We start from the raw sequence: 121,896 nt of genomic DNA, 5'->3' as shown, positions 1-121,896 counted from the left end.
AGTGGCTGCACAAATTTACATTCCCACCTAGGCTCCCTTTTCTCCACATTCTCACCCATACTTATTATTTCTTTTCCTTTTATGATAACCATTCTGACAGGTGTGACATCATATCTCATTGTGGTTTTGATTTATGTCTCCCTGATGATTAGTGATGTTCAGCATCATTTCATGTGCCTGTTGGCCATCTGAATGTCTTGTTTGAAAAAATGTCTATTCAGATCCTCTGCCCATTTTTTAATTGGATTGTTTGTTTGTTATTGAGTTTTATGAGCTCTTTATCTATTTTGGATATTAACCCCTTACCAGATACATGATTTACAAATATCTTCTCCCATTCAGTAGGTTGCCTTTTTATGTTGTTGATGGTTTCCTTCACTGTGCAGAACCTCTTTGGCTTGATGTAGTTGCATTCATTTATGTTTGCTTTTGTTGCCACTGCCTTTGAAGTCAGATCCAAAAAAATATCACAAAGAGCAATGTCAAGAAGCTTATTGCCTATGTTTTCTTCTAGGAGATTTATGGTTTCTGGTATTACGTTCACGTCTTTAATTTTTTTTTTTTTTTTTTTTTGGCTGCGTTGGGTCTTTGTTGCTGCGTGTGGGCTTTCTCTAGTTGCGGTGAGCAGGGGCTTCTCTTCATTGCAGTGCACGGGCTTCTCATTGTGGTGGCTTCTCTGGTTGCGGAGCTCGGGCTCTAGGCGCAGGCTCAGTAGTTGTGTCTCGTGGGCTCTAGAGCGCAGGCTCGGTAGTTGTGACGCATGGGCTTAGTTGCTACGTGGCATGTGGGATCTTCCCAGACCAGGGCTCGAACCCTGTCCCCTGTGTTGGCAGGTGGATTCTTAACCACTGTGCCACCAGGGAAGCCCTTTAATCCATTTTGAGTTAATTTTTGTGTATGGTGTAAGATAGTGGTCCAGTTTCTCTCTTTTGTATGTGTCTGTCCAGTTTTCCCAACACAATTTACTAAAGAGACTGTCTCTTCCCCATTGTTTTGATATATTCTTGCCTCCTTTGTCATAAATTAATTGACCATATATGCTTGGGTCTACTTCTGGGCTGTTTATTTTATTCCATTGATCTATGTGTCTGTTTTTATGCCAGTCCCATGATGACTGTAGCTTTGTAATATAGTTTGAAATCAGGAAGCATGATGCCTCCAGCATTGTTCTTCTTTCTCAGTATTGCTTTGGCCATCCAAGATATTTTGAGGTTCCATACAAATTTTAGGATTATTTGTTCTATTTCTGTGCAAATGCCACTGAGATTTTGATGGGGATTGCACTGAATCTATAAATTGCTTTAGGTAATATGGAACTTTTTACAATATTAAGTTTTTCCAATCTATTTATGTCTTCTTCAGTTTCTTTCATCAATGTCTTACAGTTTTCAGTGTACAGATCTTTCACCACCTTGGTTAAATTTATTCCTATGTATTTTATTCTTTTTGATGCAATTGTAAATAAGATTTTCTTGATTTCTCTTTCTGATAGTTTGTTGTTAGTATATAATAACACAATGGGTTTTTTTAAATTTATTTTTTTATTTTTGGCTGCATTGGGTCTTCGTTGCTTTTCGTGGGCTTTCTCTAGTTGCGCTGAGCGGGGGCTACTCTTCGTTGCGGTGCGTGGGCTTCTCATTGCGGTGGCTTCTCTTGTTGCGGAGCACGGGCTCTAGGCACATGGGTTTCAGTAGCTGTGGCACATGGGCTTAGTAGTTGTGGCTTGCGGGCTCTAGAGCATAGGCTCAGTAGTTGTGGCGCATGGGCTTGGTTGCTCCACAGTCCGGGATCTTCCCGGACCAGGGCTCACACTTGTGTCCCCTGCATTGGCAGGCAGATTCTTAACCACTGCACCACCAGGGAAGTCCCCACAACAGGTTTTTGTATATTGATTTTTTTAACACCTCAACTTTACTAAATATGTTTATTAGTTCTAACAGTTTTCTGGTGGAGTTTTTAGGGTTTTCCATATACAAAATAATGTTGTTCACAGTGACAGTTTTACCTCTTCCTTTCCAATTTCAATGCTTTTTATTTCTTTTTTCTGACTAATTGCTCTAGCTAAGATTTCCAATACTGTGTTGAATAAAAGTCTCTAGAGTAGGCATCCTTGTCTTGTTCCTGATCTTAAGGGAAAAGCTTTTAGCTTTTTTTCACCATTGAATATAATTTTAGCTGTTGGCTTGTCATATATGGCCTTTATTATATTGAGGTACATTCCATCTATACCCACTCTGTTGAGAGTTTTTTTTAAAAATAATAAATGGATGTTGAATTTTGTCAAATGCTTTTTCTGCATCTATTGATACGATCATATGATTTTTATCCTTCATTTTGTTAATACCCATTGGTTGTTGAATCTTTCTCTCCCAGAACAGCTTTTGCTTTTTTGTCTGTCTCATTTTGTGTCCTGAGAACTTAGCTTTGGAACCATCAGGTTGGGTGTCCCAAAATGTGGCCAGAAAGAAATGCAGGTTGCACTCCATTGGCAACTAGAGTTCTACTGATTGTTGTCAGCTTTCAAGGCAACTGTCTACATCTTTCTCTCTCAGCTGTCTTTTGGGAATGGTTTGGGTCTTGGGAGGGTAGTATCTTTTGCACCCCCCTTGGGAGTATCTCTTGCATCTGAAGGGGAGCAGGCTTTGCCACCCAAAATATGCCACTTACCCATGAGGATTATTTTTTGAGCTCTTGATTATTTTTGAGTTCCTGAACCCAGCAGATTCAGGAAAAGCCCTTTACCTTCCCTTCAACTGCCTAATTTACATGGGAAAGAAGGCCTATACCAGGAAGAAAACTATTATCAGAGATATCATTTTGAAACAGGAGGGAAGGCAGCAGGGCACAACCTTTAAAAGAAGGACATAGCTGTTGAGGATATGACATAAACTGTTTAGAACCAACTAGGTCCAAGATGGTGGAAGATTTGATGTCCAGTGGACCTTGAGCCTCATTATAAGCTCATTGTAATACATTAGCATATGCTAAATGACACACCCACAGGCACCATGACCATTCCGAGGCTGACCATAAAAGGGCAAAAAGTGGTTGGTGACCCAATTCCTGGAAATCCTCACTCTTTCCCCCAAATCATTGGAATAAACCTCCCACTTGTTGGCCATGAAATTATCCAGACCACAAAAACTAACCACCCCATATTTCAGGGCCACTCTCGCCTTTTGAGACGGACTGCTTGCTGTCCATGGAATGTGTATCTCTAAACAAATCCACTTCTTACCCATCACTTTGCCTCTCACTGAATTCTTTTTGCGATGAGACATAAAGAACTTGAGCTTCATTAAATCCTGAGACCAGGTGTGCGATTTCAGTTAAAAGACAGTGGGGTACTTCCCTGGTGGTGCAGATGGTTGGGAGTCAGCCTGCCGATGCAGGGGGCACGGGTTCGTGCCCCAGTCCAGGAGGATCCCGCGTGCCGCGGAGCGGCCGGGCCCGTGAGCCATGGCCGCTAAGCCTGCGCGTCCGGAGCGTGTGCTCCGCAGCGGGAGAGGCCACAACAGTGAGAGGCCCGTGTACCGCAAAAAAAAAAAAAAAAAAAAAGACAGTGGGTTCGAGTCCCAGTCCATGGGTTCAAGACCCAACCTGAGTTTTGGTCTGGTTTGAGTCACATCTGAGGTGTGTGGTTTCAGTTTCACGTAAGAAACTTATGTGCCTAACCAGGCAATCTTTGTTTTTTGAACATCTGCTCTGCCTTCCTGTGAATGACCTTCCTCCTCTTGGTATCATCAGACCCCCTAGCACTTTCCTTAGCTCAGGTATTATATAGGATGTCGTTACTTGGCTGTCTTTTGAGCCTTCCTATCTTTACAGCGCTCCGTAAATGTTTGTTTCTCCTGTTAATCTCTCGTATCAATTTAATTATTAGACCAAAGAACTTAGAAGGGAAGAAGGCGGAAAATTTTCCATCCCTACACATCCAAGCGGTTGTTCAATACTGCCAGGAATATTTACTGTTTTTCTCGGCTGAAGCCTGACAAGATATTTGAAAGGATTCTTTTTTTTTTTTTTTTTGAAAGGATTCTTTTTAAAAATAGCTCTATGGTCTGAAGTTGGCCAAGTTGGAAACTGATATTCAGAACCTGATAAGAACTTTTTTTTTTAGGCTTTCTCCTTTAACCTAAAATAAAACTATGTACCCACAGGGGGGAGAAACATTCTGAAGCCTTTGTGGAAGGATTTACTAAAACATTCCAAAGACACACAGCTCTAAATCTAGAACATAGGAATCTTTCGATTTCCATCTTAGTGGAAAATCTTCTCCCTGATATAAAGAAGCAAATTGAGGATAATGTAGCTGGGTGAGTGGGTCAACCTCCATATTATTCAGGTGGGCCCCAATCTTTTGAGGAATTAAAAAATGTCCTTGTCTTACAAATCTGGTCTTTACAAGACCAGACATGTGGCTCTAGAAACAGTTCAAAGCAAACCTATTGTTTTTACCAAGCCCCAAACATGCAGATATGTGCAAAACCTCTGAATTTAGGAAACAAGAGCCCGTGGTGGCGGAACTTGCATTCTTTCCCAGTGCCTTTTGAGACGTGAGTATTCCACAAGCTGGGTCGGGTCAGTCTTCACTTTCAGAGAGTTCAGTCTGGGAGGGGCAGTCCCGTGCACCAGCCATCTCCTTGTGTATCACACTGTATTCACATGAGGAGGAGATTCAGGTTCCCTCAGAGGAGGTTTTGGAGGAGCGAGGAGTTGGCCAGGTTTATAGTAAGTTCTGTGCAGTTGGTGGTACCATTTTGCAAATTTGGTAACTGAGTTTTGGAGACATTAAACAATTTGTCTGGGGTCACTCAGTGAGCAGGGAAGCCAGGATTTGAATCTTAGGAGGAAAGTGATGTCAATGGAGTATCCAGGCTGTCCCCATTTGTGTGACATAGAGAACATTTAAGTTCCCTAAAGATCCCTGGACGGTGGTCTAAGGCATGCAGGCAGTGTCAGTGGGGCAGGGAATCAGGACCCAGGCCTGGGGGGTCAGGTGGACCTGGTGTGAGCCATGGTACAGGGATTAAAGCCTTCTGGGCCTTGTCTGTGGACCTGGGATAATAATAGCAACAACGGTGAGACCCCACATTTATCGTGGGCTTACTGTATACTTTCACTGCCTCAATTTTCCTCATCTCTAGACTGGGAATAACAAGACTAGTAATGAGAATAATAAATGATAGGTAGCATTTATTGAATATATTTTGCATGAAACTCTCTGTTCTAAGAGAAATACACACCCTGGTGTTCCTCATCTGTAGCCTGGGAATAATAATAAAAGTAATAATAAGAATAAATGATATGAATGATTTATTAAATACTTAATGGATTATAGGCCCCCGTTCAAAGTGATTCATGCATCTGAGTTTCCTTCACAGATGGATTGGGAATAATAATAAATCATCATAGTAATTAGTGATAGCTAACATTTTACTGAGTGTTTACTATATGCCAGGTCCTGTTCTGAGAAGAACAGACTAGACAGACAAGGGCCATGGGTCCCCAGGAAGTCTCTCATATTGTTAAGGGAATCACTGACTGAAACCACCTGCCCTGGCCAGGCCCAAGAGTACCACCTGCAGGAGTTCTCTTACAACAGGAGGTCCTGGTAAGGAACGCAGAACTAACAAGCTACCAGCACCCAGAAGAATTCGGGAAAGGTCAAAAGGAGACCAGGAAGGACCCTGAGTCAGAATGATTGGCCAGAGACAACCCGGAAACTAACCCCATCACCATAAAACCTGAGACTGCGAGCCACATGGCAGAGCGGTCCTCCTCGGTTCCCTTACTCTGCTGCTCTGCACCCGGGCGCCCTTCCCCAATAAAGTGTCTTGCTCTGTCAGCACGTGTGTCTCCTCGGACAATGCATGTCCGAGTGTCGAAGGCGTCCCCCTTCCAGGGCCAGCACTCTACCCCGTGCCTGGTCACCTCGCTCGGCTCCACCACACTGGCCTCCTCCAGACGCTCCTCGCACTGGACAAACTCAGTCCCCTCCACAGCCCTTGTGGGCGCCATCCCCTCTGCCCAGCGCCCCTTCGCCCAGACACCTACGGGGCTCACTCCCTCCCCTGCCCCCTCACCTCCCTGCTCAGGCACCACCACCTCAGTGACATCCTTCCTGACACTGCTACTTAAAATCCGGGGCCTACCATAGTGCCTGGTACACAAGCAGACATTCAGCAAATGCTTGTTTAACCCACACGTGCTTAGCAGGTGGCAAGGTGCCCTTTGGAACTGGGTCCCCCAGGCCAGCCTCCTGAGCTGCTGACATCCTTAACAGTCCTGCACTCCGAGGAGACTGGGGTAAGGGCACCCCAGATGACGACACAGCAGGGCAAAAGCCCTGAGATGACAAGGTGCTTGGAGAAGGGTGGAAAATCAGCTGTGTGGCTTGAAGCAAACGTGTGAGGGTGTGAGAGGTGAGGCCAGGTAGGCGGGCAGGTCCGAGGGAGCCTGTGGGTAATGCAGGGACTCTGGGAGGCTGGGATTTTACTCTGAACCACAGGAGACTGACAGGACCTGCAGCGGGTTTTTAACACGTCCCTTCTAGCCCTTACTGGTAAAACAGACGGTTCAGGAACCCGAGATGAGGCCGTGGAGATGGAGTGGTCTTGACACCCACCCAGTCATTGAGCTGTCGGGGGCGTATACAGAGCTCCCGCGTCCTGAGCCGGCCAAGGGACTGGTGGGCAGAGTCCGGCGAGGCCCCGCCCAGACTTCCTGAACCACTCCCCCTTCTCCCGGAGAGAGGAAGGGCACGACCCCCACCCCCAATGACTCCTGTGGCACAGACTCAGCCGGGGAGTTGGAGGATGGTCCGCAAACGTCGCCTTTATTTCCGGGCGGCACTTGAAGGAAGGTGGGGCCGTGTGGGTCCTACTGGCCTAGGGGGGCGTCAGGGCCAGCTCCGCCGGCGGCGCCAGGTCGCCCTCGCTTGGGAGCTGGGGGCCGTCCTGCGGGGGCTGGGAGTCAGGCTTTGGGGCCCTGGCGCCCGCCCACGCTGACCCGCGCCGCCCTTTCCCTGTCCCCACCGCCCCGAGGACGCCCTGCACCCGCACACCCCCTCTCAGAGGGGCTCCGGATCCCAGATCCCGCCCGCTGTCTCGGCCCGTCTTGCCTCCATCCCGGGCTCTCTACCTCTCCGGCCCGGTCCTCTGGGGTGGTCTGAGTCTGGGCGGGGACCTGCCCCCCGAGTTTCTCCAGCCCCGCCTTCAGCCTGCGGAGAAGGGTCAGAGGAGAGGAGGAAGAGAGAGGGAGTGTGGAGGGGGCACAGGGAGGAAGCGACTGACACTCTGAGCCCTGAAGACTGCAGAGAAGCCCCGGCGGGAGGAGAGCCCCGCCCGCGGAGGCCCCGCCCTTCTGGGAGGGGCAGAAGGGGAGGTGTTGGCGGGGCGGACCTTGGGCCCCCCCCCCTCCTTTCCCCTCTTACCCGTCTTTCTCTGCCGGGGCGCTCTGGACCTCGGGCGGCGAGCGCAGCCGCCGCTCCACCGTCTCCAGCTTTGCCCGCGCCTGCCTCTCTGCGGGTGGGCAGGGCGTCATGGGCGGGGCCGGGAGCTCCCGCCTGCCGCCCCGGCTCCGACCCCACCCCGCGCAGGAGTCCCACCTTCGGTGAGCAGCTGCTCCTTGCTGCTCTGCAGGGCACGGATCTCCCAGGCCAGTCGCTGCTTCAGCATCTGTGAAGAGCGAGAGGAGCCCTGTCCGTCCAGCTGTCCTCCTGGCCCCTCCTCCTTCGCGCCTCTCGGAAAGTCCTTACTTGAATTAGGGCGTTCATTCATTCATTCAGCTCTCCGTTAATTCAGTGTGCAGCTTCTGCTGTGACCGGGCGCTGGCATAGATGCTCTCCCCCTCAATCACCCCCCATGTCCCCGTGTACCTTAAACCTCATCTCTTCCCACTGTCTCATCCCCCAGCCTCACTGTTTGCTCTTCCTCAAATACCCCAGGCACAGTTCAGCCTCCCCGGGACATTGGCACTCAGATACCCGCATGGCTTCCTCACTTCCTTCGTGTCTGTGTTCAGATGACACCTGATCAGACAGGACTTCCCCACTGGCGTTACATGATCTATCTACTTATTTTCTTGTTTAGAGTCTGGGTATGCATCTCCTTGCTCCTAACCAACTTGGGAACAGCAAAGAGTTGGCCCCTTTGGAATGCTGTTGGACACATCCAGAGACATGGGTTGAACGAAGGAATGCCCTGAACATGTCTGTCTGGTTCGGAGTTCCCATTTGCCACTGCAGGATAAGCACTGTAGGCACGCAGGAGGGAAGCACGATCAGCAATGGCTACTGCAACACTCTGGGCATGGACGCTGGGTGTGGCAGTGGGGGATGATGAGACGTGGTTGGGTTTAAGGTAGAAGCTGAAGGACTGAGTAGAGGCGGTGAGAGGAAGAAAGGAGTCAAGGACTACCCCCCGGCATTGGGCCTGAGCAGTAGGTGGACCCTGGGCTGATCAGCAGAGACACTGAAGCCAGGGGAGGAGTGGCTTTGGTTGAGGCAATGATAATGGCTCACGTGGAATTCCCAGGGGTCCTTGTGCTGGCCTGTCAAATCTTCCAGACGTTCTTCCACGTGCAACCTAGGGGCCGACATCCAGGAATGAGAAAACACATGCTAGGACTGACACCCAGCCTGGCCCAGTCCGGGGGTTTCTCATTCATAGGCCTTCAGATCTTTGCCTGGTGGTCCCTTGCTAGGAGCCCCTTTATGGGCTTTTTCCTCCAAGCCTTGCTTCCAACAGCACCACTTCCAACAAACTCTCCCTCATGCAAGCCCCACTCCCATTCCCCACACCGTGCCACCCCAGGCCTTAGACCCAGGGTTACCCCGGCTTCCTCTGTCCTTGACTCTCCGTGATCTGAGAGTTATGGATAGAAATTTGTTCCATGTGCTCCGCCAACATGTACTTCCTGGGAAAGGCAAGAGAACCCTCAGTCATATTCTCTGAATGAGCCCCCACTCCTTCCAGCGGGAGAGGGGCTGGGAGTCCTCATTCTCCTTTCCTCTGAGCAAATGTGAACCTTCATAGGCCTCTCTTGACACTATCACCCTGTCCATTCTGTCCCCCATCAAACCATGCCTTCCCAAGAAACCTTTGTGAAGGGTACAGTAGTTTAGTTTCATAAATTATGAAGTCCTAGATTGAGGCCTGGATCTGCTATTCCACTGTGATGTGGACAAGTTATTTAACCTCTCTGGGTCTCAGTTTCCTCATATGTAAAATGGTGGGACTGTCATTGCGAGGATTAGTTGATAAATGAACATAAACTGCTCATCAGACAGTGGTAGGTGTGGTGGGGTTAAGCATATATACACTTTAACTAACTATCATCAAGTTTTACCACATTATTAAAATCATGATGTGCCAGCATTTGAGACTTCTGGTCACAAGAATGTAAAGGTTCAAAGGATGGAGGGATAGAGGGATAGATGGCTGGATGGACAGTGAACTGGATGATGGCTGGATGGACAGTGAACTGGATGATGGCTGGATGGACAGTGAACTGGATGATGGCTGGATGGACAGTGAACTGTAAAGGTTCAAAGGATGGAGAGATAGAGGGATAGATGGATGGATGGACAGTGAACTGGATGATGGCTGGATGGACAGTGAACTGTAAAGGTTCAAAGGATGGAGAGATAGAGGGATAGATGGCTGGATGGACAGTGAACTGGATGATGGCTGGATGGACAGTGAACTGGATGATGGCTGGATGGACAGTGAACTGTAAAGGTTCAAAGGATGGAGAGATAGAGGGATAGATGGCTGGATGGACAGTGAACTGGATGATGGCTGGATGGACAGTGAACTGGATGATGGCTGGATGGACAGTGAACTGTAAAGGTTCAAAGGATGGAGAGATAGAGGGATAGATGGCTGGATGGACAGTGAACTGGATGATGGCTGGATGGACAGTCAACTGGATGATGGCTGGATGGACAGTGAACTGGATGATGGCTGGATGGACAGTCAACTGGATGATGGCTGGATGGACAGTGAACTGGATGATGGCTGGATGGACAGTCAACTGGATGATGGCTGGATGGACAGTGAACTGGATGATGGCTGGATGGACAGTCAACTGGATGATGGCTGGATGGACAGTCAACTGGATGATGGCTGGATGGACAGTGAACTGGATGATGGCTGGATGGACAGTGAACTGGATGATGGCTGGATGGACAGTGAACTGTAAAGGTTCAAAGGATGGAGAGATAGAGGGATAGATGGCTGGATGGACAGTGAACTGGATGATGGCTGGATGGACAGTGAACTGGATGATGGCTGGATGGACAGTGAACTGGATGATGGCTGGATGGACAGTGAACTGGATGATGGCTGGATGGACAGTGAACTGGATGATGGCTGGATGGACAGTGAACTGGATGATGGCTGGATGGACAGTGAACTGTAAAGGTTCAAAGGATGGAGAGATAGAGGGATAGATGGCTGGATGGACAGTGAACTGGATGATGGCTGGATGGACAGTGAACTGGATGATGGCTGGATGGACAGTGAACTGGATGATGGCTGGATGGACAGTGAACTGGATGATGGCTGGATGGACAGTGAACTGGATGATGGCTGGATGGACAGTGAACTGTAAAGGTTCAAAGGATGGAGAGATAGAGGGATAGATGGCTGGATGGACAGTGAACTGGATGATGGCTGGATGGACAGTGAACTGGATGATGGCTGGATGGACAGTGAACTGGATGATGGCTGGATGGACAGTGAACTGTAAAGGTTCAAAGGATGGAGAGATAGAGGGATAGATGGCTGGATGGACAGTGAACTGGATGATGGCTGGATGGACAGTCAACTGGATGATGGCTGGATGGACAGTGAACTGGATGATGGCTGGATGGACAGTCAACTGGATGATGGCTGGATGGACAGTGAACTGGATGATGGCTGGATGGACAGTCAACTGGATGATGGCTGGATGGACAGTGAACTGGATGATGGCTGGATGGACAGTCAACTGGATGATGGCTGGATGGACAGTCAACTGGATGATGGCTGGATGGACAGTGAACTGGATGATGGCTGGATGGACAGTGAACTGGATGATGGCTGGATGGACAGTGAACTGTAAAGGTTCAAAGGATGGAGAGATAGAGGGATAGATGGCTGGATGGACAGTGAACTGGATGATGGCTGGATGGACAGTGAACTGGATGATGGCTGGATGGACAGTGAACTGGATGATGGCTGGATGGACAGTGAACTGGATGATGGCTGGATGGACAGTGAACTGGATGATGGCTGGATGGACAGTGAACTGGATGATGGCTGGATGGACAGTGAACTGGATGATGGCTGGATGGACAGTGAACTGTAAAGGTTCAAAGGATGGAGAGATAGAGGGATAGATGGCTGGATGGACAGTGAACTGGATGATGGCTGGATGGACAGTGAACTGGATGATGGCTGGATGGACAGTGAACTGGATGATGGCTGGATGGACAGTGAACTGGATGATGGCTGGATGGACAGTGAACTGGATGATGGCTGGATGGACAGTGAACTGTAAAGGTTCAAAGGATGGAGAGATAGAGGGATAGATGGCTGGATGGACAGTGAACTGGATGGGTGAATGGTAGGCTGGAGAGAGGATGTCTGGTTAGAGAAATGATGAGTGGAGGGGTGATGGATGGATGGAGAAATAAAGGAAAGATTGCCAGAAGGATGGATAGCTGTCTGGATGGATGGTTGGGGAAAGACATGAACGGTTAAATGGATGATTGGAAAGGTGGAGAGAAGATGAATGAATGATTGGATGGGTGAAAGATGATTAGATGGAAGGCTGGAGAGATAATGGCTGTCTGTCTGGATGAAGAGTTGGATAGTTGGATAGATGTATGTATGGATGAGTGGGACAGTGGGTGGATGGGTGGGTAGATGGATGGCTGGGGTCATAAATGAGTAGACAGATAAACAAATGAATGGATGGCAGAAGAGCTGGCTAACCAATAGGGGAAGACTTAGAATAATACTAATGGATGAAATTTATTTGATAAAGAAACTAGCAATGAATGATTAAATGAGTTCATTTAAACACCACCACTTAATATTAACAATGAGCAGGGGTGTCTCTTGTCTAGCCACTCGATTTTATAGAAAGGGAAAGTGAGGAGTATGTGTCCAAGATTTATTTTCCCTAGCTCTTGCCCACTCCTCCCTCGGGCTGGGGAAAAAGGCGGGGAAGAGCTGGGCAGGACCTCTTACCTCTGAGCCTCACTTTCCTTCCTTTGGCAGTGCAGCTGGAGGGTCCTCAGTGCCTCTGTGGGAGGAGGAACCGAGGGGCTTTGTGAGAGCTCTTGAGAACTCAGGGCTGGGGAGAAGCAAGGGGCCTCGCATCATGCTGGGCATTGGAGGGCACTGAGGGACTTCAGTGCTTACTCCGAGTCAGATGGCAGCCAAGGGAGAGATCTGAGCAGAGAGGGGGCCACCCTGACTCAGGTGTCAGGGGGATTCCTCTGGCTGTCTGAGAACTTCAGGCATTTGTGGGGTGATGCGGTAGAATAATGAGGACGAAGCAGCTGGTAAATACCTTGCTTTTTGCTCAAAACCTCCTCCAGGTGCACTTTCTCTCCATTCACTGGAAAACACAATGACACTTTGAGTCTCCAGGGGGCCTCATCCTGTGCCCTGACTGCAACTTCATGCAAAAGGAAGGCCCAAGGTCACAAAGAAGCTATGATACAGCCTCAGGGGAGGAGTGGTATCTCCTCACCAACCGTGCACCCATCTCCCGCTGGGGACCATCCTGGTCCAGCTTTTCCCGCTCGGGGCACACATTTCCTGTAAGTGCTGAAGGAGTGAAGGGCTGCAGGGCTCCCTTGTGTAGGATGTCTATGGTTTATACTGAGGGTAGAGATGATCAGAAATACAGAAGTACACCACGTCAAGTAGAAATAAAGGCTGTGAAGAAATAAATCAAGCAGGGGAGTGAGAGAAGGTGGTGGTCTATTTTTAGAGGGGGCCATCAAGGTAGACCTGTTGGGGTGAAGTTTCAGCTGACAGCTGAAAGGTGACTCGAGATAGCACGAGGCAATGTGGATTATGTAGGACGAGAACCTCTCAGGTGGACGGAACAGCCCTTGCGAAGACCCTGAAACGTCAGCACTGGTCATGAGATCTCTGGGTCCCTCTTCTGGTCCCACTTACAGGAGTCCAGGTCCCTACGCAGGGCCTCCCAGAGAGCTTGGGCTTCTCCCAGTTCCTCACTGGATTTCTTCTTTGCTGGGTCAAAAAAGGGACGAAGACACGGTGTGAGTGCAGCCACTAGCCTTGCTATTCTCTCACAGACCCTGACACTGCACACTCATCTTCAGACAACCCGGAGGGGCCTGGATCTCATAGATGAAGAAGTGGAGACTTTCAAAGCCCAGGTCCCTCTTGGGCAGCTGGCCGTCTTACATCCCGGAGCTTACCTTGCTGAAGCTCATTAATCCGGTTAATCAGGTCTTCGACCTGTGGCTCCAGGCTTCCCTCTGCAGAAGGAAAGAAAGATTGAGCCAGAGAAGGCAGATGCCTGGCTGTCTAAGGCAGAAGGAGGGGGCGGGTGTTGCCACTGTGTCTCCGCTGCTATGGGTCAGCATTTATTGAGTGTGCGCTGTGAACCCCTTGCAGGGCTTGCATTCTGGGTGGGAGAGATGGACACTAAACAAAGACTCATGATGTCAACGCTGGTGGCAGGAAACGCCAGGAAGGGAAATAAAGTGAAGCAAGGGGCTGAAGAATGAAAGGGTAGATGGTGCCTCTTGAGATGTGGAGAGGCCCCAAATGATGTGAAGGAAGACAGCCCTGCAGTTCCGTGGGGTGGGGAGTGTGGAGTGGGGGACATGCCAGACAGGAGGACGATGAGTGCAAAGCCCCCGCAGTGGGGCTGAGTGAGGCACATGCCCCAAATATACGGCCAAGCGGTCTGCTGTGGCTCGTGTGGCTCTAGTGAGCTGGTGGAGAGTAGCTGGAGGCCAAGTGGGGAAGTGGGAGTGGCAGATCGCCCAGGGCCTCCCGGGATGTGGTAGAGGCTTCTACATGGAGATCTGAATGCGGTGGGAGACAAGGGAGACCCCCCTGCCCCCCCATGAAAAGGCTGGCGGGGTGGGTTGTCGCTTCTGTCCACCTGGACTCTGGTGCTGACCTCGAATGAGATATGGGGAAAATGCCACTTTTCATTATGACAGCTATCAAGTTCTCCAATGACAGGGAGATCAACTATCTCTTTAGGGCGTCATCGCTAACGTCTCACATTCCGAATTTCAGTGCTCCGTATGGGGAAGCCCTCCTCGTGTCTCTCTGGCTTCAAGGTTGGAAGCACAGGGTTGAGATAAAAATCTGCCCAACCCTCGCTGGGTCTCACTACCAGCCTGTGAGACACTCTGGAGTTAAGTTTAAGTTCTGGATTTCCAGAGGCCACCACCTTCATCTCCTGTGGCTTCCAGGAGACTGAGTGCTCTCCGAGGTGCTGATTATGATACAAATCCCTGGGGTCTTTGTTTTACTGGAGACGGGCAGAGTCACTGCATTTTCAATCACGCAATTCCTCTACCTAAGTTTAGTCTAGGCAGCAGCTCCAATGTACTTTTGCATGCGGCCACGGAGTTGGGGAAGGGGAGGTTCCCCTTCATTTGGAACAGACCAATGGATTGTAGTATTTTAAGCTGCTGATGGACTGGGGGGGATCCAACCTCAAACACGGCCAGAACTCTGCCCCAGCGCTGTTGTGGGTACTGGATGCTGGCTGGCTCCCAGTCTCCCATCAACAAGCAAAGCAAGGTGCAAAGCTGTTTGCATTGCCATTTGTATATAAAAAAGGAGGGCAAAGAATACACACCCAAGAATGTATTTTTTTTAATGTCTAGAAAAATACCTAAGAATTTAAAAATAGCTGCTGCTGGCCTACGGGTCAGGGAAATGGATGGCTGGGGTGTGTGTGAGTGTGTGTGTGTGTGTGTGTGCGTGTGTGTATGTGCGTGCATGCATATGAGTGTTGGAGGGTAGGGTTTTCCATCCCTTTATACTTCTTGAATTTTTTGTTTTTCGGTACACAGGCCTCTCACTGTTGTGGCCTCTCCCGTTGCGGCGCACAGGCTCCGGACGCGCAGGCTCAGCGGCCATGGCTCACGGGCCCAGCCGCTCCGCGGCATGTGGGATCTTCCTGGACCGGGGCATGAACCCGTGTCCCCTGCATCGGCAGGCGGACTCTCAACCACTGCACCACCAGGGAAGCCCTACTTCTTGAATTTTGAAGTTGTGTTTTTGGTTTAAAGAATTAAATTGTATAAGAGGGAGAAAGTGCAACGGGATAAGTTCCCAAGGTTGTGAGTTGAGAGGGTGGGTTTGAACCACATCTTCCTGACTCAAAACCTCCGGCTAAGCCTCAGACACGAGGAGACACATGACCTTTCTGCAGCTTCTTCACCATTTCCAGCAACTCTTCAGTCTTCTTTGAAGACTTGGTCTGACCTGTGGAGATGAAAATCAGAATTGCAGCATCCAGTGACAGTGAGAGGGGACTGAGGAAAGGTCCAAGCTAATCTGGGCAGGGAGGAAGAAAGCCTCACTGGGTTCTGAGGACACCCCTGGGCTGAACCAAAGATAGGCTGAGGGGCAGCTCTCCAGCCAGAGCAGGGTCCCTGCAGGACCCCTGTCCTTGTTTTTTTTTTTGGCTGCACCACACAGTTTGTGGAATTTTAGTTCCTTGACCAGGGATTGAACCCAGGCCCTTGGCAGTGAAAGCATGGAGCCCTAACCACTGGACCATCAAGGAGCTCCCAGAACCCCGTCTTGTGTCTCTAGGGTTGATGGCGTGTGCTAGATGAATCAGGACCCCTAATGGCCGTTTCTTCCTGAGAGGTCAAAGAACACCACAGACATCCCTTTAATGAAATTCAGGTGTGAGAGAAGGGGATGCCCTTTTGCTGCTACTGCTGTTCAAAATCAGTATGAAGTTGTAAGCGACGCAGTAGGACAGAACAATTTCATATGAATTCCTTTAAAATCATTATAGGCCACAATTTGCAAATTCTTAAAGAACTGATGGGTCTAGGAAAGGGTTTACTAATGGCTGCTAACATCCACGAAAGACCACTGGATATTATAAGCCTCCTGATGGAAGAACAGAACACCACCTGTGAAGGATTCTCCTCCCCTCAATCCCAACTGAAAAAAAGAAAAAAAAAAAAAAAAAGGAAACGTCAACCTTTGCCAATGGGATAGGCAAAAACAGCATTTCATTTCAAACTTTCTGGTAGTAAATATTAAAAACTTACCCAACTCCTCTGGATCAGAAATTCCACCTCTAAATATTTTAAGGAAATAATTAAGGATGGTGGGCAAGATTGTTCATAATCTTAAAAGACGGAAGCAACTTAAAGGTACCTTAGTTGACTACAGTACATTCAGAGGATAAAATTCTTTGCAGCCATTAAAACTCATGTTGTAAATCAGGGGTTCTTGGGAATTCCCTGGAGGTCCAGTGGTTAGGACTCAGCACTCTCACTGCCGGGACCTGGGTTTGATCCCTGATCAGGAAACTAAGATCCCACGAGCCTCGGGGGAAAAAACAATCAGGGCTTCTTGACCTAAGCTTATTAAATTTTGTTGAAATGTTTGGTGGTATGTTCATTTTCTTTACATCTTTTTGTCTTGTCTGAGATCTTTTACAAATTGGTATGTATTAATTTAATTTTGCATAAATCTCATTGCTTTTCTCTGGTATCATTGGTTGCTATGTCTCCTCTGGAGACTTTTATGTTCTTTAAATATTCTTAATATTTGGAATGAAATAAAAAAATTAAATCTACTTTAATAATGGAGATATTTGTGATTACTTGTTTTGTTTTTAACATTATGAAAATTTCCAAAGGCACATGGAAGTAGAGAGGATACCATGATGAACTCCAGTTTACTCAGTGTCCAGATCTGACAAGCATTAATATTTGCTTCAGCCGAAAAAAACATATTTGCTTCAGCTATGTTTTTCTTGTGCTAAAGTATTTTCAAGCAAGCCCCAGACTTCATGACATTTCATCCCTAGATACTTCATTGAGTCTCAACTAAAAAAAAAAAGTCTCAACTACTAGAAGACATTGTCTTAGATGACTCCAATCCTATAGTCACACCGACAAGATTAGCAATCGTCACTAATCATCGGATCATTTATATCATAAAATGCCCACAACATATGTGGTTTCCCCTGATTGTCTCCATATGTCTTTCACAGCTGGCTTGTTGAACCATTTCTGTGAAAGCTCCGTCTGTGTTTTTCCTCTCCACTGCATGTATTTTTTTATTGCAGTATAGTTGATTTACAACGTTGTGTTAGTTTCAGGTGTACAGCAAAGTGAATCAGTTATACATATACATATATCCACTCTTTTTTTTTTTAAAGATTCTTTTCCCATATAGGCCATTACAGAGTATAGAATAGAGTTTCCTGTGCTATATAGCAGGTTCTTATTAGTTATCTATTTTATATATAGTAGTGTGTATATGTCAACCCCAATCTCCCAGTTTATCCCTCCTCCCACCCTTACCCCCTGGTAACCATAAGTTTGTTTTCTACATCCATGACTCTACCTCTGTTTTGTAAATTTGTACCCATTTGTACCTTTTTAAGATTCCACATATAAGCAACATCATACAATATTTGTCTTTCTGTGTCTGACTTACGTTACTCAGTATCACAATCTCTAGGTCCATCCCTGTTGCTACAAATGGCATTATTTTGTCCTTTTTTATGGCTGAGTAATATTTCATTTTATATATGTACCACATCTTCTTTATCCATTCTGCTGTTGATGGACATTTAGGTTGCTTCCATGTCCTAGCTATTGCAAATAGTGAACATTGGGGCACATGTATCTTTTAGAATTATGGTTTTCTCTGGTATATGCCCTCAGAATGGGAGAAAATATTTGTAAATGAAACAACTGACAAGGGATTAATCTCCAAAATATACAAACAGCTCATGCAGCTCAATTAAAAAAAAAAAACCACAATCAAAAACAGGCAGAAGATCTAAATAGACATTTCTCCAAAGAAGACATACAGATGGCCAAAAAGCACATGAAGAGATGCTCAACATCACTATTAGAGAAATGCAAATCAAAACTATAATGACGTATCACCTCACACGAGTCAGAATGACCGTCATCCAAAAATCTACAAACAATAAATGCTGGAGAGGGTGTGGAGAAAAGGGAACCCTCTTGCACTGTTGATGGGAATGTAAATTGGTACAGTCACTATGGAGAACAGTATGGAGGTTCCTTAAAAAACTACAAATAGAACGACCATATGATCCTCTCCACTGCATTACTAGTCCTAGTCACACAGTAAGATCATAGGTGATCAGTAAATCTTTCAAATAGTCCAGCTAACATGTTGACAAAAGTTAAAAAAAATCAATGTCACAGGGCTTCCCTGGTGGCACAGTGGTTAAGAGTCCGCCTGCTGATGCAGGGGACACGGGTTCATGCCCCGGTCCAGGAAGATCCCACATGTCACGGAGCAGCTGGGCCCGTGAGCCATGGCCGCTGAGCCTGCGTGTCCGGAGCCTGTGCTCCGTAACGGGAGAGGCCACAACAACGAGAGGGCCGCGTACCAAAAAAAAAAAAAAAAAAAAAAAATCAATGTGACAAAACAAAACAGCCTATAGAGCATGAACCCCTTTGAAACACTTTATTTTGAAATAATTTCAGATGTATTGAATACATAAAAGTTGTAGAAATAGGCCACAGGGCTATTTGCCCTTGTATCAGATTTCCCATTTGTGAGCATTACTGTACATGAATTGCAGGCATCATGACCCATTATTTCTTAATATTTCAGTATATATTTCCTATTTATAAGGGGACTCTACCAGGTAACTGCAGTATAACCATCAAAACAGAGATGTTAATATTGACCAATATTAATGTATGATCCTCAGATGCCATTCAGCATTTTTTCTCTTATATTTTAATATTATTTAGCACTACTTACATTTTCCTTTCTAAAAACTTACAAAAATGCTTCCACCTCTACACAGCCCCCAAAATCCAAGTCCCTTGTTGAGAGTCACCAGTTAGGCCTTTAGCCTTCAGACATTTTTCTAAGCAGCACACGTAGGGCTGTAGTTGAACTGCCTTTTTTTTTTTTTCTTTTTTTAAATCCCAACTTGCTTTTCTCTCATAAGAATATGATCTCTTTCGAAGCTCACTCTCTGTTAATGAATCACCATCTTCTCCTTTTAAAATTAATTTTAATTAATTAAATTAAATTGGAATTTTTTTCCTGCCTCTTAAGAAAAAATGTCCACTATACAGGCATTCCATAATGCATGGATATACCTAAATTTAGTCATTTCGTGATTGCTCCTGTGTTTTGCTTCCATCAACAACATTCCAATGACCCTGCTTGGTCCACACATCTGTGTATTCTAAGATTACCAAGCATGGTGAGTGAAGATATGAAAATACCAGATATATTTTTCTAAAGCCAATTTTGATGGGTTAGAAATGGTAACTTGATATGCTTTCCAACTTTCTCCATTGCTGGCGAAGTTGATCATAACTTCCTTTTTTAAAAAAATTTGATGATGTCTTTTTTTTTTTTAAAGCACAGTGGCAGCTATACTAAGTGCTTTATAAGGAAGATTTATTGGCATGTCTTATTTCTTGTTGAAAGCTTGCACTCAATGTGAGGCCAAAATCTAAGAGCTCTCAGTGTTAGTTCATTATTCATGCAGTAAAAAAATTACTGAGCACCTACTATATGCCAAGCAGGCATTGTTTCAGGTGCTGGGGAAACGGCAATAATTGGTCTGTTCTCATGAAGCTCACATCCTAAGATAGACAATATACAAGTGCATAATTACTGTCATCTGCATAGATATATCTGGAAAGATGCAATCCAATGTGCTCATTAATATGATGGTTTAAAGAGTGTGTAGGAAAGGTGGTCAGAGATAAATGAAAGGAGGGCCAAGAGTCGAAACACTTGATACAGAGTGATGGGTACAAGGGCATTCATCACGCTATTTCCTGTGCTTTGGTATATTTTGAAAATTTCTATAATTAAAAAAAATGCTAGTGGCTAACAGGGGATCATTGTCTTGGGAGATTTTCTTCTTTTGGCTAGACCTAAATTTCCAACTCCCTCTAGGAAAATTTTGTCTTTCCTCTCACTGGGGTGTGTGGTGCCAATACCAACAAAATGCCCTGGAGAATTTTCTCCAAAGAAGCCGTCTGTGGGAGTGCCATTCACAATTAAGATTTAAGAGTCCATGCAAAGTGTGATATGGGCTGGGTGTGAAATGATGATATTGGGGAATTACTGTTAATTTTCTTAGCTATGGCAGCAGCTGAATGGGTTCTGCGAGACCATCCACCCCTCTTTTGTTTGAAGAGATGCATACTTAAGTATTTAGTCTATTGTTTACTTTGAAATACGTAAGCAATATAGCCAATAAAGTTGACAGCAATTAATCGACCTGCTGAGAATATACATGTTATTTATCTGCACTTTGTTGAAGAGCTTTTGTTTTTATAAAAGGCTTACAATTTTTCTTCTTTAAGTACTGCTATCAATGTTTCATTATTGTAAGGGCACGAAGCCTCCCTTCCTTCCACCCTGGCCACCAGAGGCCCACTTGCCCTCACTACCTTCAGCCTCCTCAAGGACTACCGGCGGCGCCACCTCGGGAGGGTCCAACTTCCCCGCCATTTTCCAACGCTCGCACGACTGGCGCGCCTGCGCTTGGGACGATGATTGGCTTAAAAAAAAAAAAAAATCACGCGAGTGGGGATAGGCTGTGCAGAGCGCACGCGTCCAGTGCGTGTCTGTGCGTCAGTGGACCAGGGTGAGGAGAAATGGGCTTTCAGCTCCCGGGAGGGCACAGCCCAGAGACCCCGAGCAACAGTTGGCCCGCACGCGTGCACCACGAGGCCTGCAACTCCAGGTTAGAGAAAAGAAGGGCAAAACTAGGGTCTTGGTCGTTGGCGAGTGAGTGCTGCGTGCACGCATGGAAATTACAGGCAGGTCTCGCCATCTCCCTCTCTAGGATGCTTGTGTTGTGCAGGTTGTGCAAGTCTGGGACAAATGTCCATACGCTGTGTGGTGGTACGCATGCGTTGAGTCCCTTTTCGTTCACGAATCCTCACTTAACAGCCTATGAGACGTTAGGTATCTCCATTTCACGAGTGAGTAGAATGAGCCGTGGAAGGTAAGTGGATCTATGTAAAAATTCTGGACCTCAGCCACCGTGTGAAGTCAGGTGCTTTGCCGCGGGTTACAAAGACAGGTAGACGCTGGAGGCCATCTTCTCAATACTAGCAGCAGCCAGCACTGAGGGGGCCGTTTTTGACTGGGTAAAGGTGACGTACGTGAAGCACAAAGGAATGTCCTTATGGGGGTCGGTTTTAGGCTTTTTATATGCAGTTTTTTCCTTTAAAATATCTTCAGGCCGTTTCTGGGCACAGGCTGGTCCTGCATTCCAATTCCAGAACCCCCGTGGGCCACCCAAGGAGACCCTGGCCAGCCCTGGACCCTCAGGGCTGAGATCCCGTGGGGGAGGCAAACCCCTGATGCAGGACGGAGGGTGTGGTGCCCAGGACTGGAGGAGACGGCCCCTGACAGAGGCTGCAACATCATCCAAGTGAAGGAGGTGTGGCAGAGGGAGGGGAAGAGGGAGTCCTAAGGATTTCCCCAGCGGTGGGGGGGCAGAAGGGGGCTGGGGAAGCAGCTCACCTATGTGCAGTCACACTGCCACCCATCTCTCATGTGTGGGCAGCCCCCCAGATCTCGCTCCATTGCCCGGGGAGACAGGGACCAGCCACAGACACCACCACCAGCAAACCCCCCTCCCCCGCCCCCCCCCCCCCGCCCATTTCCAGGGTGGAGACAGGAAGTAAAAGCCAAAGGTGGTGCTTCCCCACACGGCACAGTCTGGGAGCTCCGCCTCTCAAGGTCCAGTAAACAGGCCGTTATGGGAAGCTTGGTCCGCGGAGGCAGCTGGGGCTGCTGGGGGCGTGGAGTACTTGGGTGGGTAACGAATGAACAGACGATCCTCCTCTTTCTTCACCCAACGCAGGAGTTTGGTCACTACGAGGATGGCACCTGCCTTGGTCACCAGGGGGCTGAGGCAGGTGTACAGCTCAAATTTGGAGGTCACCTGGGGGTTTGAGAGGAGACAGGGTCAGCTGGGCCGGAGCTGGCCATGCCCGGTGCTGTCCACCCCACCCTAGCCCCATACCTGTCCCATTTGGAAGGTGCACCTGGCAGCAGCTCCTCCTTGGTGCTGCCTGGTCACTGGGCTAAAGTGGGTAAGCTGATGCTATCGTATCATGAGTGGGCCAAGGGATCAGCGAGATCTAGTGGCTTCAGCTGGGTGATGCTGGCTCTGTGTGTGTGTATGTACACTCTTTGGACCTCAGTTCACTCATGTGTGCCCTGGGGATGGTGACAACAATGCTTAACGTTTAATGAGCAATGGTTGTATACAAAGTCCTGTTCTAAGCTCCACACACCTGTTTTTATCATCTGTAGCCTGGGCATAATAGGAGGATTAACGCAATTTAATCTTCATTCCAACCTGAGAGGCTTAACCTGACCAGGTCACCAGCACCTTTCCACATCACCTCCCTCTGCTCTCCCCCTCGCTCTCTGTTCCAGCCACTCTAGCCTCTCCTTGCTATTCCTCAAACATAACCAGGCTCAGCCTTACCTCATGGCATTTGCACAGTCCTTTCCCTCTGCCAGGTGTACTGTTCCTGGAGATACCCACACGACCTGGGACCTCCCTTCCTACGCGGATGTCATTTCCTGACCGCCCGATTTAAAATCCTGGGCCTACCAGATCTTGGTTTTGGAATACCGTCCTCCACTGAAAGGTACAGGGCTCATTGGACAGATGGCCAGTTTCAGGACTGGCCCAGAGAAAGTACAAAATGAGCTTGGAGTATCTCGTGCCAGAAAGTAAGAAGTGCTTAAGCCGCCACGCAGACGCGACGCAGACGTGTCAAAAAGATACAGGGGCCAGTCTGGCTGAATCATGGCTCCTGCTGGCTAACTCAGAGACAATCTGAGCACAAAAATAAATGAAAGGAAAAGACTTTAGCCCAATGAATTCAAGAAAATTCCATAATATAAAATTCAAAATTCAACAAATAGGAGCAGGGAAAGTTCTTCCATACAGTAGAATCTCAACCAATAAATGAAGTTATGATGGAGTTAGAAAAGTAACCGTCTGGTAAATACCGGAGAAACAACTGTCAAAGGCAAAAATCATTAATGGATATTAAAATTAGGGGATGAAAATACGGTGAAAAAGAGAACACTGACATAATCACCACAAGATATTTACTAATTACAAAATCACCACAAGATATTTACTAATTACAAAATCACCACAAGATATTTACTAATTACAAAATCACCACAAGATATTTACTAATTACAAAAATCACAAGATATTTACTAATTACAAAATCACCACAAGATATTTACTAATTGCAAAATCACCACAAGATATTTACTAATTGCAAAATCACCACAAGATATTCACTAATTGCAAAATCACCACAAGATATTCACTAATTGCAAAATCACCACAAGATATTCACTAATTGCAAAATCACCACAAGATATTTACTAATTGCAAAATCACCACAAGATATTTACTAATTACAAAGGGCAAAAACGCCTAACTTTAAAGTGGAGAAACCCGGCAGCTACCACCTTAATGAAGTGACAGAAGTTAACATCATCAATGGGATACAGTGACATTGTGGTCCTCCTGATATGAAGCAGAAAAGGACACAACATCACTTCTGTGCTACACTTGCCCAAAATGCATGACCTCAATTTAGTCTTGATAAAATATTAGAAAAACCCAAGTTGAGGGACATTCTACAAACTAACTGGCTGGTACTTTCTAAAAGTGCCCAAGTCATAAAAGACAAAAAAACGACTGAGGAAATGTTCCAGAATAAACGAGGCTAGGGAGACACAATAAACAAATCTATATGTGATCCTGGACCAGCAAAAGGATATTAGTGGGACAAGTGGTGAAGTCTGAATGAGGTCTGTGGATAAGATGTGATCGTACTGATGTTAATTCCCTGATTTAATGAGTTCCTGTGGTTAACATCTGGAGAAACTACGTGAAGGACCTATTTAAAGTAACTTCTTGCAACTTCTTTGTAAGTCTAAAATTGCTTGAAAATGAAAGCTAAAGAAATTTTTTTTGATTAAATACAATTCTCAGCCTAGAACAGTGCCTGATACATAACAGGCATGCAAATAAATGATTTAATAAATATGCACTAAATAGCAGAATCTAGGGGAAAGTGCCGTTTCCCGTGGGGTCACATGACCAAACTCCCTGAAGCTGACCTTGAATAGACCCATAGGAAGCGAGGACAGGAGCCCTGAAGAGACCCCAGGGAAGGATACCCCAAGTGGAAGGCACAGCAGGGGACCAAGCCTGTAGTGTTCAAGAGCGCTGGGAACTCATGGCATCAAAGTTCAACTGCTACCTGCAGACACGTGGGCGGGGCTCATGGGAAATCGGCGAGCACAGTGATGGTGGATAACGGGGCCTCTTGAAAGTCAAAGACACTCTACTGGTGGCTAACCAGGAGACACTCTACTGTAGACTGGTGGCTTGTCTACAAGTGTCAATGCATGTGTCTAAAAAGAAGAAAACTTAATTTCTGTTTTATGTGAAGAACAAATTCAGATTTGGCACTTTTCTGTTTTAAGTGCCTAAGGATGGAAAGAGATAATTAAAGAGTATTTAAGAAATTTAAGATCATGAACTGGGAGAGTCCTAGGCATAACTGCTAAGAATCCTGGAAACAAAAAGAATTTGAGTGTCTGTCATGCAGTTTCCTTAAGCTACAGTGAACACCATCTTCTCTCTGGAAGAAGACAGAAACGAGGAGCAACTGTGCATGGTAATTTTCACTAAATTCTTCTAAGAATATTTACCTTGTTTACAACTGGATTCATTTATTCCTTCTAGTATTGACTGGAATACTCCAGTCAGATACAGGAATTTTTTGTGTAACTGTAATTTCAAAAATTTCCACATGATGGCAGAAGATCCTAATATCTGGAAACACGTTATTGAATGAAATTCAGAAAACTTTGTATTTCAATTTTACCTGAAATAGTATGCGTCTTTTCATATTTCTGCTAGGAATTTTCACACTTGTATTGTCTGATAGAGACAGTTATTGCTACTTAGAACATTTAAAATGTTTTCAGTAATTTTAAAATTTTAAAAATAAATTTGTTTTTCCAGAAAAAAACCAAAAAACCACCAGACTCTCTACTGGTTGTTTCTCTGGTATTTACCAGATGGTTACTGTTGACCGAGGGAACGGTCAACAGAATGATGGCACTAAAGGTTCTGGGCACTGCAACTGCTGGGTTTCACAGACACACGGAGTGGCCAGGACACTTCTGGAGGCAGAACCGCAGCCCAGGCCAAGGCGTGGTGCACTTGAAGGAGGCTGTCACAGCTGGAGGGGATACAGGGGAGGGAAAGAAGGCTTGAAGTGGGGCAGTTAACTCCTTCAGAGCCCCCCACTCAACTCACCCAGGCCAGCAGCGTCTCCTTCTCAGCCACGTGGTAAATGAGGCGCAGGGGCCGGGAGGTGTTGTGGAGGCGCGCGTGCAGGCGGTGGTACAGGTCGGACAGGCGCTGTCGCTCCTCCTGTCTGCTGTATGGGGCCTCCAGCTCGGGGCTGCAGTGATGGACGGAGGTGGGGGACAAGGTCAGTCTAGGGCTTTCTTGGCTGGCCTATCTCCCCTCAGTCTAGGGAGTTAAGTTAGGAGCTGAGCCTCCCCCATTAGACTGGAGGCTTCACAGGGCCTAACCTCCCCATCAGACTCGGGGATTCCTTGAGTCCTGGGGCCCTCCTCTGCATCAGAACAGGGGAATTCTCGAGGCTGCTGGCTGAGCCTCCCGCATCGGGCAGGCCCCTTCTATTGCATCTCTCTAGAGCATGGCTGGCTCTCTCTCCAGACTCATGTCTATGAGTTGCCGAACCTTCCACTTAGATAAGCCTTCCCACCGGGCCACTTGCCTGCAGGGTAGGGGCCCACCTGGTAAACTGGGGCAGCTGGCGGTGATGGTCGGGGATGTCCAGCGGCTTATAGAGGAAGTGCCGGAGGCCGGCGGCCTCCACAGCCTGCACACTGTAGGCCGAGGCACCGGCCGATGGAGTGTTGGAGAAGCTGGCAGCTTCCCTGAGGGTGCGCATGGCCCCAAGGGAGTGCATGCCGTCCTCGACCAGGCGCCGGCAGGTGGCCATGTCGTGGAAGGCCTCGGGGTCGGTGCCGAGCAGCAGCAGGCAGACAGGCAAGGCGTCCAGGCGGGCCACGTAGGCGTAAAAGAAACCATCGGGATTGAAGCGGGGCAGGCACACAGGCGCCCAGGCCTCGCCCGCCGCAAAGGCCGGTGCCCCCACCCAGTCCAGCAGCAACTGCAGGTCGGCTGGGTCCAGCCGGCACTCGGCCAGCACAGTCCGCTCCTGGGCTGCTGTCACCAGGCGACCGCCAACCGCCAGCACCGAGAGGGCCAGGCCAGGCGCCGTGCAACGTCGGAGCAGCGCACCCAGCGCATCCCGCAGCGGGCGAGCGAGAGGGACGCAGCGCACGGCGCCCAGCAGCAGGGCCCCCGGGTCCCGCTCCACACTGTCCAGAAGCCGGTCTAGAGTGCGCTCCGAGCCGGCCAGCAGGCGGCGGAGGTCGTAGTTCTGCTTGCGCGCGAAGATGCGGGCCACGCTAGCACGCGTCAGGGTGCTCACGATCTGTGCGTGCACGGCCATAAGCTCCCCCCGCAGCTGTGCTGCTGACTGAGGCGTCCTTGACACGGCCACCAGCAGCAGTGGGCCCTGCTGCAGGAACACCAGCTTGTGGTCCTCTGGGGGAGGGAAGGGGCAGGGGGTAGAGATGCGTCAGTGGTGACAAGACGGGCTCAGGTGGGGCTCTTCCACCCTTCCCCAGAAGGCATACACTCCTGGTCCAAGCCCACACGGTCACTCTAGGGACACAGCACTAAGGTAAGGACAAACTGGGGGAGTTTGGACATTTGCAGGGACACGATGGGATGGTCAGGGAATCAGGCACACAGCATGGAGTGAGGAAGATGCGGCAAGGACTAACAGAGCTAGAGAGGCACCAACTCAGCCAAACAGCCCCCAAACCCACCCTCTTAGGCAAGAAGGAAATATCCAGCCAGTTACTTAGATCCCAGTGAGTTAACCACTCAGAACCCAGCAGGGCCAACAGACAGACAGACGCCTGGCCAGCCTCCACACACACTGACTCACTCCTAACTAGCTGGATAGTCCCCCAGGCAGCCAGCCAGACAGAAAGACCTACTGCCGGACAGACAGCCACAGTCCCAGTCACGGTCACCTGTTCTGCCTCCTGCCCCTTTGCTCACCAGCATAGATGGCGCGAATGGCATCTCCTGCACTCTGCACAAAGGACACGAGAGCTGTCATCACACCCATGGTAGTTGACAATGCCTCCACGCTACCATACCGCGAGTAGATGGGCTTGCCAGCCTCACTCAGCACAAACACGTGCTTCCGCTTGCTGCGCCAGTCCTCGTCACTGGGGTCCCCGCCCTGGCCCCCTGAGCCACTCTCAGGGCCGCCCACGGGACTGTTCTCAGAGGCTGCCGGACCCCAGAGCCCATAGGTGCATGATGGAGCCTCGGACTGGAGCAGCAGGCCGGGGGGCTGGTCCTTGGTCTCGGATCCTGAAAGGGAGCCCCTGGTGAGTCATCTGCCTGTGGACTCCCATTAACCCCATGTGCCCACAGACCAACCAAATCCCTACCAGCCCTGCAATGACCCCCTGCTGCTGACACAGACCTCCAGGTGTCTCCTCTGCCCCTCAATGACATCCACTAACACTTAGGTTTCAACGATCCCCCTAAAACTCCAATAATCCCATCTCACTGTCATTACTGAACCCTTTATATCCCTACAGACTAATTATTCCCCTTTCAATGACTGCCATTCCGAAGTCTTCAAAGCACTCCACTGCCTCCGAATGAGTATCAATCTCTTCATCTTCAATGATTCCCCCATTAGTCTCGGACCCCTCATTTATTTTCCTGGTGTCTACTCACCCCTCAATAGCTACCATTATATCTATTAACATCTATGTCTTTGAATGTGCCCCTCACCACCCTAACCCCTTATTTATTCTCACTGATCCTAATGACCCCATTGACTCTCCCAGTCTTGGTGATGACCACTAATCCAAATTCTGCCATGATTATCCACTAACATCTGGATCTTTAGGACTCCCCTCACCCCCTATTCATTCCCACTGCTGTTCACTAACATTCCAATGACCCCACATTAACGTCACTAATACCTGGGTCTTCAATGACCTTCAATGACTGCCCCGACCCACAATTTAATCTACTCCATGTCCACTGCATTCCCAAGAATGACCACCGTTAACCACCTCTACTAACATCCAAGACTTCCAGTGACCTCCACTGACTCCCCTGACTTTTATTCTCATTGATATGACTTCCCTTTATTCTCACTGTTATCCACTCCCCTCCCTACAATAACCACCATAACATCCACTAACACACAGGACTTTAATGATCTCTGTTGCCCTTCACCATGACCATCATTAACATTCACCAATGAAATCCACAATTTCATTGCCCTCTACTGACTACCCTCCCATTTATTTTAGTTGATGTCCACTGATCCCCAGTGACAGCCAGTGTTATCCACTGGCAAACTATGTATCAGTACTTTCCTCATAAAATCCCAATGACCTCATATTCCCTCATTTTCTCATTGACAGTCCCCAAGTACCTACTCCCAATACTTGCCAACAAGCTCTCAAAGACGCCCTCCCCCCCCAATTACTGACTGATTTTCAGTGAAGTGTACTGATCCTTCCCAATGACCCCATTAACATCCACTAATTCCAAAGTGGTCAATGAGCACTCATTCCGCAATGACTTCCGCTGATCCTCCACTCTATACCTTTACACGTACACCAGAGTCTTCAAAGATCTTCCTACTGGTCCTCTGACTCCCCAAATAATTTCACTGATGTCCACTGTCTCCCCATCAATGATCATCATTAACGTCCACTAAAATCTCGTTCCTTAAAGATTCCCTCCAACAACTCCCATCAACTCCTCAATGATGTAAATACTCTGAGCGCCCACTGGCCCCCACTGATCCCCTTTCCCACCTCAATGATTTAAAGACCCCAAAGGGGTCAAAGGGGGACTGACTTCTAAATAGTCCCCCTTTGACCGTATTAATATTTTTTTGGTCATTCACTGACCTTAACATCCTCAATCCCTAGTGCCCCTCTCTAACCCCAACGGATCCCTTTCTGATTCTTCCATTACCTAAATTCATACCAACTCCCCAGTGAACATCCATTGACGCCCATTCATTTCTTTTTCACTCCTCAATCATTTAAACTACAACCTGAGTACACAATGACTTCCCACTGACCCAAGCTATGGTTTAAACTACTTCCCCGAGTCCCAAAAGGCTCCCCTCTGGTCCCCCATGGACCTCCCCCAACAATAACACCCACTAGGGATTCCTTCCAAGACCCCAGTGAAGGGAATGCATACCTGTTTTCTCCACGCTCGCATCTCCAGTACCGGGTAGGTCCCTGCAAATCCCTCCACCGTCTCTAGCCTCCCCACTGGGGAACCGCATCTCCTCCAAGTCCTCCGCGTCCCCGGGGGCTGGGGCAGCAGTGCCTCCTCCGGCCTCCATCTGCACATCCCTGTGGGGGAGGGGAATGGAGAGTGACCCGCAGCAAAAGAAACTTCTTAAAAGCTGTTACTGAACCTGGCCCCCTTGTACACACTCCTGGGGCTCGTTTCCCCTCGCGTTTCAACAGGATGAGACATTCAAAAACACGACCACATACTTGCAACCTCCAACACTTTCCGAAAAGTGAGGCTCTACCGAGCCTCTGGAAATAAAGATCTATAAACACCTGTTTTAACTCCGTATCTCAATTGGCCAGGTACCATTACTTCCCGCAGCCGCAGAAGCATCACACTTCCGGATGTGGCCGCTCTCCTGTCACACTTCCGGGTGCGACGCGGCTCTGAAGACACTTCCGGTTGCGGACCTTCATTCGCTCGCTGGGCCGGACCCCTCTCTCCTGCCACCCACTTGTGTTCCCTCACCGTAGAGAAGGCGCGCGCCACTCCCGGATCTACGTCGGATCTGGCCCGGAACCCAGAGCCCTTTCTGCCCTCGTTCCCACCGCACCCGCACCAGCGGCTAACAGGGGCGAGTCCGGGCCACTTCTCGTACCCAAGGTTGCCGGCGTGAGGGGAGCGCGGCTCACGTTCAGCCAATCCGGAGTACGGAGGGCGGCACTGCCTCCTTTATGGCCCAATCAAGCGAAGCCGGTCCCCTCCGACCGTTCCGCCGCTTTCCGTCGGCTTCGTATCTCCACCAATACTGTGCGTCGGATTGCTATTGCACCCGCCGATCCCTTGACTGACATCTCTCTGGACCCAATCGAAGATTCGAGCCTATTCCTCTCTTCACTGGAGGAGGTTCGCAGCCTAGGTCATGATAGATGCCCGTGCCTGGTCTATAGACGTGCTCGCCAGAATTGAGGCAACTTCACCCTCCTTTATCCACCAGGAAAGGCAGGGGCGTGAGGGTGGAGTGGAGTCTGACAGAGAGAAAATGATTGACGGACAGTCGCCGCTTCCAATCGGAGTGCCGTGCGCAGGCTGGCCAGCCTATGGGACTCAGATTCTAAGGCGAGAGGCGGGCCTCTCAGATGTAGGAAGTATTCGTGGGTGTCTGGGTATTCAGGCAGGCGAAGGGCTTAGCGGCCTCTGGAAAAAGGCAAGCGCGAGCCGTGGACATGCTCATGGCGCAGAGGGGTGAGTTTGTAAAGGCAATGTGTAGGCTGACCAGGGCCTGCCCAGACCGGCAAAAGGCCGAGCTGACCTCGCTTCCGAAGATAGGGCTCTGTGGGCGGAGCCATGCAGATTAGGAGCCCAGGCCTAACTAGGGTGCTTGTGGGCGAGGCTTTGGGAGCCTTCTGAGACCTCGTTGGTTGAGGAAAATGCCCCTTCGGCCTCTGAGCGCCACCACTAGCTGGACGAGGGTAGGGCAAGATGCCCGCCGCTGGGATCGGTCCCCTGGAGGGTGTCTAAGCTAGCTTAGAGGAGTGCGCGGTCCGGATGATCCGATATTCTTTTCCTGGGCTGCATCAGGCGGTCCTAGACGACAAATTTAGTGTGAGGGTGAGCGCAGATGTAGACAGTCCTGCTCTGGATTCTCCTTCTTTGCTCTGAATGTCTCTGCCCGCGACTCCTTGTCTCTGAGCCTCTTTCTCTCTCTGTGTCTGGATGTCTCTTTGCGTCTGCATCTCTGTCTCTCTTCCGATGTTTATGTCTCCGTGTGTCTGTGTGCCCTCCTTCCTTATCCCTTTAGCTCTTTTTACGTCTTTTTCTCCAGGTCTTTGTCTTAGTCGTTCTTCAGTTTTCTCTCCTCCAATATCTCCCTTTCTCTCTCTTCCTCTGTGTCGCTCTCACTTTGCTCTCAGTTGATCTCTGGCTTCCCACTCTTTCCCCTTTGGTCAACCGAATGGAGCTCAATGAGGCAAAGTCCCTGAGGACCAGCCTACTTGGAACCCCGACCTCCACTGCCCACAGGATTCCCATTTACGTTGAGCAATCTTAGGAGAAGTTGACTCTCATTGTTACCGAGTCCAAGCTCGTTCTGCTCGCCGCATGACAGGACAATAAATCAAGACAGGAGGTGTTGGGGCAAGGAATAACAACTTTATTTGGAAAGCTGGGAGTCTGAGAAGATGGCAGACTAGGGTCCTAGAGAACCGTCTTGCAGGGGGTCTGGATGCAAGTTTCTTTTTTTTAAATTAATTTATTTTTGGCTGAGTTGGGCCTTTGTTGCTGTGCACGGGCTTTCTCTAGTTGTGGCGAGCGGGGGCTACTCTTCCTTGCGGTGCTTGGGCTTCTCATTGCAGTGGCTTCTCTTGTTGCGGAGCATGGGCTCTAGGCGGGCGGGCTTCAGTAGTTGAGGCTCACGGGCTCTAGAGCGCAGGCTCAGTAGTTGTGGCGCATGGGCTTAGTTGCTCCGCGGCATGTGGGATCTTCCCAGACCAGGGCTTGAACCCGTGTCCCCTGCATTGGCAGGCGGATTCTTAACCACTGCACCACCAGGGAAGCCCTGGATGCTAGTTTCTTTTATAGAACAGAGAGGGGGCAAGTGAGGAGGTAAAGTGAAAAGCCCATACGTTTTGCCAATATCTTCTGGTTTCACCAGACTCAAGGAGGGGTATGTTAATTTCTTCTTTCCTGCAGTCATTCACAGGTAGCTTGGGTCAGGATGTTTCCCCGTGAGCTGAACGAAGGTATTTTAGTTTAACTTTCAGGCAGAGGGGGCAGGGTTACCTGAGACGGGCCATTAAGTATGTATGCTTCATGCTATAGGCAACATCCTTTTAGTGATTAACTTGTAACAAAAGCAACAGAAATCAAAGGTTAAAGTAAAAGAAACAGATCTAATATGGAGTCAGATTTGTTATTCCCTATTACAATTCCCCACTGTCAATGTCCATTCCACAATCTTATGGGAAAAGGGGCAATGACCCCTCTGGCTACTTCCTGCTAAATAGGGGTGATGTGGGTGATTGTAGAATGGAATTGATCAGCCTTGGGCTGATAAGAATATCCTATTCTAGTCTAAGAATAGTCCTTAGAATCTTTGGTATATAGGACAATTCTCAATTATTTGAACCCGATGAAATCCCTCAGTCCTTCTGTTGTCTAATTTGTAATTGGACTTGGGGGTTTTGGTTCAAGTTTCTATACATATCTATTAATTTTAACTTTCCGACTGTGTCATAATTACACTAGATTGCTGTGTTGTTCAGTTGAACAAGATTAAACAAGTAGGTTGACCCACCCTTCTCCAGTTACAATGAAATTGCAATCTCAATACTTATCATTTTTGAAGAGCAAACTTAAGTCTTCTAAGGGTTCACAAACCCCTTGCTCTCTAGGCCTTTCGGGAGTTGGGCCATTTTCTGATGACAGTGGTGCTGCTTTAATCTGAGTGTGATAAATCCATGGCTTTTCTTCAGCTAACTTGACAGATGAGTGCACGGTAAGTAATACCACATGTGGTCCTGTCCACCTTGCAGTCAGCTGAACTTCAGGCCCTTGTTGTCTCCAGGTTTTAAGGAAGACTCAGTCTCTGGGTCAGAAAGGATGTAAGGCTACTTCAGTTGGATAGGCAGACCTGTTGGAGGCAAACTCTTGAAGAGAGGTCAGTATAGTGTCCCAAATTTTAACTAATTAGCAACAGCTAGATCTTTCAGAGCGTTTACAGATTCCCTGGTCCAGGTAGACACCTGGACCTACCATAAAATATTTCACAGGGGCTTAATTTAAGCCTGCTTCTGGGAGCCACTCTGATCCATAGCAGGGCAGTTGGCAGAGCCCTATCCCCAGTTAAATTATTCTCTTGACCTATTTTAGCAGCGCTTCTTTTTAATATATGATTCATTTTCTCATTTTTTTTTCCCTGTTGATTGTGGTCCCAGGATGAATGTAACTGCCCATTAATTTGTAGTGCTTTAGACGTCATTTGTTGGATTATGCTAGAGGCAAAAGCAAGCCTGTTATCACTTTGAAGGGTGTTAGGCAGTCCAAACCCGGGGATAATTTCCTTAAGGAGGGCTGGAACCACTTCAGAGAATTTTCCTGTCCTGGTGGGTTATGCTTCCGCCCATCCTGAAAAAGTGTCCACAAACTCTAGCAGATATCTGAAATTTCCTACAGCTCAAGGCATTTGAGTCAACTTTATTTGCCAGTCCTCAGTGGGGCAGGTTCCTCTGTGTTGGGTCCCCATCTGGGGAGGCCTAACAGAAGTCTTTGAATTATTTTTAGCCCAAATCATGCAATTCTGAGTGACTCACTGGATGGTTTTTTGTAGGTTAGGCCCCATTATGTACTTTTGAATCCATCGTAAGGTGGCATCTCTCCCGTGATGGGTACAATTATGAATGTGCTACAGCACAGGGTCCAGGAGTATCTCAGGAATCAAAACAATTCCTTGTGCACTACATTTCCAGCCAGGTGATGTGTGGTCAAGAGTGAAACCCCACTCTTCGGCCCTCTCCTTGTCCTTTTCTGAATACACTGCCTGGTGTTTTGACAAGTCAATCTGTGGGAGAAGTGATCCTATCACGGCTTGATGGTTGCCTTCTTTGCTCCCTTCTTTGCAGCTTTGGTCAGCTAACCAGTTGCCCTCTATTATATGAGTTTCATCCTTTTGGTGGCCTGGGCAGTGCATTATGGCCAATTGGGAGGGCTTATGGACTGCTTCTAACAGTGAAACCACTAGGTGGCATTTCGGGGGGGCTCCAGGGAGCTCCGGTTCTTTATGTCTCAGCACAGAAAGAATTAAGCGAGAGGCAAAGTGATAGATAAGAAGTGATTTATTAGAATAGGACCCTTGTGAGGCTTACAAGTGGGTGGGTGAGAGGGTGCTGCACCCTGAGAACTCAGTGGGCTACAGTTTTATAATCAGAGGAAAAGTGGGGAGAGGGAGAAGACCACCTTCTTCCTCATTCTTGAGTAGACGTCACAGTTCCATCATCAGGTCATCCTCCAGGTTGGGCAGGGGAGTTTTCTTGTCCCTACATGGTCAAGCCAGGAGTGTCATGGCACTATGGAAAAATGATTTCAGCTCTCGGTACAATGAGGGTCTTTCACTTTGAAATGTCACCTTTCCATAAATTATTGTTTTTTTATGTGTGCAGAGAGCATGTCCTAGGGGTCATTAACTTACTGAGCTCACTGGGCAGGATGTGGGTCTCATGACACCATTGTTTTATTGTTTTGGGGCATTTCGCATGCTTCTGTTCCATGGTTTTATTGCTAAGCAAGCCTGCTTGGTTTTGCGGTTAAGCAAACCTGCTTTCTTGAGTGATCATTAACTTACAGGGGTCTCCCACCCCTTTTTCTTTACCTACAATACCCTAGTGGGGTTAACTATTTAATTACCTACTTTGTCCCTTTACTCTGTCTCTATCAATAGTGACAGGATTTCAGAAGAATGTTTTATGTCTTTATTGTTCGAAGTGAGGAACCCCTTTTCCTTCCAGATTGCCCCGTGAGCATGCACCACGGAGAACACATAGCAAAGAGTCTGTGTATATATTTACTCCCTTGCCTTCAGTGGGAGTAGGGCTCTTGTCAGTGCAATGGTTTCCGCCTTCGGAGCTGAGCTCCCTGCGGGGCAGGGCTTTTGCTTCAACAATCTTTTTAAGGTTTACCACCACATACCCAGTGTGTTGGCTACCTTGGTCCATGCAGCTGCTTCCATCGGTGAACAGTTCCATATCTGGCTCAGCTGAGGGTTGGTCTGTTAAGTCTGGTCTGCTAGAGTACACTAGCTCAATGAAGTGTAGGCAGTTGTGCTCTGGGAATTGTGCAGCATCAATTGGGAGCAATGTGGCTGAAGTCTTACGTTGGAATTGTCTAAGAGAATGGCTTGGTACTTTCCCATTCTCCCAGAACTCAGTCAATAGCCCCCTTTTTGTTCCAGTAAAGAAAGGACGTAGCGAGGGACATACACAGTGGTGGGTTGCCCCAGAATAAACTTCTCAGCTTCCTGAAGTCTGTCACATGTAGAGGCTACAGCTCGAAGGCAAGGTGGCCGTCCCTTAACAGTCTCTTCTAGTTGTTTTGAGAAGTAGGCAGTGGGTGAGGGGATATTCCCCAGAGCTTGAATTAACACCCCAAGACTTATGCCTTGTCTTTCATGGACATACAATTTGAACGGTTTCTTTCAGTCTGGTAATCCCAAAGTCGGGGCTGAGACTAAGTTTGTTTTTATTGTTTCAAAGGCTGTTTGGCACTCTTTAGTCCAAGTAAGGGTCCCAAGATCATGTCCCTTTAAAGCCTCATAGAGGGGTTTTCCTATGAGATCCAAATCTGACAGAACCCTGCCATTCCCAGGAACCCTCTCAGTTGCCTGTGGGTCTTGGGTATTCCCAAGCCTGCAATTGCCTGTTTTCTATCAGGCAAAAGATCCCGCTGTCCTTGGGAGAGGAAGGAGCCCAGATACGTGACTTGCTTACATATCTGGGCCTCTTTCTGGGAGACCTTATATCCACAGCTGGCCAAATCGTTCAGCGTTCTGATGGTATCTTATAGACATTTATCATATGTAGGACTTGCTATGAGCAAATTGTCCACATATTGGAGTTAGAGTCCTTCATCCAATATTAAGTTTCTGAGGTCCCTAGCCAACATTTCCCCAAACGAAGTAGTGTTACTGAATGAATCAGGTCCTGCAGCTTGCCGCTTACAAAATCAATACTCACAAGTGTCGGTAGAAAGAAAAGGTGCCTTTACTCAGAACACCAGCAATCTGGGAAGATGGTGGCCTCAGCCCAAAACCACCTCCAAAGATTCTGCTCAGAAATCAAAGTTTTGAAAGGGAAACAGAGAAGGAATCTCAGTTAATCATTGAGATGGGGGTCAGAGTTAGCGCCACCGCCCACTGTGTGCAGGCTTGTCGACTTCTGATCTTCCTCTAGACATTATCTTGTTCACAGAGTTTGCTCACACAGTTTGTTCCAGAGATTACTGAAAGGGACGCTAGGGAAGAAATCTGGTCATCTGTTAATTACTTATTCTTCATTTTTACTGCTTTGATCTATGGAAAGAACCGAAAAGTTAGGTAAGGTATTGTTTGATTAAAAGATTTGAAAGGTGTGCTTGGGTCAGATATGAGTAGAGCATGGGGCTGCTTGGTTTAAAAGTTAGTTACAATATAGCCTTGCTAAAGTGACAAGGAAAGGGGCTTCCTGCTGAGGGCGGTTTCCTGCAAAGAGCAGCTTACGGTAGGGGAATTCTTAAATCCTTGAGGCAGGACAATCCAACAATACTGTTGGACTACCTGTGTTTCTGGGTCCTGCCACGTAAAAGCAAATAGCTGCTGTGATTCTTCTGCAATAGGAATGCAGAAAAAAGCATCTTTCAAGTCCCAAACCGAGAACCAGCTGTATTCTCCAGCAATCATTGTGAGCACAGTGTACGGATTAGGTACCACAGGGTGCAAATCTTGGACTATTTCATTACTAGGCCTCAAGTCTTGGACAAAGCAATACTCTGCTGAGTTTGGCTTTGACCGGGAGAATAGGGGGGTTGTTCAGGGACTTGCAAGGTTTAATCAGTCCTGTTTTCAAAAACTTTTTGAGAATTGGCTGAATTCCTTTTGGGCCTCTTGACTCAGAGGATATTGTTTTCGATGAGGTGTCCCAGCATTCCTTTTTAATGGGATTCATATTGGCCATGCATTTTTGGCTTTCCCTGGGGTGCTGTCAGCCTACACTTCTGGCCTTACCTTTTCATAGACTTCAGGGGGGAAAAGAGCTCCGTCTCCTTTTCTGGGGTTTCCATGAGCCCCATCTGTAGGCTCAAAGCGTGCTCTGGTGGGTCCCTGATGTCAAGCTATTCTGTCAAAAATGTTACTTGAGCTTTTAATTTACAAAGGAGGTCCTGTCCCAAAGGAGGGATTGGACACTCTGGCATATATAAGAAAATGTGTTTCAGGGTGAGGTCCCCTAGTTGACATTCTAGAGGTTGTAAGAATGAACGATTTTGTACTTCTCCAGAGACTCGCATGACCAGGATGGATTGAGATGTTTTCTGTGCCACCTTGGTGTTTACCACAGAATATGTTGCACCCATGTCTATTAGAAAGTCAATCAACTTGTTCCGCAATGTCAAAGTTGCCCGGGACTCCTGTGGGGAGATTGGAATTTGATGCCTCAAGTCCAAGGGAGCCCCCGGGCCTCTTCACTTACCATGAGCTTTCCTCTCTTTCTACCATGCAAGAGAGCCTCCCTGCTTCCTTTTATCGTTTTTGTTCCTATGTTTCAGCCTAGGGCAATCTTTTTTCCAGTGCCCTTCCTCCTTAACAGTAAGCCCATCGTTCTTTCCCCAGTGGTGGCTTACCTCTCTTTGGGTTACTCACCTTCTGGGAATCCAATGCTGCTGCCAGAAAAGTGGTGTTCTGTTTTGCATCTTCTTTCTTCTGTCGTCATCCCCTGTTGTTGAACACGTTAAAAGCAACACCTACCAATTGAGAAGGGTCCATTCCAAATGCACCATCTAACTTTTGTAGTTTTCTTCTTACATCTGGGGAGCTTTGCCCGATGAAGGTCATATTTGCCATCCTTTTATTCTCGGGCCTCAGGATCTGCATCCCTGTAGCATCTATGAGCTTGATAAATTCTATAAACGCTGATGGATTCTCACTGGGTTTTTGTTCTATCTCCTGAATTTTGTTTAAGCTCTTTTGCCTAGGTACCCCCTTTTGAAGACCCGCTACACTTTCTATTGATATAATGCTCTAGGTGTGGCATGCGTCCATTTTTAGGTCCCAATTAGGCTCAGCAATAGGAATGCCAGATTTGCTTCTGGAGTTTCACCTGGATCCGCTAGATGGAGCTGGTGTGCTTCCTCTCTAGCCTTGTCAACAACCATCCTCCTTTCATCCCCAGTAAGCATCCTATTCTTAAGAGTGTGAATGTCCGCCCGACTGGCATGTTGAGTGGCAAAGACAGATATAAAAAGTTCAGTCATGCAGAGGGGGTCCTCTCGGTAAGCAGGGTTATGGTCTTTCCAGTTAAGCAAATTGTAAGGCACGGCACCAAAGACGGAGGAGAGCTTAAACAAGCTTTATTTGGGAACGCTCCCGGGCGAGGTTCACTGGTCCGAGAGAAAGGGGCCAGTGAAGTCGCGCTCGGGTGCGGGCATGAACAAAATTTATAGGGGCGGACGCACGGGAGGTGCTTGCTGTGTGAAGCAGCCCTTTTTTGGTAATCTCTCGGGTGTTGTGGCAATGTCAGGTGTCGGTTGCATCAGCCTCAGAGCCGTTGGTTCCGCCCCTCGGGGAGCGGGAAGACGGGGGGCCGAGTGGTGTGGCAATGTCAGGAGTGGTTGCATCAGCCACTTTGGCGGGGGTTCCGTCTGGGTCTCTGGGCCCTTCCCCGGACCTGCTGGCCTTACACAAATATGAAGTTGAGCATGGATTGTGCATCCATAGAAACCTATCTGGTTGGCCATTTGCATTAAAGCCTTCTATGGGATATCAGCACAAGGGAAATTTCCCAGCTCCGGAAGTGGCTCCAGGTCCAAACTGAGTGCGCTGTTGCGTTTTAAATGGTGATACCAAACCAGGTCTCCGTGCCCCAGCGGTTAACCTAGAAACGTCTACTTGATCCCCATTAGTAGGGGAAACAGGAGGCGGTAAAAGGGGTGAATATATTGGCGGCATGCGGACGGTTGGCACAGCTGCTGGTACAATCGGCTCTGCCGGTGGGGGAAGCGGATAGGCTACAGTTCCGGGTTTTTTTTTCTTTTTTGTTTGTTTTTTTGCGGTACGCGGGCCTCTCACTGCTGCAGCCTCTCCCGTGGCAGAGCACAGGCTCCGGACGCGCAGGCTCAGCGGCCATGGCTCACGGGCCCAGCCGCTCTGCGGCGGCATGTGGGATCTTCCCGGACCGGGGCACGAACCCGTGTCCCCTGCATCGGCAGGCGGACTCTCAACCACTGCGCCACCAGGGAAACCCCCGGGGTACGTTTTGACATAACATGTCCCCGCTGTCATTTCCTCTCTCTCCCTCTTGTAGAACAGATTTTCCCTTGGGTTTCCTTTCAGACCGATGCACCGTAAGGCGTTAGCCCTCTGACTCCTTTTCCTCCTGATGTAATAGTATAAATGCTTCAGTGTGTAGGATCTTGTCATTTTCCCCTGCTCTTTCACAAAACAATTCTACCTGCAAGATCGTGTAATAATTGAGTTATTCAGGGGCCATCGCTCTTCTGACCCTAACACATATTGTGGCCATACACTATTACAATATAATATCATCTCTTTCTTAGTTCTAGGCTTGTTATCGAGTCCAAGCTCATTCTCCTTGCTGCAAGACAGGCCAATAAATCGGGAGCGAAGGTGTTGGGGCATGGAATGACCACTTTGTTTGGAATGCCGGGAGTCGAAGAAAATGGCGGACCAGTGTCCTAGAGAAGCATCTTACTAGGGTCTGGATGCTAGTTTCTTTTAGAGAACACGTAAAGGGGGAGGTGAGGAGGTAAAATAAAAGGCCATGAGTTGCTGCAAACATCTCCTGGCTTAATCCACACTCCCGGAGGGGATGTGTTAATTTCTTGTTGCCTGCAGCCATTTACAGGTGGGCTGGGTCAGGATGTTTCCTGTGAGCTGAACAAAGGTATTTTAGTTTAACATTCAGGCACGGGGCTGGGGGTGCGGCAGGGCTCTCAGAGAAGACAGGCCATTATGTATATTTTAAGCTATAGGCAACATTCCTTTAGTGATTATCTTGTAGTAAGAATAGAAAACAAAAGTTAAAATAAAAGAAAGATGTAATACGAAACCAGATTAGTTCTTCCCTGTTACAGGGCCTGATGTAAGGCCGGGCACGTTGCAGAAAGCCAGGCTCTTGACATAAAGCTAGGCTCTTGAAGAAAAGCAGGGTTAGGAAAGTTAAACCGGGATAAGACGGGTAAAGCCAGATCACCTGACGAAAACCCTGAAAAGCTGAGGTCATGCCAGGCAGGAGGAATGCCATAAAGCAGGGTCAGGTGAGGTAAAGCAAAGTCAGCTGATGTAAAACCTGGAAGTGTCGTAAAGCATTGTCAAGTGATGTAAAACAGGGTAAGGTGACGTAAAGCCTGGGAAATTAATGTAAACAAAGCCTGGTAGTGCCGTAAAGCATTGTCAACTGAAGTAGAGCAGGGTAAAGTGTCATAAAGCAGGGTCAGGTGACGTAAATGCCAGGAAACTGAGGTAAAGTCTGGGGACCCTTGTATTTAGTGCCAGTTATGTTACAAAAGCTGGGCACGTGACGTTCAGCCCAAGGACCAGACATAAAGAGGGAACGTGAAATAAAGCTGTGGCACCAGCTATGAAGCCGGGAACCTGAGGTAAGGCCGGGGCACCTGACCTAAAGCCGAGGGATAAACCTCAGGAAGAAAACATCCTGGATTTCATCCTAGGGGTCTGGCTCCATTCTCTTTGATGTTGTGCCTTGTGGAAACTTGTCACAATCCTCTAGTGTCTGTGCGTCATCCACATTATATTGACATAGTAGTGTTGGTGGTGATGTCAGCAAGGTTACTGATAACACACACTTCATGAGTTCATCGTCAGGCAGGTATATCCTTCAATGTTTCCGCCTACTTGTAGCCCCAGAACCCTTCACCCCCCACCCCGCCCCCCACCCCAGTCTGCTGTAGCTGAGGGAGCCAGGTGGGTCTCAGGCCTCCACCAGGTCCTGTTGAAAGAACAAGACTCTGGCCCTTCATCCCACAGAAACTCTTCTGTCCCATTTCATTCCTTTTCTCCCCGTAGATGACCAAAAGCTTTGTGAGGACATTTGCTGTCTTCTAATTAGCCACGTCATTGATTCTGCTTGAGAACAGCCATGAGGCTGGAGTCCCAAGCAAAGATTTCCTCGTGTGGGCTTCGTGACCCACGCCAGTCTCCTTGCCCTGCACGATTCCCTGTAGCTGGGTCTCAGACATGGGCCTGGCCACACAGAACCTCTCACGTAAGGTCTTCTGCCCTCTGAGTTGACTCCAGGACACTGTGCTGCAGAACAAGGAGTTCTAGAGGATTCCTTACCTGCCTCAGCGTCCTCTGAGCTTCTGGAACTGACCCTTGTGAACCACAATGTGTCCTTTTATGGAGCTATCTGGACACATTGTTCTGGCTCTAATGTTGTACCGTGTGTTCCCTCAAAGTTATCTGTGTAACAGGTTATCTGAGTCACAGTATTTGCCCTATTGATTCCTGGATGGTGCTGCATTTTGAGCAAAACCAGGTTTCCTGGTACACAACACGTGGGATAAAACGGCACCACAAGCAGCTGACCCTGCAGCTCTCCAGGACTATGGCTTGTTTTCCCTCCATGTTCCCTGCTGCTTCTCCGTGTTCCTTGTTCTCTGCTTTTTCTTCTCCTTCCCTGCGTTCACTCACTGACCCTGCTCTCCTTCCTCCTCCCCAGTGCCTGTCCGTGTTCCCAGCTCCTTTACCACGTTCCCTGATCCCTCTCTTCCTACTTTCTGATCCCGTTGCTGTTCTCTGTGTGATCTGGTCTCTGTTTTTCCTCCCCGTTCTCTTCCCGCTCACTCTCAGCCTGTCTCCATCTATCTGCTCCGTGGCTTCACCAAGACTCTGTTTCCTCTTCTCAAATGTTTGATTCACTTCTCTTCTCTAGTTGGGGTAGACTGCAGTAATGGAGAGCAGACGGGGACCGACTTTGCTGTACTTTGAACTCTGTAGGTAGATTTCAAAACAAATGTGGGTTGCTGCTTTCCTGAATTCCTGTCCCATGAAGAAGCCCCATTTGCATGAAAACATTGAGTTCAGTCCACTTGTTGGTGACCGGCTCCTGAGGCCCTCTCTGCTTGCCCACTGTCAAAGAAACTATATAAATGAGAGCCTCCCGCATTTCACTGCACCTCACGCAGTTGGTTAGTTGTCTTAATCTCTAAGCTCGTAAATCTCCCCAAGCCTGTCAATGCTCCCAAACACCTTAAGACCGCCAGGCTCACCAGTCATTCCAAACACACCATTCTTGCTAATCCCATCACCCCTCCTCCAAGCCCCCAAAGCTCACTAAGCACATGAATTCTTATCTGCATGTGGGCACTTGTTTTGTTTTGTAACAATTCACGGAGTTGTACACTTATGATGTTCACACATCAGTATAATAGAATAAGTAAGTATACCCAAATTGTCCTCTCCTCTCTGCCTCTTCATTCTTGTACTTTGCTATTTGAATTCTTCCTCACCTGCAAGTCACACTCCTGGCGCTGTTTTTTCCTCAATCTCAAGTGTAGTCTGCATCTTTACCCCACTGAGAGTATAAAACCTCAAGCTACAGAGAGTGCTAGATCCAGAGTGTTTTGGGGGTCAGAAAACTTTCATCTTGTGAACCTCTCTTAAAGATCATGGAAGCCTTGAGTCATCTGGGATAGGGAGACAGGGAGAACATCTGGCCTGTTTGGAGGGTTGAGTGTTACATTTGACTGGTAAATCGCACAAGGTCTTAGACACACACAGGAGATGGTCTTGAGATGTGGGTGTAGTTCGAAGAGTAGGGTCGTGCCTCATGGATGCCATTGGCAGCTTGACCCTTTTCCTCTGATGAGCCTGTAAGCCTGGCTCCCAGTCCAAGGCAGGGACAGGGCTATGGCTCATGCGGTAATGGACAGGTCTGTGGAAAAGGGCATGGTGCATGGGCAGAGGTTCCTGTGCTGCCTGTGACTTCCTCCTATCTACAATCTGGTTTTCCTCTGAATCCCAGTGGCCCTATATCCCTCTTCCTGCTCTCCTGTTCTCAGAGGGTCTTTGGGGGACTACACGGCTCGAGGCAGGAGGCACTCACATTGGGAGTTCAGGCGTCATCATGGCAATCATGGCAGAGAAGATGAGCTAGTCAAGGCCCTTCCTGCCAAACCCTGTCTCCTCCACTGTACCCTGGGGACTTTGAGAGGTCCAGAGCGTGCCTGATCGAATGGATTTAATTCTGAAGTGAGTGATCTCCCGCTGTGTACAGAGAAGATCTTGGAGAATGGTTATGACCTGGGGTCACAGTCCAAGAGGAGAGCCCTGGAGGAGAACAGGGCCACCAGAGCCTGACCTGCCTGCGTCCTCAAGCCAAACACCCGCTTGGCCCTGGGCCTTGCCAGGACTGGGAAGGAGCTGATGGTCTGGTTACAGACCAGTGTGTATCCAGAATTTATGAAGCATGATGACTGCTTTCTGACCCATAATTGCCCTCTCACTAAGTCCTTGATTCAATCCGCACATTTCCTTGCTTGACTTGTGCTCTCCTGTGATTGCTGCACATAGGGTCTCCAGGGGTCAAGGAGACCTGAGACCTTTTAGGACGTCAGCAAGCTGTAGTGCAGACCAGATGAGCTGGTTGAGGCCTCAAAGACTCAGATAAGAGAAAGCCTGCTTTTCTCCCCGTCCCATAATGAGGCATGGACTGGCCTTAGTAATGGCTTGGGCATGGCCAGCCCCATAGATTGGGGTGGGAGCCACGAGCATTGATTATTGACCTGTGCATCTCCTTCCACTGAGGGCCTGAGAGGTCTTGGACATTCTTAGGCTGAAGATGAAGCCATTAATGTTGCATATAATTAGCCCAGTCTAGGACCTGGGAGCTTCATAACTGGCCTCAGATCTTTGTGTGACCTTCCACAAGATCTAGCCAGGGCCTTCCTAGGGCCTAATGTATGGCTACATAAGTACTTGAGATCTCTGTTCCCTTCCATGAAATGGGATGATTCTAGTAATTTGCAAAAGGAAATACACCAGAGGTGTTTCACCCATACCTGGACCTGATCTAGGTGATAAGATTCCGGATTTTTTAGCTTATACTTTAATGGGAATTTGGGAGTCCTTGGGAGGGGATGAGAGTATTTTGCCTGTGGAAGTGTTGTGAATTTTAGGTGCCAGAGGGTGAACTGTAGTAAACAGCCTCTAAGATATCCTTCGATTATTCCTGCCTCTTGTTGCTCATACTTGTGTGTAAACCTGTCCATCTGAGCGTGCACTCGATTTAATGACAGTTCTGAGGCATAGAATGTTGCAGAGTAATGGGATGCCACTTGCTGATTAGGTTATAAAGACTGCATCTTCCTTACTGGGCAAACTCTTTTGATCTCCCTCATCTTTCTTGCTCTAGGGGAAGCCAGCTGCCATGTCATGAGGCAGGTGAAGAGGGTCTCAAGGCAAAAAACTGAGTTCTTCCAAGAGCCAAGTAAGTAACCTGAGAGGCATAGCCTCCTACACTCGAGTCATGAGATATCTGTGGTTCTGATTTTCTTCTTGATCATAGTCTTACAAATCACCCTGAACCACAATCACCAAAGCTGAAAAAAGAACCTTTTGAAACATCGGACTCCATTAAACTTTAAATTATGCTATTTGAAAGATGTTGTTAAAAGAATAAAAGGAGGGCTTCCCTGGTGGCGCAGTGGTTGAGAGGCCGCCTGCCAATGCAGGGGACACGGGTTCGTGCCCCGGTCCGGGAAGATCCCACGTGCTACGGAGCGGCTGGGCCCGTGAGCCATGGCCGCTGAGCCTGCGCGTCCGGGGCCTGTGCTCCGCAACGGGAGAGGCCACAACAGAGAGAGGCCCGCGTACCACAAAAAAAAAAAAAAAAAGAATAAAAGGCAAGCAACAGATTAGGGGAAAATCACATAGCTAATAAGGGACTGTATCTTGAAGACATAAAGAACTCTCAAATTTCAACAAGAATATGAATAACCAAATACAAAATTGGCAAAAAATTGAACAACTACTTTACAAAAGTAGTTCTACGTATGGTAAATAAGCATATAAAAAGGGCTGAACTAATTAGTCATTGGAGAACTGCAAATTAAAATCACAAAGAGATACTACTGCATATTTAATAAAATGTCTAACATAAAAAAGTAATGAAATCTAAAAAATCAAGAGGATAAACAATAGCATCAACACCACAAGACAGTTAGTGGGAATTTTAGCAAAATATGTGCAAGACCTGTATCCAGGTAACTATAGAATTTTGCTGCAAGAAACCAAGAAGATGTAAATACGTTGGGATGTATACTATGATCATTGATTGGAGAACTCCACAGAAGTTTCATTTTTTAATATAATAGTAATGAAAACCATAATGTGCATTTTTGAGGAAACTTATGAGATTATTTTAATATTTACATGAAAATGCAAATATTTTAGAGTAGTTAAAACCATTTAAAAAATGAGGGAAGACCTACACTAGCAGGTTTAATCACATGCTTAGGTTATATTAAAGAAATACAGGGCTTCCCTGGTGGTGCAGTTGTTGAGAGTCCGCCTGCCGGTGCAGGGGACACGGGTTCGTGCCCCGGTCCGGGAAGATCCCACGTGCCGTGGAGCGGCTGGGCCCGTGAGCCATGGCTGCTGAGCCTGCGCGTCCAGAGCCTGTGCTCTGCAATGGGAGAGGCCACAACAGTGAGAGGCCCACGTACCGCAAAAAGAAAAAAAAAAAAAGAAATATATATGATAGTGAGAAAGTTTACACATATAGATCAATGGACCACACTAGAGAACTCCTCTGCCCCCCCCCATGGTGCAACAAAAATGACAAGATAATTCAATGGGGGAAATGGTGGTCTTGCCAACAAATGGAGTTGGAACAGTAAATATTCATACAGAAAAAAAAATACTCAACCCTAAATTAACACCATACAATGAATTAATATAAAATACGTCAATCACCTAAGCATAAAAGTTAGAATTATACATTTCTAGAAGAAAACATAGAAGAAAAATTTTCACAGTCTTGGGTTAGGAACGTTTTTTTTCACTTATGTCTCCAAAAGCATCAATCATGCAAAAAAAAAAAGATGAATTGGACTTCAAAATACACCACGAAAATAAAAACAAATAACACAGACTGAGAGAGAGAATATGATAGATTAGATAGATAGATAATTGACAAAGAAATTTTACCAAAGAAAGTGTGCATTTGGTAAATAAGCACATACAAGATGATCAACATCATTAAGGATTGGAGAAATGCAATTTAAAACCACAGTGAGATACCACTGCACATTTAAAAAGTTTTAAATGTCTCAAATTCTCAGACAAAGAATATATGGAAAGAACTCTTACTAAGAAGAATACAACCCATAGATACTTTTTAAACTAAGGTACGCACATGACTAATCAGTACACGACAGATGCTGAATATCATAAACCAAACTGGGAATTCACATTTAATCCAGAATTATCTGTTATTTGTGGCCAGTCCCCTCAGTGTCACTGCAGCCTCCACAGGAAAACAGACTGTCCTTCATTTTCTTTTTTTTTTTTTTGCGGTACGTGGGCCTCTCACTGCTGTGGCCTCTCCCATTGCGGAGCACAGGCTCCAGACGCACAGGCTCAGCGGCCATGGCTCACGGGCCCAGCCGCTCCGTGGCACGTGGGATCTTCCCGGACTGGGGCACGAACCCGTGTCCCCGGCATCGGCAGGTGGACTCAACCACTGCGCCACCAGGGAAGCCCATGTCCTTCATTTTCAACCCCCATCAAATCTCCCAGATTGCACAGGCCCATCGATTCATGTTAGGGGAGCCTGGAAAGGGTCTCTGCACACTTTCTCCTCCAAAGGTTTGGGTATATGTGTAAGGATAAATTCTTTAGTCTCTTCATAGCAGAGAATTCCTGAATTGTAACTCCTTTCTTACCCTGGCCAGCCTCCTGTGTTAAATTCCAGGATCCTGGCCATATTAGCAGGAATATGCCTGTCCATGAAATCAACATTTAAACAAATGAACTTTTCCAACCTCCATGTCCCCACCGAAATACAAGGTCTTTAAAAACAGCTCTGGGTGAATGGGGTTGGGTGAATTCCTAGAGCCCAACAAATTCTCTTGAAATATTAGGACTCTGGATTCCCACAGATTCCCTTGTATTAATCACCTCTTACTGCTTTAACAACTTATCACAACTTCAGTGGCTTAAAACAGTACAAATGTGTCTTATTACAGTTCTGTAGGTTAGAAACCCAACATGGATCTTACTCACTAGGCTAAAAATCAGGATGTCATTGGGAGGGCTTCCCTGGTGGCGCAGTGGTTAAGAATCCACCTGCCAATGCAGGGGACACGTGTTCGAGTCCTGGTCCGGGAAGATCCCACATGCCGCGGAGTAGCTAAGCCTGTGCGCCTCAACTACTGAGCGTACGCTCTAGAGACCGCGAGCCACAACTGCTGAGCCCGTGTGCCACAACTACTGAAGCCCACATTCCTAGAGCCTGTGGTTGTGTTCTTGTGCTCGCAACAAGAGAACCCACCGCACTGAGAAGCCCATGCACCACAATGAAGGGTAGCCCCCACTCACTGTAACTGGAGAAAGCCTGCACATAGCAACAAAAACCCAACTCAGCCAAAAAACCAACTAATTAATTAATTTAAAAAAAGATCATTGGGGATGTGTTCTTTTCTGGAGGTTCTAGAGGAGAACCTGTTTCCTTGCTTTTTCTAGCTTCTACAATCTTCCTATATGCCTTGGGTCATGGTCTCCTGCCTTCATATCCAAAGCTGACAGTGTTGCATCTCTCTGAGTACTCTTCTGTCGCCACATTTACTTTTCTGACTGAGATCTAAGAAAGGTTCTCTACTTTTCAATATTCACACAGTTAAATCGGGTCCACCCAGATACTCCAGAGTAATCTCCCCAGCTCAGTGTCCTTAAATTTAATCATGCCAACAAGCTCCCTTTTGCTATGTAAGGTAACATAATCACAGGTTCTTGGGATTAAGACACAGACATATTGGGAGGGGGGCATTATTCTGCTATGGATTGAATTATGTCCACCCAAATCCATATGTTAAAGCCTTAACCCCCAGTGTGATGGTATTTGGAGGTAGGGCCTTTGGGATGTAATTAGGTTTAGACAGCCGTGAGGATGGGTCTTCATCATAGAGTTAGTGTCCTTATAAGAAGAGACCAGAGAGCTTGCTCACTCTCCACCATGTGAGAATACAGTAAGAAGGCAGTGATCTGCAAACCAGAAAGTGGGCCCTCACCAGAAACCAGATCTGTCATCACCTTGGTTTTGGACTTCCCAGGCTGCAGAACTGTGAGGAATAAACATCTGTTGTTTAAGCCACCCAGTCTATGCTATTTTATTATAGCCGCTTAAGCTGACTAAAACACTTCCATACTCTTCAGGCCATGCCACACTCCTGTTTTTCATTATAGATGATCAAGGCAACTGAGAGAGTATATGAGTTCATTTGTATAACTTCTAAGGAGGATAACTATTTACATCCAAAAGTAGACATCGCGGGAGAAGTTGAACTTCTCAGGAGGCACTTACCTTGGTTCCTCATCTAGGCTAAGTTGACCATTGTCCAGACTCCTACCCCTAACCCTTGGTATGCGTTCCTCAAAAGTATACCCAACCCATCTTCCCAGGACAAAAGGTTCCACTCCCTGCACATTATTCTTCATGAGTCTCCCAGTACTGACCAGCCATCGTCCATTCTACACCTGCCCCAGGGTGCCCTGAGTCTCTGGAACAGACTATTTGTAAACCACAACGTGTTCTTGTCTGTGGATATCTACACACACTGAGGTGGCTCCAGGCTATGACCTCTGTTCCCATGAGCCTTTCTGAATCACAAGAAATTAAAACTGAATATATGCAGCAGGAATTACTAGGGAAGATTTCTAGCTGGGAGTAGCAGCAAGGCAAACTCTGGGTCTACAAGGGAGAATGCAGCTATGCTATTTTAGACTGTGTCTTGGGCTTGTTGAATATTATATGGCATGGTTCCTTTTATTTATTTATTATTTATTTATTTTATGGTGTTGCATTTGCTTTTTTTTCTTCCAGTTGTATTGAGATGTAATTGACATACAGCACTGTATAAGTTTAAGATGTACAGCATAATGATTTGACTTATATACATCATGAAATGATTACCACAATAACTTTAGCGAACATCCATCATTTTATATAGACAAAATTAAAGAAACAGAAAAAGATTTTTTCCTTGTGATTAGAACTCTTAAGGTTTACTCTTGTAACAACTTTAATATATAACATATATATGAGCACTGTATATGATAGTGATAATTATATTTGTTCATATCGTACATTACATCCCAGGTACTTATTTATCTTATAACTGGAAGTTTGTGCTTTTGACAGACTTCTTCCAATTTCCCCTTCCCCCAACGACTGCCTCAGGTAACCTGATCTCTCTTTCTATGAGTTTGTTTGTTTGTTTGTACATGGTTCCTTTGAAAATCTTCCATTTTAGTAAGTGATCAATCTGTTTTGGTTTGGAACGCATATTCTGACCTGCTTTTATGGGCTGTAGCTCAGCTATGAATTTAGCTTTCAAAGCCTTTGCAGTGTGACTCTTGTCTCCCTCACGTGTGTGCTACCCAGAGGCCAATTTTGAAACTTGTTTGGTTTTCTATATTGTAATTCACTTCTCAAACCTTCTTCTGTGTTGGTTATAGCCCCTTTCATACGTACAGTTCTTAAGGGTCTACCAGGACATCAAATACAGATTTAGTGAATCCCTTTCTCCTGCTCCATCATTTCCATAAAGCTCCCCATACTCTCTAGTTGGGATAGGAAAAAATGCCATCTTGTTATTGTAGGGAAGCAATGAGGATGTAGGAATGGAATTTCAAGCTCTAGGCAACAAGATGACAGCAGTCACACACACACTGAGGGAGAAGCAGACTACAGAATTAGTCCAGGGAAGTCACTAAACAGACAAATAAAAATCCATCAACTACAACCACCCACAAGGCAGCAACAGAATCTAAAGTTAGTATAACATACTGTCTAAAATGCCAGTTTTTCAAGAATGCATGCAGAGAAGCAGGAAAGTGTGCCTTATACACAGGAAGAAAAAAATCTGTCAATAGAAATCTTCTCTGAGGGGGCTAAGATGTTGGACTTAGTTGAAAAGGACTTCAAAACAGGTGTTATAAATATGCCTTAAAAACTAAAGAATCAAAGAAAATACAATTACATGACTCATAAAATTGATAACATGGATAAATACATTGAAATCATACATATGAACTAGTAGGAATATCTGGAGTTAAATAAGTACAATAACTGGTATGGGTGATTCACTGGAGAGGTTCAACAGCAGATATGAGCTAGCAGAAGGAAAAATCTGCAAAACTGAAGATAGATCAATACAGATTGTCCAATTGATGGACATAAAAGAATGTATTCAAAGAAAAATAAGAGAATCTTAAGAGACCCTTGGGAAACCATTAAACATACTACATTAAACATGCAATGCTAATCCCAGAGAGAGACGGAAGGAAGGAAAGGAGGAAGGGAGGGAGGGAGGAGGGAAGGAAGGAAGGAAGGAAGGGAGGGGTCAAAAAGAGACATTTAATGGCTGAAAGCTCAGATATGAGGAAAAGTATTAATATGTGCATTTAAGAAGTTCAACAAATTCAAAATAGGTTAAGCACAAAGAATTCTACACCTAGATGCTGGGGATGACATATACCTAGCCTAGGCCACTGTTCTAAAGTGCTGCTCCTTTGGCGTTCTTGCCTGAGACACTCCACAGAGTTTCTGCAGGGCTCTCAAGCTACTTAGGAGATAAATAGTCAACTGTATTTTATTTTCGTCTTTTGGGCATATCTGTGAGAGAAATACAGGCTGATGATGGGTTCACAAATCAATTGGAATCATTCTTCTTAGGTTACTTAATGCAAGTCACCAACTCCACCTGCCCTAGACTCCTTTGCTTTATTTTGTTTATTCTTAGGAAGGGCCTTTTCACAATTTTGTTTTTACATTTTAACTTGTTAAATGAACTTTAATTTTGGAAATTTAGTATGGAGAGTTCCTGTATACCTTTCATCCAGTTTCCCCAGGGAAAGTACCTAAAATACATGGTATGCAACCATTGTACATTCGTTAAAACTATTAAATTAGCGTTGGTACAATATTATGAGCTAAACTATAAACATTATTCATGTTTAATCAGTCTTGCCACCCATATCCTTTTTCACTTCCTTGGTCAAATTCTGGATAACAGATGACATTGACTCCTTAAGTGCCATTAGTCTTCTACAATATGTGGCAGTTTTCAATCTTTCCTAGCTTTTCATGACCTTGAGAGTTTTGAAGAGTACTAGTCAGGTATTTTATAGAATGTCCCTCATTGTTGTCTGTGTGGTGTTTTCTCTTGTTTAAATTTGGGTTATGGATTTTCAAGAAGAATACCATAGAGGTATTCCCCTTCTCATTGTATCATGTCAGGTGATACATGATATCAGTATGAACCATCACTGGTGATATTCACCTTGATCACTTAGTTGAAGGTGTCTGTCAGGTTTCTCCACTGTAAAGTTGCTAATTTTACCTTTTCATACTTTATTCTTTGGAAGTGAGTGAGTCATTAAGTCCAGTCTGCGCTCAAAGAAGGAAGTGAAGTCCTCTAGGGCAGTGGTCCCCAACCCCCAGGCTGTGGACCTGTAGTGGGCTGCAGCCTGTTAGGAACCAGGCTGCACAGCAGGAGGTGAGCGATGGTCAAGGGAGCGAAGCTTCATCTGCTCCCCATCGCTCCCCATCGCTCGCATTACCGCCTGAACCATCGCTCGCATTACCGCCTGAACCATTGCTTGCATTACCACCTGATCTATTCCCCCCAACTCCTCATCTGTGGAAAAATTGTCTCCCACAAAACCGGGCCCTGGTGCCAAAAAGTTGTGGACCAGTGCTCTAGCGGTATCTACGTATGTTATTTGGAAAACTTTTGTAGGAAGGATTTGCCTCTTTTCCTCATTTATTTCTTTATTCAATCTTTAATTTATATCCATATAATTAGTGATATTTATTTTTTCTTTTTGGGCATAATCCTATACTGTCACTATATATTTTGGGCAAATTATTCCAGCTTTAGCCATTGAGATCTCTTTGAGATCAACTCCTGTTTCCTTTTGGGATATCTGTAATTCTTACGTATTTATTTAAATTTTGTGCTTTCTTCTCGGCCATGGTCACCGAGGGGTGGAGAAAATGGAGGAGAGGTGGGTTCAAGGGTTACAGACTTTCAGTTATAGATAAGTTCTGGGGATTGAGTGTACTGCATGTGCCATAGTTAATGATACTGTGCTGTATACTTGAAACTTGCTAAGAGAGTATGTTAAGGGTTCTCACAGCACTGAAATAATTTTTAAAAGAAAATGCAACTATATGAGATGATAGATGTATTAATCTAGCTTGACTGTGGTCATCATTTCACAATGTATACATATATCAAACCATCATGTTAACTTCTTTAAATATATACAGTTTTATCAATTATACCTCAATAGCTGGAAAAATCTGTACATCCTTGATTTGTGGCACAAGATGATGCCCTGGGATCATTTTGCATTGTCCCTGCTTCTGTCCTGGAATCAGCCATTTCTCCCTGGTGCTGCACTCTTTGTCACGTTCTACCAAATATTTTCCTAACTCAGAGCCTTTCAAGGGCTTCCCACTAAGTCAATACCTATGAAAAGGTCATAATGTATTCCAGTGAGGGACACGTTGAGCCTGCTAGGAAAGTAGAGACAATGTCTCAGTATAATGACAGTACATAGATATCATGTACTGGCAAGAGCCATGGAGTGGATGTGGAACCAGACTCTGAGGTTGCTGGCCAGGTGGTATTGAAGATTCCATTTGGATCAGAACACCAAGGATACAGGATTTAACACCAAGGCAGGAACTGTTTTAGATGGTGTCAACCTGTCTCTAGGATGGCTCCTAGCAATGTGTAATAACTAAAGTACTTGATGGAGAAAAACCAGAAATGCCATAGCAGACAGAAGAAGGTAACATAGACCCACAGAAGTAGGCGTGTTGGAGTGGATTAACTACGTAAGACGAGAAAAACTATCAGACCACTCAGTTCTTTAAGAGGGCCCATGAGATAACCGTTTATATCATCCATAAGTAATGTACTGGGGAGAAAGGCATCAGAATCATAGCAAGTTATTTAGTGGCTCCCCTCTAAGCTCAGTACTGAAGATAGGAAATGCCATTCAGATCTGAGATCGCTAATAGCATTGGAAATGGTAGGTAACCAAGAATATAGGTACTAGGTATAGGACTTAACCGTCAAAAGCCTGGTGATACAATTATCTTCGTGAGCTACAAGGTGGGAATGGAAGACAAAGGGGCCTGAATGGCTGAAAGTAATCGAGTTAAGTAATAGAAAAGAGTCCCCCTCAAGCAGATTAGATGGGCAGCCATCATGGTAGTTCTCAGTCTGTACAATCAAATGAAGTAAAAGAGGGATGGGAGGCTCAGGGAAGCCGTCAAAATGAACACTTCCCCAGTCCTGAGCCACTGTCTTTACTGGGAACACACTAAATGCTGGAGAGGATTGGTCCACAGAAGGGAAGACCCTATAACACCATACAGTAAACATTTTCCTGGTCCTCCAATGGGACTCTGGACCTTTTGGTAACTATATACTGGGACAAGGAGTCTAACTGAGCATTTCCATCACTGTTCAGCGCGGGTCTGAGTTCACATTGCTATCCGGAGAAACAAGTTTGATTCGGATCATATGAGAGCCAGGTAATTAGTAGAATCCTGGCCCCAATACAGCTCACTCTGGGTTGACCAGGTCCACATAAACTATGCTTGCACTGGATCATTCCCAGGTGAAAACTTAGGATCCTCTCAGGTCTGTTCTGAGCATGTGCCTTGTCCTGGGCCTGTGCATAACCTTCTAACTTCCCTGTCTATGTGAGTGCTTTTGAATGCGTGATTTCCCAGAGAAAGTCTTCCCAGTTTGCTCTGAAGTTTTGCTCTCTGGCCTTAAGCAATCTATTGAATGTTTTGAAGGTAATATTTTTGCCCCAGGCATCTGAGGGTAGTTAATAGGCCTTGTAGTGTTTCTGAGGAATGCCTGTTACTTTTCTGCTCTGTTGTGCTGGCTTCCAAGTTAGATGAAACAGAGATGAGGAACTTTTATTAGTTTTATAGGTAGCCCCCAGACAGATCTGAACAGATATACAGTAATTTGAAAAAAAGATCTACTCAGTTCCTTCCTGATCCAGGGAGAAGCGTTCCTTTCAGGGAATGCAGGTTGCTACTGCTTTAAAACTGCTGCTTGGCTGGGGAGAGGGGTGGAATAAGGGCAAATAAAATAACCACAAAACTTTTCTGCAATTTTGAAGATTCATTTTTTTCTTGATTCAGCATTGGCTTAATTGAGGTACATTGTTGATTGCTGGAGAGTTCTGATAAAATTGGTTCTGATAGTTTCTGTTTTTGATGTGTCTGTGGGGAGACAAGAGCTTAGAGCTGCCATTTTGCTGACATTACTCTTCCAGATACTGGCTTTTAAATACCATTCTCTGATTGTAAAAAATATGGGGTTTGCAAATGGGTACAGGAGCCAACCTGAAATTGCTCCCAATAAGCAAAGCTGGAACAATTTGAGCAAATACATAGATAATACTAGTACTGGATTATATAACCCAAGAAACTAAATATCCACGAGTCTATGAAAATGTGAATGAATCATTGAATGCATAAATAGATGGGGGGAAAGGAGGTCGATCTTCCTTATAGAACAATTTGAACTGATTCCAATTACTTTCCCTTCCCTGGAGTGTAGGCTGGACTTCTAGCTCACTTCCTAATGTTAGGGTATGGAGGGAATTCCCTTGGAAGTCCAGTGGTTAGGACTCTGCACTTTCATCCCTGAGGGCGCAGGTTCAATCCCTGGTTGGGGAACTGAGATCCCACAAGCCTTGCGGTGCGGCCAAAAAAAAAAAGAAAAGAAAAGATAGGGTATGGAGAGAGAAAAGAAAAAGTGGCTTTACAGTGGAGAAGACATGGTAGAAACCACCTTACCCAAATGATCAGGATTAACATCACCAGAGATACCACGGGCATATAACGTACTCCTGTTATGATTTCATGAGAAGGGTACTTGCTCTTCGGGGATTTTTTTCTCCCATAAAAAATGTAACCCTAGTCTAATAATGAGAATACAGGAGACAGAAATCGAGGGATATAGTACAAAATATATGATCAATACTGTTTACATTTTCTAAGTTGTACAAAAAAGGCCTAAGAAACTGTCGCAGGTCAGAGGAGCCGAAGGAAACATGGTGACTAAATGCTGCGATCTGGATTAGATTCTGGCACCGAAGACGACATTAGTGGGGAAACTGGTGAAATCTGAACAGGGTCTGTCATTTAGCTAACAGTACTGTGCCCATATTAACTTTTCAGTTTTGACAAATGTACCCTGGTTATGTAAGATATTCTCCTTAGGGCAAACTAGGTTAAGGCTGTAAACAATTCTGTGTACCATCTTAGAATCTTTTCTGCAAATCCAAATTTATTCTAAAGTCTAAAAATGAATAGAACAAAACAAAATAGAGAATGCGCTGTCTTTGAAGGACTCTAGAAAAGTTTGGTGTTGTGAAATTATGTTAAAAGGAGACATTTAATCAGTTCCCAAAATATGAACTGTTCAGACTCATATCTGCCGTACATCTCCTACAACTCTAACTTGTGTCTGCACCTTACTGTGTTGTCATAATGTTGGCTGTGCTGTATTTTATTTTTGGAAACATGTTTTACTTAAAAGTAGTCAAACTCACTAACAATTTCCTGCATATTTTGTGCCTTTTGTATCTTGAAGTCCTAAAGATAGTCTCCTTTGTGTTATGATAAAATTTTAAAAGTTTTACTCTTTCGGAGCTAGAATACCCTCCCTTCTCTTGCCCAATGATTCTTGGGTTCAGCAAATCATCTAGGGAATGTTCGGGGCATGTCAGGTGGAGTTTGACTCCAGATCCCACTGGATCTATTTCTTTGTCCAGGCTGTGTTTTGCTTTGGATGGAGTGAGAAGATGGCAGGAATTTTGGAATGGGAAGGGTTAGGGTCAGGCATGAGTTTGCTGGATGAATAAGAGATAAAAGGTAAATGAAGGGCTTCCCTGGTGGCGCAGAGGTTGAGAGTCCGCCTGCCGATGTAGGGGACGCGGGTTCGTGCCCTGATCCGGGAGGATCCCACGTGCCGCGGAGCGGCTGGGCCCGTGAGCCATGGCCGCTGAGCCTGCGCGTTGGAGCCTGTGCTCCGCAATGGGAGAGGCCACAACAGTGAGAGGCCCGCGTGCCGCAAAAAAAAAAAAAAAAAAAAAAAAAAAAAAAGGTAAATGAAGAATACAGAGGATCAAGGGGATTTTTCATCAGAATGGTGTTTGTTATCCTGAGATTTATTTTCATAAATTTTATTAATGCATATGTTACTTATAGAAAGTAAACAAACTTAAGGGTACAACTCAATGAACTTTCACAAAATCCCCCCAGCTTGTCCCCATTTCCCACATCAAGGAACCAAACATTATAACCCTACAGTGAAAGGACAGGCTGAAGTACTGCTTGGACTACTTCAAGTAGTTTAAATGAACTGGAGGAGTTTTTGCATTCCACTTAGTTGTTAGTGGTCTGGATGGAAAGGTCATAGGATTAACAGTTGGATGAGCTGGTGGGGTCCTTGGGTGGAACGGTAGAGTTGTGTCCAGAAAAGTTATCATGTGTGCTGGGGAACTGTTGGGATTCAGGCTGTGAGTGGGCAGGTGTACATCAGGATTCTTCTTTGGAGGGGAAGGATTGGGCGCCACATCAACTTGGGTCCATTCACAGCCACCAGTCATGGAGGGCACACACTTGGAGTGCAAGGACTGGTTTCCTACCCATAAGCGGCAGCCTACATCCAATGACTGGTCTCGATGGGATATAAAAGTCCACAGACAACCCATTCCTGAAAATATAAACCCCATTCTGTAAGCCCACAGGTCGATACTCACTACCCCACATATGTCCATCAGTGTCTCCATACACCACCGTCATCAACCCCAAAAGCCCTGTCACTTATCCCACAAACCCAGTTCACACTCCACAGCTCCAGTGAGGTTTGTGGGCAAGGCCCCAGGTAGGCCAAGAAAGAAGAGAAGCATCAAGACCCTCCTGCCATCTCTGCTCACGTAAAGACTATGGTCCTTCTCAGAAATGACCAGTAGATGGCAGGAAAATATATGATTTGGATATGTAGACATGTGCTCCCAAAATTATGGAGCTTTGACAGTCTAGAGTTTTTCTAAGGACACCGGCTCATCTGCCTGGTGAATACTGAGAATTACAGATCATCGTGATATCATCAAATTTTCCATCAAGACGTTTTGTTCTCAGCCCACCACTTATAACACTGCCCACCTACTTCTATGTCACTTGTCCAAATCTGTACTTGTCAGAATAGTGTTGTGGTTAATCTCACCTTTCTCTTTGTTAAAACCCATTAGGAGGAAATAATCTACTTTTCTTTTTTTAAGGGATTTAAAAATTTATTTATTTTTTTTGGTTGCATTGGGTTTTTGTTGCTGTGCGTGGGCTTTCTCTAGTTGAGGTGACAGGGGCTACTCTTTGTTGCAGTGCGCGGGCTTCTCATTGCAGTGGCTTCTTTTGTTGTGGAGCTCGGGCTCTAGGTGCATGGGCTTCAGTAGTTGTGGCTCACGGGCTCTAGAGCACAGTCTCAGTAATTGTGGCGTGCAGGCTCAGTAGTTGTGGCTCACGGGCTTAGGTGCTCTGCAGCATGTGGGATCTTCCCAGACCAGGGATTGAACCCATGTCCCCTGCATTGGCAGGTGGATTATTAACCACTGCGCCACCAGGGAAGTCCCTCTACTTTGAAAACTATAAAAGTCTTGAATGTGGTATTTCACGTTTCCTACTAGAGTTTTCTGCATTACAATAGAGATTTGGCAATCCAAAGTGATGAATGTGTAATAGAATGGTGTGTGAATAATTTTGGACAAGGAAAGAGTTCATGTGCTTTTGAAATTAACTTGGTGGAGGCAGCCCTATAATTTTAGTAATAATAATAAAAGCTGATATTTATTTAGCACTTACTATATGCTAGGCACTGTATGAAGCATTTCATATTGGCACATTTAATTTTCACAATAACGCTAAGAAGTGATGGCTATTTAACAATTTTTTTTTTTTTTTTTACTAAGAAGTACACTGATGCCCAGAAAGTTCAAGTAATTTGTTCAAGGTCCTACAATTAGAAAACTGCTCAGGACTTTTCCTTTTTATCTGTTCATACTACATGCAGTTAACAATGTGGTGCTTGTTGTTAGCATTGCTGGAGCCTTATGAATTCAGGTGAAATGTTATTGTTCTCTTGACACTGTGACGCGTGGGTTAAAATCTTCTTCCTAGATCTGGGAAACAGTTTTAGCTGTGTTATCTTGAGTAAGTGTGACCATAAATGAATGCTTAAGGGAGCACTGTGATAGCATCCAGGCTGATGTTAGAGAATATTTTCAACCAGGACTGTCTTGCTGGCCCCAGGTTACATGACCCTATTTTATATTATGTTCTGTTATGTTGTTATGTTGTTATGTTATTTTTCAGGCCGTGCCGTGTGGCATGTGGGATCTTAGTTCCCTGACCAGTGATGGAACCTGGGCCGCCTGCATTGGGAGCGTGGAGTCTTAACCACTGGACCGCCAGAGAAGTCCCATGACCCTCTTTTAGTATGATGGAGTGGTTAAAACACACATCCTAGCTGCCAGGGACCATCTTGAGTCTATCTTCTCCCTCCTGCACAGGCAGAACATCACTCAGTTCTTCCAACCTGGTGTGTTTCTCTGGTGGTCTAGTTTGATGCTCATGGGCTTTGTGGAACAGCTCAGCCTCAGCACCCCTGGGACTGAGTGAGTTTTGTCAGTGATGTGTTGTGTTGTGCCACGGTCCTGTGCCTAGAAAACAGCCTCCCTACTCACTGGCCCATCTCCTAACACTTGTTATAGTGGTTAGGATGCTGGGTTGAAAGTAAGAGAACCCAGCTCTGGTGAGCTCATTAAAAGGGAGGTAAGGAATCAGAGCCTACCTCATGGCACATTGGATGGAAAGCAGCTGAACTTCAGGAGGGATGGAATCAGAAACTGGAAATCCTGAGGTTTCTTTCTCTGCCCTCTGCCTATACCTCTGTCCAAACATCCTTATACCTCTCTCCACACCTCTCTCTATATCTTTGTTATTTACTTCTGAGCCCCCTGCTTTCCTTGTTTCTGAATGAAAATCCTAACCACACAAAGCTCTCAAATTCCCTTGTTTCGTGTTTAGCCACATAGGAAGATCTGCCTTGTCGGCCCCAATTCCAAGTTCCTCAGCAAATATCTGATGAGTTCAATTCTGAGACTTGCCTTTTACCAGTCAGCTGTGGGTAGAGCCAAATCACGTGGTACACACATGGCTTCTGGGAGCCTGTCCCTACGGTGTGAGAGAGACGGGCTCCAGAAGGAGTGCACAGATCCACGAAGCTGCAACAGACAGAAGCGTCTCTCCGTAGCTGTGCTTGGGTAGACCTTGCTCAGAACAGTAACAGGGTAGTGAATGGTGTATGAGGCCCGCTCTGGGGCATTCTCTGAGTTCCTGGTGGATGATTGCCATGTGATCACAGGTGTCTCTGGTCAGAGAACACTTTCGCTTGAGAGAGCTGTAAGGGCTGTGATCTCCGTCTCCTGTTTTCTGAAAGTGGAGCTCCTCTTCTCTTTTAGGAACTTCTCCTCCCTCACCCTTGTGGCCCTTTGGTCCATGAATCACCTGGCCCCACCCTTCCCTGGACAGAGGAGTCAAGGCTTGGGCCAAGCCCGTCCAATTGGAGTACCACAGCCCAGACCTTAGTGACCGGTCGGTGAAGGGCACATGACCCCGGGGTGGTCTCCTTGGAAATTTTCATGCCTGAAAAGACTGCCTTTTTTCAGTGGGGTGGCTGAGCCGGCGGATAGGAGCCCATCGGAGGAAAGGCGCCAAAAGAATCCAGAGAGTGTGAGGTGGAGAGGGAGATCAGGAGGCCTCAAGGTACTCAGTCTTCGCGTCAAGCCAGGTCTGAAGCCAGAGGCAGTTCTGTATTTCCTCACTGTGAGATCCCATAAATTCTTCCTCTTTTGCTTAAGTTACTTTGAGCTACTTTTCTGTCTCTTACAACCTAATGCACTCTCTTGTTTGCCTAAACCCACAACAGTCTCTGAAGGTCTTCACAGGCCCTGTTTAATCATTTCATTCACGGTTGTTTGTTTTATTTGTAAGTCTCTTCAAAGGAGAGCATCTAACTAATAATCAACAGAGCCCCAGAATGTCACCCTTCATCACCCTTCAAAGTAGGCTCACATCTGATGCTGGGATTAGTAACACTTGGTGTTGCATCATGAATGAATTCACAGGCTTAGTGATGTTATCTTGTTATCTGTTTTCGCTTAGATGAATCATTTAGGGACAAGATCGTGAAATAAGTTTTAGAAAATTGCCTAACTTGAGGGGAAAATCCACTACATTTTTTTCACCCTTAATGTTAGGCATTCCTAAAGCCTAAATACAGAATCATATGTGGAAAGGAGGGATAGTTACATCCACATAGAAATGCTGTGGTGTCAAGAGCATGTGTTAACCACACACCCAGATCACTTAAATTAGTGGAAGATCTGATCCTTATCATTTGTTTGCCTTACTCACCTCCCTGACAAGCAATGGTGGTATCAACCAAATGTTATACAGATCCCTAAATTTCCCTTAGCCTGCAAAGATAAAAACTGAGCTCAGAGTATGTGAAAGAAATTTGGAACATGCTTGGAAGAAAATCTGGAAATTACTAAGAGCATTATTTTTTAACATATATATACCAAGCATCATGAAGGTTAAGACATCTCCATCTTCTGTCATTAACAACATGAGTTGCAGTCTCGTAGGGAAGGACCTCATTTGAGTCACATTCTCAGCAAACATCCTGAAAGACCAGAAGGCAAGACCCCTACACTCCAGTAGTCAAATTTTGAGATTAAGTTTTTGCATTAACTTAGTGGATCCTAGATGAGAAAGTTCAACAAGAAAAAGAAATGAGGGCAAATCTGTAATGGTCAGCATTTAATTTTTTTGCATTAGTTTAGAGTCAGTGGTTATAGATATAGTCATAAATTTAGTACGTTATAGCAGAGGCTTACAAAGGAATTGTAATTTAAATATAATGCATTCATCACATATTTAAGTAAATTTCACTTTGAAAAGAGAGAAAGTATATTTCTAAAATATACTCAGAGGTAGAGTGTGTTTCTCATTGCATCATGTCAGGGGATATATGGTTTCAGTAAAAATTATCACTGCTGAAATTAGCCTTGATTGCTTGCTTAAGATGTTTCTTCACTACTTCTCTATTATAAAATCATGATTTTCTTCTTTCCATATTCGATTCTTTGGCGTATGGCAAGTCCTCCCCATACTGAAGGGGAAGGAAATGAATTTCCACTTCTTAGAAGGCAGGTATCTCAACATGTTATTTGGAATTCTTCCATAAGGAAGATTTGTTCCCTCCATTTATTTATTTATTCAATATTTTATAAATATTGGTATGGGCTGATGGATATTTATTTTTTTCTTTGGGGTATAATTCAATATTATATATTTATTTTGCTAGGAAAATTGTCCCATATTTTATTTATTTATTTATTTATTTATTTATTTATTTATTTATGTGGTACGCAGGCCTCTCACTGTTGTGGCCTCTCCCATTGTGGAGCACAGGCTCCGGACGCGCAGGTTCAGCGGCCATGGTTCATGGGCCTAGCCGCTCCGCGGCATGTGGGATCTTCCCGGACCAGGGCACAAACCCGTGTCCCCTGCATCGGCAGGCAGACTCGAACCACTGTGCCACCAGGGAAGCCCTGTCCCATATTTTAATTTTTCCATTTGTTATATAGTTTTCTAGGAAAATGGTTCCAGCCTTGTCTATTGGGCGTTCTTTCATATTGATTCATGTGTCCTTATAACATAGATGGGATCATCTTGTGTTTTACCTGGCCCAGCCCTGTATTCAGCCCTTTTTCCAAAGAGCTCTGGTTTCCCTTTAATGGATAATGGTGTTTAGAAACCAAGATCTGTGCACTGAATGTGCTCATTGCTTTCAAGGTGTCAGTGCTTCTAGGTCTGCTCAGGAGACAGAGCCAAGAAACAGACAAAGAAACAAATGAATAAATAAATATTCAGTAAATATCTATTCAATAAATAGATTTTATATATATATATATACTGCTAATTTTGTATATAAGCATATCTGTAATTATTTCTGCATCTGAGTATCTGAATATATAGTAAAATAGACATGAATACTCACTGCACTGATATCTCTGACTATTCTGTCACCACAAAATGCAATGTATTCAATAGCATTTCTCTCCCTTGCTTATGCAGGGGGGCTGGATGAGTTCAATGGTGGCACCGAGAGGCCCTAGAAGAGGGCATGGGGACAAGAAACTGATCTTTGACTTATTTGTGACCTCCTCCTGAGGCAAAAGGCAGGGTGTGTGATTGAAGTCAGGGCTTATAGCCTCGAAAAGATTGTATGTTGTTTGTTGGGGTATGTTGTGGCTGTGTGCTTGCGTAGACTTGGGCATTCTCAGAGGAGGGGGGAGACTAGGGCATGGCCTCACTCTGGTGAGTGCCCAGCATGGGGTGAGGGTGTAGGGACATGGCTACGTCCAAGAAAATTCACGGCCAATTTAGAAGGAAAATGGGGGGTAACGACTGTGGGGACTAATCTCTGAGCAGATTACAGAGTTTACTCTACAGAGTTCTTTCATATCCCGGGACCTTTATAACCAGGGCCAAGAAAGTCATCATAAGAATGTTGGCATTCTCTTTGGGAGTATTGATTTCCCTTTAGGAAATGGGGATGATTTCGGTACACTGTTAATTTACATTAATATAACATTATAACCATGATTAATACTACCCTGGTGAATCCTGTTGTCCCTTAATCTATACAAAATTGGGATAGTTATGATGCATCGTTGATATTACTTTTGCCTTTATAATTGAAATTAATCCTATAATTAGGAATGAAGAGATACTTGTAAATTAGGGGGATAAATCTATATTTTTATGAGTATTCGTGAGGTGTAAAAGAGGTAGATCCTTACTTATTAAAGCTATGTTAGTAACAGTAACTACTAACCATAGAGTATACAATACAAATCCATAGTTTTTGAGCGTTCACTTGGTTTCGGGTCATACCTCAAGTGTATTCCGTGCATTAAATGTGTAACCTTGTCGGTAATCCTGTAAGAGAAGTTCTGTGATTACCTGCATTTCATAGTTGAGGAATCTGAGGCAAAAAGCTGTTGAATGACTTGTGCTGAGGTACTTCAGTCGGGAGTTCATGCAACTTGGATTTTAACCCAAGCACCTTGAGTCCGTGCTCCCTTTATTTAACCTCTATGTTTCTCAAGGTGATTAAAAGAATACTTATCATAAGTCACTAGTATTATTTATCTACATCCTGTCAATAGTATGTCAATTAAAGACAGGGAGACTGCAAGAAGGTCTTTTCCTAAACCTTTCCTTATCCCCCACGCTCCCACCTGGCTCCCACCTTCCTGGTGGTCTCTGCCTCTTCCTGCCTCTCATCACCATGCCTGCTCTTGTGCACTATTACACCACTGGATTGTTGCTTAGAAGTTGGGGAGTCTGTTAAGAATGCAATGTCCTGGGGACTTCCCTGGCGGTCCAGTGGTTCAGACTTCGCCTTCCAATGCAGGGGGTGCAGGTTCGATCCCTAGTCGGGGAGCTAAGATCCCACATGCCTCACGGGCAAAAAACTGAAACATAAAACAGAAGCAGTATTATAACAAATTCAATAAAGACTTAAAAAAAATGGTCCACGTCAAAAAAAAAATCTTAAAAAAGAAAAAGAAGAATGCAAGGTCCTTTGCTGTGGTGTTTCACCATTTGGTTCGAAGGGGTGAGAGTTCACCCTGCTCAGATGGTTGAGGGAAGGATCCCAGGTATGAGTGCAGTGGGGCTGCACATTTTCTATTTTGAGTCTTGGCTGGAGGCACATGAGTGGGATCTTGAATACCTAGACATGAGGGGTCCCATGCATACTCTTTCCACCCTCTCAATCATTGCTGCTTTATTCTAGGGCTTGGCCATGTCAGCAGGAAAATGTAGCCCTATGAGAGCGCATTAGCAGGGAAACCCTACCAATTCCTCTCCATAGGTGTCTCCCCTCGAGAACAGAAGATTTTGGCCAACGGAAGATTCTGACTGAGAGAATGTGCAGGGAGGGTATCTGGAGTCTAACAGGTCTGGGTTACACACAAACACCACAGTCATTCCACCCCACACATATTCCTGAGTGCCATATCACTCTCTTTCCTCCACAGGTGATCAGATCTCTTGAGGAGAAATTTGAATTTATCTATGCTAGTGGTAAGGAAAATTATCATGGTTACATTCCTGAGTGGAGTTCTCAGCAAAAATACCTAATCTAGGATGAATCACACACCCCCTAGCCCTTTGCCTTCTCTCACCCGCTAGCATGGAACCCTGAGTTTTGGCCAACAGACCAGAAATATAATCTCTGTTTAGTAACTTAGAACATTGTGCTCCCTCCCGGGACTGCTCATCCATAGCTGATTTGTTTCCCTGCCCAGGGTTTCCTGAGGCCATTAGGGCTAGATTCACTTAAACCACAGAGTGGACACAGTGTGCTGACCTTCCAAATTTGACTTCTGTCTTCATGAGCAGTTTTGAGTAACAATAAATCAAAATTGAATAGACGTAGCATGAAATACGGAAAAGAGTATAACCAAGATACCTTCTCCATATCTACAGGACAGGTCATTCTACCATGAATGACCCATCCGCTGTTCTTTCAGCCCAGGACCTGGTGCCTACTCTCTTTGTGCCTTGCTGCCTCTCCCTCTTCCTTTCCTCCTCTCCTCTCTATCCTCTTGGCCGTTCCGTAGTTCCTTTTTTTAAATCTGTTTTTGCCCTTTCTCTTTGATGAGCTTCTGATCTTCCCTGTTCTCTGTTGTCACTACCTGCTTTACTTGCTACTGTTTGCTCCACTTGCTGTCTTTTTGTTCCTTCCCTCTCCTCCCAGGACTCTGCCAATCCTTCGTCTTCTGTTCCACCTTTTTTCTATTGCCTGCATTGAACAGGGGACAGAATTAAGACGTGGTAAACTTTGCTCTGCTTTCTGCATCCTCCAGAGAGATTTCCATAGGGATAGTGGTCACTGCTTACTCATACTCATACAGTCATATAGGCAAGATTTCTCCTGCCCTGTCTTCAAGGTGTACAATTTACCAAACCAAGCACCTGTCTAAACTGTGTGAACAGTTGTTCTGAAATAACTTGAATAAGACCCTCACAGACGTCATGCCAACCTCCTCAAATCTAATAACACTTAAGTGGTTTGTGTTTTCTTTCTTGATCCAGATTCTGGTAAGAGGAATACTAGGAGTTGTAGAATTTGATAGAGCGGTGTCCATAGGAAACACACACATTTCTCCTTGGAGTTTTTTTTTTTTTAATTGAAGTATAGTTGATTTATAATATTGTGTTAGTTTCAGGTGTAAAGTGATTAAGTTACATATGTATATTCAGATTATTTTCCACTATAGGTTATTATGAGATGTTGAATATAGTTTCCTGTGTTATACAGTAAATCCTTGCTGCTTATATATTTTATGTATAGTAGCGTATATCTGTTAATCACATACTCCTAATTTATCCCTCCCTCCACTCCCTTTCCCCTTTGGTACCATAAGTTTGTTTTCTGTGTCTGCGAGTCTGTTTCTGTTTTGTGTATAGATTCATTTATATTATTTCTTAGATTCCACATATAAGTCATATCATATGATATTTGTCTTTTTTTCATAAATTTATTTATTTTGTTTATTTTTGGCTGTGTTGGGTCTTCATTGCTGTGTGTGGGCTTTCTCTAGTTGCAGCGAGTGGGGTCTACTCTTCGTTGTGGTGCATGGGCTTCTCATTGCGGTGGCTTCTCATTGTGGAGCATGGGCTCTAAGCGCTTGGGCTTCAGTAGTTGCAGCATGGGGGCTCAGTAGTTGTGGCGCACAGGCTCTAGAGCACAGGCTCAGTAGTTATGGCGCATGGGCTTAGTTGCTCTGTGGCATGTGAGATCTTCCTGGACCAGGGATCGAAGCCATGTCCCCTGCATTGGCAGGAGGATTCTCAACCACTGTGCCACCAGGGAAGCCCCTGATATTTGTCTTTGTCTAACTTACTTAGTATGATAATCTCTAGGTCCATCTATGTTGCTGCAAATGACAATATTTCACTCTTTTTTATGGCTGAGTAATATTCCATTGTATATATATGCCATATCTTCTTAAAACAGTTGTCTGTTGATTGGCACTTGGGTTGTTTCCATGTCTTAACTATTGTAAATAGTGCTGCTATGAACATTGGGGCGCATGTATCATTATGAATTAGAGTTTTCATCTTTTCCAGGTATATGTTCAGGAGTGGGATTGCTGGATCGTAATGCAGCTCTATTTTTAGATATTTAAGGAACCTCCATACTGTTTTCCATAGTGGCTGCACCAATTTACATTCCCACAAACAGTGTAGGAGAGTTCCCTTTTCTCCACACACTCTCCAACATTTATTATTTTTAGGCTTTTTGGTGATAACCATTCTGTCCCGTGCGAGGTGCTACCTCACTGTGGTTTTGATTTGCATTTCTCTAATAATTAGCAATGGTGAGCATCTTTTCATGTGCCTGTTGGCCATCTGTATGTCTTTTTTGGAGAAATGTCTATTTAGGTCTTCTGCCCTTTTTTCGATTGGTTGTTTGTTTTTCTGATATTGAGTTGTATGACCTGTTTGTAAATTTTGGAAATTAAGCCCTGTTGGTCGCATCATTTGTAAATATAGTCTCCTTTCAATAGGTTGTCTTTTCATTTTGTTGATGATTACCTTTGCTGTGCAAAAGCTTTTAAGTTGGAATAGGCCCCATTTATTTATTTTTGCTTTTATTTCTTTTTGCCTCGGGAGTTGGATCTAAGAAAATATTGCCACAATTTATGTCTGAGAATGTTTTGCCTATGTTCCTTTCTAGGAGTTTTATGGTGTCATGATTTATAGTTAGGTCTTTAAACCATTTTGAGTTTATTTTTGTATATGGTGTGAGGAAGTGTTCTGATTTCACTGATTTACATGAGGCTGTCCAGCTTTCCCAGCACCGCTTGCTGAAGAGACTGTCTTTTCTCCACTGTCTATTCTTGCCTCCTTTACTGTAGATTAATTAACCCTAGAGGTATGGGTTTATTTCTGGGCTGTCTATGCTGTTCCATTGATCCATATATCTGTTTTTGCGCCAGTATCACACTGTTTTGATTACTATAGCTTTGTAGTATTATCTGAAGTCTAGGAGGGTTATGCCTCCAGCTTTGTTCTTTTTCCTCAAAATTACTTTGGCAATTCTGGGTCTTTTGTGGTCCCATATAACTTTTAGGATTGTTTGTTCTAGTTCCATGAAAAATGTCATGGGTATTTTGATAGGAATCACATTAAATCTGTAGATTGCTTTGGGTAGTATGGCTGTTTAAACAATATTAATTCTTCCAATCCAAGAGAGTGGAATATCTTTACATTTCTTTGAACCATCATCAGTTTCCTTTATCAGTGTTTTATGATTTTCAGCATATATGTCTTTCACCTCCTTGGTCAGGTTTATTCCTAGGTATTTTATTTTTTGATGTGATTCCTACTAGGGCTACAGACAGTCAGTGACTTGGATCTTGGTCTCCAAAAATATAACTGGGATAGATATAAGAAGTAATAAAATGATGGTTACCAATTTAATCAAATATGTTAAAGAAATGGACACACAACACGACATGCACATTTCAATCACACAGTCTAAAGAATTTTTATGAATAAACACACTATGTAACAATACCTCGGTCAAGATATAGAACAATAGCATAAATACTCCAATTCCCTCATATCCCTTTGGAGTTAATCATTCACCCATGCCAGCTTTGGACAAACATTGACCTAATTTCTATAAATATTGATTAGTTTTGCATATTTTAGAATTTAATATAAATAAGTTAATATAGCATAATCTCTTTGGCTTCTTCCTCTCAGCACAGTCATTTTAAAATTTATCCATGTTGCCTGTACTAATAGTTCATTCCCTTTCTTATTAGTCACTGTTACAATGTATGAATAAACCAAAATTTGTTTATTCAATCAATTTCTGATGGAAAATTGTTTTCTCTCAAGATTTTGGCCATTATGAATAAAGCTGTTATATGCAGTCCTTACCAGTCTCTGTTGTCATATGCTTTCATTATTTGTGTAAATTCTAAGGCTGTAATCTGTTGATCATATGATAATTTTATCATTAGCTTCATAAGAAACTGTTGGGCTTTTTCCAAATTGGTTGTCATATTTTGTACTCCCAAGAGCAATTTAGAAGAGTTCCAGGGGATTCCCTGGGTGGCGCAGCGGTTAAGAATCCGCCTGCCAATGCAGGGGACATGGGCTCAAGCCCTGGTCTGAGAAGATCCCACATGCTGCAGAGCAACTAAGCCTGTACACCACAACTCCGGAGCCTGTGCTCTAGAACCCGTGAGCCACAATTACTGAGCCTGCGTGCCTCAACTACTGAAGCCCACGTGCCTAGAGCCCATGCTCCGCCACAAGAGAAGCCACTGCAATGAGAAGCCCGCACACCGCAAGGAAGAGTAGCCCCTGCTCACCTCAACTAGGGAAAGCCCACATGCAGCAACGAAGACCCAACACAGCCAAAAATAAATAAAATAAATAAATTAGGGGCTTCCCTGGTGGTGCAGTGGTTGAGAGTCCGCCTGCTCATGCTGGGGACATGGGTTCGTGCCCCGGTCTGAGAAGAACCCACATGCCGCGGAGCGGCTGGGCCTGTGAGCCATGGCCGCTGAGCCTGTGCGTCTGGAGCCTGTGCTCTGCAACAGGAGAGGCCACAACAGTCAGAGGCCTGCGTACCGCAAAAACAAACAAACAAAAAAACAAAAAAAAAATTAATTAATTTAAAAAAAGAATAAAAAAGAAGAGTTCCAGGTACTTCAAATCCTTGTCAACACTTGGTATTATCAGTTATTAATTTAGCCACTGTAGTGGATGTGAAGTGTATCCTGCAGAGGTTTTACATATATTTTTCCAATAAATATTGTAATGGACTATTAGACATTCATGTACCATGTTTTATAAAATATTCAAATACTTTGCCCATTTGTATTGTTTCTCTTTTTATTATTGAGTGGTAAGAGGTTTTTAAATTTTCTTTAATGTATTCTGGATACAGGTTGTTTGTCAGATAATATATATTTTGCATATAACACTTCTTTCCGAAGCTTATTGTTTTATTTTTGGAATTACAGCTTTTGAAGTGTGGGAGTCTTACATTTTAATGAGGCACAATTTGTCAGTTTGTCTTTTATAGATTTTTGCTTTTTGTGAGTATCTGTTGCCTGGGCCACTGATAGATTTTATTTCACTTAGGCACTCACCACACTAAGCTAGGAAATATATGTTATCAATGTATACACAAATATTTTAAAACATTTTTGTAACTGTGTGTGTGTGTATGTGTGCGTCTATGTGTGTGTGTGTGTGTGTGTGTGTGTGTGGCCTTGTAGTCACAGAAAACCTCCTTGTGCCCATTTGGTTCCCCCAGTCTGTGACAGGTATGCCATCTGTCCCATAGTTGCTCTATTTTTTGAATCATCCTTTGATTCCAGGGTGGATAGTTGAACTCCAGGGAGGATGAGATCACAGGCAATTGGTCTATGGATTTTGCAGCCTCCCATTATGCTTATTAACCATAACTATACCCACTCAGATTCTTAATTCTTTTTCCAGGAGCTCTGTCTTATTCTGAGAGCTTTTAATGGGAGGACCTCCTTCTTGGAAACTTGAAATTGGGAGTCTGGATAAATTAGGTGGGGATTGTAGAGGTGTAATTACCAGGCAGTGCCTTTATTCCTGACACCGCATGTAAGTCCGCCCAGATTTCTGAGTCTGGGCCAGGAACACCATCTCCCCTGCAGGGCTTCCTCTCCCAGAATGGACACAGATGCTTTGGGAAGCTTTGTGCCCAAGGGTAGGGACCATAAATCTGAGTAGATGTATGTAAAAACTACATAAACCTGATACTCTAGTTGATAAAATTATTTTCACAGGTGTATATGTTGAAAATTCTGAAACTACTTTATATGTATACTAGAGTCGAACAAATAAGTAAATAAATTATATAAAATGGGAATCAGGTTTCTTATTGTCAGAGAAAAAATGTACAAATAATCAAAGGTTGAGGGCTAGAATTAACCCTGTATTACTCTGTAGTTGGAGATAGTATGAACTCATGTTTATTTAATATATATTGAGGGAGATATAGAAGTAGTTATGTCTATGTGTATATACATGAATTAGTAGCTCTGTTTACTGAGAGGGCCTGGAAGCAGTGACCCCAGTGACAGTGAACAACCCAGCGCCCAGGTATGGGTTTCTAAATTCCATTGTTCAGTTATAGAAAAAAAAATAACCATGGGCATGGTCAATAGAGTGTAGAAAAGGAAAAATCATGGCTTTACAGTGGAGAACCCTGGCAGACATCACCTTAACCAAGTAGTCATTATTAATATCATGAGTGATGTAGTTTCAATGCTATGTACTTGTGATGTGGTGCAATGAAAAAAGTATTTCCTCTTTGTGGTCCTCTTCCCCAAAATTGATACCCCAGTCTGATCATGAAAACACATCAGCCAAACCCAAATTGAGGAACAGCCTGTGAAACACCTGACCAGAAAAATTGCAAGGTCATCAAAAACAAAGTTAAACTAAAAAGCTATCACAGACCAGAGAAGACCGAGGAGGCAGGTTGACTAATTTCTGCAGTATCCAGGTTTGGGTTCTGGCGCAGGTGAAAGGAAAAGTTGTAGAAGTCTAAACAGAGTGTCATTCAGTTCATAGTATTGTATTCACGTTAATTACTTAGTTTTGCCAAATGTATCATCATTACATATGATGTTATCATTAGGGCAAACTAGGTAAAGGGTACATATGAATTCTCTGTAATCATTTTGGTACTTTTTTTTGTAAATCCAAAATTATTCCAAAATTGAAAAAATTAATTGAATAAAATGAATAAAGAGAGAAGACACTGTTTTCAGAAGGACTGTGGAAAATTTTCAAGGGGAAAAATTGTGTTCAAAGGAAAACTTCAATTAATTCCTTAAAACATTCATTGTTGAGACCTCATTTTTACCATAATGCTGTAAGTCTGCTATCATTCCAATCTATGTCTGCATCTTATATTTTTATAGTGTTCATGGTGTTTTATTTTACTTTTGGAAAGATGTTTTATTTTTAAAGTAGTCAAATTTATTAATATTTTTCTTCATATTGTGTGCCTTTTGAGTTTGAAGTCCTAAAAATATTCCTCTTTTTGTTCTTGTAAAAGTCTGAGTTTCATATTTTATTCTCAGGACTTTACTCTGACAAAGAATGATTTTTATATTTGCAAAGGAGTCTTGATTCAGTGGGAATAAGGAATATTTTTTCTCCCTGGCCCAGTAATTCTTACTTCTGCATATCATGTGGGAAAGGGTCAGGGCATGTCAGGTGGAGACTGACTCCAGTCTCTCTGGATTTATCCCTTTGTGTGAGCCCAGGGCTCTTGCTTTTGGTAGGTTGAGGAAATGTCAGGAACTCTGGAATGAGAGGGATTAAGGTCAGGCATGCTGTTGCTGGACGAATAAGAGATAAGAGATGATTGAAGAATTGAGAAGATAAAAGGAATTTGGGTTGGGTTTGCAAGCTTGGGATTTATTTTTATAAATTTTATTGATGCATACACTACTTGCAGAAAGTAAACAAAACTTAAGTGTTCATCTCAATGAATGTATATAAAACTAACTCAATTCTGTTAAGAATAGCCAAGTCAAAAAACAATATTAAAACCCTGTAATGTAAAAGGTAGCATCTCAGGAATTGTTTCTGGAGTAGTGGTTTCGGGTTGATAATTATGGGTCTGGATTCTGGTCCATTCACAGTGACCATAGCGCGTGAGGGCACACATGGCGTACAAGGACTGGTTTCCTTCCCATATATGGCAGTCACAGGCTCTCCACTGCCACACACACTCTTTGACATCAGTTTGAGGGCAAGGGCGCCAGCAGAGGAGGCATGGCTGAACCTAGAGGTGGAGAGAGACCCAGGGCTTGTTGCCACCTGCTACCCACTCCTGTTCACAACCCCACCCTAAAAAGACAAGGGTCTGAATACAGGTAGAGGCTAAAGGGAAGAGTGAGGGGGGCAGGGAACAGGAGGGAAACTGGGGCAGGAGGCGGCCAGCGAATAGGAGGAAGGTGAGAGAGCAGGGGTCATCCATAGAGGGAGATAGAAGGGAGAGAGCCCTGGACACAAGGACGTGGGACAACCACCAGTGCCGGGGCTGCAGAGAAAAAAGGCTTAGGAGGCCACTCACGTGACATTTGCATCTTTTTTTGTACAGTGCCTTGAAACCTAGTCTCTGCTCACTGGTGAGCCGGTACCAGAAGTATACCGGGTGGCATTTTGTGAAGTACAGCGCCTCCCTCCTCAGATACCCTGCGGTGATCAGAGTGCACGCCCTGAGAGTCAACACAGCCTGTGTGGGTGACCCCAGAGAAGGACACGCTCTGGCCCCTAGGTAGTTGACGCCAGAGGGTCTGGAAACCCTGAGGCTGGTATGGAGTCAGCCATGAATGATGGTCCAGCATTCTTCCCTGGGAAGTATCTGTCAGATCATGGAGAAGGGGCCCTTGGTCCTCGGTGGTGCTACAGTTGCAGAAGTAGAGTGGGTAGCAAGGTGGAGGGGCTGCATGTGGACAGGGTGCTCGCCTGCAATACGTAATTGTGATTGTTGAGAAGTCCTCACCTCATAACCACAGCTATCCCAATCCTTGGATGTGTAAACATAATTGATTTTGGGGGCCTTCCTGGGAAACTTGAGTATCTGTGATGGGAGGGATAGAAAGAGTAGGACCTCAGTTTTTCATAGAAGTTGCTGGTCTCTAGAAAACATCCAATTCCCTTGGCAAGAGCAGATTGGACAGCTTGTGACTTTGAGGGAAGAGGGTAAGAAGGAAGTGTTGGGTAAAAAATTAAAATGCTGTACTAAATGGTTTTAGCTCTGAGAGGGGAAAAATCCCTTTCATAGCTGTTGACTACAGAGCAAAATTAAATCCCTGTTACCATTCAGTAAAGCTGGTTATGAACAGCTAAGCTCAATTTTGAGTTGAGAAACTCAGAATTTGACCATCTTGCTATGTCGCCTAAAGAGTAAATGGTCTAAGTAAAGCCGAAAGTACTAATTAGAACATAAAAAGATGGAGAGTTTTACGATGTTTCAGTTGAGTGACAAAGTTTGGTAGAATGACTAAAACAAAACTATGGCGGCAGGGCAGGGAGAAGAGCAAGGAAGTTTTGAATTAATTTTTAATATTTATTTTCACATTTGCTTCATTGACGATAAGAATAGTATCCATACCTCATTCCTTGATTCAAGTATTATTTATTGAGTGCCTAGTATAAACCAGGACCTGAGGAAATGGGACGAAGACAGTCTTTGCCCTTAAGGGTTCCAAGTTAATAGGAGAGTATGTTGGTGGTGGTAGGTAGCTAAGAAGTGTGTCATAATAGTGTGACAAGTGCATTAGGACACATAAGAGACACCTTATATGGTCTTGAGGGTGGGATAGAGCATGAGAGGGATTTATTCTAAGCTTGAAACTTAGAGAAATGTGCAAAAAGTAACAATAGAACAGGAATCTTAATAGTTAATTACTATGTTTTGATGGAATCAGCTCTACAATGGGAGATAGAATTGACCTGGCTGGTGACAAGGAACCAGTCTCACAGTTGTTGTTTTATGTATCTATAAGATTAAAAAGAGCAAGTGAAGGTAACTTAAGATGTTGTTTCTTTATAAAAGTTATAGATACAATGAAATATATATTATGAATAATATGTGTGTGTGTATATATATATATATATATAAAAACATGAAAGACATGAAAAGGAAATCAAAGACAGGTGAAAAGATTTTGAGTCAAAAGATAATAGGGACATATGACTTTAACAAGCAAGAGCAAGCTTAAATAACGTAAGAATAATTAATACTAATATTTATTCTTATAATTAATATTCTTGACATACACACTGCTATACTTAAAATGGATAACCAACAAGGACCTACTGTATAGCACAGGCAGCTCTGCTCAGTATTATGTGACAATCTAATCAGGAAAAGAATTTGAAAAAGAAAAAAAATGTTAACATGCACAATTTTGAAATAAAGCAAGAGATGACAGCATGTCCTTTCAAAGTCATACTAGGTCATTGGTGAAAGGTCTCATCCAAGGATTATTTAATTATCTAAGCGAATGCGTCCGTGTTTAACTTTTTTCCTTATTATTTGATGGGAGCATTGAAACTCTGATTTTAGACGTTAAATTTTACACTTCTGTCCAGTCAGAAATCTAAACTCCAAAGATTTCAGTTTATGGCCCTGAAGGGCATTAACCAGTTTTGCATCTATTAACAAGTTTATTTCAGCATCCCATTGAATGACTATTTAAATTTCTGTTCCTTGAATTCTACTTTGAACCAGGTGTACCATCTAAGTGATTTCTTAAGTTATTAAATATATATTGAATTAAATAATTGACATGTGCTTATCGTATGTTTACATGAGTCAAATTTTTACCTTTTTGAAATTATCCTTCAGTAAAAGTCATTACTTTTCTAGGGAAGTCCAGCAGGAAATATTGATGTTTTGAGACATTATTTGATAATGGACAACACACGACCACTCGGTTAGACTAATTCGAAAGCCTCATTTGCTATTGGCCTGCAAACTGGGTCAAAAGACTGAAGTTCCCAATGGGCTCCATCCCAGAGATAAGGCCCTAGAGATAAAATGGTCCTCCAGCCCATCCAGATCCAGTCTTATTGTTGAGTGAAGAATCCATTATTTTGTTCTAGCAGTATTTTTATATGTGTACAAAAACAAATTTGAAAGGATAATCACCATATCTCAGAGCAGGAAGGTATAAAATTATAAGGGATTTTCACTTCCCACTTTATACAATTGTATCATTTAAACATTTGAAAGTGAGCATATATTAGCTTTAATAAAACAATAAAATATCCCGCATTGAAAAATGTCAATTTCGTATTACTTATTTATGTCACCCTTTGCAATCATCATGGATAATTTGAGGTGGACTCTCCTACTTAAATGTTTTCCTCCATTGGATGAATATTTAAAGTTCAATAATAATAATGCTGTTACTGGCAGTGTGCTCCTCTCCCCAATTGAACCTATTCCCTGAACCAATACTGTGTATCATGTATGAGATATTTGATATATGTTATCTCATTTAATCCTCAGTACTTTCTTTGGAGTGGATGTAACTATCACATTTTAGGGATAAGGTAAACAGAGGCCTTAAAAGGTTAAATTATTTAGTCAAGCCAAGTTGGGATTTCATGGTCCCCAATTCCATGCCTCTTCTGCTATTCCACACCACCTCTGTTCTACTGTGTAGTGTTCATATTAAAATGCAAAAACATGAGCAAATTTCCAGAATGCAAGGCCACAGTCATTTCATTATTCCTTTGAGATAAATCTAATCTGGTCACAAAAAACTCGGAAGGTGTAGATTGCATAATGATGATGGGTGAGGGCCACTGTTTTCACAGATCTCTCCATCCCAGATTCGTTTCCCCGTAGAAGTAGTAAAGCCAGTCGGCAGCATCACTCTTCAAAGAATTAGAAAACAAGGAGCACAAAATCATTTCCAAGTCACCTGCTGCCAGAAAATAAGATTTGAATGGATTTTCTAATGTTTCAAAGTACTTCCTTGCAGATAGATAAGAAATTCATAAAACCAGCCATGAGAGTTATATTGCCTGTAAGTGTAAACAGTCATGATAGAAGAATGACTGCAAACACCCAGAGAGCCTTTTAAGAGGAGACGGATAATAGGTTATACATCTCAGAGAGGAAGAAAAAGGCCCCTTTGATCATTCTCATGCAAATCCCCAGTAGCCGACAGAAAGCTGCTTTAGGTTGTGCCGTATTTTCTTTTTAAAATGCGTATGGAACAACTAGCTTAGAAGTAATGATGTCCTTTTGAAGATGTTTTTTCTTAAATTGGAAACAATTATGGGAGTTAGACTCTTCCTTTTTTAAAATAGAAATTTCTCTGTAACTCATCCGCTGGAAAATTCCTTCAGAGGCGAAGAGAACACAACAATGCAATTAGCTTCTGGATTTGTTTATCACAGTGGCTTAGAGTCCCCTCTCCTTTCTCTCCATCTTGTATGTAATCAGAAAAAAGAGGCACAAAACACCAGCACCAGCTGCCTCATTTCCTATTCCTTGGATTTCAATAGAGGCACAAAAAATGGTCTCCTGACTCAGCTGAATGAGGTAGAACGTTGCAGTTAAGAACCTTTTTTTGTTTGTCTGTTTAATTTGCTGCGACCTATTTCTCCAAACACAATTCCTTCCTGGTGCCCTTGACTTCTCTGGCCATTGTGATGGGTCACCGGTGGTCAGATCACGTGGGATCCCTTATTGGTTGCTTCCCTCTGGCTCTCTCTCCAATTGTTTGGAACAGTGATATAATTCTGCAGAGTGTAGTGGCACTCCCCAGTCAGATGGGGAGGTAGGAGCATCTTTGCCCAAGTCCTTCTCCCAGCCTAGAATGCCCTACTCCCCTTCCTCCACCAGTATCTTCAAGGTACAGCTTCAGTGCCACCTCTCCCACTGACAGACTCCTTCCCACCATCAGGCATTGCAGAACTTTTCAGAACTTTCACAAATTTAATCACCAGACCCACAGAAGAGACCAGGACTTAATTATTCTCTAATTATTTTTGGGCAATGTAGCTTAGAGTTATTTGTTTCTTCATTAATTGAACACCATCCTTGGGGTCCTCTGGCGGATGGATTGAAGATGAAGAACACACAGTCCATGCCCTTAAGGACCTGCCAGTTTCCTGGCAGTGGCAGACAAGTCAGCAGCTTTCGCAGCCGGGTAGGAAAACTCCCCTCAAATTTGAATTGTTCCAAACTGAACCTTGTCTCCTTCCCTCAAACTTAATGGCAACAGCAATCAGTCCCGAAGTGACTCAAGTCCATTCCCTTGGGGTCACCCTTGCCTCTGCCTTCTCCCCATTCCCAGGTCCAGTTATTAATGACCAACTCAGCAATCCCAGAACCTGATGAGCACCCCTGGGCCTTCACCCACACTGGGCCTTCTGCCTGAATATTCTTCTTTAGTTTGGTGAGATCAAGAGAAAGGAGTCTGTGAGGACTAACGCAAAGTCTAGGAAAAGTTTGCATGGGACCTATATGAGTTATGACTATTATTATTTGAAAAGGCAGAAAACTCAACTCAAGCTGCCTTAAATAATCAACGAACTTTATTGGCCAGTAGGGAAAGGGTGAGCCTTGGTCCGGGGCTCCAGTGATCTGACCAGGATTCAGTTTCTTTCTCCATTTCTTTTTTTCTTTGGTGCTTACTCCAATTTCTAGTAGTCTTTCCTCTCTCGTCCCCAAGATGGTACCAGCAACTTCTTTGGCTACATATGTCCTGCTTCTGTCCAGAGGGATCGGAGAGGGTCTGTTTCTCAGAAGTCTGCAGAAATTTCATTGATCACTGACTCAGGTTGGATTATGTGTCCACCCTGAACTGACCACTGTGGCCATGAGAAGGGTCATTTAGAGTGGCCTATGGCAATACAGATTCACTCTAGACTTGGAAGTGAGGTTAAGACTACCCAAGCCATAGCAGGGAATAGTTTTTCGAAGAAAGTTCGGGTGCTGCAGCCGGTAGGGAAGTGGGGAGGCTGAGAAAGCAGTAAACAAATGTCCCTTCTAGGGCCCAATCCATGCATGCTTTGATGGCATGATGCAGGTTCGGACTGAGTGATGGCAGCTGTGGGAAGCCAGTGGGATCTTAAGGAGTCCATTCTTTTCAGATTTCTCTCTCTTAATTATTGGAAAGAATAGTGATGAAGGGAAAGGAGAGATTTTAGAAGCCAGTAGAAGGTTAGAGAGTATGATAATGTGTAAAGAGTATGGCAGTCCTTTTGGGGAAGAATTAAACCAATCTGTGTCATGACAAATGGAAAAATCAAGGTTAAATAAATCCAACAAATGAATACATGACTGTGTATTAAAGCCTTTCTGTCATTCATCAAGGAAGAGCTGAGTATTAGAAACAAGGCACTTGTTCATTGCTCTTTGCATTTTACGTATGGACTTGAGAGTAAATGAATCCGTTTCATACAGTCTAAGGCAATTAAGAAGGAAGAGCCCCCCCAAGTGGCAGATGATGTAGAAACATTGTGCTCACCCACCTTACCACTCTGTTGTCCTAGAGACTAGTAAATTAGTTAACTGTCTAAATGTTATAATTTCTCCTCAATTTAGTTTTATTTAAATTTTTTTTATTTTTAAAGATTTATTTATTTATTTTGGCTGCATCGGGTCTTAGTTGCAGCACGTGGGATCTTCGTTGAGGCACACGGGATCTTTCCTTGTGGCATGAGGGCTCTTTGCTGCGGCATGCGGGCTTCGCTCTAGTTGTGGTGTGCGGGTTTTCTCTTCTCTAGTTGTGGCACGCGGGCTCCAGAGAGCATGGGCTCTGTAGTTTGCGGCTCGCGGGCTCTCTCGTTGAGGCGTGCGAGCTCAGTAGTTGTGTCGCGTGGGCTTAGTTGCCCCGCGGCATGTGGGATCTTAGTTCCCTGACCAGGGATGGAACCCGCATCCCCTGCATTGGAAGGTGAATTCTTTACCACTGGACCACCAGGGAAGTCCCTCAATTTAGTTTTATTAATGAAGGAAGTATAGATATACTTCTTTAAACAAATATTTACAATCTGAGGGGACACTAGAACATCAGAGTATTAGAGCTAGCAGGGACCAGCCAGGATGACTTATCTGGTAGATGAGAAAACAGATTGGGAGAGAGAAGTGACAGGCTGATGCCATGTGGAGAATCAGTGGCTAAACTATCGGTCTTTGAATAGCCAGTCTGGGGGTTGAGCCTCCTTGAGGACTCAGGCCTTTGTTTTTCTTCCCCTCTCATGTAAGATCTCAGGGGCAGCTCCTGGAAAGTATTAAGCTGGAAAAGATGCCTGGGAACCAGTGAGTTCTTCTTCTTCTTCTTTTTTAATGGCTTTATTAAACTATAATTGATATGCAAAACCTGCACATATTTAATGTACATTAAATTTGATGTGTTTGGACATATATGTACACCTGTGAAATTATGATTCCACTTATGTGAGGTACTTAAAATTGTCCAGGGTGGAATGCCTTTTATGCGGTCATAAAGGCTGTTGTCCTAAAAAATGACCAGTAGATGGCAGAAAAAATCCATGTACCTGGTAAGGAGGCACCTGTTCCTAAAAGTCTGAAGCTCTGAGTATCTGTTATATCAGGAGATCAGTTCTCTGCCTGGTGAGTATAGAGACTTACGGAGCACTTTGATACCAGCCCACCCCCATGTCAGTCCTCCAGATCTTTACCTCTTTCAAGAGTCTGATGGTTAATCTCATTCTTCTTTTCATTAAAACATATTAGGAGGAAATAATCCACTTGGAAAACTATTTTATAAAAGGCTTGAATGACTGACCATTAGGTTGTATTTCATATTTCCTACTAGAATTTTCTTGCGTTACAGTAGAGATTATTTGACAACCCAAAGTGATGAACCTCTGATGGCCTGAGTGGTGTCTGAAATAGTTTTGGATGAGGCAAAGTTCACCTGCCACTGAAATCGAATCAGTGGAGGCAGCCAGGTACTTCTAGTAATAATAATAACGTATATTTATTCAGCATTTATCATGGGCCAGGTACTATACTAAGCACTTTGTATTAGTAAACTTATTTAATATTCACAATAATCATATGAAGAAATGCATATTAAAGCTGTTTTACAGAAAAGTATACAGAAGCCCAGAGAGTTTAAGCAATTTGCTAAAGGTCATATAATTAGAAAAATGTAAGTGATTTAAAAAAATGTATTTCTACTACACGGAATTCACAACATTGGTGCTTGATGTCAGCCTCGTTAGGGCTTCATGAATGCAGATGAAAAGTGATTGTCTCTTTGGCCCTGTGATGCGTGTACTAAAATCTTCTGCTCATCACTGGACCACTGGAAAGAATGAATCTGGGAAACTGATTTAGCTGGACTTTCCTGAGTAAGGATGAGCATAAATTCTTAAGGGAGGATTGTGGCAATGTCAAGGCGGATGTTAGCAGAGTATTTTAAAGTGGGACTTTCCTGCCAGCTCCAGGTTACATGGCCTTCCTTAGTGCCATGGAATAGTTAAATCACACATCCTAGCTGCTTTGAGATGCCCGCTCAAGTCTACCCTCCATCTCCTTTGCAGACAGAACACATCCAATGTGATGTGTTTCTCTGTTGTATAACCTGATATTCAAGAACTTTATGCGGGATGTCAGCACCCCTGGAACAGAGTGAGTTTTGTCAGTGATGTCGTGTGTTGTGTCACAGCCCTCTGCCTCGCAAACAGCCTCCCTATTCACTGGCCCATCTCCTAACACTTGCTGCAGTTGTTAGGATTCTGGATTGAAAGTAAGAGAGCCCACCTCGAGGCAGCTCATTCAAAAAGTGGCTACAAAATCAGTTCAGGTGTACCTCATGGCACATAGGATGGGAAGGAGCTGGACTTCAAGTGTGACGGAATCCAAACCTGGAAAGATCCTGAGATCTCTTTCTCTGTCCATCTCCTGCCCCTGCTTATGCTTCTCTCTGTACATATTCATTCATCTTATTTCTTAGACCGGAACTTTTCCTGCATCTTCATAAATATCCTGGCCACCCACAACTCTAAAATCCTCATGTTATGTGTTCTGCCACACAAGAAAATGTGACTTGTTGGTCCCCTAACCAAGTTCCTCACAGAAATATATGATGGGCTTCTTCTGGGACATTATTATGCAAACACCTTAATTTTTCTTCGTCTCAGGCCATGGCATGTTTTAGAAGTTTGTTTTACTTTTTCATCATAGTGGGGCTTTTCTTGCTTACTTTTAGATAAGGCTGTGGCAGTTCTTCCAATATAACCTGTTAATTTCAAAGGACTTCGTGAGTTGGCTGTAATTCACATTCTCAGAATTGGGAAAATCTGTGTCTTTTGAGATAGAAGCGTTCCTTTTTCTTTTTCCTCCCCCCCCCCCCAAAATATGAGAATGCTAGTTTTTCAGGTGCCATGCAGCTCTTTGACAACACACAGGCTGCTTTAGTTGTTTTCAATGAACATTATCGGCAGCTGCTCAGCTGTGAGAATGCTATTTTTTTTTTTTTAATTTTCGGGGATGATGGAGAGCCCCCTGTAAGCTGTGCACCCTGAAGCTCGCAGAATCACTGATGACCTCCTGGGTACCAGGGACGCCCCTTGCGACCTGCAGGGGGCGCAAGCACTCCTCGTTTCTTTAAGCACGTGAACAGGTGAAGGCTCCGGTGAGAGTGTCAAGTGGGCACCATCTAAGTTTGGACCGCAGTTTCCTCTTTGTATTGCCCTTTCTCCCCTGCATGCTCACGCTGGTGTGATGGGAGGTTGATCTGTGGAACTTGTCCAGTTGCCAGATCCTCACAGAAGTCTCTAAGCTGTCTCTTGGTGTCTCAGTCGTCATTCCAGTCACCTTCCCTGCCAAGCTGATATAAACGGAAGATTAGGAAGATGGGCTGGGGTGCGCCCTGGCTCTTCCCGCTGCGATTCTCCACCTGCACTCCAGCCTTTTAGAGATTTTCCAAGACCATCCTTTAGGAAGAATGCAGGCTTTCAGAAGACAGGCAATCTCTTTCCCTAACTAGATGTGTCTGCTTATATAGGAAACTGGCTTGAAGAGTAGGAAAGAGAGTTGATACAGGCTGCAAGGAGAAAGGAAGATAGATTGTGGTGGAACCCCACAGTAATTCTGGAGGATTGTGGTGGAACCCCAGTAATTCTGGAGGATCAAGGTCATGAATCAAGAAGAGTCTACTGAAGAATAAGCTGGTCTTGAGTATCCTCACCGGCTTTATCTTATAATAAATAGTTATTATAAATTCCCTTTCTCATACCGTAGAACAAAAATCAATTCCAGGTGGCCAGTAGACCTAAACATGAGACGTAAAACAAGAACGGTTCTAGAATATCATTTAGGAGAATATCCTCATGACTCGGTGGCTGACAACAGTCTCTTGAACAGGATACACCCACACACCCATGTGCCGTGTGCCAACGCTCTGCAGGACCAGGTGTTTTACAAAGTTTGTTTTCCACTCACACAATCCATTGAGGTAAAAACAACTCTCCGCTTTTGAGTCTCGGGAACTTAAAATTCCACATCTGACAGGTTGCCGGTTTTGCAAAGCTGATGAGTATGTGATGAGAAGTCTGATTGGCGTTCTCATCCAAGCTCTCACCCCAACCCACAAGTTGGCTGCAATGATATTTGTAGTTAAAATCAGGGCTCTTTTCAAACAGAAGTGTTAGTCTCAAATTATGAGAAAAAAAATCTAATGTTACAAAAAAATCTAATGTTCCTTAATCACCTATCATGCCAGGGACTAAGTGAGCTCATTCATACACACGACCTTGCTCAATCCTTACGATGGTCCTACGAGGCAAATATAATTGCGCCCATTTTTATAGCTGATGAAATGAATTGATAGAGAAGTGAAACGTCCTCCCCAAGGTCACAAAGCTAGCAACCGCAGGAGCCAGGATTGGATGCAGAGAGTCATCTTCATTTACTATCCATGAAGCAAAAAGGGTAGGGGATTATTTGGATTAGAAATTTTCCAGAACATACGCTACCCACTGCTGGCCTCCATTGTAGGATGACCTCAGTTTTCCTTCCATGGAACCGTAGGGTTTCTATGTACCTTCTTCTCAATAGCCAGGCGAGTGTTTATTTTCCAGTTAGACTCAGATGTGTTTGGGGCCAGATTCATTTGGCTTTTGGAAATGTTTGCTGAGTGATTTTAAATGGCACGTCTAGCCACGGGGGTATAGGTGTTCTGTGCTTGATATTTCAGAGTAGTGATCAGTGCTTCCTTGTTTTTCTTTCTTTCTTTCTTTTTTTTTTTTTTTTGGCCGTGCAGCATGGGGGATCTTAGTTCCCCCACCAGGGACCAAACCTGCGCCCCCTGCATTGGAAGCACGGCGTCTTAACCACTGGACCGCCAGGGAAGTCCCGATCAGTGCTTCCTTTGGAAACATTTAAATTTTCAATTTTATCAGACATATAGAATTGGAATACATATGGAAGAGTACAGTGGGGCAGAGTATAATATCTATTTTGTTGTTTCAGGAAATATTTCTTTATTGTCCAAAAACATAAAAAAATAAATGTTCAGAAGCAGAGAGAATATCATTGATGAAGATCAGTTATCCTACTCTTTGACTCAATCCTTTTTATTTTTTGCCTTCCCCTATTTCCCTCCAAGATTATGCACAGACTTTTCTGTGAAATCTGTTTTTCATTCAGTCTCTCTCCCTCCCTCTCCTTCCCTTCTCTCTCTCTCTCACTCTAAGGGCCCAACACTCAAGACAAGAAGTAGATGCAGGTTTGACACTAGCTTGAGGGTGGAGAGGGCCATGTGAAAGTTGTGAGAAGGAAATGAATTCGGCTGCCTCTTCCCCTCCTGTAATCAAGAATTGTAGAAAAGATGCTTCCCTAACATCTGGGAGTGGACTTGGTGGGCAGTGATTGCCATCTCTGTGGGATAGCCTCAAATACAATAACATAAACTAACCTCAGAGAGAGATGTTGAAACAGCAGGTGGAACCAGAAACACCCAGCCTTGGAGCTGATAAACCCAGTGGTGACTTTATTAGGAAACAACCACATACTGTAATAGGATAAACCCATCCATGACTTTTTTTAAAGAAAATAATGGTATCACCTTATCTTGTATTTTAAATTATTTTAGGTGTTTTGTTGAAAGTCACGAGTGAGTACAGCTCCTTTGAGAAGCGGTTTATCCTGGATGGAGAGTTAGAGAATAATAAAGTTATGCAGCTGCTAAAATACTTATTTAGAAGGATGGGATCTAGATGTGAGACGTTTAGGAACTTGGGACTGCAGGTTTGGGGGAGGGTGCTAACCTGTAGAATTAATCAGATTCTTTCAATTTCAGCTTACCTCAGGGAGAGGCAAAGTACGTTCAGATGTTACCTGTGAGGAAGGACAGCTAACAAGTCACAGAATGCCCGAAGCGGGCAGTGTCCCTGGATCCAGAAACTTCAAGCAGTAGGACCTGGGAGAATATGCAGTCTATGGAGTCTGTGGCAGATAAAAGACAATGAATTTCTAACATCAGACAGCTTCAGTCTGATGGGTGGGCACCAGAGCTAAGTTTAAAGAGTGGTGCCTAAAATACCACTTGCTGGTTCCGTGTATCCATCCTCGATGAGGGGTCTGTTTCTTTAAGTCTTATTTCACATCTTATTTAAGGGCTAACATAAGAAACCGGTTATGTTAGTTCAGAGTTGAGTTCTAGTTTTTTACTAAAATGAATTTTATTCAACAGCAACAACAATAGCAATGAAACAGGAAGATCTGATGGAAGGAATTAGGTTTGAAATTAGATATCACTGGAGTTTAAAACCTTAAAAATGTTTTTTCCAATTTTATTGTGATACAATTGACATATATCACTGTATATGTTTTAAGGTGTATAGCATAATTATTTGACTTACATATGTCATGAAATGATTACCACAGTAAGTTCAGTGAACATCCATCACCTCATATAGATACAAAATTAGGGAAAGAGAAAAAAATTATTTTTCCTTGAGGAGAAGTCTTCGGATTTACTCTCTTAATTTTCATACGTAATATACAGTAGTGTTAATTACATTCATCATGTTGTATATTACATCCCTAGTACTTATTTATCTTATGACTAGAAGTTTGTGCCTTTAGAATGCCTTCATCTAATTATCCCTTCCCCCATCCCCCTGCCTCTGTTAACCTCAAATCTGATCTCTTTTTCCATGAGTTTGTTTGTTTGTTTTGGAAGTACATTGACCTACAAAGTTTTGAACACTTCCTGGTGAACAGGACAGTGATTCCATGTTATTATACATTTCAAAACGTTCGCCATGATAAGCCTAGTTACCATCTGTCACCATACAAAGACATCACATGATCATTGACTATATTCCCCGCACTGTACATTTCATACTGTGACCTTTATTTTGTAACTGGTAGTTTACACCTCTTGATCCCCTTCACCTGTCTCTCTCCTCCCCTCACTACCCTGTCCTCTGGCAACCACCTGTTTGTTCTCTGCATCTATGACTCTGTTTTTGTTGTGTTTGTTCATCTGTTTTGTTTTTCAGATTCCACATATAAGTGAAGTCACGCAGTATTTGTCTTTCTCTTTCTGACTTATTTCACTAAGCATAACACCCTCTAAGTCCACCCATGTTGTCACAGATGGCCAGATTTCATTCTTTTTATGGCTGAGTAATATTCGGTGTGTGTGTGTGTGTGTATCACATCTTCTTTATCCATTAATTTATCAATGGGCACTTAGGTTGCTTGAATATCTTGGCTATTGTAAATAATGCTGCAATGAACCAATGGGTGTGTATATATTTTTTCAATTAGTGTTTTCATTTTCTTCAGATAAATACCCTGGAGTGGAATTGCTGGATCATATGGTAGTTCTCTTTTTAATTTTTTGAGGAATCTCCACACTGTTTTTCATAGTGGCTGTACCAATGTACATTCCCATCAACAGTGCGTGAGGGTTCCTCCTTTTCCACATTCTCGTCAACACGTGCTATCTGTTGTCTTTTTGATGACAGCCATTCTGATAGGTGTGAGGTGATATCTCATCGTGGTTTTGACTTGCAGTTCCCTGATTCTTAGTGACGTTGAGCATCTTTTCATATGCCTATTGGCCATCTGTATGTCTCCTATGAAAAAATGTCTATTTTGGGTCCATCCCATTTTTCAATTGGGTTTTTTTAAAAACCCAGTTCTTTGTGTATTTTGGATGTTAGTGCTCCTCTCTGTTTGTGGGTTGTCCACCTGGGGGTGTAGGTCTTGACTATATCACATCACACTCCTCCTACCCATCTTGTTGTGGTTCCTTTTTTATATCTTTAGCGATAGAAGATCTTTTATGCTAGTCTTCTCATCAGTAGTTGTTCTGTAAATAGCTATTACTTTGGTCAGCCGTGGGAGGGGGTGAGCTCAGCATCTTCCTACTCCACCATCTTGGCTGCCCCTCCTGGGGTGTGACACCTTGCTTTGCCATTTCTTAGCTGAGTGACCTTAGTCAGATGACTTAATTATTTTGGTTTTCAGCCTTCTCAGTTCTAAAATTGGGTAATTGATATGTAACCTTCAGGGTTGTTGTGAAAAACAAGTGAAATCCCTACTTCAGTGCCTGAAAGTTTGTGTGCAGTCAATAAACAATTGTGTGTAAGTGAATATTACTTCAGTCTCTTGGTTACACACATCAAGGGATTTATATTTACCCCTACTCCTTTGTCCCTGGCTGGCACTAACCTTTTTAATAAATACAGAACTTACAGGTATAGAGTTCATAAAGAAACAACCAATTTTTTGTTAACTTACTTTGCAGATGCAAAGCATTTTAGGAATAGTAGATTCAGTGCTTGCAGCTGCAAAACTTCCATTAAGTTTTATGTATCGTCCTCTTCTCTTCCCTTGATGAAATAAAATGCTAGAGATACGTATATTGAGTAACAATTAGAATTAGTGAGAGACAATGACCAAGTCTTTAAAACTCTCAAATAAGAGGAAAGTTGGCCATCCTTTGGGAGGAAAGAAAGCCCTCCTTTACCTCAATTAACAGGTGAAACCACCAGGATTCTGCCTAAATAACAAAAGTAATTGAAGTTGCATTTATATGTCACAAGAGAATCTTTTTTTTTAAACATCTTTATTGGCATATAATTGCTTTACAATGGTGTGTTAGTCTCTGCTGTATAACAAAGTGATTCAGCTATATGTATACATATATCCCCATATCCCCTCCCTCTTGTGTCTCCCTCCCACCCTCCCTATCCCATCCCTCTAGGTGGAAACAAAGCACCTAGCTGATCTCCCTGTGCTATGTGGCTGCTTCCCACTAGCTATCTATTTTATATTTGGTAGTGTATATATGTCCATGCCACTCTCTCACTTCGTCCCAGCTTACCCTTCCCCCTCTCCGTGTCCTCAAGTCCATTCTCTACGGCTGCGTCTTTATTCCTGTCCTGCCCCTAGGTTCTTCAGAAACTTTTTTTTTTTTTTTTTAGATTCCATATATATGTGTTAGCATATGGTATTTGTTTTTCTTTTTCTGACTTACTTCACTCTGTATGACAGACTCTAGGTCCATCCACCTCACTACAAATAACTCAGTTTCATTTCTTTTTATGGCTCAGTAATATTCCATTGTATATATGTGCCACATCTTCTTTATCCGTTCATCTGTCGATGGACACTTAGGTTGCTTCCCTGTCCTGGCTATTGTAAATACAGTTGCAATGAACATTGTGGTACATGACTCTTTTTGAATTATGGTTTTCTCAGGGAATATGCCCAGTAGTGGGATTGCTAGGCTGTATGGTAGTTCTATTTTTAGTTTTTTGAGGAACCTCCATACTGTTCTCCATAGTGGCTGTATCAATTTACATTCCCACCAGCAGTGCAAGAGGGTTCCCTCTTCTCCACACCCCCTCCAGCATTTATTGTTGGTAGAGTTTTTCAGTGATGGCCATTCTGACTGGTGTGAGGTGATACCTCACTGTAGTTTTTTTTTGTTTGTTTTGCTTTTTTGCGGTGTGCGGGCCTCTCACTGTTGTGGCCTCTCCCATTGCGGAGCACAGGCTCCGGATGCGCAGGCTCAGCGGCCATGGCTCACAGGCCCAGCCGCTCCGCGGCATGTGGGATCTTCCTGGGCCGGGGCACGAACCCGTGTCCCCTGCATCGGCAGGCGGACTCTCAACCACTGTGCCACCAGGGAAGCCCCTCACTGTAGTTTTGATTTGCATTTCTCTAATGATTAATGATGTTGAGCATTCTTTCATGTGTTTGTTGGCCATCTGTATATCTTCTTTTGAGAAATGTCTGTTTAGGTCTTCTGCCCATTTTTGGATTGGGTTGTTTGTTTTTTTTGATATTGAGCTGCGTGAGCTGCTTGTATATTTTGGAGATTAATCCTTTGTCCGTTGCTTCGTTTGCAAATATTTTCTCCCATTCTGAGGGTTGGCTTTTCATCTTGTTTGTGGTTTCCTTTGCCGTGCAAAAGCTTTTAAGTTCCATTAGGTCCCATTTGTTTATTTTGTTTTTACTTCCATTTCTCTAGGAGGTGGGTCAAAAGGATCTTGCTGTGATTTATGTCATAGAGTGTTCTTCCTATATTTTCCTGTAACAGTTTTATAGCGTCTGGCCTTCCATTTAGGTCTTTAATCCATTTGGAGTTTATTTTTGTGTATGGTGTTAGGGAGTGTTCTAATTTCATTCTTTTACATGTCGCTGAGAATAGATGCATCTTTGAGGACAAAATTTAAGGTGTACTTTGAAGATAACTCAGAGATATTAGACACAACATCAAAACTTGATTTCCTATGGGACAGCTTGAGTGAGAACTCACTGTAGTAGTGTTTAAAAAGTGAAAGCTTAGAGAAATCCAGGCCATCTGCTTCCTCTTAACTCCTTTTTCCCAGAGCTCAGCCCTCTGGCATGGAGGTAAGATCTTCAAGGTAGTGGTAAATTTCAGCTCTGTGTTTAACTGAGCTAGCTGGGAACCAGGTCAATTGTAGTTGTTCCTTTTTCTTTTTTTTCTTTTTTCATTTTCTTTTTTTTTGCCACACCACGAAGCTTGCAGGATCTTAGTTCCCTGACCAGGGATCAAACCCAGGCCGGCCCTCGGCAGTGAAAGCGCAGAGTCCTGACCACTGTACTGCCAGGGAATTCCCCAATTGTAGTTTCTTTTTTTTTTTTTTTAATTAATTTTGATTGGAGTATAGTTGCTTTACAATGTTGTGTAAGCTTCTACTGCACAGCAAAATGAATCAGCCATACTTATACATATATCCCCTCCCTTTTGGAATTCCCTCCCGTTTAGGACACCACAGTGCATTAAGTAGAGTTCCCTGTGCTCTACAGTAGGTTCCCCTCAGTTGTCCCCAGTTGTAGTTTCTTACAAAGACAAAGCTGATGGCTGAATTTCAACCATTTTATCTCTTTATTCTGTGCTTCTACGGTTGATACTAATATTTACAGCCAGATCCCTACATACGTTTTACAGTTGCTGAATCAGAATAGTGACATAGAGGGCTGTGGCCGCAACGAATGAAAAATGACTCCCCGTAGCTTACATGCAAAAGAAAGTTATTTCGTTATAACCAGGTTAAAACCAGTTATAACCAGGAAGATGACTGGTTAGCTCAACAGATTGAAGGGAGAATTGAAAATCAGTCAGGCACAGTGTCAAGGCAGCTCTAAGAGTCCAGTAGCAGGTGCGATTGGTCATTCTTCTTTGGAGACAAATGAGAATATATAGCGATGGCTTAGATCCACCTTCATTCCCATGGTGCGTCATTTCTCTTGAGGCTCAAGTTCTGGGAAGTGGAGTCAAATTGTCCTGAATGTCCAGTGAGGAGGGGAAGAGTGTAGGGCACTATGATTGACACAATGAAAGGCATTGATCAGTTTTGCAAGGAAAAATCAGAGCGCTGTTACTTAAAGAACATTGGAAGTATTCTGGGCAGGCAAGACCTGTCCCTACAAGTGACATCTCGCTGGCAGGTAATGATTTTACCCAGAGTGGAGCTTTCCCAGTAAATCAGTTGCTAATGATGAGTGAAGTGTAATGGCAGCTAATTATCTGACTGACACCTCACTCCTATTAGAGCTTAGCAATGGCAGGCCAATAGCATAGGTGACGTTACAAAAAAGGGAAAAAGAGGAGAGAGCAAGGAAGAAGAGGAAGAAGGAGGGAAGAAGAAACAGTGGCTCAGATCACAGCCGCCATAACCCAGTACAGTGCCCTTCACATAGCTCTCTCATCATGCCACGTGGTGGCTGGAAGGGCAGGCAGGTAGGACCTATCCCCAGAAAGAAAACCTTTCATCTAGATCAGCACTGTCTGGTAGAAATATAGTGCCGGCCATGTAAGTAATTTTAAATTATCTTATAAGATACACTAAAAGAAAAGTAAAAAGTAACAGGTGAAATTAATTTTAATAATTTGATTTCTTCTCTCAAAATATTTTGAGGTCAATGTATAATTAATGCAATATGTGAGTGAGATACGTTACCATTTCTTCGTGCTAAAGTTTTGAAATCTAGGGTGTTTTTTATGTTTACCGCACCCCTCAGTTTGGACTAGCCCCATTTTAATAGCCACAAGTGGTTAGTGGCTACCATATTGGACAATAGAGGCTTAGACGATTCTGGCATTCTGGCATTACTTTGAAACATCAGATCACTTGTATAATTATTGTACAGTTGTACCATAGTATCTGAGGCGTGCGTGAGGGCCAGGTGTCCTGGTTTTCTTTCATTTTAAGCAAAAGTAAAGGTAAACACACTTTACTTCCATTCCATGTTTACTGAGCTAAGGTGGTTGGTTTGTTTTTCTGATTCACGTTTGTCGTTTTTCCCAGTTCCTCTTCTGAGGAGTAATCAGTGTTCTGTGAAACTTCCGCAGAAGTTCCTTGGAGACAAAAGAGAGGACCCTGGTACCTATGAGGAACATGAGTCCAGGAGACAATCAATAACTTGTCCAAAGATTTGCCAGCTCGGTGGTTGCTGAGCTGGGATTGCAGTCTCGTTTGCTTTCTCCACACTGTAGCCCTGAGCTTTGTCTCGCATCAGACCCATCTCACTTCTTTGCTGTTGACCTTGGTGTGTAGCTTCCTGGACCCTGAACCTCCAGGAGAGGATGGAGATGGTCAAAGGAGAGCCGCCCTGCCCCGTGAGGGTGAGGAACTAAATCAGGGGTAAGAGGAAGCTGCCTCTGTTTAGTCTGCTCTGTACAAAGGTGGTCACTTACATCCACGTCTTTAAAAAATTTATAGGCTAATGACTACATGTTTGCTGATGTGAGCATTTTAAACCTCCAGTTTCTTGGTTACAGGGAAGCTTGGAGAATGACTCTGTTTGTCTCCATCAATGGTTTTCCCTTCAAGCTCATAGGCCGGTGTGGATCATTTGTTAATTTTTTTAAACAGTAGCTTTCTTGTCATTATGACAAAAGTACATGCTTAATGTAGGAAATTTGGGGAAAAAATAGGTCTGTGTCACAAACAGAAATAAATACATACATACAATACATACATATGTAAATCAATAAATAAATGTCACCTGTTTTCCTAGCGGTTGGGGCAGGGGAAGAAGCTCAAAATTTTGTATTTTGCTATATTTCTTTATGGTGTTCTTTCAAGATATATGAATATAACATTTATACAGTTTATTGTTTCAATAACAATGAGAGCCTACTGTACAATTGGTTTATCACTTACTTCTTTTTACCCTTTGCTTCACTGCTTCCCATGGTAGATTTTGATTTCTGATCCTTCCCCTGGGTCACCAGGATGGCTTCACATAAGTCCTTTCTCTCTGGCCTCGTGATCCAGCTGTGCCCTGGGTCTCCATGGAGGGAAGGCATAGACCAGTGCTCACAATGTCTTCTGGGCTCAGCGCACCTGTGGGACAGGCCTGGCAAAGGAGGAAATTGGGGGACCACAGAATCGACCAGCCACTCTGACTCCCATTGGGTTCCCTGAGGAGCCCCAGGACTGAGTATCCCAGTAGGTTAATATTTCTGAATGTACAAAAGTCTGTTTTCGTACAGTTGCAAATATAGCAAGAAGTATGTCCAAGGGCTTCTGTGAATTTGGAAGAAGGGTGTTCACTACGCTGGGGCTCCACCAGAGGGGGGACTGGAAGGAAACAGAGTTCAGGACTGTGAACCAATATGTGTTCGTAGCCCAGTTTGCGGTGGGCAGACACAGTCACGTGAAAGCTAGGACCATGCCATCTGGCCAGCAGATGCCTGGACCCTTCTAGCCCCACAACACACACTCGCCCCATCAGTCCCCAGAGAGGCTTAGCAAGCAGACAGCGAGGGCTAGCCTTCACCTCCTTGGGGATACAGAACCCAGATGGGCCTTGGGAAGAGGAGCCGGTTGTCCAGGTGGTAGGTGTGTGGGCAGTGGGAGGTCATGTTGATGCATGTCTGCCCCCATGAGTTAATGCTCCTACTTTCCAGGCACATATGGTTGGAGCAAAGAGTTCACTTCCACTGAGGGAGAGACCCTTAGTTTCCTTCTCACCCAAATCGGGAAGCAATTGATGGTATTCTTCCCACTAGCAAACACCGAGAAATTTTTCTTTTACTAGCTTTTTACAGATGCCTTAATTGACCTACTCCCAAAATTCATCCTAACACGTGCCGGTGACTACAACAGAGAAGCAGGGGGAGAGAGATTTTTCAGCCTGCTAATGTATGAATAACAACACCTCTTTTTTTCCCCCTTTACTTAAGAAATAAAGTATACTGTCTACCAAGAGAGAAGATGACAGGCGTGTATGCAGAGATAATTGCATGAATTTGCCTCTCTGTTTGTCTAGTGAAATCAGCTCTGTTTCAAAGAAGATTTTTTTTTAAATGCTTTCCCGGAGTTACTTTCCTCCTGTTGATCCCCTTCTGATGGTTGACAGTAAGGTTTGCCAGTTTCCTTTTCCCAGAAATGTTATGCTCACATCAGGATTCTCTCCAGCAGTGTTCCTACAGAGCTCTTGACTGTTTTTTCCTCCAGCCAGGCCAGTCTGGTTCTAGAACCAGATCAAGCATTCTGCCATTTACACTCTGTCTGGCTCTGGGCAAATCACACCACCTCTGTGAGCCAGATTCCTCACCTGCAAGGTGGGGATGATTCTCTCGACCACACGGGTGTGGTGTGGATACAACGAGGTCGTGATGGTGAAGGCTCCAGAGACAGTGCACGGCTTATAAAAAGCACCAATCAATGTCATCGTCCATCTCTCCTGCCCCACGGAATAATGATAACAATTCCTACCATTATTGAGCACGTGGTGTGCGCCAGGCATCTCACTGGCATGTTCTTGTTTAATCCTCAGGATGTGGGAACAGTCTGACGAGGTGAGCATTACAAGTCCTTTTGCAGATGAGGAAAATGAGAGATTTAGGGATTCAACTCTGGTCCATTCACTATAAATGAGGGAGCCAGAATTTGATGCGTGTAACTTCAGAAGGGATCATCTCAAGCCCCGCACTGGAGTTCTTCCTCACAGGGAAGTCTTATTGTCTAAAACATCGTAAATAAGCTTGCTCGTGGGAGGTGTGTGTGTGTGCGTGTGTGTGTGTGTGTGTGTGTGTGTGTGTGTGTGTTTTACCACTTGGGAATAAAATGTGAGTACATGTTAGGCACTTAAAATTACTCCTCTTTGGGCTTCCCTGGTGGCGCAGTGGTTGAGAATCTGCCTGCCAATGCAGGGAACACGGGTTTGCGCCCCGGTCCGGGAAGATCCCACATGCCGCGGAGCAACTAGGCCTGTGAGCCACAGCTACTGAGCCTGCGCGTCTGGAGCCTGTGCTCCGCAACGGGAGAGGCCGCGATAGTGAGAGGTCCGCGCACTGCGATGAAGAGTGGTCCCCACTCACCGCAACTAGAGAAAGCCCTCGCACAGAAACGAAGACCCAACACAGTCAAAAATAAATAAATAAATAAATTAAAAAAATGACTCCTCTTTTCCTACCCGGTGACGCTGCTGGTTTCCCATAACTCTGCACTCCAGAGCACGTGGAAACCAAGCCCTGCCCCAGGTTCCCTCCTTCCTGGTGGAGGACTCCCTTTCAGAGTAGAGGGACCTAGAATGCCACGTCCTCTGTCCCTCAGAGGCACCTGACCACTCAGTCCCTTGTGATGCAAACTCAGAAGCTCACTGGAGAGGTTGTACCACCCCTGCAAGCAGCATCCACTCCTGTGTCAACTTAGAAAGGTAGTGAGCCAGCCCTGGGAGACAGTCCTTCTCCTCCTTATCAACACACGCTGCCTGTCAGTTGCCGCTTTCTTTGAAAATAACCAATTTATTTTCATCATTATATTGATGCATCCTGCTTCCCCTGCCACAGCAATGCTCTCGGACTCCTGCTCTTTGAATCCGTGAATTACTTCTTAGGCCAGGTCCTGGGCTGGATGCTGGGGAATCAGTGGAGGCCAAATCAGGTTATGTGAGGAATGCCACACTCTCTGGCCAGGAGAACAGACAGTAAACAAAATATTCCATATAAATTGTTTGCAAGAGAACTACCTGCAGTTAAGAGAAGTGTAGAATGCTATGCAAACACAAGACGAGGGGGCCTAAGAGGACCTGGGATGTAGGAGTAGAGGGGTATTAGTTTCTCGTTGCTGCTGTAACAAAATATGCGTGGAAGCTTAAAAAAAATCTTAAGGTTCTGAAGGTCAGAAGTCTGAACTGGGTCTTACAGGGCTAAAATCAAGGTGTTGGAAGGGCTGTGTTTCTCCTGGAGGCTGGAGTGGAGAATCTGTTTCCTTACCTTTTCCATCTTCTAGAGGTTGCCCACATCCCAGCCAGTAATTACATCACTCCAACCACCACTTTTGCAGTCATATCTCCTCTGACTCCCCTGCCTTCTACTTTTCCTGGATCACGACCCTTGTGATTTCTTTGGGACCAGTGAGATAAGCCAGGATAATCTTCCCATATCAAGATTCATAACTTAATTGCATCTCAAGATCTCTTCTGCCCTGTAACATACTCACAGCTTTCAGGAATTAGGATGTAGATCCGTGGAGAGGCCATTGTTCTGCCTACCACCTGGAGTAAAAGAGGAGTTGAGGAAAAAAACCAGGAAGAGAAAAAGCATTTAGAAGAATACACACGGGATAGTAGGAGGGAAGCAGGTGTCGTGGGCAGCAAGGACCCACCACCCAGAGAGAGTGCCCTGTGGAAAGGTCCAGAGGTGGGCAGAGATGTGCTGCCTGGACCCGAAAGAGTCCTGGGTTGGTGTTGTAGGGAGAATGAGAGCACATGAGATCAAAGCAGCTGGCAGTGGTCCACTCATGAAGGACTTGGCTCTGCTCTGAGAGGCCTAAGACGGAGGACTTCAGCAGGGAAGGGGTGGCTTCACATCCAGGCTTTAAAAGATGACTTCGGTGGTGTCTGGGGGATCACATTAGAGGGGGGCAAGAATGAATTCCAGGGGGCATGGCAGTGAGAAGGAAGAGATCATTGTGGCTTGTCTAGGATGGTGGGGTCAGATTCAGGAGATATTCAAGAGGTGGATGAAGGTGAGGTGTCAGGGGCAACCTCAAGGCTTCCGGCATGAACACTAGGGTGAGGTTGTCAGGGGCAACCTCAAGGCTTCCGGCATGAACACAAGGCTTCCTGGCATGAAGACAGGAAGCTTTGAAGGAGTGAAGGTGTGTGGTGGGTTCAAGAATAAAGTTTTGGACCTAGCTTGAGTTACCAATATGACATTTAAATTGAGCTGTTGAGTAGGCCTACTGGTATGGCATAAGTCAAGGCCGGTCCTCTTTTAGAGAGATTTATTCAAGCAGTATGACAGGCTACAAGGAGATAGGATTTGGAAGCAAAGGTTTACGTGAGTCCTGTTTTTCCATCAATGTTCTGTATGACTGGGTCAAGACATATAGATCCTCAGAGCCCCAGTTTCCTCATTTTAAAAATCATTAGTAAAATTTCTGTCCTGCTGATAATACCAGATTGTTCTGAAAATCAAATGATAAAGTAAATATGAAAGTGCTTCGTAACTTTTAAATGTTTTATAAATGTTATTTTAATGTTTTTTTTTAGTAGGATTAATGATTCAGGTACATAAAGTAGGAGGGGGCATATTACCGTTATTGATTACAAAATCATCTTAATCGCATTGTATAGTATTTTGTCCACCTTCTCTCTCCATGGACTAAATAATTCCACTTCCCATATCGTCTTTGAGATTCCATATCCTAATCATTTGATCATCTCTGTGGACAGAGCTGGCCCTGGACAAAACTGCCAGGAGAGTGGGGGGGGAGGCGGAGTCCTATGATGCGGTGGCGGGAGAGGTGACAGGAGAGTGCTCATTGGAGAGGAGGTTAGGAGAACGTTCCTGAAATGTTTACTGTCTGTCAGCACCTCGCAACTGCTTTACAACATGGGCGTTCTTTTCCCATTTTACTGATAAGGATGCAGAGTGTTCGGGGCGTTCATTGACCTTGTGGATGGAGGCTGGTGGGTGATGCAGCCCTCAGCATCTGGAGTCCACGCTTCCCTCCATGCCCAAAGCCTCCTGGGAACAGGAAGAGTGGGACTTTTGTGCCCCGTTGTTCCCTGGAGGTGCTCATTGAGCTGACACTTTTCCGGTTTAAAAAAAAGAATCTGACTGATACTCACTGAGGTGTTTTTGACTTCACTGTGAGCTCCTCAGCCCAGAACAGAGCTCTTTGAAAATAGAAACTCTCCGTGTTAGCCATATTTATGGAGGTGATCATTTTGCCATGTATACAAATGTTGAATTATTATGTTGTACACCTGAAACTGATACAATGCTATATGGCAATTAGACTTCAATAAGAAAAAAGAAAATGGAAGCTCTCTCTTTTATTGTTGTTCTTTAATATTCTGAAGCTTCTAGTAGGTGTGCGATACAATTTTTTTGTAACTGAATAAATGAGTCCTCTCAGTGTCATTTCTATTATAAAAACGATTCAGAAATGGCAATGGCTCCCTTTGGCAGTATTTCAGATGGAGAGAAATCCTGGAAGAGTAATTGACGGTGTGCATTCTGTAATCTAAGGGGTCATCCTCCAATCTGGCTTCCTACTTCGTAGACTCATAATCCTTACTGACGCTGGAGCTCTTCTCTGGAAGGCACCTCTCCAAATTCTGCGTCTGACCCTGCTCTCATCCTTGCTTAGCACAACGAGGCCCAAGTTCCTAGCCTGCCCGGGATACAGGGTGGTATTTCCTATTTGCTTTCTTTCCTCAGAAAAACAATTCAGTGCATGGAACAACAACAACAAAACGTAGCAGACACAAGCATTTTCATTTGTAGTGGCAAAGTCTGGGATATATGCCTTCTATAACAATTAGGCTTTTTGTTGCCTTCGATCTTCAGTAATATCTTACACCTTGACATGATTTCTGATGTGACATTTCCCTGTAGAGATGCGAGTTAAGATGTTGGTACTGACTTTGCATTTGAGAGGAAGTTGTTACCGCAGCACTTGCAGTTTAGAAGATATAGGAAAATAAGTCATCTTTGCATGATTTATTCCCAAAGCCCATTATCACAAAATGCCCCTGATAATTCAGGTTCATATTAAATTTCTACCATTCAGAGAAAGGACAGTTTGGGCAAATAAGTGTTCATTAAAATTTATTTAGAGGGAATATTTTCCATTAGGGTGTTTCATTATTTAAGAAGGAAATAGAAGCCTAGGCAGTAATGCATAATGCTCACACCAACATGGCGTTTCAGATAAATTACATGTGGATAAGGGTGAATGTGTTTGGGTTGGGAAGGCTGAGTGATTCTAGCAGGTACTGTAGTTGCATAATTATAAGCCAGGTTGAAAGAAGTTGCTGAAAAACAAGGATGAGCCCAAAGAAATCCACCAACAAGCCAATAAAAAATTATTCCATGCTGGTCTAATTTTTGTTCCTTTTGAAACTGAGGGTTGGGGCCTCCGTATCGGTGGAGCTGGCGTGTGTGCATTACTGTGAGTCTGTGGGTGGTTAAGAGGCTAGACAGGCAATACAGGGGGTGAGCAGAGAATAACGGGCACCCTGAGGGATACCGACCCTAACTCAAGGCACCACACTTCATTATTTTTAAGGCAAAGGAAGGATGGCTGGGGCCAGATGTGGGGTTTGGCTCACCAGTGAGCAGCCAGGACATTTCAATAACCACACATCTCTCTTAAAGAGCTGCATTTTCACTCACCACCGAGGCTTGATAATATTCTTTCACACAGCCTCAGGGAAGTTCTCAAGGTGCCCTCTTTCTGCGTCGAGGAGGTCCTTTGTGCAGACGCCTTGGATGATTTCCCTTCCTCTCAAAACAGGATCTGGTACCACTTCCATGTGTGTGGGGGGATGTTCCCCACACCAGCCAGCGAATCTTGGGACACCAGCTGCGTGTCTTACAATTCAACTCAATTCAGCTGCTTGGAGACTGCATCATATTCCACGAGTTAAGTGTTCAGTCCTACAAGACTGTCTGATCAGGCCTCCCAAGGTGGCTGCTGTCTTGCTCTCTGTACCTCCCCTGCTTCACCTATACTCTACTCACGTGACCGACCTTCCTACGTACTTACCGTACTTACCCCTGCCCCAGCTAGTGATTGTTCTAATCTTTTTTTTTTTTTTTTTTTTTTTTTTTTGCGGTACGCGGGCCTCTCACTGCTGCGGCCTCTCCCGTTGCGGAGCACAGGCTCCGGACGCGCAGGCTCAGCGGCCATGGCTCACGGGCCCAGCCGCTCCGCGGCATGTGGGATCTTCCCGGACCGGGGCACGAACCCGTGTCCCCTGCATCGGCAGGCGGACTCTCAACCACTGCGCCACCAGGGAAGCCCTGTTCTAATACTTAGATCAGAACATCTCCACCTGTTAGCTTATCAAAGGGGCCAGGAGGGGCCTCGTGCCCCTTTGCTAGTTTCCCTGGTAACCGATGAGCCCACCCGATGTCAATTCTCCCTATAACTAGGAACCTCCCTCTCCCCTGGGAGCGAAGACTTCTGCCACATCCTGCATGCCGCCGGAAGCCCACGGTGCGATATTGCTCCAGGACCTTGCTGCAGATGTGTAAAGTCCCTCTAACCGTTAAACCACTGACGTCTCTGTCTCTGACTCCAGGCTCTTTCTTTCCTCTTAGAGCTGGGTAAGTACCGACCTTGCAGGCCTGCGGGGTGCAGCCCAGCAAACACTCCTCTCCCTCCCTCTTCCTCCTTCCCGCCCACTTCAGATGCAAGTTGCAAGGCCAGTTGGTTATCTGTGCTTCTGACCTACTGGCTAGAAATCAGGGGTTCCCAAGAGCCCCTCCTTGGGTTCAATTAATTTGCTAGAGTGGCTCATTGATTTTAAGAGAAACATTTTACTTACTAGATGAGCAGTTTATTATAAAAGGGTGTAACTGAGGAATAGGCAGATGGAAGAGATGCACAGGGCAAGGCGTGTGGAAAGGGTGTGGAGCTCCCAGGACCTCTCCAGGCCTGCCATTCTCCCAGAATCTCCACCTGTTCACCAACCCGGAAGCTCTCCAAACCCTGTCCTTTTGGGGGTTTATGGAGGCTTCATTACATAGGCAGAAGCACATAGGCATGAATAATTAAATCATTGGCCATTGGTAATTGGTTCAACTTCCAGCCCATTGTTCCCTTCCCGGAGGTTGTTGGTGGTGGGGGGATACTGAAAATTCTAACCCTCTAATCATGTGATTGGTTCCCCTGGCAACTAGCCCTCATCCCTAAGTTACCTAAGGGCTTTACAAAAGTCACCTCACTGACATAGTAAAAGACACCTTTATCCCTCTTATCACAGGAAATTCCAAGGCTGAAGACCAAATACATATTTGAAGAACCTCAATTAATACCAAGCCAAACAACTACAGAGAACACCACACCCAAGTACATTATATTCAAACTGCTGAACACCAAAGATAAAGAGAAAATCTTAACAGTGGTTGAGCTAGCTGTGCGTTTTGTTGTTGCTCTGGTTACCCTCAGTGGACCCCCAGCTTTGAATCCTTCCAGCTTTGCCTTGTGCTTGAGATGGGGACAGGTTGTCAGAGGTTTTCTCCATGTTCTCATGCCCCCCGCCACCCCCTCAGCTTTAGGCTTTCCCTCTGAGCCAGAACCTCAGAGATCATTGTTCTGCATGGTCTTGCCCCATTCTGTGTGATGGACAGTTGATCTTTGTAATTGATCCTCACTGGCCCCATTGAGGTGCGAAAGGGTATTCTCTGGTTTTCCCTCTTAAGCCTCAATCTTAGGCTTCTGTTGTATTCCTGGGGCTCATTGGTGGAGGTTACTCAGTGATTCTGCCACTCCTGCAAAAATAGAGAATTTCTAATGATCTTAGCCCACATGGTTTCCTGAGACTCTCCGAACAGTAGTGTGAGTTGTGCCCTCCTTTCTTTGCTGCAGTGGGTCTTTGCCTGTGTTCTAAGTTTGGCAGTTCTTGCCACCCTTTCCTCAACAGCTTAATGCTTTTGTTCCATGGAGGAGGAAGATCTGGGTGGGGATTTAGGCTTTCTGAACCACCCTGTTCTTCATCTTGCTTCTGATGTCCATAAAGAATAACCTGTGAGTTGGTACAAACTCCCTTTATATCTGAATCTCCCAGGGGTTCTATACTTTCACACTTGCCTAAACTGGTCTTCAGCAAGTTGTTAGAATTTTTAGCTGAAATCTTGCCCACTTGTGTGGCATATGTGGCTTGACTTGGTGAAGAAAGTAGAATGATCGTACTCAAGGCAAAGTGCTATCCGTATCAAGCCTTTCTCTGATTCCGGGGAGTGCAACCCATGCTGGGGGAAGGAATTCTTAGCCAACCTTGGCCATGGGGTTAGTTCTCTTGGTCTAAACTCACTCTCTGCACCTAGCACCAATGCTAGGCAACTACTGCTTTCAGATAGTTCCTTTTCCGGGAGCAGATGGCTGTGGCCCAAGCTGCAGATAAATTCCTAAAACTGTATATTTATGTTATGATTTAGCAAATTATGTACTCTTTAAGATTAAATGTGGTAATCCATTAAATTCCCTATGAAACGTCATAACCTGTGGATACGTGCAGAGCAGAAGGAATCTTCTCAGCCCCTAATTAGGCACGTGTGCATTCAATAAGTTACCCCAAATTGCAACTCACACAGGCTAGAGCACCGCAACTGATCTTTCTGGGGGAAATGTATTTGTAAGATTTACTCTGAGGTCCAAACTTTAGAATAAGGGGAAAGTACTTATCCTGGGAGAAGAGGGATCCCTTTCAGTACATTACCAGGACTTGTTGGCTGTTTATATAATAGCCGTTACCCCCATTTTGCTTTTTAAATATCCCAGGTTTTTCTCAGGTACCCACCTTCTTTGTTATGGTGAAGTTTAATCACATTAATTTCCCTTGCTAGGAATGGGTTTAGGAACAGACTTAGGAAAAATTATGACCCAGGAGGTGAGGGGTGTGTGTGTGTGTGTGTGTGTGTGTGTGTGTGTGTGTATGAGGCAAAGGACTGCTGGGTGGTTGCTAAGATTTATTTTCTGGAGGGGACATTGTAACAAAAGCCCTTCTTTAACTGGATTTTGTTGGCTGACACCTGGGGTGGTGGCAGCCAATCTATGTTGTAGAAGAGCAGGAAGAGAGAAAGAACCTAGCTCCTTGATAATGTCATTGAGACACTAAAATAAAAATAAAGCCACCATATAAATAAGCAATATAAATAACTAATGAAATGATAGTATAGGCAACTTTAAAATACGAACCAACATTCTAATTTAATTAAAAAGTATCTTATTTCCTGTAATAGTCAAAGGAAGATATATCCCTAGTGTGAAAGATATATATAATATAAAAGTATATGGACTTAAATGTGGACCTTTCTCTTTACCACAATCTTCCTTTCCTGGGCCTGATCTTACTTCCTGAGAGGTAACCAATGACCATTGTTGGGTATGTATTCTTTTCACTCTTTTACTTTGTACTTAAGTACTTTTACTTTGTACTTAAGAATGTATGCTTACATTTGCCCATATAGTTTTATTTTACAAAATGGAATCATAGCACGTGTCTTCAATGGGATCTTTTTTCACTTAATTTTAACGTCTTTAGGTTATATTTCCTAGTCATCACGTACAGTGTGTATCTGTGTACATATAAAAGCAATTTAGTAAGACAGACTCCTAGAAGAGGGCTTGCTGTGTCAGAGGCTGTGCCTGTTTCACTTTTGGCTGATGTGACCAGATTGCTATCTGAATCAGCTTTAGCAAGTTATGCTCTCACCAAAAGTGTATGGGAAAAAGCATTCTATATTTCCTGGAAAACTTTTTGGAGGGCAAAAGACGATCAAACTAATAAGCTGTTTTGTGACAGGTATCAGATTCTACCTTTTTACACTCTTTGACACAGCCATTCCACTTCTAGAAAGTAATCCTACAGATATAGTACACAGGTAGATAAAGATAAAAGAATGGCAGATACAGCAGTACTCACAATCTTGAAGACTTAGGGACAACTCAGTGTCTGGCAAAAGGCAAGTCGTTCAATGAATTTTGATACAAGAGACTGTGTGCTTGAGAAGAGACATTTAATATGTCAAATAACCACCCAGCTCAGGGAATATATGTTCAAAGATCACAACCTGAAAATCTAATGGTTTAGTTCCAGCTGTCTTGGGACAGCTCCATAAACATTTACCCCACTGGTAAAAGGTTGAGATCTAGCAAATGAGGCAACAAAATAGAGGACTTCAAATTTATATTCTCAAGTGTTTTATTGTAATTTATTTAAAAGACAAAAAATAAATAAACTGACCTCAGGCTTTAAAAAATGAGTATCAAAATAAACCAACAGAAATTAGGAAGAAAAGTTAATTGACATGAAAGCTATGAAAATTTAAAGCAGAAATGTTTCACAGGATACATGAAATTGTGCAGATAACCTCCAGCCCCCCCCCCCCCCCCAGTATCCATACCTGTCTTTTTATCCAGGAATAGAAGTTTGATTTTTTTTTTTTTTTTTTTGGGCTGGAAATCTACTCAGGCTGCATTCCTAGCACTCCCTTGCCTCATACTGTGGCTCTATGATTAATTCAGGCAGATGATACATTAACAAAAGTATGGTCAGGAACTTCTGGGAAGGCTAATAAGGGGGCTGAATTACTGGTGAAGTGATTCTTTTATCTTTCCCTTCTTCTGCCTGCTACTGGCCAGAAAGACAAATCTGATCATTAGAGCACCACAGTTGTTGTGAATGATAAGATCACAAGGATGGAAGCTAGGCTGGGGAATCACAGCTTGAAGACTGTGTCTGGGTCCCTGATGATGCCAGAGTGCTAACACAACAGTCCCAGGCCGCACACCTCTGGACCTCTTTTACATGAGAGAGAAATGAACTTTTTCTTGTTTAAGACACTGTTCCTTAATTTTTTTTGTGATATATAACATGTTCTATGTTACATGATACAGAATACACATTTTTGTTTAAAAAGAATAATAGAATAAAAAAGGAAATTCCTGGCCAACGTAATTAAGAGGGAGCGAGAGAAAGAGAAAATAAATGTACAATGTTAATAATGAGATACATTACAGAAAAGCTTAAAGATTTATATTAAAGCATCTTGTACAAACTCATAATAAATTTGGAAACTGAGAGAAATGGACAACTTACTATCAAAACATAAAATATCCCATTTGACCCAAAAATGATACAGAAAATTTGAACAGACCAATAACCATAGCTGAATTCAGTGGCAGGCTCAGATGGTTTTACTGCTGAGTTTAATCTCAGTTCATAGATCATGTAATTCCTATGCTATTTAAATAATTGCAGTCCACAGAAAGAGATGAAAGACCCCTAATTCATTGTATAAAGTATCATAAAGATAGCACACCAGAGAAAATAAGATGAATTTTGATTACAAGTATAGAAGCAAATATTTCAAATAAACTATTGGAAGTCTGAATCCAGCTATCCATTTATAAAATTATGATATAAACAAATGGGATTAATTTCAGTAATGCAAGGACTTAAGAAACAAGAACTTCATCAACATATTTCATTATACCAACAAACTAAAGGACATCAATAGATGTTGAAAAGTTATTCAGTTAAATACAGAGCTACTGTGAATAACTGCAAAGAGTTGTATTAGAAGAAAGCTATTTAAACAAATGCTATTTATTAAAATAACCAGTGATATATTTTTTAAAATTTGTTTATTTTATTTATTTATTTTTGGCTACGTTGGGTCTTCGTTGCCCGTGCGTGGGCTTTCTCTAGTTGTGGTGAGCGGGGGCCACTCTTCATTGCGGTGCAAGGGCTTCTCGTTGTGGTGCCTTCTCTTGTTGCCGAGCATGGGCTCTGGGCGTGCGGCGGGCTCAGTAGTTGTGGCTCCTGGGCTCTAGAGCGCAGGCTCAGTACTTGTGGCGCATGGGCTTAGCTGCTCTGCAGCATGTGGGATCTTCCTGGACCGGGGCTCGAACCCGTGTCCCCTGCATTGGCAGGTGTATTCTTAACCATTGCGCTACCAGGGAAGCCCCAACCAATGATATTCTAAAGGGTAAAATATTAGTGTCATTTACCATTAAAAACTGGAATCAGCACTGCTCACTTCGCATATTCCTTAATTTTCACTTTAGCCCTTTGAGAAGGAGACTTAATATCCTCGTTTTCAAGGTGGAGAAAGTGAGGCTGAAAGCGGCTAGGGTAATTTACTCTAGCTAGTTAGCAGGGAGTCAGGTTTTGCACTCAGGCAATCTGGTGCAGGGCATTTTTTTTTTCTCCTGCATCTAAGCCTGTTTATTTGGTTTCCCCTGACCTCTGCCAGCAGCTTCGCCCGCAGCTTCTGGAACCCAGGAGGCCCGGCCGCCCACTGCAGAGCCACGACATTGAGGTCCACGGGGGTGTCACGGTCAGGGGGTCCACCACTTCCTTCCGAATCAGCCTGTCATACAAGCAAGGGTGGCCATGGCGCCCGGCACGGCGTCGTCCGGGCCGGCGCGGGTCACGGCGCACACGTCACTCACCGCGCATGCGCCGCGACACGGTCCACGGGGTCGCCAAGTGCGGCGGGAAGCGAGTCGTTGGCCAGACGTGAGCCTTTTCTCCCCCCGTGTGGGGCCTATCACGATGCGCGACAGCTGCGACAGATGCTCTAGCTCGGTTGTGTACAGGCTCATAAAACCTTGGCCTCGGGGGCCAGACGGAGCCGGAAGCTGGCAGCGCCTTGTCCTTGCCTGCGGGCTGCCCTAGGCCTGGTGGGGCGTCACCCGGGAGGCTCCCCGAGGCGGCCCTGGGCGTGCGGGGGTTGAGGAGCCTCTCACGGTGACCGCCTCCTTCTCCAGAGAGCCGCACGCCCCTGAGGCCGCCGTGTCCTCGTTCTCACGGTGAGTGTAGACGGCCCCCGCCGTGCAGTTCTTCCTGTGTCTATTCACCCTCACAGTCGCCTCTTCTTTCCTTCCTGGCTTTTCCAACACCGCTCCTTCCGCCGGAAAGGAACCAGAGAATTAGGTCTCCTATTAATTCAGCCAGCTCTCTCTGGATTGGTGTTTTCATGCGGTGTCTTTTTCCAGCCTTTTCCTGTTTATCTGTTCCTTCTGTTGAAAGTTGGTATTTTGTGGGTGACAGATAGTTCTTTATTTTAAAATTCGGTTTGACAGCCTCTCTTACTTGTAGTGTTTACACAATTTATATTTAATGTTATTATTGACATGGTGGGATTTAAATCTGCCATCTTGCCTTTTGTTTTCTATTTGTCCCACCTGTTTCTGGATCCTTTCCCCCTCTTTCCTGCCTTCTTTGGGGTTAATAGAGTATTTTTTTAAGTGCTGTCGTTTTGATAAGCTCACTGTGTATCCAGATGAATAAACTCTTGTGCTTCCTTATAAAAGAGTTGTTTCTCCAACAGTGCAGACTATCTGCCTGGATAAAGTGAATTGCAAGAATTTTCTGAAGGTAATAGTGAAGTTATTTCTTAGGTTGCTGTCTTATCTTTCTGCACTAGGCTCTGCTGGAGCAAATAGTTAATGCTATGTTTGACACAGGTCATCTCAGCTCTCAGAACAAATATTTAAGTTTAATTTATCCACAGAGTAAGAGAATGGATGAAGCATGGCATTATTACACTCTTGAATATTTTACAGCAGTGAAAATTAATGTAGCCAAAGGAATTAGCATGAAAATGCTGAATCTCAAAAACAGTGAAAAGAAAGCAAGTTGTTAATGATTACATACAGTATGAAATCATTCATGTCAGTTTAAGAACAGATAAGTAGTCAAACTACAAATCAAATAAAACAGGAACGATGAAAACAAAATTCAGAAGAGTTCCTTGCCCCTTTTCCCACAAGATAAAATAAGACAAGGCAGTGATCAGGGAGTGTCCCAGTGAGAGTTTCAATAGTTCTGTCCATTTGTTAAGGTAAATGGACTATTCATGGTTCTTATACACGTGCAAACTCTGTATACATTATATATTTTTTTATTTTTAGAAATATTCATTTTAAGAATGCGAAATACTAAGCTTTCGTGGTACTGAAAACATGCAGTCCTCCTCTTCTTGTTTCATCAAGTATCATCAGGCACGCAGTCACCAGTAAACCGAGGTCTTTACAGGTTGCCTCCACACTCCAGCCCTCAGTTTTATCTGCAAGACAGGGAGAAACGTTTTATGACCACTAAAGTTCCTTACAGATAAATAAAATGCTTTGGTTTTATAACGGTATTTGAACCTGCTCCCCCCGGAATCTCACCTGGAATCAGAATGTATCATTACTCGATTTCAATCTTTTTTTTTTTTGGAGCAGCAGCTAATGCAATGTGAACAAGAAATATTTACAATAAATATTGGGGAAAAGAGACGTGTTGGTGACGTGATTGTAAAGTTAAAAAGCCCATAAAGTTCTATAAAATATGAGAATTAAGAAAAGAATTTGATAACGTAGTGAAGGAAATCATGAAGTACCAAGTGCTGAGGGTGCTTTCTATGATAAGTGCTAAGAAGAAAAAAAGAGTAAGATGTTGTGTAAGAGACTGTGAAGAGGCTAGTTGAGAGGGATCGAAGAAGGTGTCTCTGAAGAGGTGACATTTTAGCAAGACCTTGAATGATTAGACTTGTGTTGACCTGAGATGCAGGATGAGTGTCAAATGTTACACCTTGAGGTACCCCCAGTCGGCGACGCATGGTTTCAGGGAAGGAGGTGGTGATAGCTTTAAAGGACCCGAAGGACACAACTTTTTCCAGGGGAACGTTGGAAGATACTGGCAGGAGTCCGCGAAAGGAGCTTACTCTGCATGGTCGTAGGCAGAGAGCGTCTTGCCCAGCTTCCAGCCATTCTGCTGTTCCTGATGGGCTGGCCGATGGTGAGCCAGGCCAGGAGCTGGCTCTTTACAGATCTCAGATTTATCCTTATTTTGGGGGAAGAACAAACCCTTCTACCCAAGCCTGCTGGTTTTGGACATGTTGGAAACATTCTTTTCCTGCAAGGGAGAGGAAAAATTCCAACAGCCAAAGACAACCAAGGCAAACTCTTTGTCCAACAAAGAAGATTTACTGACTTACTGCAACGGGGCGGGGACTGGGGTGGGGTATGCTAGTGAACTGTGAAGTGTCTCTTGATAAGAAGGAGCTGGGAGGGTGTTTTTAAACTGAGGCTTGTGCTTGAGTTAAATGATTCTTAGGAAGGGTTAGAGGCAGCAGGAATCATCTCTGAGTTACTTGCTATCATGGAGAGGTGGAAGTTGCAAAGCTGGGCTAGGGACATCTTTTGTGAGAAACCAGTAGCCCTCAAAGAAGAGGGTCATTATGATACTCTACGGCCGCAGCATGACCTTTGGAGAAATATTCTTTAATGTTAACTTTGCAGTTGGCTTTATTGTGTCTGTTATCAAAATCTGGTTAATGGCAGGCCTGATATTTAATACCTCAGAGGAAAAGTGTCCCTGACATCTTTAGGAAATCAGGGGTGTGATCAATAGTGTTTTTAGCCCCGTTGTGCTTGAAGTGCAGAATAAACCCACAGAATAGCCACAGGCTGGCTTAAGTTGGACCAGGTATCTTCCATCCAAGGCAGATTGGCCCTAGTTAGGAATAGAGTCTGAATTGAAATGGCCTATTTTGCTGAACTGCAAAGTGAATCTAAATACGTATTTTTTTATTGAACCAAAAAAATTTTCCCCAAAAACTATTACTCAAGGGAAAACAACCTAACAAACCAGTTCAAATGAAAATGTGACCAAGCTAACTTTTTTGTTTTTTATTATTGTAAAAACACCTAACATTAAATTTGCCATCTTGGCTATTTTGAAGTGTACAGTTCAGTAGTTTAAAGTATATTCACATTAGTGTGTAAAGTATATTTACATTATTGTCTAAATTCAGATCTCTAGAACTTTATCATTTTGCAACACTGAAACTCTACATCTGTTAAACACTACTTCCCTCCTCCCCTCCCCTCAGCCCTTGGGAACTACCTTTCTGTTTTCTGTTTCTATAATTTTGACTCTTTTAGATATTTCATATGAGTGGACTTATATATTTATTTGTCTTTTTGCACCTGACTTATTTCATTTAGCATAAATGTCCTCGGGGTTCATCCATGTTGTAGCCTGATAGGATTTCCTTCCTTTTTAAGGCTGCGTAAAATTCAATCTTATGTATATACCACATGTTTTTATCCATTAATCTGTTGTGGGAATTTGGGTTGCTTTCACCTCCTGGCTATTGTTAATTATGCTGCAATGCACATGGATGTGCAAATGTCTCTTCAGGATCCTGCTCTGAGTTCACTGTATATATACCCAGAAGTGAGATTGCTGGATCATATGGTAATCCTATTTTTTAATTTTCTGAGGAAGCTCCATATTTCCTCCATATGGAACGCCATTGTTTTCCATAATGGCTACCCCATTTGCATTCCCAGCAATGCACAAGGATTCTAACTTCACATCCTCCATAACACTTATTTTCTTTTGATATTGGCACCCCAGATGGATATGAGGTGCTATTTCATTGTGGTTTTGATTTACATTTCTCTAATTATAAGTGATGTTGAGCATCTCTTTATGTGCTTATTGGTCATTTGTATATCTTCTTTGCAGATATATCTATTAAAGTTCTTTGTCCATTTTTCAAATCAGATTTTTAGTTTCTTGTCATTGTTGAGTTACATAAGCTTCTTATACATTCGAGATGTTAACCCTTTATCAGGTATATGATTTGCAGTTATTTTCTCCCATTCTATAGGTACCTTTTCACTCTGTTCATTGTTTCTTTTGACATGAAGAAAATTTTAAGTTTAGTATAGTCCTTTTTGTCTATTTTTAATTTTGTTTCTTGTGCTTTTGGTATATCATATCCGAGAAATCATTACAAAATCCAGTGTCCTGAAGCTTTTCCCTTATGTTTTCTTTTTTTAATTTAATTTAATTTTTTATACAGCAGGTTCTTATTAGTCATCCATTTTATACACATTAGTGTATACCTGTCAATCCCAATCGCCCAATTCATCACCACCACCCCCCACCCCCGCCGCTTTCCCCCCTTGGTGTCCATATGTTTGTTCTCTACATCTGTGTCTCAATTTCTGCCTGCAAACCGGTTCATCTGTACCATTTTTCTAGAATCCACATATATGCATTAACATACGATATTTGTTTTTCTCTTTCTGACTTCCTTCACTCTGTATGACAGTCTCTAGATGCATCCACGTCTCTACAAATGGCCCAATTTCGTTCCTTTTTAAGGTTGAGTAATATTCCATTGTATATATGTACCACATCTTCTGTATCCATTCGTCTGTTGATGGACATTTAGGTTGCTTCCATGACCTGGCTATTGTAAATAGTGCTGCAATAAACATTGGGGTGCATGTGCCTTTTTGAATTATGGCTTTTTCTGGGTATATGCCCAGTAGTGGGATTGCTGGGTCATATGGTAATTCTATTTTTAGTTTTTTAAGGAACCTCCATACTGTTATACATAGTGGCTGTATCAATTTACATTCCCACCAGCAGTGCAGAGGGGTGCCTTTTCTCCACACCCTCTCCAGCATTTGTTGTTTGTAGTTTTTCTGATGATGCCCATTCTAACTGGTGTGAGGTGATACCTCATTATAGTTTTGATTTGCATTTCTCTAATAATTAGTGATGTTGAGCAGCTTTTTATGTGCTTCTTGGCCATCTGTATGTCTTCTTTGGAGAGATGTGTAGGTCTTCTGCCCATTTTCAGATAGGGTTGTTTGTTTTTTTAATATTGAGCTGCATGAGCTGTTTATATATTTTGGAGATCAATCCTTTGTCAGTTGCTTCGTTTGCAAATATTTTCTCCCATTCTGAGGGTTGTCTTTTCATCTTGTTTATGGTTTCCTTTGCTGTGCAAAAGCTTTTAAGTTTTATTAGGTCCCATTTGTTTATTTTTGTTTTTATTTCCATTACTCTAGGAGGTGGATCTAAAAAGATCTTGCTGTGATTTATGTCAAAGAGTGTTCTTCCTGTGTTTTCCTCTAAGAATTTTATAGTGTCTGGTCTTACATTTAGGTCTCTAATCCATTTTGAGTTTATTTTTGTGTATGGTGTTAGGGAGTGTTCTAATTTCATTCTTTTACATGTAGCTGTCCAGTTTTTCCAGCACCACTTACTGAAGAGACTGTCTTTTCTCCATTGTATATCCTTGCCTCCTTTGTCATAGGTTAGTTAACCATAGGTGCGTGGGTTCATCTCTGGGCTTTCTGTCGTGTTCCATTGATCTGTATTTCTGTTTTTGTGCCAGTACCATATTGTCTTGATTACTGTAGCTTTGTAGTATAGTTTGAAGTCAGGAAGTCTAATTCCTCCAGCTCCATTTTTTTCCCTCCAGACTGCTTTGGCTATTCAGGGCCTTTTGTGTCTCCAAACAAATTTTAAGATTTTTTTGTTCTAGTTCTGTAAAAAATGCCATTGGTAATTTGATAGGGATTGCATTGAATCAGTAGATTGCTGTGGGTAGTATAGTCATATTCACAATATTGATTCTTCCAATCCAGGAACATGGTATATGTCTCCATATGTTGGTATCATTTTTAATTTCTTTCATCAGTGTCTTATACTTTTATGAATACAGATCTTTTGTCTCCCTAGGTAGGTTTATTCCTAGGTATTTTTTTTTGTTGTTGCAATAGTAAATGGGAGTGTTTTCTTAATTTCTCTTTCAGATTTTTCATCATTAGTGTATAGGAATGCAAGAGATTTCTGTGCATTAATTTTGTATCCTGCAACTTTACCAAATTCATTGACTAGCTCGAGTAGTTTTCTGGTGGCATCTTTAGGATTCTCTATGTATAGTATCATGTCATCTGCAAACAGTGACAGTTTTACTTGTTCTTTTCCAATTTGTATTCCTTTTATTCTTTTTTCTTCTCTGATTGCCATGGCTAGGACTTGCAAAACTATGTTGAATAATAGTAGTGAGAATGGACATCCTTGTCTTGTTCCTGATCTTAGAGGAAATGCTTTCAGTTTCTCACCATTGAGAGTGATGTTTGCTGTGGGTTTTTCATATATGGCCTTTATTATGTTGAAGTAGGTCCCTCTATGCTCACTTTCTGGAGAGTTTTTATCACAAATGGATGTTGAATTTTGTCAAAAGCTTTTTCTTCATCAATTGAGATGAACATATGGTTTTTCTTCTCCAATTTGTTAATATGGTGTATCACATTTTTTTGTGTGTATATTGAAGAATCCTTGCATCTCTGGGAAAAATCCCACTTGATCATGGTGTATGATCCTTTTACTGTGTTGTTGGATTGTGTTTGCTAGTATTTTGTTGAGGATTTTTGCATCTATATTCATCAGTGATATTGGTCTGTAATTTTCTTTTTTTGTAGTATGTTTGTCTGGTTTTGATATCAGGGTGATGGTGGCCTCACAGAATGAGTTTGGGAGTGTTCCTTCCTCTGCAGGTTTTTGGAGGAGTTTGAGAAGGATGGGTGTTAGCTCTTCTCTAAATGTTTGGTAGTATTCACCTGTGAAGCCATCTGGTCCTGGACTTTTGTTTGTTGGAAGATTTTTAATCACAGTTTCAATTTCATGACTTGTGATTGGTCTGTTCATATTTTCTATTTCTTCCTTGTTCAGTCTTAGAAGGTTATACCTTTCTAAGAATTTGCCCATTTCTTCCAGGTTGTCCATTTTATTGGCATACAGTTGCTTGTAGTAGTCTCTTAGGATGCTTCATATTTCTGCGGTGTCTGTTGTAACTTCTCCATTTTCATTTCTAATTTTATTGATTTGTGTCCTCTCCCTCTTTTTCTTGATGAGTCTGGCTAATGGTTTATCAATTTTGTTTATCTTCTCATAGAACCAGCTTTTAGTTTTATTGATCTTTGCTATTGTTTTTTTTGTTTCTATTTCATTTATTTCTGCTCTGGTCTTTATGATTTCTTTCCTTGTGCTAACTTTGGGTTTTGTGTGTTCTTCTTTTTCTAGTTCCTATAGGTGTAAGGTTAGATTGTTTATTTGAGATTTTTCTTGTTTCTTGAGGTAGGCTTGTATAGCTATAAACTTCCCACTTAGAACTGCTTTTGCTGTGTCCCATAGGTTTTGGATCGTTGTGTTTTCATTGTCATTTGTCTCTGGTATTTTTTGATTTCCTCTTTGATTTCTTCAGTGATCTCTTGGTTATTTAGTAACGTATTGTTTAGCTTCCACGTGTTTGGGGTTTTTAGGTTTTTTTCCCGTGTAATTGACTTCTAATCTCATAGCATTGTGGTCAGAAAAGATGCTTGATATGATTTTAATTTTCTTAAATTTACTGAGGCTTGATTTGTGACCCAAGATGTGATCTATCCTAGAGAATGTTCCATGCGCACTTTAGAAGAAACTGTAATCTGCTGTTTTTGGATGGAATGTCCTATAAATATCAATTACATCTATCTGGTCTGTTGTGTCATTTAAAGCTTGTGTTTACTTATTAATTTTCTGTTTGGATGATCTGTCCATTGGTGTATGTGAGGCGTTGAAGTCCCCCACTATTATTGTGTTACTGTCGATTTCCTCTTTTATAGCTGTTAGCGGTTGCCTTATGTATTGAGGTGCTCCTATGTTGGGTGCATATATATTTACAATTGTTATATCTTCTTCTTGGATTGATCCCTTGATCATTATGTAGTGTCCTTCCTTGTCTCTTGTAACAGTATTTATTTTAAAGTCTATTTTATATGATATGAGTATTGCTACTCCAGCTTTCTTTTGATTTCCATTTGCACAGAATATCATTTTCCATCCCTTCACTTTCAGTCTGTATGTGTCTCTAGGTCTGAAGTGGGTCTGTTTTAGACAGCATATATATATGGATCTTGTTTTTGTATCCATTCAGCAAGCCTGTTTCTTTTGGTTGGAGCACTTAATCCATTCACATTTAAGGTAATTATCAATATGTATGTTCCTATTACCATTTTCTTAATTGTTTTGGGTTTGTTTTTGTAGGTCCTTTTCTTATCTTGTGTTTCCCACTTAGAGAAGTTCCTTTAGCATTTGTTGTAGAGCTGATTTGGTGGTGCTAAATTCTCTTAGCTTTGGTTGTCTGTAAAGCTTTTGATTTCTCCATCGAATCTGAATGAGATCCTTGCTGAGTAGAGTAATCTTGGTTGTAGGTTCTTCCCTTTCATCACTTTAAGTATATCATGCCACTCACTTTTGGCTTGTAGAGTTTCTGCTGAGAAATCAGCTGTTAACCTTATGGGAGTTCCCTTGTATGTTATTTGTCGTTTTTCCCTTGCTGCTTTCAATAATTTTTCTTTGTCTTTAATTTTTGCCAGTTTGATTACTATTTGTCTCGGCGTGTTTCTCCTTGGGTGTATCCTGTCTGGGACTCTCTGTGCTTCCTGGACTTGGGTGGCTATTTCCTCTCCCATGTTAGGGAAGTTTTCAACTATAATCTCTTCAAATATTTTCTCAGGTCCTTTCTCTCTCTCTTCTCCTTCTGGGACCCCTATAATGCGAATGTTGTTGCATTTAGTGTTGTCCCAGAGGTCTCTTAGTCTGTCTTCATTTCTTTTCATTCTTTTTCCTTTATTCTGTTCCACAGCAGTGGATTCCACTAACCTGTCTTCCAGGTCACTTATCCATTCTTCTGCCTCAGTTATTCTGCTGTTGATTCCTTAGTGTATTTTTCATTTCAGTTATTGTATTGTTCATCTCTGTTTGTTTGTTCTTTAATTCTTCTAGGTGTTTGTTCTTTAATTCTTCTAGGTTTTTGTTAAACATTTCTTGCATCTTCTCGATCCTTGCCTGCATTCTTTTTCCGAGGTCCTGGATCATCTTCACTATCATTATTCTGAATTCTTTTTCTGGAAGGTTGCCTATCTCCACTTCATTTAGTTGTTTTTCTGGGGTTTTATCTTGTTCCTTCATCTGGTACATAGCCCTCTGCCTTTTCATCTTGTCTTTCTGTGAATGTGGTTTTTGTTCCACAGGCTGCAGGATTGTAGTTCTTTTTGCTTCTGCTGTCTGCTGACTGGTGGATGAGGCTATCTAGGAGGCTTGTGCAAGTTTCCTGATGGGAGGGACTGGTGGTGGGTAGAGCTGGGTGTTGCTCTGGTGGGCAGAGCTCAGTAAAACTTTAATCCCCTTGTCTTCTGATGGGTGGGGCTAGGTTCCCTCCCTCTTGGTTGTTTGGCTTGAGGCAACCCAACACTGGAGCCTACCCGGGTTCTTTGGTGGGGCTAATGGCAGACTCTTGGAGGGCTCACGCCAAGGAGTACTTCCCAGAACTTCTGCTGCCAGTGTCCTTGTCCTCAGTGTGAGCCACAGCCACCCCCCGCCTCTGCAGGAGACCCTCCAACACTAGCAGGTGAGTCTGGTTCAGTCTCCTATGGGGTCACTGCTCCTCCCCCTGGGTCCCAACGCGCACACTACTTTGTGTGTGCCCTCCAAGAGTGGAGTCTTTTTCCCCCAGTCCTTTCGAAGTCCTGTAGTCAAAGCCTTCAAAGTCTGATTCTCCTCCCATTGCCGGACCCCCAAGTTGGGAAGCCTGACGTGGGGCTCAGAACCTTCACTCCAGTGGGTGGACTTCTGTGGTATAAGTGTTCTTCAGTTTGTGAGTCACCCACCCTGCAGTGATGGGATTTGATTTTATTGTGATTGCGCCCCTCCTACTGTGTCATTGAGGCTTCTCCTTTGTCTTTGGATGTGACGTATCTTTTTTGGTGAGTTCCAGTGTCTTCCTGTCGATGATTGTTCAGCAGTTAGTTGTGATTCTGGTGTTCTCGAAAGAGGGAGTGAGAGCACGTCCTTCTACTCCACCATCTTGAACCAATCTTCCTTACGTTTTCTTTTAGGAGTTTAGTAGTTTTAGGTCTTATATTTAGATCTTTAATCCATTTTGAGTTAACTTTTGTGTATTATGTCATTGATGACACAAATTTCTTCTTTTTATATTGCATATCTATTAACATAGTCTTATAATTACTTTTTATGCTTAAAAATTCTATACATATTTATAAGGGATTTACTAATCTGTTTTCCAATACAGCAGGCTTCTATATTTGTCTATGTATTTATCCTTACAATGACCCTGATGAGAGAGAGTGGAGTGTGTCAGGAAGTCCCGCCTGGGTTTTTTTTTTAATTTGTTATTTATTTATTTGGCTGCACCGGGTCTTAGTTGCAGCATGCGGGATCTAGTTTCCTGATCAGGGATGGAACCTGGGCCCCCTGCATTGGGAGTGCGGAGTCTTACCACTGGACCACCAGGGAAGTCCCCCCACCTGGGTTTTGATGCGGTTGTCTTCATGCTTACCTGGGGGTGCAGGAACCTTGTAATTGGTGTCTGGATGTCTCACAGAGGTATTTTGTTGGCTTTCTGTTGTTAAATCCCTGTCTCTGTGGGGGAAGGAGGGTCTGGGGCTTCCTATTCTACTGTCTTGCTGATGTCACGCCTCCCAGCCTACTTTTCCAAACCAGAACCTCCAAACACTTTCCACTTGATTTAGTTAAGGATCTTTAGCACAGAGTTTTTAGAGAATCTGTGTGGTTGGAAATGTCTGGAAGAGACTGGAAGGAAGCATAGCAACTTACATTCGAGTTTATTAAGCAGAAGCAGTGTGCTTTGCTCCTCCCTGCCTCAGCCTTCTCTTCAGAAGTGTTATGGACACACATTTTCAGATTTCATGACAGGCGCCGGGGGCACAAAGAGAAATGGCACTACCCATGTCCTCATTTTATGTTGGCTTGGCCAGAAAGTTCATTCAGGTTTTTCTGGAACATCTTATGGGAAAACCAGAATGAACTTTTTGGCCAACCCAATAGAATTAGAAACTGAAGTTTAAAGAAGTTAAAGAAATTAACCAAGAAATACATCTGGTAATTGACTAAGCTGGGATTTCAGTTCATGCCTGTCTGAACCCAGTTCCTTCAAGAAAACTATTGTTGGAAAGGAAATAAGACTTGGACAGCTCTAGGCAACTACTATAGATGTCTCCTAGGTGTTTTCTGCTCACACAATCCTTTTTCCTCTTCCAAGTTTTTTATTTTCCTATCTCACCTCTGCTCCTCGATCTGATGGCCTATTTCTCCCTTTGTTACCCTCCTTCACTCAGAAGCCCAACATAGATTTGTATGAAGCAATGATATAAGAAAGAGCCATCCTTAGCTTTCTCTGGGTTCAAAGAGAAAATTAGGCTTCAGTGAGGAACCAGAAATTGACTGAGCTGATATATGATTTTCAGTAGATATTCTTGGCTGTGGGCTTCTTTTCTTCTGTTTATAAAATGAAGGTTAGTTAAGCCCACCTCCAAGTGAGAGCTTCTACCCTCGAGATTGATAAAAACTCAGTGGAGGTGGCACAGCCATTTCAAAGAGTGCTATGGTTGAGCCTCCTGCAGTTTTCAATTAGAAGGTTACTAGGAATATAGCTATCACTGTAGAAAAAAAACATCTTTGACTGTCCACTCAAGAGTTTAGGTGGGGCTTCCCTGGTGGCGCAGTGGTTGAGGGTCCGCCTGCCGATGCAGGGGACGTGGGTTCATGCCCTGGTCCGGGAAGATCCCACATGCTGCGGAGCGGCTGGGCCCGTGTGTCCGGAGCCTGTGCTCCGCGGCGGGAGAGGCCACAGCAGTGAGAGGCCCGCGTACCGCAAAAAAAAAAAAAATAAAAAAAAGTTTAGGTGGCAAGTCTGGGACGCTAGTGGGATATCAGGGTGTTGTTATTGGAAGAAATACCACCTCTTATTTTCCTCTCCCCATAAGAGGTTTGAGCAGATAAATGAAATGGGAGCTAAATTCAGAGTGCTGCTTTTGAAGGCCTCCAGCCAAGAGAAGGATGACCTTGCATCTCCCTCCAAACTGGCGCAAACAGTGAGACGCTAATATGGAAGGAAGGAGTTTTCTTTGTTAGTATTTGTTTCGGTTATGAGGTAAAATCAGAAGAGGGAATGACGTCCAGTGCAGTGCAAAGTATTTAATCTTTCTCTTTGGTGTTTTCCCTCTTCCTTTCTCTCCATCCTGTAAGTGGCTGCTCACAGAGAGAGCACTTAACGCACTGTGGCAGCAGGTGCCTGCTTGCTCTGCAGTTCTTCAGTGCATATAGATAAAGCAGACCTGAGGAGTGAGCAATATTTTTCTCCAACCAATCCAGAATTGAGAGCACTAGTAACTGCTTTGAAGGAAAGATGGTCCTCTCCGGACAGCGATGGTATTCTGTGGGTAGCTGAAGAAGATTATTTTTTATTTTCTTAATTAGGTGGATCATATAATATCTGGGGCATGTGTGCCTTAGGCAGAGAACCTTAACTGTGGGCATTCTTATGTCTCATAAGGATTTCAATATTCCCACTTTTAAATTAATGAGTACACACGCCCAGCTGTTAGGACACACTCTGCTAGAGGAAAATAACTAATCAAAATATCTCCAAGTTCTGTTTAAAAAAAAAAAAGAGGACTACTTAATTTTCTCAGTATCTTGAGGAGATTTAAATTTTTAGTAAAGATTTGTTTCCTTAACATGTATATAACTGGAAAGTTATTGTATTTGTGAAATCTAGAAACCTGAAATTTTAGCTTCTACGTAAAACCCCTTAAAATGTGAATATGTATATACCATATTTTCAAAATAAAAATAGTTCTTGGGGGCTTCCCTGGTGGAGCAGTGATTAAGAATCCACCTGCCAATGCAGGCGACACGGGTTTGAGCTCTGGTCTGGGAAGATCCCACATGCGGTGGAGCAACTAAGCCTGTGTGCCACAACTACTGAGCCTGCACTCTAGAGCCCGCGAGCCACAACTACTGAAGCCCGCGCGCCTAAAACCTGTGCTCCACAACAAGAGGAGCCATGACAATGAGAAGCCTGCGCCCCGCAATGAAGAGTAGCCCCCGCTCGCTGCAACTAGAGAAAGCCTGCGCGCAGCAACAAAGACCCAACGCAGCCAAAAGTAAAATCACCTATATATAAAAATTGCATTCTCATAAACATAGAGATTTCCTGTGATTTAATTTCCTAAGCACTGCTTTTGCGCTTTTGTCTGCCTTCCTCTTTCAGCATGCTTTTATCATTCAGGGATACAGATATAGAAGGCAAGTGTTTTGAAAGCACTAGTTAATGCTACAAGCACCATACAACCTTACATTCATCAAGAATTTAGGATAAATTTGAGAAGTGCTTTACTTGTTTTACTTGTTTTTTATAATGGTTATTCTGAAATAGAAGGCCCTTCCCAAGACACACTAGCAACTCTGTTTTAATACAGCTCTGCAGCCAAAACACAGAACCTCCGAACGTTCATAGTGGATCAAAGATCCACCAACTTCCAATGTTATCTGTGTTTATGAGACCTATTTTATTGAAAAAAACAGAATGCCCCAGTAGAATAGAATTTGTTTAAAGAGTATGCTCTCAAAGGGAGATCCTGGAAATGAGAGAGGCATCAAATGGCTGAGATGAGCTATCTACGCACCTCTGTCTGGGAAGCTAAACATGCAAGAGTGACCTGAGAGAATCCAGTGGAAAGAGAACACCAGGGATATTGGAGAACTAGCTGTGACTTTGAATGCTTTCCCCAAAATCAACACAGACACAAATTGATCGGTAGAAGGTGGAAGCATTAGCAGCTTGAGATGCTCGAGCACAAATCTTGCCCCTATTATTAGCTAGCCAGTAAACAATACAGATACAGGAGCAACCCCGAAGAAACCGGGATAGAAAATAAAAGTAAGAATAAACAGAGCACACTACTTGGGAGAGATGTTTTTGCAGTTTAAGTCCAGACAAGTAAATAATAATAATAATAGTAGTTATAATAGTAATTATTATTACTCTTTATAGAATAATAATAAAAAGAATCCACAGCTCCCACAGTATATTATCTCGAAAGGAATCCACAGTGTCTACTATATATTATCTAAAATTTCCACTTTTCAACCAAAAAGTATAAAACATGCAAAGAAGTGAATGTGTGAGTGATGCACGGGGGGAAAAGCAGTAAAAACGGACTCTGTAAGTACAGGATATTGGATTTAGCAGTCAGAGACTTAAATCAGTGTTCACAAATATGTGCAGAGACTTAAGGAAATTATATTCAAAAAATTAAAGGAAATACAATGTCAGTGATGCACCAACACAGAATTGAAATTATAAAAATGAACTAAATGGTATTTTTAGGCTTGAAAATGATAATACTGAAATTAAATATTTACTGGGCAGGATTACTGGTATATTTTAGATGTTAGAAGAAATAGTGAACTTTATGATAGGTCAACAGAAGTTACCCAACCCAAAAAACAGAAGAAAAAAGAGATTGAAGATAAATGAACAGAGGAGGTCAGACTGAAAAATGACGGAGTAAGGAGCTTGACAATTCTTATGTCCAAAAATCAGTGATGAAAGTGGACAGAGTTTTTCAAAACAACCATTTTAGGACTCTGGAAATTAACCAAAGGCACACAACAATCTGACAAGCATTTATTAATGATAAATACTTGAACTTTGGATAAGAACAATAGTTTATGGCATTTTAGCCTGGGGATACTCTCATCCCACCCCATCTCCCCCAATTCTCTGAGCTCCATTGGCATAGTAGTTCTACCAGGGCAGGATAAGATGTGAAAACCAGAAGCTTTGCTGTCAGAGAGGGTTGACTTAAATTGGACTGTGGTATTGAAAAAAATGAATGTTCCTGGGAAATGGTAGCAAATGAACAAGGAAGACCAATATAACAGCTAGTCTGATGTTGTAATCACAGGTGGGGAAAGCAATGGAGAGGCAGACTAGCCAGAAATGTAGCAGGGAAATTTGGGAATGAAATAGCCATAGTGGATGACAATAAGCTCCCACACATCCTTGGAAGTCCTTGCAGTTGTGCACATGCATCAGGCTACATAAGCTTAGGAGACACTGAGAGGTCCCTAGCATTTTACATGTCCCTGGCTGAACATGATGCCTTGCACACAGCAACATTTATGAGACATGTAAATAAGTAGGAACATGTAACACATAGACAGGGGAAAAAATTAGTCGATAAAAATGGTCTCTGAGGGATCCCAGGTGTTGGACTTAGAAGACAGAGACTTCAGAGTAGCTATGATAAATAAGTTCCAAGAACTAATGGAAAGCATGTCATACTGTTACTCTTTATGGAATAATAATAAAAAGAATCCACAGACTGACTCATATAATAAATGGTCTAAATAAAGAGATAGACGTTATATTTAAAAAAAGAACCAAATGGAAATTCTGGAGTTGTAAGATACAATAACTGAAATGAAAAAGAAGTCACTAAAGGTGTTCAACAGTGACATGAGATGGCAGAAGAATAAGAAAACAGGAAGCTAGAACAATAGAATTTATCCAGTCTGAATAAAGGAAAGAAAAAAAGAATAAAGAGAAATGAACAAATCCTCAGAGACCTTGTGAGGCACCATGAAGGAACCATTGTATGCATAATGGGAATTGCAAAAAGAGAAGAGAGAAAGAAATGAATAGAAAACATATTTGAATACATAATGGCTGATATCTTCCCAAATTTGATGAAAAAATTAATTTTACAGCTCCTTAGGAAACATTTGACAATCTTTAAAATCTTTAACATAGAGCTATGATCCAATCCAGTTACTCCACTCCTAGAAGTCTACTCAAGAGAAAGGAGTCATAGCCATACAAAGACTTACACATTATTCTTAAAAGCGAAAAACTGTCCAAATCCCCCCTTAGTTGTTAACTGGATGAGCAAAATATGGTATATCTATATAACACTATCAGGCAGTCAAAAGGAACAACCTACACCAACAAGGATGGATTTCAGAAACATAATTCTAAGTGAAAGCAGTCGGACACGTAAGACTGCCCATTGTCTGATTCCATTTACTTGAAATTCCTAGAAAAGTCAAAACTATGGAGACATGAAACAGAACAGTTTTTGCCTGGGGCTGATTCTAGATGTGGGGATTGACCAAAAATGGGCACGAGGGAACTTTTAGGGGTGGTAGAAGTATTCTACAACTATACAAATTTACAAAAACTCACCAAACTATATACTAAAAATGGGTGAATTT

General features: G+C 43.8%; 2 protein-coding genes and 1 long non-coding RNA gene across 9 annotated transcripts; 1 reads left to right on the top strand and 2 right to left on the bottom strand.

Moving 5' to 3' along the window:
* Positions 1-6,828: 6,828 nt before the first annotated feature.
* SYCE1L (synaptonemal complex central element protein 1 like) lies at positions 6,829-21,861 on the bottom strand. Its single transcript, XM_060130748.1, is given in 13 exon segments — positions 6,829-7,070; positions 7,073-7,107; positions 7,109-7,222; positions 7,436-7,523; positions 7,610-7,679; positions 8,525-8,588; positions 8,836-8,919; positions 12,243-12,297; positions 12,568-12,615; positions 13,185-13,259; positions 13,451-13,510; positions 15,426-15,488; positions 20,672-21,861. Coding segments are annotated over 13 exon segments (912 nt in total). The 5' UTR covers positions 20,733-21,861; the 3' UTR covers positions 6,829-6,975.
* A 29-nt stretch (positions 21,862-21,890) lies between these two features.
* Positions 21,891-30,665, bottom strand: MON1B (MON1 homolog B, secretory trafficking associated). Of its 7 annotated transcripts, none has more exons than XM_060130745.1 (6): positions 30,359-30,665; positions 29,659-29,816; positions 27,466-27,786; positions 26,121-26,940; positions 25,612-25,759; positions 21,891-22,179 (listed from the first exon to the last, which is right to left on the bottom strand). In XM_060130745.1, the coding sequence occupies exons 2-6, from the start codon at positions 29,804-29,806 to the stop codon at positions 21,970-21,972; spliced, it is 1,647 nt and encodes a 548-aa protein (XP_059986728.1). In that variant the 5' UTR covers positions 29,807-29,816; positions 30,359-30,665; the 3' UTR covers positions 21,891-21,969. The 7 variants fall into 7 exon arrangements, with proteins under 7 accessions (XP_059986728.1, XP_059986725.1, XP_059986726.1 ...); XM_060130742.1 differs by having other exon boundaries at positions 30,229-30,365; XM_060130743.1 differs by lacking the exon at positions 30,359-30,665 and adding an exon at positions 29,964-30,350.
* A 182-nt stretch (positions 30,666-30,847) lies between these two features.
* Positions 30,848-100,350, top strand: LOC132509579 (uncharacterized). The gene is made up of 4 exons (XR_009537064.1): positions 30,848-30,945; positions 44,835-44,909; positions 99,377-99,550; positions 100,210-100,350. It is a non-coding gene; the product is annotated as an uncharacterized LOC132509579 (long non-coding RNA).
* Positions 100,351-121,896: the final 21,546 nt, after the last annotated feature.

The sequence above is a fragment of the Lagenorhynchus albirostris genome, chromosome 19, assembly GCF_949774975.1.
Source record: "Lagenorhynchus albirostris chromosome 19, mLagAlb1.1, whole genome shotgun sequence".
NCBI lineage: Eukaryota > Metazoa > Chordata > Mammalia > Artiodactyla > Delphinidae > Lagenorhynchus > Lagenorhynchus albirostris.
This window is presented reverse-complemented; position numbering and strand designations above follow the sequence as displayed.

What these genes read in the sequence shown, in the direction of transcription:
- MON1B (XM_060130745.1), bottom strand. Translation starts at nt 29,806, where the DNA reads ATGGAGGCCGGAGGAGGCACTGCTGCCCCAGCCCCCGGGGACGCGGAG. An exon ending in CATTCGCGCCATCTATGCTG is followed by an intron (nt 26,941 to 27,465) that starts GTGAGCAAAGGG and finishes TCCCTCCCCCAG; the next exon opens with AGGACCACAAGCTGGTGTTC. An exon ending in AGGAGACGCTGCTGGCCTGG is followed by an intron (nt 22,180 to 25,611) that starts GTGAGTTGAGTG and finishes TCAAACCCCCAG; the next exon opens with GTGACCTCCAAATTTGAGCT.